This window comes from Pocillopora verrucosa, chromosome 9 (genome assembly GCF_036669915.1).
Source record: "Pocillopora verrucosa isolate sample1 chromosome 9, ASM3666991v2, whole genome shotgun sequence".
NCBI classification, from domain to species: Eukaryota; Metazoa; Cnidaria; class Anthozoa; order Scleractinia; family Pocilloporidae; genus Pocillopora; species Pocillopora verrucosa.
In genome coordinates this window covers 552,315-676,879 of record NC_089320.1, presented here as the reverse complement: position 1 = coordinate 676,879, position 124,565 = coordinate 552,315, and the positions used below count along the sequence as shown (strand labels likewise).

The 124,565-nt window shown below is 37.5% G+C and overlaps 8 protein-coding genes, 3 long non-coding RNA genes and 1 pseudogene across 21 annotated transcripts in view; 5 read left to right on the top strand and 7 right to left on the bottom strand.

Moving 5' to 3' along the window:
* Window positions 1–6,320: 6,320 nt before the first annotated feature.
* On the top strand, window positions 6,321–12,427 carry LOC136283558 (uncharacterized). Its single transcript, XR_010718840.1, has 3 exons — window positions 6,321–6,400; window positions 10,922–11,082; window positions 12,115–12,427. It is a non-coding gene; the product is annotated as an uncharacterized lncRNA (long non-coding RNA).
* A 2,397-nt stretch (window positions 12,428–14,824) lies between these two features.
* Window positions 14,825–19,929, top strand: LOC131788679 (hatching enzyme 1.2). Its single transcript, XM_059105770.2, has 6 exons — window positions 14,825–15,029; window positions 16,649–16,804; window positions 17,148–17,268; window positions 17,594–17,769; window positions 18,361–18,624; window positions 19,494–19,929. Exons 1-6 carry the CDS (start codon window positions 14,903–14,905, stop codon window positions 19,631–19,633), a joined length of 984 nt encoding a protein of 327 aa, XP_058961753.1. The 5' UTR covers window positions 14,825–14,902; the 3' UTR covers window positions 19,634–19,929.
* Window positions 19,930–20,493: 564 nt separating this feature from the next.
* On the top strand, window positions 20,494–27,649 carry LOC131788668 (tumor protein p63-regulated gene 1-like protein). 2 transcript variants are annotated; one of them, XM_059105758.2, is made up of 4 exons: window positions 20,494–20,797; window positions 21,938–22,026; window positions 23,711–23,887; window positions 26,736–27,649. In XM_059105758.2, exons 1-4 carry the CDS (start codon window positions 20,576–20,578, stop codon window positions 27,106–27,108), a joined length of 861 nt encoding a protein of 286 aa, XP_058961741.1. In that variant the 5' UTR covers window positions 20,494–20,575; the 3' UTR covers window positions 27,109–27,649. The 2 variants fall into 2 exon arrangements, with proteins under 2 accessions (XP_058961741.1, XP_058961742.1); XM_059105759.2 differs by lacking the exon at window positions 26,736–27,649 and adding an exon at window positions 25,140–26,706.
* Window positions 27,650–27,711: 62 nt separating this feature from the next.
* On the bottom strand, window positions 27,712–40,438 carry LOC131788666 (melanopsin-B-like). Of its 2 annotated transcripts, none has more exons than XM_059105756.2 (2): window positions 40,315–40,438; window positions 27,712–30,203 (listed from the first exon to the last, which is right to left on the bottom strand). In XM_059105756.2, exon 2 carries the CDS (start codon window positions 30,136–30,138, stop codon window positions 29,113–29,115), a length of 1,026 nt encoding a protein of 341 aa, XP_058961739.1. In that variant the 5' UTR covers window positions 30,139–30,203; window positions 40,315–40,438; the 3' UTR covers window positions 27,712–29,112. The 2 variants fall into 2 exon arrangements, with proteins under 2 accessions (XP_058961739.1, XP_058961740.1); XM_059105757.2 differs by lacking the exon at window positions 40,315–40,438 and adding an exon at window positions 31,990–32,019.
* A 2,320-nt stretch (window positions 40,439–42,758) lies between these two features.
* LOC131788649 (nucleoporin NUP188) lies at window positions 42,759–76,370 on the bottom strand. Of its 2 annotated transcripts, none has more exons than XM_059105725.2 (56): window positions 76,240–76,370; window positions 76,020–76,074; window positions 75,639–75,712; window positions 75,432–75,516; window positions 74,951–75,031; window positions 74,560–74,604; window positions 74,386–74,478; window positions 73,816–73,872; window positions 73,073–73,141; window positions 72,915–72,965; window positions 72,129–72,215; window positions 71,503–71,579; window positions 70,957–71,028; window positions 70,296–70,338; window positions 70,102–70,209; window positions 69,817–69,909; window positions 69,150–69,239; window positions 68,635–68,700; window positions 68,386–68,432; window positions 67,741–67,813; window positions 67,246–67,375; window positions 66,481–66,552; window positions 66,225–66,320; window positions 65,963–66,083; window positions 65,287–65,374; window positions 64,609–64,691; window positions 63,417–63,673; window positions 62,987–63,095; window positions 62,437–62,559; window positions 61,577–61,667; window positions 60,985–61,072; window positions 59,543–59,643; window positions 58,311–58,400; window positions 57,891–57,995; window positions 56,971–57,036; window positions 56,490–56,593; window positions 55,700–55,763; window positions 55,241–55,314; window positions 54,739–54,814; window positions 51,275–51,391; window positions 50,619–50,696; window positions 50,151–50,236; window positions 49,657–49,811; window positions 49,076–49,179; window positions 48,774–48,908; window positions 48,589–48,657; window positions 48,330–48,416; window positions 47,672–47,863; window positions 46,538–46,675; window positions 46,270–46,344; window positions 45,833–45,996; window positions 45,360–45,438; window positions 45,139–45,270; window positions 44,816–44,874; window positions 44,336–44,465; window positions 42,759–43,600 (listed from the first exon to the last, which is right to left on the bottom strand). In XM_059105725.2, the coding sequence occupies exons 1-56, from the start codon at window positions 76,254–76,256 to the stop codon at window positions 43,412–43,414; spliced, it is 5,310 nt and encodes a 1,769-aa protein (XP_058961708.2). In that variant the 5' UTR covers window positions 76,257–76,370; the 3' UTR covers window positions 42,759–43,411. The 2 variants fall into 2 exon arrangements, with proteins under 2 accessions (XP_058961708.2, XP_066027957.1); XM_066171860.1 differs by having other exon boundaries at window positions 61,577–61,664.
* Window positions 52,524–54,304, top strand: LOC131788648 (BTB/POZ domain-containing protein 6-B-like). The gene has a single exon (XM_059105724.2). It carries the CDS (start codon window positions 52,600–52,602, stop codon window positions 53,929–53,931), a length of 1,332 nt encoding a protein of 443 aa, XP_058961707.2. The 5' UTR covers window positions 52,524–52,599; the 3' UTR covers window positions 53,932–54,304.
* A 2,108-nt stretch (window positions 76,371–78,478) lies between the features above and the next one.
* Window positions 78,479–81,069, bottom strand: LOC131788683 (rhamnosyl O-methyltransferase-like). The gene is made up of 4 exons (XM_059105773.2): window positions 80,695–81,069; window positions 79,904–80,205; window positions 79,413–79,678; window positions 78,479–78,922 (listed from the first exon to the last, which is right to left on the bottom strand). The coding sequence occupies exons 1-4, from the start codon at window positions 80,828–80,830 to the stop codon at window positions 78,877–78,879; spliced, it is 750 nt and encodes a 249-aa protein (XP_058961756.1). The 5' UTR covers window positions 80,831–81,069; the 3' UTR covers window positions 78,479–78,876.
* Window positions 81,070–83,204: 2,135 nt separating this feature from the next.
* LOC131788669 (rhamnosyl O-methyltransferase) lies at window positions 83,205–86,953 on the bottom strand. The gene is made up of 5 exons (XM_059105760.2): window positions 86,815–86,953; window positions 85,990–86,148; window positions 84,975–85,276; window positions 84,229–84,494; window positions 83,205–83,550 (listed from the first exon to the last, which is right to left on the bottom strand). Exons 2-5 carry the CDS (start codon window positions 86,021–86,023, stop codon window positions 83,505–83,507), a joined length of 648 nt encoding a protein of 215 aa, XP_058961743.1. The 5' UTR covers window positions 86,024–86,148; window positions 86,815–86,953; the 3' UTR covers window positions 83,205–83,504.
* Window positions 86,946–99,845, bottom strand: LOC136283241 (uncharacterized). Its single transcript, XR_010718666.1, has 3 exons — window positions 99,641–99,845; window positions 96,233–96,343; window positions 86,946–87,068 (listed from the first exon to the last, which is right to left on the bottom strand). It is a non-coding gene; the product is annotated as an uncharacterized lncRNA (long non-coding RNA).
* Window positions 99,065–110,822, top strand: LOC131788671 (uncharacterized). Its single transcript, XR_009340536.2, has 3 exons — window positions 99,065–99,606; window positions 100,787–101,064; window positions 110,170–110,822. It is a non-coding gene; the product is annotated as an uncharacterized lncRNA (long non-coding RNA).
* Window positions 104,302–106,399, bottom strand: LOC131788670 (uncharacterized; annotated as a pseudogene).
* A 5,123-nt stretch (window positions 110,823–115,945) lies between the features above and the next one.
* Window positions 115,946–124,565, bottom strand: part of LOC131788665 (rhamnosyl O-methyltransferase-like) — a 16,432-nt gene continuing 7,812 nt past the window's right edge. For 3 of the 8 annotated variants that reach the window (XM_059105753.2, XM_059105750.2, XM_059105751.2), the window contains exons 2-6: window positions 119,293–119,395; window positions 118,227–118,385; window positions 117,197–117,498; window positions 116,408–116,673; window positions 115,946–116,093 (exon numbers count right to left, since the gene is read on the bottom strand). In XM_059105753.2, the coding sequence (XP_058961736.1) occupies window positions 116,048–116,093; window positions 116,408–116,673; window positions 117,197–117,498; window positions 118,227–118,362 (750 nt within the window). In that variant the 5' untranslated portion in view covers window positions 118,363–118,385; window positions 119,293–119,395 and the 3' untranslated portion in view covers window positions 115,946–116,047. Of the gene's footprint in view, window positions 116,094–116,407; window positions 116,674–117,196; window positions 117,499–118,226; window positions 118,386–119,292; window positions 119,400–120,990; window positions 121,052–124,565 lie in introns of those variants that run through there. The other 5 variants (XM_059105749.2, XM_059105748.2, XM_059105746.2 and 2 more) reach the window with 3 other exon arrangements.

The following is a 124,565-nucleotide window of genomic DNA, read 5'->3' as shown; positions in this document are numbered from 1 at the left end:
TGACAGGATTGCGGTTACAATTGATGGCGTTGTCTACATTTTTATCTGAACATATAGCATATTTTCAGAGAAACGAAAAAATTGCAAGTTTATTCTTAAAATTCCTTCCCACCTTTTATGTGATGAGCCTTGGTTGACGTGTTGTTTGTCATCGGCAATAAGTTCCTGCTCATTTTTTTGAAAACAACTGGAATATAGTTTTCATCAAAACCTAAAAGTTTACCCTTGGTTTATGACATTTATGCAATCAGGAGAGATGTTTCTAAATTGTTTGTTTTCAAAACTTATGCTGTTAGATTTAAGGACAATTTAGTATCCTGGAGCTTGCCTTTAGACTAAACTGAGCAATTTTCTCTGTCATCTAACCTCTTGCTTTTAGTTCGTTTGTTTCGTGCAAACATGGGCAGTGTTGTGGATCGGTATTTGAAAAAGGTGAGTTGATGAAATCCAAGGAACGATTGGCGTTCTTTCCAATATTTTTTTTATGTTATCGAACTCTTATCAAGATTTCACGGAGCAATCCTGCATTTTATTATTTTGATTGAAATCTCAAGCTTATTGATAGCACTCCAACTTTGGTGGAGCTAGATTTGGAAAACATTCACTGTTTATCGCTCTCTGAGTTTATCGTAATTTTTATACTTAGAATTAGCTGACAACTAGTCTTGTGAGAAACACAACGTTTCAGAAATTTCCGCACAAAACTTTTTTTTTTTGAAAAGGCGTGTTAGGCACAGTTTAGTCAGCGCTGTCTTTTTGAAAAAGGGTTGGTCAACCGAAATTGTACAAGCAATGAGATATCCGGTTGGACAACGCATAGTCTTGATAAACGGTTCCTTACACATGTGGGATTAAATCAAGGAACTACTCGTGGTCATTTTTCAATTGACCTATACTGCACTGTTGTTGTTTATTTTTGGAGCAAAAAGGGAGGAAATGTTTTGAAAACTATCCATGCAACCTGTCCATTGTGTTGCCATTTTCCACGATGTTTTCTTTTCTCAGTAAGAATAACTGAGCAGTGAAGGCATGCAACTTTTATAGGAAACGTGCTTTTGATTGATAAGAAAGGCACTTATTACTTCTCAAGGCATTACCTCGCCACTCTCCAAAGTTTTTTTCCAACTGATTCACAAATTTCCATCTTCGTTATTGATTGCTTTACTGCAAATAAGCATTTGGAACTTGTTTCAATTTGTGTTTTGTAAATTTCTACTTCTTAAGACAAAACATTTTCAGAATTTTCTAAAACGAGAAGTTCGAGTAATTTCATGTTTTCCTCATGTTCTTTAGTTTCCATGCACGCCTAAATCTACTTAAGATTGCAAATGACGTAAAATTTTTTTTTCGCGAAATGGTCGCTATTATGGTCCAGTTATTATTTGAAGGTAACTTCCAATGAATAAATTTTTGTTTTTCTGCCTTCGGTGCGCATCAACTGAAGCTGGTTTGGTTGTTTAAGACTATCAAAGACATATTAAGACGTTAAATTATGTTATCAGAACTAAAGAATTTTGCCTTCAGAATTCAGCCGTTGAAACTGCAGCGGTTGTTTGCTGGTTGTTTGATCATGAGAGCGACATGTTTTTGTGGCAATTGTGGCTAGAATGTTCTCAGGAAAAGGTGAATGCTTAAAGGAACGAGGGCCAATATTCTTTTGTCTCCCGACTAAAGCCTCATACTGTCAGGTATTGTTTCTATTGGTAGTTAATATTTTTTCCTGTTCTCTTCTCAGGAACGAAAGACTTATTTCCGATGCAATATGGATCGCTCTGAAATAAAATGAACAGCCTTTCCAAAGATGACCTAGCGAAGAAATTCAAGAGAGTTTATCTGTTTCAGTCAGGGATTTTGAAGATTTGCTCTGCCATGTGAGGTGTTTTGATTTGCATTGTTTACCTAAACGCTCGCTAAATTGAATTAGATTCCAAAATGCACGAAGAAGTACCTTAAACTACTTTTCGCTTTTATTCTTAAGGTGAATCATTCCGACTTACTCTCAAAAGCTTGTATTCCTACCTTTAAATAATAAACTTTTCATTGTAGAAAAATAACGAACGTGTTTATCATTTATTTTTTGTTTTTATGTAAGTTTAGTTTTTGTTCTTTGTCGTGGTTTGGGCAGAGTTTCCACAATGTCTTTGCTGTCCACATTAGCTCGTCATTTTGTGGTTCATGTTTTTGTTCTCGATTTGAAATTCACTGTTTTGAAACGTTCCTTTCTTTCGACGCTGGTCTCCTTCACAATAAATAAATTGTGAATAGAAGAGTTATTTATCATTTAGATTCTTAAGACTTCTTTGGAGCCAGTCGTTTCAAAATTGTCACAATATGAAATAGCAGTTTCCAAAACAAACAATTTTGAGTCGGGCTGGTTCTAGCCAAAGTGTGGTACATGAAGAATTGGAACACTAGTGTTGTCAGTGAAGCGTTTTCGAAGGGCCATATTTCATGCTCTTCAGTAACCCCTCCCTTTTCTTACCTTGAACTGTTCACCACTTTTCTTTCCTCAGCCGTCAATGACGGTAATCAAGGTTGTTTCAGATATAATGTTACAGCAAGCGAGGAAGAAGTAGGTCGTTATAGGGTCTTATAGCCATTTTAAGGGCAATTTTGGTTAAATTTCGAAGGCTATTTGCACTTTGGGCGACAAACAGGTGAGAATGTATTGTTACACCACTGACACAAAGTCTTGCCATGGAAGACGGAGTAGAAATACCTACTAACTTAAGAATTCTAACCTAACATGATAGACTTATTAATCAAGCTCTTAGTTTCTTTTCGCCGTTTCCCACCTGCGATTAAAGATTCCTTGATATCTTTCTCAATAACCCACAAACGGCAAAGCATCGATTTGGTATTTTTTGGTTTATTTTTACTGAAAATAGGACAGATTTTCTAATTTAACACAAGTGGAGACCAAGTTAAGACTAGCTTAGGTCTTGTGCATCTCTACATCTTAGGTTGTTTTCAAAATTTTGAAAACAAAACAGCAACGATTTTGTGTTCCAAATGGCTACGAAGCCAAAAGCTGATACTAAAAAAGAGTAAAATAGTTTTTTATTTACAATTTTTTTCGACGAAAAACAATGCTAGCTAAACTTAAAAACTGCCTGTTTTGCGTTACTGTGGTGCAACTATTCACTATTAGAGTACAACGAAAAAACCGAACGTTTCTAACTTAAAGAGGCTCTAGGCGAGTCTCCACGAAAATGAATAAGGTTCTTAAGGCCACATTAATTTGCTCGAATTTCTTGACTTTACTCGCGCTCGTTCGTTTTCTTTTTCCTGTGAGGTGTTTACGTTAAAGTAAGTTTGGGTCAAAAGAAAATTTGTCTAAACTAATAATAATTTAAAAATAAACAAAGATTAAGAGCATATTGTGGTGATAGTTGGACGTTACAAACGCTCTTCAGTTTTAATTTTTCAGTTTCAACTGGCGCAAACTAAGAGCGAGGAGCTATATCGCTTTTTACGTGAGTAGCTAAAGGGTATGAACGTCTACAGAGATATGAATGTTCTGGTCAAAGCTCTTTTCCGGCAGTATTATATGGGTCTGCTCCTATAGGTAACGCCCTCTATAACTTTATTTTTAAAGCTAGTTGGACGGAAGGCGATTGCACTCCAATGTTGAATTTGTCGGCTCATTTTTGTCGCTTCCTGTGTGTTAGAAAATAATCCCCTAGAATGGACCTGCTGTAGAGAAGTGCAATCAACACCTGCGAGCTTTAGATTCTCAAAAGTAATTAATTAAGTCCATTGTTTGGCTTGTCTAGTTACTTGAGAGGTACTTTATGTAATAATCTTTTCGTCTAGCTATACAGCCTGTCTCTGTCTGTCTTTTGTAGTGCAGTTTTCTCACAGAGATTGGCCAGGCTTTGGTCATGAAACTTCAGAGCTCACAAAATATAATGATGGCACTTTGCACAGTACTCCCAACTAGTGTTAATACTAGCATTAATTAAGGTGGATTTTTGTAACCTGTTGATTTTTCTCAACACTCGAATTAAAATGCGTTCTACGACAAAAAAGCACTCAGGATGCATTTTTAAATAAGTGCTAAATTATTTCTTGTTTTTCTTATCCAAACTTAACGAATGTTGCATTGGAAAATAGCATATTTGACAGTGGTGTCCCTTTCTTTAAATGCTGCCTTCAGCTAAGAAGCACCGAAAAGTTGGCTAATCTTCTTGACTTGGGTGAGTGCTCCTCATTACCCTATCATTTAATTTTCTTTCACTTTAGTTTATATTCTTATTTATTTTTCAATATTTTTCCTTTGTAAACTTACCCACCCGAGGCCACACGGTACGTATGGAAAACATTTATTCTTCAATGTATCTCAGTAATGATCATGTTTTCTCAATTTTCTTCAGCGTAATTAGATTCTGACCTTAGAGAATCTGCTAACTATTCATTGATACGAATAAGGAAAAATTTGTTTTATTCTGAGGAACAGTAAACGGGAGTCTTAAAAAACCACAAAGAAAAAACTGCTCCCAAGAGTAGTTGCCGATATTTTACCTGGAGTATAGCGTAACTTGATTTATACTTAATCTGTAGAGTTGGGGCCGGGCTGCTGCCTGAGTGACCTTTGGTTCTTTACATGCTGTGATTATTTCTAATTGGAAATATGCTTACCCAGGCAAGTCACATTATTTTTTACATTTCTTTTTAACAGGTCAATCTTTGATAATTTTCCCCCTGTGCCTTTACCCAAAGCCAACGCCAAAATATCAAATGCGTTATATACTGATTTATTTTTTATTTTCAACGTGCGATTCCGTTAATTTTTACCTGATTCTCAAGCCAAACTTTTAAAAATCATGTCTGTTACGTCTCGTGTCATTTTCTAACAAGTAAGATAACATGGAACGATAAAAAAATATCTGTCGAAAAACAGCACTCCATCAGTATGAATATTTTTATGTCCAATTCTGATCACGTTGCCTCAGGCACTTATTAAGACGATTATGTGATCTTCAATTTCTTTTGAAAACTTATGCATAAGTTTCTATTTAAATATGAATCGTAATTTTTCCAAGCATTCAAAACCTTTCTCGTTTTTTTTGTGACCATGCTTAACCTCGTTTCAGGAAGAGTTCGGTTTGATGTTCATTGATATAATCTTGCGAGTTAAAAAAATTTCAAAATGGTAGGGTGATGTTAGGTTGAAAGGCGAAGTTGAAGCCGTGATATGATGCTATGAATTTTTCATTTAAATTTCTCTTTGTTTCTTTTGCACGTTTTGGATTAGTAATTCTTTAAGTAGTTTTCTTATCAATTAATTCTATTAATTTCCTGAGGTTATAGACTGCAGACGAAATGTGTTTTGCTTTCATAATGGTAAACAGATGCGAATATGAAATCATATGGATTGAGCTTAAATTAAGAGGTTTTTTTAATGAATATTGCTCGAAGGTTGTGCGACCTAAAAAGGAATAAAAGCCAGTCGTTAATGCCTTTATAAATTTCAAATATAGCTTATAGTCGCACAATTCAAATTACGTTTTGTGTAATTGTAAAAGCTAACTGATGAAACATTGAAAGCTGCTTTATTGCATCATTCTTTCTTTACCATGCTGTCATCTTTTCCGCCCTTTCAGAGTGAAAATTAAGGTGGAAGGCTGTAACTTCCCAGGACTTCTTTTGTAAACGCATTTAAAAGCTAGAACAAAAGCAAGTTACAAGAAAGAATGAAAGCGCAGTGTTACTAAATGTATCTCTCCAGGTTGTCGTTTTACTTCGATAATCGCCGGGCTGAGACTAGATTTCCTTTGTTTCAAACATTTTCTTTCTTTTTCTCGCATCTTCTTACGACTTAGGAACAAAGAAGAATAAAATATTAAACCACAATAAGAAATGAAGCCCAAGGATTTTTGCGGAACTTAGACTCATACAAACTCTTCTAACAACATAATATCACAGAAAGTGCATGTTACATTTGCAAACAGGCGATGAATGTTATATGGTTTTTTCATAACAACTAAACTTTGAAAGCGAATCTTTGCATAAGTTATTAATAATCATCCATTTTACAGATATGTGTACCTGTTTTCGATAAAATGATCTCTTTTAGACATTTACCACAGTTGTAAATCTGAGCGAATTATTACAGTTTTTGGTATATCTTGTCAATTGTTAGACATAACCATAAACATTTAGAATTTGCACACTTGGTTTTTTACAAGAGTATCTTTTGCAAGACAAAACATGAAGATTCAGAGATGTTGTTGGATAAAATTGGTTACGTGTCGTGTTATGCATTTAGTAAGACTAGTAAATATTAAATATTTTCATCTAATTTCCATAAGGGCGGTCGTCACCTCGGCAATTCAATCGGCTTTTGTTTTGATTGTCAACGTATCATGAGGCATTAATTTTGTTTGCTACGAAACCGGTGAGTTTAAGACTTGATGAGGTTTTTAATCGAAGCCAACACTCCCTTTCTTGTATCAGAGTACAATAGAAGAACGTGCTATGCGTTCATCGCAAAAGGGCGGTTAGTATTCTAGCAAACAGTAAGATGGTTTTTGATGACTTTTCTCATTCTTTTCACCCCGACTGTATTCCAAACATGTTTTCATGAGTTTTTTCCTCCTGGCATTAAAATGAAAATTGAAAGCCTTCTTACGGCCCAATATATTTTCCCAATTTAATCTTCATAGAAAAAATGTTCAATATCTTTTCTATTTTCAGTTTTGTTCGATATTCAGTAATTTCCTCTCACACCGCCCTTCATTTTTCAAGGTTGTTTTGTCATTGTAGCAACACACGTCGTAATTAAATGACTGGAGAAAAACCTCGCAAGGAGCAACACGTTCCTTCAGTGCGCCTAGAAAACCTCTTCAATATAAATTTTTTTGGAATTTTCAATATCAAGTACATAATAAGGTTTCTCTCCGGATTATTTCAAAACAGTTTTAACAATTTGGTCAACAAATGTATCGTGCCGCATCCCACAAAACCTCAAGTTTATACATTTAATTTCCTTGATGATACTTCTATCAAGTTCCTTGTTTTCAGACCTCCAGCAGGGTGCTATTGTTCATTGGTGTTTTCGTTCTTTAAGTCTTGTGAATATTGTTGGAAATACAACCTCTTACTGATGTAAGAACGATACACCGCGCGTATACACAGCGGTTTTCTCTGCAAAAAGTTTAAAACTAACGCTATGTATGTCCAAGGAAAATTATGCACGTATACAAAGAAAAATCAAATATTTATGGATTGAAGAAAATAGATCTCAGTTGGAAAAGCAACCGGAACTTAGAATTGACCCAGTTTTACAATAAATTTGGATTTGCGGTTAGAGTTTAGGAAAACTTCAGCAACTTTACAAAGGAAATTGCTCCTAAGTTAAAAAAATTGTTTCACGTTTGAGTTAGATATTAATATCGGTGGTGTTGGGTGAGAGAAATAAACATTGAAGCGAAATCTCCGCAGCTGATTTTCTCTTTCAGGGGAAGAGCAATGCAGTAATTTCTAGTGACATTATTTTAAAATTTTTCATTTTTTGTGAGTAAGTGAGCTGGGCAGCCATGAAGAAACCCTAAGTTGTAAAAGTTGTAAATCGTGGTGCACAACAATTGACTACTATTCAGTAAATAACTATTCAACTGCTACAACGTAGTCCTATTGATTTTTCTAACTCCCATAACAAGTTACGCACTGTGGAACCTGTTTACAGCTGATATTCTATTGAACTTAACGATCTGATTGCGTGTGGTAAATTCGCTCGTAGACATGCGCTCTAGCTGAAGAGAATTATTCTATTTTTCCGTGTCATGGCACTTAACGATTGTGACATACAACTATAACATGTTTATTAGCTGCAAACAGAGAGAGCAGAGTAAAGATAATTCTGCAGCCCAAACTACCGCTGATCCAGGCAAATATTGAGCACACCGTCTGACCAATAAATCTGTTTTCAGAATGCTCCTTGCTGGAGAAGCGCGGTTTTCTGAGCAAGATTTGCACTTAAACCTGTATGAGGATTAGTTTTCTTTGACAAACGAGGTACCTGCTCCGAGATAAGAAGACGGTGCTTTTATATTTGGTAAATACTAACTATAATTTATTTGAACAAGAAATCACACTACCATCCGCTCTATAATAGATATTACAACAACGTTTATAGTAAAATAAATAAATATTGACCTAGTACGGGTGGAGTAAATTTAAAGAAATATTTGACTTAGAGATAGTTGTATGCACCCTATTAAGATTAATAAGGATTAAGTTCATTCTTTTTTTAAATTTGCTATTCAGCGACCACCTCACCTGTTAGGAAAAATGTTAAGCTCTGTGAGAAGCGAACACCTGAGGTACTTTAAACTGTAAGACTGTACAACTTCACGCCATTTTCACATGAAAATAGCTACATCACTTTTTACTATTATTATTGAGTGGAAATTGGCATTACTATGCCCCTTTTAATTTTTTCCTGAGATCGGGCATCAACTCAAAATGTCCTTTGTTAATTGAAATTTATTCCCTGCGGCTTGAGAATATATTTTTCGTGTTTCAATCAATACAGATCAAAAACTTCTCATTTATGTTGTGCCTTTGCTTGGTAATTCCGACCTATTTCCCTATTTTTCTTTATCAGAAATTTTTTTATAGTTAGTTTTCATTCCATTGAAATAAGTAGCGTTTTGACTTTTGTATTTTTCGTGAGCACGCCTCTTATGCATATACCACAATTAACGCCTGAAGTGCAATTACCTTTAAAATCAATTGGCGAAACATGTTTCCCTTAAGCTTTTTTGGCTGAATCTTCTAATTGATTTGATTTCATTTGTAAAGTGAAATTAAGATTTCCGATTAAAAAAACGGAACCGCGGCCATTTCCTTTGTGTGGATGGATCCTGACAAATGATAAATCTCGCCGACTAAAAGCACTTCTGAGAATAGCTATGCTTAAGTGGATAAAGTGCTAAAGTTAGGCAATTTCTTGAGCTCTTAATGCAAGTGTAAATTATATACGTAGACACCTTTACATTTCTCTGGCCTTAGGGACAAAGCATATCCACAAATGTAGGAATCTGAATAAATATAACATGTCATGAAATAACAGTGCTTTCCTAGCGGCTACACATTCCGTCGATCAAATAAAACTTGCACTAAAAATTGTTTCATTGGCTGGCTATCCAATTCAAGTCTTATCCACTTTATTAATTTTTTCTTTTTTATGGAGAGTGAATTTGAATGTTTTAGTAACCTTTTCTTTGATTGGAGTAGAGGCACTAACTTTTTCTTGGGTGTTTATCAACATTGTTACAGTTCCCTGCCCTTCTGTTCGGACTGTGTTTATATTTTCTCATAGAGATACTTGTTTGCTTAGTTATTTAGACTGATAGCGGCAATTTGTCGTAAATTTTCAAAAATATACAACGCACTCAAACACTAGCTATCGACACGATAGAGATATCGTCGTAAAACAAGACCTCGATCAATACACTAGTTCCAAGATGGCAAACGGCCGTAATGACACTATACGCAAATCTCGGCGAAAGGCGAGAAATATTAGCATACATTAATTGCGTTCCGAGCTGGGTTAAGCTATCTTTCGATCTATGCAATGATGGAGTAGCCTTAGCGGTCCCACTTAATTCCTTTGGTTAGCTCCTCTTATTTATGGAGTCCTAACAGATATCACTGAGGTTTTTCCATGTCTCCTGGACTTATTTATTTTCTGAAATTATAGTACTTTCTCCATTCGATTTGCTTCTTCACTACTCTGATTTATTCTGCATTCTCCACCAAGAGTTCGATCCCTTTTTTTTGGTGCAATCTTTTATCAGGGATTTTTTTCTGTTTTTCGTAAATCTTAGCGTTACATCTTCCTTGCGTTGTTTTCATCCTCTTCTTGGTCAGAAAAGATGGAAGAGAAAAAAAGATCTGACTAAAAGAAACAGTTCATAATGTCTTTTTCCTTTATCTCAAACTCACGCCAAATGTTCACTCGAAGGTACTTTTTAAAATCTTTGCACGTGCAGCTACAGATTACAATTCATTGGTGGCCATAGGTACTTTTAATGAAATCGTTTAATTCAGAATCAAATACTAAAAAAGACGAACTGAGAGAGTCTGTAAACATTACTATAGCGACAATTTTCATTCAAAATAGATTCCTCTCTGCTTAAAATGTTACAGTCCGATTTCTGTTAGTATAAGTGTTATTTTTTTTAAGTCATCAGCTGCGTACACTCAGTAACTGCCGGAGGATATGTGATTTTTAGAATGGAAATTGCAGTAATGATGTAAGTGATAACTGATGGATTGATTCACGTCAACGGACGCGGAAGCTAATAGTATTAAAAGCTCTGTATTTGTTCAATTTGATCGAAACCTTAAGTGGTTTTAACTCCTTCATAAATGTTATTAGGATATGCATGTGCTAAGAAATAAAGGCATCTAAAAAAAAAACCAAATTTTCCTAATGGTTCTTCGCATTTGCTAATCATAAAAATTGAGGCTTGACGCAAGTGTCAACTTGGATTAACTCTTAAAACGGCAGTGATTCATGATGTACTTTTCTCCCATTTCCATAGCCTAAGTCAAAACATGTAATTCGTGAATATAAGCAACTGGTTGTCTAGGATAAAACTAAGTGTTCAAAATAAAGTTTCATCTATATTCCCGACGAAGTAAAAAAAGTTGTCCCTGTCTTTTGTGGGTCTGGCTGGTTTTCAAGCATTGATGAAACAGGTCATTCTCCCGGTTTTTCCTTGCTATAAAGCGCAGCAGAACGCACGTAGTCGCGGTAAAAGCAAGAGATTTAATTTAAGGGAAATTTGGGCTTACTGTTTCTGTTAATTTCTTGTAAATAAATGCAGCCTATGACTGATGTACTTTAAATTATGGGGTGAACTTGTTAAGAAGAAATAAATATGTACTTCTTTCTTTATTTTGTTAGAACGATGTTACGCCGGAGTAATCGAATTACGTAGGAAACCAGTTATAACCAGGTGCAGGACGGCAGCTTGAGTGTGAATATTGATCAAGGGTAGGGCACGTGCACCCTGGCTCACTTAGACCTTGTCGCTGATGCAGTTTGAACAATAAAAGATGAGCACGGTAATGGATGTTATTATTCACGAGTTGTATTCACCACCTGTGGATGATCTTTGGTGTAACATGAATTCAGTAGAAAGCAATTTACCAGCTACTGACTTCCACTCGAATTATAAAGGTAGTAAATAGATTTTGTTCCATGGCACGTATCAAAACTTACGCGTTTGGTACACAAATTTACATAGAATATTCTTTCACAAACGATCGATGAAATGAAAAATTTGCGCTAGAAAAAAGACATTGAGAAAAAGGAAAATAATTGAGCTTGGGTGATGGTTTTAAAATGGCCTAATTCTGGAAAAATTGGGCTCCAAACTAGACTAAAAAGGTCGAAGTTCGATACAGAATAGCAAAAGGGTCGCCGAGAAATCTTATGGTCCAGATTAGTTCTCTCGTTTTCTAACATTCAGTGTTTTTGATGTTGACGGCAACATCTGTGAAAAGAATGGTCCGAAGAGTAACCTGTTGTAAACAACAGGCGTCTTCATTCATAGACGGTTGGGTGCCAAGGTCATGCCTTAACAACCTGTGGGAGAAATCTGACTTTGTTAAGTCCAGTGTTTCATTCCCTGGTTTGAAAATAATCAATTTCAATTGAAAAAGAAGTCGTATAATTCTTTCATTGAAGCTCCTCTTCGAACTTATTCCCTGAACTCCTGGTAGCTAACTAAATAAAATTTGGTGACTATTCCAAAAGCTGGAACTTCACAAACTGCTCTGCATGTAACTATAGAATTATTTGGTAGTCCGTGAAGAAGTAATTTAAGCGAAACTTTTTGCTCCACGTCTAGAATCGTTTTCAGTGTGTCACTAAAAGGCTCTCTGATCTTTTGGACATAGAAAGATTCCTAATAATTTCCTCAAAATTAGGAAATTTGTGTTTCAAATATGCGTGATTTCCTGAAATTCAAGTTTCGTTAATCCTTTAAGTTTTCAAATCTGCGAGATCTGCGAGTCGCTAAAATTACAAGCAAAGAAGTAACTTTTTCTCTTAAAGACGAGTTATTTACCTTTTTTCCGCAATTGTGTTGCCAGGAGCAGAGACCAATGGTTAAGAAAGGAGTATCCCAGAAGGTTTCGGTGCATTCAGTTTAAAAGTGACTCCGTAGTCCACAATCCATCAGTCCATAACTGGAGCTTTTCTGGCGGAAAGTTGAAGGGGGTCCGTGGACAGAACGTGTCCTGGGAACTTCTCCAAACTAAGAACTCTCCATGAGCTTACGGTGTCCGGTAGACAATTAGTGAACGTTTAAGTCTGTTGTTGTGAATTCCACAGACATTTGGCGATAGTTAAAGATCAAAACTTTAAACCACACTTGGTTTTAAATTATCATGATTAGGCGGCTTTGCGAAGATAGTATGCTGGTTTTAAATCCCAGATTCCAGCATAAGTGACCATAGCACAGTACAAAGTAATAAAATTATCAAAAATCAGAGTCAATCGACAAATGTTTTCTTCCTAACATCAGAAATTTCCTACGTTAAAACACAACAGACTCACCCAGACATACCATAGTTTCTGTTGGGCTGCATAGGTAAAATCAATAACATAAACCTTCATTAAATTACAAGCATCCGCGGTTCGGCCCCAGTACTCTCCCATCCTGCTCCATATCAAGAGGGGCTGATCCAGAGCTTCAGAAGAAAGATTCGAAAATTTTGCCTCCAACTTTAAAACCACTAAAGACCTCTTTCATAAATGCTGGGCATAGTTACTTTTCTTTTATATTTATGTACATAAACCTATCTGACCTCGACAACATGTTTAATCGAATTTGGTCGAAATTTCAGTCAGATCTTTATTTGCACGAACATAAAAGAGTAACAATCATGCCTGCCATTCTGAAGGAGATCTGTGGGGCGCGGAAGGGAGTGGTCAACGAAGGGACAAAAACTTTACGTGAACACCTTCCTATCAATTTGGTTCCTAATAACAGATCACGTTTGAGAATTTTTACTTTGAAAATTTTATTAATGTACATCTTATGCAATAATCACCTCTTCTCTCGACCAGTATTGGTAGTCAGTCAATCCAAACCAACGCAGTTCATTTTACTGATCTGTTCTCTTGGTCAAAATTACCTCATTACGAGCCCGTGCGGAATTTTACAACGTCCGAAGCTCTTTCAGAATACACCTTATTAACCTCAGGCCTGTAGTGATCTTGCGGTCGGCAACTTACTTCTCAGTCTTTTAGCCAAGGTACCTGGAAGGCAGAAATTTGAACTCTACTCGTGAAAAAAAGATCCCTGCGTTTTCCCTTGTTTATATGAGAAGGCATTGTCAATCAGCAGCCAAAACCTATCGAACTGACTCAAAAGCACTCACTTGGACAGACAGACAGGCCTAATAGCAATAATAAGAGGAATGTCACCTTCCCCTTCCCCGTCCCCTCACTCCGCCATCCAGGAGTCTTGGGAGACAACATTGAAGATGAAGAATAGGAAGAAATTCAACGTATTTATAAGTTCCCGTATTTTGCGGCTATTCATCCTGTCACCATAAAACCTCTTAAAGAGCGTTTTGAATGTGTGTGATTTCCACAGAAACGATCGCTTGTTTTCGGATCGTTTTGGCGTAGACAATGTACAAGCGGACAAAGATTCGTGAGCTTCCAAACGAGTACTTAAAGCGTGGGCGCCCTTGTAGTGAAAGTGGGCCATTGTCAGTGCTCGCAAGAGTTTGAAAGGCATCAACATGTGGTCAAGTTTAACGCTTACGAAATCGCCGGATAACTCATAGGGTAAAGGAATACGTTGCAGCACCGCAAATGTTTTTGTTTTTTAATTGCTATGCTTCAATCCATCGTCTTTGTAAATGACAGCGCGGCTTTGTTCAAAATAACTATTTAAAACCCTTTGAATTGTTTTGACTGCGAACGCAAACGTATTTCCGGCCGTTGTTTATTGCCGTAGTGGGAACTGACCACTGACGCAGCAAAGATTTGATACTCATGTTCTTTGATTACCCTTTTTACTGAGTTTCTAGCGCCAAGAGTGAAGAATTGTAAGGTGTCTGCCGTTGTTTTAATTGATCCAAAGGAAAGATTATACTGTCTTATTAAGTTTAATCAGAAAAGATAAAAAGCCTCACTGCGTTAATATTGATAATTGTTACAGGGAGATAACATGCGAAAGGTCAGATTTCCTGACTGATTACTGCATTTTCGTTTAAAAAGTTCCATTTTGGCTGTCAAGGTAAGCAGCCGGCAATTGATTAGATTTTCATGTCTGTCCTTTGCCAACATAAGATCTCACTGTGTTGGGACGTTCTTTTGAAAGCGACATTCACATCCCGTGGTTTCTTTTTAGCAACGCAATTTTATGGCTGATTTACCTTGAACAAATAGGGAATAAATGCATGATATTTTTCTGCTTCTGTTTGGTCACGTTTCTTGACACAATTGATAACTGACGCGTGAATGCAGACCACACAGATATTAGAAGACATCTATTAAATTGATGCTTTGGTTATTAATACACTTGTCACCTCGTTACTTTAGTTTTGTTTTTCAAAACAGTTGAAAGTGATGAAATGAATTAGAGCATATCATGCGATGCTTTCCATGGAACCAATTTCAAACTTTCCACCTTTGTTCCAGTTCATTCCCATCTGAAGACTCTACAGAAGCCAGCCCTTGACGCGTTGTTTGGGGCGGTTGTGTGACGTCATGTCCACCCTGCTCTCTTGACCTTTATCCATTGTTGATAAAAGTTTCATGTTACCACGGAACGCTATGCGGAGAACGTGGTCAAATGCTAACCACAGCGAGGACAACTGGGACACAAAAACAAACTTACATTCTCGATCATTCGATCAATAGATGGACTTTGTTATTAAGATGAAATTACTTTACGTTCTCATTGGACTTTCTATTACAAATTACACTTTGGGAAGGAGTACGCTGAAACACCTACATCAAAACCGCCAGCGAGAAGTTCAGCATAAAGGTGGGCTTATTTTGAATAAAACACGGAGGGCACATTAAACAACAAACATATGACAGACACACCGCTGAGATGGAGTTTTCATATTTAGCAACAAAATAGCTATAGTTAGTTGTACGGGTGTCTCACAATTTTTTTATTTTGGAAGTGCTGTAAAATTTGTAAGCGTAAACTAATTAAAACTAACATTTGTTAAAATTTCATTATGTTTAAGCATGCTATCAATTATGTAAACACATATTTGACCGCAGATTATTCAACAAAATTATACAGTGTCTATTATGAGTTATAGTGTTTTTATTGAGTTTATTCAGGAGAACAGCAAGTACATCTGTGATTTTGACCAACTAAAGATCAAATCACAAAAGTTATCGATTTCACACCTATGATGCCCAGTTTATTATCATCATTTGTTTCTTAGTAAAGCGCACCTTCATAAATAATTTTGGCTTTTGGTTGTATTTATCAATGACATAAACTGACGTCAATGTTGTGACGCTTTTGTTATCACAAACTTTCTTTGTTATCTGTTGTGATGATTACAGCTTTTTCATACTTTTTTGGGCTTGAATCGTCTGTTCCATTTTGATCTCTACAAATACTCGTGCTAGAAAGGGTAACCCTAACTCTTGGTATTGGTACAACCTTTCCTTTTCTTCCTCAGTCAAGGCCACGATTCCATCCTTCACTTTTTTCCTTTCCTTCCTCCCTCCCTCTCTCTTATCCTTCCCGCCGCCCACCCGTTTTATTCCATCTGGTTAAACGGCCGGGCTTAACTGACTCGCTCCAACCATACTAATCCTCCTAAAGAGCTTTTGCTTGAGAGGCCTTAGTCAAAACTATAGCTTTTGCAATCACGTGTTTCCAGATTAATCACATTAGAGCTGCCCATGTGAGCAAGCCGGCCATTTCTTTACCTCATCGAATATTCAAACTTGCGCCAATATTAGGATACTTCCAGCTCTCTCTGAAAATTATTGGAAAGCCTTCAATTGAAACAGTTGTTATGTAGAATGTTACTTTACAGCAGTTTCATCAGCACGTTGCTTTTGAAATTTGTAATTAATCCAATTGGCGACCGTCATCACTGTGCATGATAATAACGAGACGAAAACGCAATTTAAAATGCTAAAATTAGCGTTTAATTGCAACGTGGCTGCTCTTTGGGAGACTGCGCTATGTCACCGATCTTCTGTGTATTTGAGAAAACATAATGTTACTTTTTTAAAAAAAGATACGTAGCAATGTATGCAGAAATGTAAAGTGGTTCTCTGTCCAAGGCAGCCGTCACAAGGAGAAGAGAATATTAGAGTCACTCTTGGGAAAAACCCAAACAGCAGAGCCTGTAAAGTACAAGAAGACCGCAAACATTGTCAGATGTAATCGATATTCACCTGTTTAATGTTGATAAAAATAGTGTTTGATCACCCTCAGGCCACCAAAACATTGCCCTTCATTCAATCATCTGGCATGGATTTTTCCAAAACCTGACACTGAATACCAAAAATTCTCTACTTAGCAAGAAGCAAAGCTATGCAATACCCAAAGCTAATGTGGAATAAGGGAAAGTTGTTCTTTTAAAGAGACGATCGCACTCATCTGAGTTTTTTTCTACTTTTTAGTAAAAGACGAAAGGATCTACGAGGGCGACATATTTTTGGATCGAAGCACTCAGTCCTTACTTCAGAGTCTGCGAAGGCGGCCAGTCCGGAGTGCCATTTCATCACCAAACAAAAAGTGGTCATCAAATGTTATACCTTACACCTTTGGGGGCGTTAGTGAGTAGTAATTAAAACAGTACAGCAAAAACGAGTGAAGCTCTTTAGTTCCGTAGATTTAAGGCTCTGTTGTGGTTATTCATACGGGCATGAATACAAAAAATGAGCTCTTGGGACAAGCAGTTTGTGGAAAGCTCAACACACACTAGAGCACCACAGACGTGATTGAAGCATCTCCATCTAAAAAATTTAGACCGATGTTTTCGCTTTTGTGAAAGCTATCCTCGTCACGCATTGCACTCGACATCAGAAATGACATCAGAAAACACTGCCCCATACGTAACCTAGGCAGTGATATAGATTAGCTTATATTTATTTCACTTGTTATTTCCTTTCGTTAAAGGCTCGCGAGTGAGGGAAGCTGTGGAACTTGCAATCAGAGACATTGAAGAGCACACGTGTATCAGATTTGTTACAAGGAAAAACGAAGAAGATTACATATATATTGTGTCACGTGGAAAATAGTAAGTTCCGATAAAGGGTAAAGATAGGAAAGGAGGAGAAAAATGTTGGTCCACAGGCGTCTCTGAGACCCTCTGTTCCAAGGCAAACAACCAGTCGAGCCTTCAAATGCCTGTCATACAACGAAGCACATTCCAGTTATGTTATGCCTGCAGACGTGGCACCCTAAGAGTTCCTATAAAAACCAAAAACTTCTTTCGATTCTTAAAACAAATTTGCTGTTGTTGGGTAGTACGATATAGGAACAAGTAACCCTCAGGATATAGACCCCTCAGCTCAAAGTTTTCTCCAGTCGCTGTTTGACATTATCTGTTTATTGACTCATAGTTGCTGGTCTTCGATCGGACGCAGCGGCGGCAAACAGCGATTATCTTTAGGAAAAGGTTGTGAGCGAAAGGGAACCGCTATACACGAGTTTATGCACGCACTGGGTTTCTTTCATGAACAGTCCCGCCTGGACAGAGATAAATATGTCACAATATACTGGAACAATATTGAGAAAGGTATGCTATTCAAATTATAACGAGACAAAATCGTTGAATAAAAGAGGAAAAAGATAAAAAACAGAGAGATAATATCAACTTTGATTGATAATCCGGTAGAATAGTTGGATAGTTTCTCTCAAAAATTTTGTTTGGTCATCTGCTAATAAATTCCTCACCTGAATGTGCCAAAATAATACAGACAAATGCACTTTCTCAGTGTTTGAAATGTCGAAATGAAAAACATTGAACATCATCTATCAGAGCCCAGGAGCATAACAAAGATAGCTTTCCCATGTATAACTTTAGCTGTAGATAACTTCAATGCAAAACGTGCCAATTTCGCAACTGATATAATCTGAAGGAAAAACCATACTTGACCAATTTTTCGCTTTTCAGGCCGACTACAAATTGCACCGCTGATATGTCTCTCCTGCCACAGTTGCAAATTAAACTATTCTCGAAAATTTTGGGTAATACAATGATATCAATATCTTTATTTCTGTGGCGCTCATTCACAAGAGCTCATAGCTAAGCCCATCCCCTATCTATGTATGAATTAAATCAGTGAGTTTCACTATTTGACCTCGATTTTTCTTCAAACACTGTCAGATCAGCAATTTAACTTTCAAAAATACAGTCATGGAGACGCAGATCCCTTGGACCTTCCTTACGATTATGGATCCGTAATGCACTATCGAAAATATGCCTTCACTGGGAATGGATTTCCGACGGTCGTTCCAAAGGACAAGTGGGCTACCATTGGTCAAAGGAAGGGCCTTAGTGAAATAGACATCAAGAAGATCAATAAATTTTATAACTGCTCCGCGTACACCACAGCAAGTCCAACACCAAAAGCCACAGCCAAACCAACAGGTTAGAAATAGCGGGGTTTTATGCTTTTCTCTGTGCTAAGAGCATGATGTATAACAATACGAGGAGTAAGTGAAACGGGGAAAAACTGCGAGCAATAAGTGCCAACACACCTGAGAAATTCCTGCATCCCTATTCATTCCTTATAGATAATTACTCTTATTTTCAAATTCTGCCATTTGGTTAATTCCTTATAAATCACTATTTTCCGCAGTCGTCCGATTTTGTAAAACACTAGTATGATTACAAACCGAATTGGACTACATTCAGTCCTATTACCATAATTTATTAACTCGTAAAGTAATTATTTAGGTCTATATAAGTATAGGTATCAAATACCAAAACAAAATTCACCAAAGTGATTAGTTTACATCTGCCAAATTTGAGCACTTAATACCAAAAAGCCTGATTTGAGCACTAAAAGGACAGTGTACATCATGCTTGTAATGGGGCCAGTGTAATTGCACAATATGCATTCGTGTGGCATGTCATATGCGCGCGCTGTTGTCGCATTTTTCGCCGAGTTAATTGTAGTGTTCTATTTTTTTTTTCTGTAAAAAAGGATGATTAGATCTTTTTTCTTCCTCTCAAATTTTTTCATAGTTTTGATTGATTGGTGACCGGACGTCGTGTCGTCCAATTCTGGCTGTAATCATAGTCGTGATTAACAAAGCGGACTCCCCCTTTTGCGGTCGTATGATTTTGTTTCTCACTCGAATTATTAAAGAACGAATTGGACTCCACTCAGTCCTACTTTTATTACGGACCAAATATTTGAGAGTGCGCACCCCGGGGCGTGCGCGGTTTTTTTTTTTTTTTTTTTTAACTCCAACAAGGTGAATTAATTTATAATTTGTGTGCTTTGTCATCAGACCCTCCTATCCGGCGCCATTGCAGGAACAGGAACATGTACTGCCAAAGATGGGCGTCAGTGGGTTACTGTTTTCACCGGAACATAAGATACAGGAAATACATGCAAATCAGCTGCAGAAAAAGCTGTAACTTGTGCTAAGGTTGTGTGATTCTGGCAGCTTTCAATAAGATTTATCCAGTTGTCATCCTTTTTGCAACTGTTCTGCAAAAAGGTGATCCAACATATGTTACCTGAAAGCTGCTAACCACAAATTCATGGCACAAATCGAGCACAGGATTATATATTATAAAAACGGGAAATTTGTTCAATATTTATTAAATATAGTATTCAGTTTACGAGTCACTTAAGTTTGAAATCAGCCTACCTGATTCATTTCTTTAGGAGGACCAGGTAGAGACGTTGATGGGGAACCATTTATTTGTAATGGGCTTAATCTAAAAAAGAAATTAAAAAAAAGATTTATCTTGTCTGTTTGTGTTATCCCTAAGTTTAAGTATTACAGTACCACCCTCGTGTATTGCAGCATTAAACGCTCTTAACGCGCGTTAATTTGTCGCGCTCTACATGCGCGAAACACGCACACTGCGCGTCAGTACACGCACCTGCGTGTAATAAGAAAATGCAACCAAGTGACTGTAAAATGCGAGTGAACTACACAAAATCAATTATTGTAGGTCGGTATTATTGGGTAGGTGAAAATTGCGAAAGATATCTAACCAGTCTTAAGGGCAAAAGGAACTGTCACGTTATGTCAGGCACGTATTTTTTTAAAAGTATTTGAAAGTTTTCAGTGTATGAATTTTAGTTCACAAAGGGTATCTCATCCCCATTAGCCTAAGTTGATTCTGTGTGAATTCACTAACAATTTAATTGACCAATTCATACTAAGTTATCTCCTTATCCTTCTCGGTTTATTTTTTGCTGTAACGTACATGACGTATTGTACCCAGAATACATCACCTCCCAAGATAGAGGGAGCCTGGAACTCAACTAAAGATCACTGTCGCTGATCGTTCATTTTTCCTGTGCGAAACAGTGTGCAGATAGAAACCCTCAAATAATTCCAATTTTGCGACAGATATGGCTGCTCAAGCATCAGAAGTCGATAAAAGAAGCAGTTCTGCATCCGATATGTCAAATGTACAAATTGACGAAGAAGTGAGTGTACCAGATGTCGAAGTGAAGCATTCTCCATTTCAGTCGCAACCCAACCTTCGAACCGGCGTGCTAACCAGTGAAGAAGTGAAAGAACTCGGTGATAAAATGAGGAAAGAACAGGCCAAGAAGTATTTTTCACTCAGGGTATGTACATATTATGTGTGAAAAATTCTTTACACAAGTATCGTTTTCGAAGATTTTGAGAGAAGTTTGCACGTAGGCAAATTAAAGGTGTGTTTCAAGTCCGTGCGCGAAACAGCTTTCTGCAGCTTTTGGTTGCACGACTTATATCCAGGCTTTTGTTGCACCAAAATTCCCATAAAAGCACTTTGTGGAGTTCATCTTACGCTCATTTGATTGAGAGATGTTTGCAGATTATCCATTGCTTTTCTAGTTGGCAGATTTGTCGCTAAAGTAGCAAGTTCTCGGCGTAGTTATGTGCATGTTTGGAAGACACATAATCGTGAATCGGTCTGCGTATTTTTTGAAATGATCACATGACTGATCTGACTTCTTACATTTTGTACCTTGCCCACTTTGAAAAGCATCTTAGTATGTTTAAATGTTTAGATCCTGACTCTTTTTTGAACTTGGATAATTTCTCAGCAATTGAATTGTTGCTTGTTTTGCTTGTTTTGCTCGCAGTTATGTCATTATTTATTTATAACAATGATAAATGATGTTACCGTCCATTTATGAAAGATCAGGTATAAAAATAATTTTATCGGAGGCAAATTATGGTGGTTGATGGATGTTTTTATTTACTTTTTAAATTGCCATGATTTTACATGTACAGCCCTTAATAATAAATTTTTGAAGCACCATGATGAGGATTGGTGTCATCTTGTAGCAAACCTCTGGTATTTTTTACAGTAAAACAATTTTTATTTCTGGTCCAAGTGAAGTTTTGTCACAGTGAAATGCCTGTTATCTCATGATTTTTAACAAAACATAGAAAAATGACTTGAATTATGAAAGGTGTTTTTACATTTAGCTGGGGACAGAAAATAAGTTGTGAGTCCCTACGGAGAAGTGAAGGTTAGATGGTCAGATTTTGGGCTTTGATGCTCTGCCACTGAGCTTCAGAGATTGTGCAGTGAGCTGGGTCATAAAGTTCACATGTAATAGGCATCCTGCATACAGCTTGGATCAAGCATTCTTTGATTAAGTTCCTTTCTCTGCACTGATTTACAACTGTAGTTCCCTTGGTGGGCATTTAGTCTCCTTACATCAGCATGAAATTTTATTTACTAAACTAACTGTTACCTATTTGTGGAATTCTAGGAAGGGGCATTTGCTAATGCTGTGGAGGAGTGCAAGGCCTCTTTGGATGCAAATGATGGAGAACTCCTCAGTTCATGGCTATTGAGCGAGTAAGTCATTGTAATTTAACCCTTTACTCCCCAACATTAGTATCTATGTTCTCCCTGTTCTTCTTATTAAACTTTTTATGGTGTTATACCAAGGTAGATTTGTGTGATAAACAATTCCTCTTAAGTCTGCAGTCCATCTGATAATACACTCTTGTAATTACATCAGACAATGCAATTCTTTTTATATACCCCCTTGTAGAACAAATACAATATGTATCAGTCAGTTTGCATTGTTTCCAAGGATCTAAATTTTTCAATTTTCTCAAATCCAAAATGTTGGCACACCCTGTTTAAGTCTAAATTGCAAACATTACTCCTAAGTTGACACCCTTCTTATTCTTCTTTATTTATTTGTTTATTTATTTATTGATTTTTTTATTATTTTTTCTTACTTTTCTCATGCTGCTTAAGTATATGTTTGTTTGAGTGCCTGCTATTGTTGTTGTTGTTTTATGTATGTTTTGTGAGCTTGGATGTTGCATATCATCCATCCTAGTGTCCGCTTTGTATCACATTAAAGATTTTTTCCCTAACTTAGAACGACGACAGCGTAAAAAAAGGTTTTGTTTGTCTTTGAAAATGGCGACCAACTTTTTCTGAATTGGCTACCACTTTGAAGAATTTAGGAGCCAAGTGACTATCCGAAAAAAAAATTTATTTCATGCCCTGATAAGCCTCTTGGTTTCCCCTGGGGTTTCCTCACCACGTGCTAAATCTTCAGCCATATCATATTGATGTATATGTAATTCCTTTTTTATTTCTACTGATGTTTCTTAATTACAAAATGGCAAAATAAAAAAATAAACAAACAAAAAAAAAAAACGAATGCTCTTCTTTAGATGTAGTTTATTACATGTAGCAGTAAATTTGTATCTACAATAGGAGTAATTGAAATGATTTGTTGTATACATGTATTTGGAGTCAACACATTATTGCATATGAAAAAAAAGTTATGAATTATATTAAGTACAACTGTGTATTACTAGTTGTTTTTGGTTCTATATAACTAAGCAGTGTGTTTCCACTTTCCCTTTTTTTTTTTAATTTCTAACATAACAGTTCTCAGTAAACTAAAAACCAATTGATTTCTATGATCTATTGCAATAATTAATAATTATTGCCCAGAAATGTAGGAATTCCATTCAGAGGTCACATTTTAATTTTCTTGGGAGAGCACACCCCTCTAGACCCCTTCCATGTCGCATTTACTTGGCATCCTCCGCACTATTTACTTACTTTCCACATACCCCTGAAATTTTCCTTCTTTCTCTGATCCATATTAAAAAACCTGAGAAATTTTCTTCCAGTCTTATTTTAATGAAAAACTTGGGTTATTGACTGTTGAATTCTTTAACTGAGGGAAAAAAAGCAGGCTTTCCAATCCAAATGTCAACCTTGATCCTGAAGATGTCATTTTTTATTTAGTGCCACTCACAAGACAGAGAATTCCTTATTATTACACTGTTTGTAACAAAGTTCAGTTTGGTTGAGTGCCATCTTAAAAAAAATCTCAGTTATCATTAGGTGAAATGCCAGAGAGAGAGACTTTTTAAATGAAAACAAAATGTAAAAAATAGTAAAGGGAAGGATAACCAAAACAAAGAAAAACCAATATAGATTAAATCAGGGTAACAGAATTGAGTTGTTTTGTTTGGTGTAATAACATTGGTGATTTTGTTTATAGAATTGACCATTGGGATCTTGAGAAAGAAAGAATTGTCTTAATCACAAAGAAGAGCCTTTGTCTTGTCAAGTACAATTTTATTGGACTGAAAGTTAATGAGATGAGGAAGATTCCACTGATAAGATGTGATAAGATTCAGATCGGCAGATTTGTGTATCCAAAGACCACAATGATGATGTGAGTACATATCATTTGTTTACATGTTAAGATCGTGTAGAGTTGGTAACTGTATGAAATGCAAATTTATTTATCAATGTGTTTGAATCTCTGTTTTACGGATATTCTTTAACTCTCTTGCTCACAACTTTTAAATCTGCATTCTCTGCACTGTCTTCCATACACAAGTACATGGCTTATAGTTTATCACAAGAATTTGGTTTTCAATTTAAAAATATTCTATAGTTGATATTTTTCTTTGCATCACCCTCTTGAAAAGGTGCTAATGAAAACATGTAAAGAAGAACTTTGGGTCTCCTGGGAGTGTAGGGGCTAATGAAAGAAAATTCGAGAAACATCCGCATGAATTGGAATCGTTCAGAGGGGGTGGGAGTGAAAAAATTCCACTACAGTGAAAGGTGCTAAAGAATGGACAGGTCTGCATTTTATTCTGACTGGAATAGCTCCCAGGCATATCCTGGTTTCTGTAGTATGATGTTGGTATTCGTGTATACTCCTAGGGGGAGAGGGATGCTGAATAACTATTGGGTCACTGCTGGGGTAGAGCTTCTCTTAATGCAGGTGCCTTCCAATAACTGAAACCTTTCTAAAAAAACTGTAAAAGGCTCGAGGTAGTTGAGGTCAGAACCATTGAAAGTTGAGAACGAATTACATGCAATAATTGGGAAAAGTGCAATATTAAATTCTATTCTCACATTGTACATTTTGATAAACTGAGTTTCATTTTACATTAAGAACTTGAGGAGTAAAGCTAAAAAGACACAAGCCAATTTAGTCAAGGTTATCCTTGTCCAGCAGAACCTGATGGGGACTGTTCGTTGCCTTTTGTAATGCAAAAACAAATACGAAGTAGACAAATAATACTCCGCATGTTCAACTTACATTCAACATTTTGTACCGTAGTACTGTCGTTGTGACTTGTCACATATACAGTAGTAATATTGACTGGAAGGGAAACGAGAATTGCCTTGGGCTAGTAAAAAAGTTCACTTAGAATCACTAAGAAAGTAATTCGTCATAATAAATGTTTCAAAGAATTCTAAGGAGGAGGGGGGGGGGGTACTCTTTGATTCAAATTAGCCCAAGGCATGATTTACAACCGGTAGCAAAGGTACGAGTGATCGGGAGATGAGGTACACTGCATTATGACCTGTTGACGCTTCCCGTGTCATTCGCTTCCACGAAAAGTTGACGATCAAAATGACAATGTTACGCTTAAGCTTAGTGTCAGTTTCCCCCCGTATATTTTCAGTCCACGTCACTTCCAAACTGGTTTACGCGTCTACTTTGGCAAAAACACAATACCCAGCTTTCTCCAGAACTGGAATCCATGGTCACACGAGGTGCCCTTTGTCACTTTCTGCTGGCACAAAGGGAATGATGTCGTAAGTGATCTGCCCCCGCATATGCAGCTTGATCCATTTCAGGAGTCTCTAATCCAGGCCATTACCGATTCCCACAATACCCTTCAGGAGGGTGTGGCACAAGACTCTCTCGAGATTGAGCATAACGAGCCTATCATGATTGAAGTGTATTGTGGGATTTCATCCATATTTCACAACTACGGCATCCTTGGTTTCAATCGTGATCGCGGAAAGTTTGGATTTTAGGACACTTTGACTCTAATAGCTGTGAATAGTATTGGTTCTTAATAGTAGATCATTTGTTTGAACCGTGGAATTTCCCTCTCATGCTGCAAATATGTTATAGCAAACCAGTTAAAACCTGGTTTTGTCAGGAAGTCCTATTTATTTTCTCTAAATTTTAACAAATCGTGATAATGTTGAGGTGAAGTACATAGGGCAGGAACTTGACTTAGGCTTCTTGGTAAGAATCAGGTCAACAGGGCGGGTTCGCTATCTTAGTTGTTCCGGTAGGTTCGTGTGGGTAGACGGGCTGTCCGGCTGATCGAAATCTTGGAAATAGGCCAGAAATTTCCAACAGGTATACTCCAGTAAGGTTACTGAGCCATTTGTCCCTCACGGCCACCTAGCTGTACCTTCCCATTTGAACAGGTGACAAAATTTATTCCGTTTGTCTGGCCAGCCCGGTTTTCTAGGCTCACCTGAAGAGGCCTTGAGAAGGACATCACAAACTTCTTTACAGACTGGTAGCATAGGCTATGTCTTACTGCATGAAGAGCCAACAGACCACTGCTTTTGCTGCATGAGCGCGAAGGACTTCGATAGTTCTCTTGATGATGATGATAATAGTAATAATAATAATAATAATAATAATAATAATGCAATAAGCAAAGCGAAGATTGGAACTGTTATATTCTTGAGAAATATCTGCGTATACTAAATATTAATTAATTAACGATTCAAGATGTTTGATGATTGTATAATTTTAAACTCGTGTGAGTAGTAGATTTTCGCGAGTTGTAAATATGGTTTTATTTACCCCTGTTGAGGTAAATATTCTTGCAGAAGTAATATTTCGAGATGTTTTAACTGAAATAGTTTAATAAACCACAATAACATCGAGAACGTCTTATCTTAACTGGCCGGCTTAATTCTTCTCCTTTACACGTGACATGGGTTCCACTCTGGAAGTTGTCAGCAGTCCATCGTTCCTCGCAATGCGCTCGTGTTTTAGGTTTTGTTTTTGGAATGCATTGCACCCCTTAGGCCACAAGTCACTACCGCTTTTCTTATCTGTCAGGGATTGTTGAATGCACACATGAACCGAGAAATACTGGAACTTTGCACAAGGAATCGAAAGTTCGGGAAAATGCGAGAACTAATATTTTTAACCGGTAGTTCTTAAGTGGTGAGATAGAGTACAACTTTGTGAGGCAGTCAAAGCATTGCTAGATATTCACGCGCATATATTTTTCCCTTCATAGGGTCACTGGTTATGCGGAAAACAGCCCACGTAGCAAACAGTCGGGCATGCGAATTTTCTTTTCCCGTGTGGAACCCGGCTTCTTTCAGCTGTGGAACCCATGGTCTGACATGCCCTACTTCACTTTGACGAGTCACGTTCAAAGCATGCTCCAGGACTCCCCCCCAGATCGTTCGCAGCACGAACTGTTCTTCAAAGCTCTCGAGAAGGCCATTACTGAGGCTAGAGAAGCCGATCCCCACCAAGAAAGACTCAACAATTTTGAAGTTGTTGATGAAGACCTACAGATTAACGTTTATTTGGGCCTCGGTGCTATGATTTATAATCAGAGCGGTCTGGGATTTTGCAAAGACCGTGGCAATGTGTTCTTCTGATCGTTATACTACTTGATTAAGAAACAATTTCTCCTTCCTTGTGTCTTTCACTGATAATTATTCTTTTTGGGAACACTTCCAGTTTGCCACAAACTATTTTAAATGACTTTTTTCGAAAACCATAAAGAAGATTTTATGCAGCATTTCAAACGATTAATAATTCGTTGATGATCTGGCCTGGTAGTGTGGTGAGGACAAGGCGTTAAGGTTCGAACAGGTTTTCAATAATGGTGATGTCGGAGAGAGTGAATTAGTTGATTGGCGTAGTGCAAAATAGTTGCATAAATAAATAAATTTATAAAAGTATCAGTAGGTGCCTCAGGGAGGTACAAATTTGAGAAAACTAGATATCCTAAAGATCACCAAGGACGTAATAACAAGCTAAGAAAGTGCCTGGTTTCTGCTGAACGAACCGATGAGATCATGAGACGGTAGACTTTTCACGTCTGTGTGAGGATTTTGTATAACTCTACATCAGAGGAATCTTTCTAAGGGATATGTTGTTAAATCTATAATAAAGGTGTTAAGTTGTATACGATAATGTAAATGGCAAGGATTTAGAGAGAAATAGATACAAGATAATGTAATCGGATGTTTCTCTTTTGTATAATTTTTTTTTGTTGTCCTCGTCGTCTTTGTTGTTGTTGTCCTTTGAGAAAAAAAATACGAGATAGTTGTCTCAGTCAGGTAATTTGTACCTTTAACATGTGCAAATGAAACAAGCAGAAAGGGCATCGATTTTCTTCCAAAGTTAAATCACGCAATATCTTGAAGTTGAACAAAAATTGCTAGATTTTTCACTTATTTAACGGTTAGTGCTGACAGCAGAGATTTCATTATAGCGATATGGTTAATTTAACAACTTAGAATAACAAAGGTGTATCAATTCCCCTAGATGAAAGCAGCACTGAACTTTTTCAATTATTAACGATTTTGTTTGCTGGTTCAATGCATTTTCGTCTTTTAAGACGGAGGGGGCTGCACGGGATATTGGATCACCCTTTTCGCAGCCCTCTTCTTCTCGAGAGCTTTCCACGTAAACCCTGTTGCAAAGCAATTAGTTCGCGAATCGTTGTGTACTGATCATGTTAATTCACGAGATGCGACTTCAACAAGTCTCGAGCAGTATTCCATTGAAATATTTGAGATTGATGGTTATGGATATGTTTTCAACAGTTAATCAAACAAAGTCACACATGACGCGTGCAAATGAGGACACCGCATGTAATCCGCAGTCTAATCGAGTTGCTGCTGATGGTCAGTGCTGCTGTATCGGCTGAGGCGAAATATTATTCAAACAGCACTGTCGTCGTGTCTACTCGCCAAGAGCGACCACGAGCTTTTTCAACAGAGGCAAAGTAGTTGTGGTCGAACAGTTCCTGAGACAACGTTCTCCACCATGCAAGAAGAATTACTCTTTTTCGTATAGTTTCCAGGATGATTACTACTCTTTTTTTCATTTCTTGATAATACTTCTTATTCAAGAACATCAAGAAATCGCTTGGTGGCCGTTTTTTTATTTGATTGCTCTCTTTTTTTTCAAAGGAAGGGCTTCAGTATTACAATCACTTCCCAGTGAGTACTTAAAGAAGGATATAGTACAATAATTGACCAATCGGAACGCTTTAATCTCTACAATCAACTGGGTAGTTAACAATATGCATCCACAAAGTCTCATTCCACGTTTGGAGGCTTTACTTGAGAGGAACTCCATTCCAATTTACAGTGTGGGTTGCACTGATAAATAGAAACAGGTAATTTGTGCTTACAGAATCATACAAGAGACAGTCATATACTCTTCAACAATACTTTTCCGTTGTTGTTGACATGTAGTTGTATGTTACTGCATGCCAGTGCTGAATGTCTTGTCTGGTGCGCTGCCAAAATTCTTGATGGCTTACGAAGGGAGAAGTCTTCCACCCATTGAAATGTTTAATCATGACACTGCATTTACATGGAGAGCGTCGTAAGACTACAACGTAATGTTGTATTCTTTTCAGGTTTTTATAGAGAGAATTCCTCAACCGAGGTGGAATTATGGCGTTGTCTTGACCTTGTGGCGGAGCTTATGACAAAGGCTGCATTACTAGACTGACCGAGGGGCATCACGGTATTTCTGTTCCTGTATCGACGCCATAGTTTCAACAGGCTTTCGCGAAAGTTTTTGTATGCGAAAAAATAAATGACTGGGTTATAGATGTTGGATGTCTTGGCGAACATCGCTGGGAAAGCAGCAGTAATAAGCGAAAAGTCGGTCGAAAGGAAGGCTGCGTAGAAGGAAACGACTGCGTACGGAGTCCATGCAGCGAAGAATCCAATGAACATAAGCAAGCCAATCTTGGCCATTTTCCACGCTGCTTTGATGGTTTCCAAGGTAGCAGCTGCGTTAACTCCCCAGATTTTTTGAGCGTTTTTTGTCATGTATCGAACGTTTACGAACATGAGTGTGTAAGAGACTAGGATGACGCCGAGTGGAATGATGTAGAAAAACGCAAAAAGGCAGATGACGAAGAAGGTGTCGCCTTGTTTGGCCGATTGCCATCGTAAGGAGCAAGCAATTCTCCCGGCCTCAGGGACGTACGCAGACCAGCCAAACAAAGGGAAAAGACTCCACATAAGGGAAAAACCCCATAGTATCAGAACCACTGTTACCATGCGACCCATGCTGTGTTGCGATTCCATTGGCCGAGAGAGTACGAAATATCGATCCAATGCATATGCTGCGTGATGCAACATGGTTCCAAGGCCTAAGAAAGTTGACACGAAAGCATAAAATGTGCAGGTAGTGTCAGTGAACCATGCAGACTCCGACGCATTTGCGGCTGCTCCCAGGGGATTTATCATAACTCCCATCAGCCAATCAGAAGTAGCTATGCTTATGATGAGAACGTTGGCTGGCAAAACAAGGGAACGGTCCATAATAAACGTCAAAAGGACTATGGAATTGAAGAAGATTGCAGCGATGGCCAACACGATGTAAACAAAGGCTAAGACGTGGTAAGTGCTCGGACTGAGAAGTTCTTCAGCCATCTTTGAATCCTCAACTGTCGCGTTATGTAACGTTTTTACCACCTTAATGTCTCTGGCCTTCAATTCTAAAATAAAAAAAATTGTTTGCCTATGTCTCTATTTAAAGTGTTGAATGGAAGAGTTAAAGAGCACAACTAAGTGGCTGTCTCAAGTACGACTATTATTTCTGTTTACTAAGCCAGTCTATCAAGTACATACCAAACCCCCTAGAGCGGTAACTTAAATAACACGTACGCTAAAATTCTGAAAAATAGTAGTATTGTTCTCCCTATGGGATTTCTGAAAGATATTCTTATTAATTCTATGAAATTACCAAAGTTGACGAAAAAACAGTGTTTTATCAACCAGAGCAGTGGGAATAACAAAAACATGACTAATTAAAGCAAGCCCGCCCTTTAGTTCTCAGTTGTGGCATTAGATTGAGATTCTTCTTCACTGGGTTTATATTATAAAATGGTTTACTACCTGAGAACAAATATATCGTCGCTTTTGACCATTAGATTGTAAACTATTTAACCTGCGTTTTATACATTAGCATACAAACTCAAATTATTTTGAACGAAGTCACGATTAAGTGCCTGACTTCAAAGTGAACGTGTGTGATCGATTTAATCCGTCAGTCTTTAGATTTCCATCTTCATGGGTTCTCGTAAGAAACTGGGCAACTCAACCTTTGGATGGAAACTTTGTAAGTCACAATTACATCATATTTCTGATTAACATCAAAGGCAAAACTCCTATCATTTAAAGTAAGTCGAATCAGAACAAAGGTATAGATCCGTAGATGTTGTTCCTATTTTGCAAATGCCGCAAAAGTGATATTCCGCGTAAGAAAAACACATGTTGCATTAACAGACAAAACTCTTTTCAGTCGATGAGCTGAGTAAAATAAATTATTTGAAGAGATCTCTCAAGGTGACGTTTTTCAGAGGTTAAACGACAGGGGACTAATTTTCCTCCACGTGAAAACAGAAAAGCTAAAGTGTTAAACAAAAAGCCTCCGGCTTTGATGGGCAAATCGAAGCTCGTTGTGAATATTCTGCTGCCTCATCATTTGGCTATCCTCAAATTATTCCCTTATGTCTCTCTCGTCTTTCAGGTTTTTTTCGGTTTCTGTTATTGTTGTTGTTTTTTTCTTTCCACCTTTTTTGCCAAAATTTAATTATCAAGTTTTAAGTGCACAGAAAAAAACAAATTATGCTAAAAGTGGCGATGAGGCCCACAGGAAACAACAGGGCTTTTACACTATTGGCACCCTCCAACAAATATTATACTCGTAGTCTTGAGGTAGAATAGTGACGAATAAACAGCAAAGCAGACTTTGAAAATGCTATTTTAAAACTGAATAGTATAATATAAAGCATAATAAGTCTCAAAAGAGGTAAACATCGAAGAGAAAAGGAGATATATATATATATATAATCATACTGATATACAATTATGCAAGTTATGCTAGGTTTACAATGGTTGATGTCGGACAAAAGTGGAACAACTGCCTGCTATTCCTTCTCCCTTTTAACTTATATGTATTTTCAATATTGTAATTAGACATTGTAAGCGAAAAGCCCGAGTTGGGAGTTACAATAAACGTATGTATGTATGTAATGCAGGCTTATTTCTTCTCCTGAGAAACAAACATATCAAATTTTAAACGATGAAAACGAGTGAACATTGTGATGTAAAGAAAATTAATAAGCAAATTGGTTTTAATCGTGCAAGACTTAAAGTCAAAGAGAAGCTTCTATTTCTTTATGTTAACTTAAAGTTATACGTAAATAACTTTCTTGTCTTCGGAAAGTGAACTACAAACAAAAAGAAAACTGACGCTGAATCTGCAGGAAATTGACTCACCAGTTGGACTTCAGACCATCACGTCCTAAATTGGTTGGCAACTTTTTTCGACATTAAAAGGATATGAAGTTATTTATGTTTAACATTCAATTTAAACAAAGTTTTAAAATGCTTTTTAAAAATCACTACTTGTAAAAATAGACGCACTTCTGCGTTTTTTTTCAAGCGTTTGAAAGGCATCAAGGCACACTCATCATTCGCTTATAACACTCATCTCACTTGAAATTTCATATGCACGTGAAATTTTGTCATACTGCGTGGGGCTTGTGAAATATGTCATCCCAAAACAAAAGTATTTCCACTTCCTTTTCTACTTATTCTTGAAGTCTACATGAAAAAAAACTTGGACTCATTCGTGCGATTAGTTCCTGAAAACGAAGGAACTCAAATTTAATACCTACGTCTTCTACGGAACGACAGAGTGATAATTAATAATTATTCACCGAAGTGGAGGCGAACATTAGTTTGTAAGCATTCCCGAACTAGCCAATCAGCGCGCTCGGAAAACACTTTTTACCTGTGTGGTACATACTAATGGAATATAATAGAACTTTCAGCAAGCAATACTTCTGTTCTGGATAAGCAATTATAGCCCATTTGCTATTTGAAACCTCATCAAAGTAATTCCTTACGAGGGGGATGAGAAAAATGTCTCTCAAAAGCTGGATCATCAAACCATTTTCGGCAAAAACCACGAAATGATGGAACGGAAGTATTCATTGTCATCCTTCGGACATAATAATACGGTGTGCCAATCTGGATGATCTTATAAGAGTTCTAAATAACATTTGGCAACTAAACAGCTAATAACGAGTGTTCACTTCTTTTAAGAATATGACATAAAATAAGGTAGAAAATCTATATATTTATATGAAAATATTGGAAATTTAATTCCTGATACCTGATTCTGATGGTGCTCGTTTCTTAGGGAGCTTAAGCAAAGTAAAACTACGAAAGAAACGAAACTTAAGTAAAACAAGGGATATCAATAGCAGAATAACAGCCCTTAAAGTGTGTTTTCAAATCTTGCTTCCGAACAGACTTCGTAAAACAACGACCTGAAATCACCCAAATTTGCATGGTTCGAAAACAGGAACCACGAAGGCAAATCATTTACTTGTCCACTCTGAAATCGAAGACACTTAAAACGTCACAGTTAAGAAAAGGTCTGGCGCCATTAAAAAAAAAAGAGCGAGCTACTGAACATATTTTTTAAAAACATTGTAGAAATTCCTCTTCCGATCAAAAGGCTAAAGTGCAAAGTCCATCGATGAGATATGAAACATGCAACAGATAAAATACGTTTGGCTGTGAAAATAAAAGCTTCCAAGAGTTCATAAACTCCAAACCAACCAAGTAACAAGTTTGCAAAAAGCTCTAAACGCAAAACTAAACTCCGGAAGTGTCCACGTCAACCTCAGTGTCAAGTTCAAGGTTTCTACACACGATTGGTTACTTGACCAGATAACGTGCGTCGCGCGTGCATAAAAAGAGAAATAAAGACGCGGGGGAAGTATAGCAAACAATTGAAATTGGAAAAACGATACCTTCACGAAAACTGAAGAATGTTTCCAATCAAGTGTAAGTTTATATTGTGATCAATGTTTTCCTCGGCTTCGGCGTCTGATTGCTTAAGGGGATTATAGATGTTATTTTCTATTTCGAATGCAAAACAACTGTGGACCATAGTGTGAAACTGAATCATCCATACAGCCTAAAATTGACCAATCAGATCGTCTGTCATACAGCGTAAGATTGACTAATCAGACTGCACATGAAATCTCAGTAATTTTAAGTGTAATCTTATTTCAAATAGTACCTGCAGCCGAAAAGGAGTCACATCTCTCTCCTCAAAATGATCTACATAAATAACAAGAAACTTCATTTCTGCTAATGTTCATCAAGAACAGAGCTCCTATTCTTAAAAACCAACATTAAGAGAGATTAGTTTTTAGCCACGCGTTGAAACTACGTCAAGATGACCTGACGCTTCCTTAAAGAAAAGAAAAAGAAAATTCACGAAAATGGAAACGTGAGAAAAATTGGAAGCGTCTGTCAATACTGACAAATAACTTGAAATTGAGACTTTTAAAGGTTCGTATAATTTCATTTAACGTTCAAATTATAGTGGCTTGCCAGCTTAAGCCTACGCAGAGGTTCATCCAGCTTAAAATCAGCCAAACGAACTAAAAGATACAGAAAAGAAAAGTCGTGCACAACTGCCTTAAAAGATGTAGATTAATTGGTGCCGATGTGATGACTTTTCATGATAAATTTTACATCAATATCTGCGATTTTTTGCGATGGTAAAAATAAAAACTTTCATAGTCGAGCTACATATATATTACAAATATTGCTACCCGATCAAGAAAAAAATCGAAATTGTAACCTTTCCTTGATTTTTTTGCGACAATGAAGTCAAACATATCTTTTTTTTAATCCTGTCGTGCGGAGATTTAGAAGAAGATTAACATCACTGCTTTTCTTGCGCAGAATTTGAAAAGCGCTCTCCTAGAAGAGATTTAAATATTCTCTTAAAACACATTTGAAATCATAATGATTTAAAAGCATGAGTAGAAGAGAATATCCTACCAAGAAAATCGTGTCAAAATTCACAAGCTGAGTTGAGAACCACCAGTGCTTTTTACTCCGGCTGAGAACGATTGCGACACAATTTAAGACCGACGCACTCAAAAATAAAATTACAGTGGAATTGCATCTTGCAGAAAATACCATAATATACTGTTTTCTTTCAATGAAAGATTTATCTGTCTGATTCAGATAATAACAGCAATTGTGTTCTAGATGGAAACATTACAGTGATTTGCTATGTTGGTACGTAGATGAAAATATTCGGTCATTGTTTATTTTGGCCTATTTGGAAAACCTTATTGAACGCGGCTTTCTGTGTAGAATTTTGAATATATTTCTATGGAAAATTGCATTATCAAAAGCAGTTTACTGGAGTGTAATGGAATTGAAATTTAATCATGACAAAGGGAGATTTACTACCCATTTTTCATGAAAATAATATTTTCGTTTGAAAATGCTAGAATTTTCACGAGTGCTTAGAAGATATTCCCAGAAAATGTTGGTCAATTGGTTGTAGTATTTAAAAGCAGTAAAAAAAAACGTGTATATAACTTTCCGCTAAGCCTCCAAGAGGACTGGGCACGAAATAAAAATTCAGCTTTTTAAACTTCCATTAAAGCTCCTTAAAGTAGCAATTTAGAGGCTTGAATACTTTTCTCAGTACGATGCAATTTGAATGTTCCTTACATGCTAATGCTGCGATCGAGAGGCTGCGATGAAAACGCAAACATACACATGAATAATTCCCAGTTCTTGAGGCTGCATTCGATCAAATAGGGAAATTTCAAATGGAAAAATTCAGAGAAAAAGAGTTTTTGTTTCCTTTAATCACGGAATTATGATCAACAAGTTCTGTCATACAAGGACTTTGGTAGCAATTTCATTTCAACGTTTCTCAAATCATGAGCCAAAGTGTCCCAGGTTTGTACCTGATAATGTTTCTTTTTGAACAATTAAGAGCTAGGGCCATTACCAGTTTTTCTACGTGCTTTCCTTTGGTGAAGACAAAGTGCGATGGGTAGTTATTTATTTATCAAGACATCTCTTAACGACCATGTCGTCTTAATAATCTATTAAGTTGTCCCCAAGAACTAATCAATGTTCTTGGTGGATTCGGAATATAGTATGGGAAGCGTTTTGTGACATATACAAATGAGTGAATTACTGTTTCTACCAGACTGAATGTCGAATTACATGCCATGAAATTATATTAGTGAACGAGGCCATAAGAAAGCAAAAAAAATCAATAACAACAACAATAACAAATAGTATTGTAGGCAGAGTTGCGTGCTGTTGAAAAGTATGCTCGATGATATGCCTTAAGCGTATTTGATGTTCAACTAAACCCGATATCTAGACTTGGCTAGAGCTATTCCTGAAGAACTGCAACATAGAGATAAAGATGTAAATAAAGCTATAACTAGATTTTCTTCCATCCTTTAACTCTTGACACTAATTCTTAACTAAAAAATCTATATAATTGGCATGGATGTAAAAAGCACCAAGGCGAAGACAATTGATGAAAACCTTAACTTGGCAGCTACTATTTCGGACCTAAGAGGAATAAATTTTGTCAGTTGTTGAAAGTTAAAAAAAAGATAAAACCCTTTGACGACTTGACGGATCTTTCTTACCTAAAGAGCATGTGAGGTTCGTTTAAGCAGTGATCACACAGCCTTAAGTCGAATACAAACTACGGTTGTCGGAAAACTTCTACGGAAAATTGCGCAACCGTCACTAGTTATACAGATCCCTATATGTCTTGAAGGCGTCGGCAAAGTAAATACACAACCTTTAATCTTTGTTATCTTCCTGTTCATTGCAGTAATAATTAGAGTTTTTTTGTTCGAGTAATGGAATATACCTTTAAAAACAAATACAGCTGCTGGTATCGCAAAAGCGAAAGAAACTCGAGAAGCATTCCCTCGGCATATCCGGGAAAGAAAAATAAATTAAATAATCTCGCTTTTCCACTTCGCTAATTGGACCTGCAGTACAAAATTCCTCCGACGTAGGAAAAAGAATTTTTACAGCTAAAAGCTAATGGAGAGAACATAATGTTCAGACATGGACACTGCATTCAGTGGACTTTTTCTAACGTTCCTCGACGTTCCTTTCCAGTTATTTGTTTAAATAAGGTTTATCTCTCCACTCGGGTAAGCTCAGGGCTCGAGTAGGAATACATCTATTTCGAAATTTCAATCACTAACTTGAATAAACATGGCAAAATCGAACCCTTATGGGCCAAAATTGTTACCATGTTTTTCAATTTTGCCTTTTATCTGACGACATCCACTAATTTATATATTTTATTTCGTTTCATATACTTTATCTGGGAATTTTCGGTAATTTTTCGTAATTCTGTAAAGTTATGATACGGTTTTTGGAATGAGTGCTCTGTTCAGTTCTTTTCAAGTTTTCTAACGAATAAATTATTTCTATATTGTAATTTTAAACTTTGTACTCGTAAAATACCGCAGAAAGTGGTGTACAGAAATATACAAAGGGCATTTAAAAATTAAAAAAAAGTTTAAAATTACTAAAACCTGAAATATTTGTTGAAAAGTTCATTGTTGAACAATAACTTTTGCAGCACAAGTCAGAAACTGACTTAAAATTGCAGGGAAGAAAAGGTGACATGAAAGGGAGATGACACATTTTAAATATATATTCGCCGTTGAATGTAATTTTATGCCAAAAAATACTTCAGTTTAAAGTAAATTTGAAAAGCTTACGTCGCTTTTGAAATAGGTGGAAGAACAGATTCAATATTTGATATCTGTCGAAGAGGTCTGCCAAGAACCGTCGAATCTCAAATATTTCCCAGTAAGCCTTGTATACCATGGTTCTTAAAACTGTCAATTTCTGGCATAAACCCTGGTTATCCCTTTCTTAACAAGAAATTTATTTTGCGTCAGAATATCTATTATGCAATCATTAAATCGCCTTGTAGCATGATTATTTTGCGGTAGTTTTGGCTCCATCGAGTGTCTTTGCGAGAGCAATTTTCTTACAGTACTAAAATTCTCCAGTGAAGTAATTTTTGAGATTTTTCTGCTCAAGCAGCGAAACATTAACCAGGAATTAAACGACGAGTGACAAAAGGGGGTATGTTTCTAAAGAAACTGCGGTGCTGCGTCGACGGGGGGGTATAACAAGATAATTTTTTTTATCAACTGAGTGGATGTGAATTGCCACCGTAAAGAATTTCAATGCTTAGGTTTCGGGCGTTTGACGTTTCGTTTCGCTCTGACGAATGGTTAACGCTCGAAACTTCAGCTTTGAAACTCTTCACGGTGGCCAATTTACAATATTAATTTAGTTGATAAAACCAAATTATGTTGGAATTAAACGAACAGTTTTCATATTTTTATTACTTGAGTTAAGACAACCTCTAATAATGGGTTGAAATTTTTAAAGTTTTAAAACTTTGAAAGATAATACTTACACCTTTTATTGTGTTTTTGATTCAGCGTTGAATCAAAAACATAATAAACAGAAAGCTTACCCATACCCTCCCTCACTCCGCTGGGATTTTCAACGAAAGTGAGCAGTAAAATTCTGCGGCGTCGACTTTAGTGAATTTTTATCTTTTTGAAAGATAAAAAATCAGCAAAATCTGCAGCAAAATAGAACTTGCAAAGTTTTCATGTTACATGATCTGCACTCTGTTCAGGTGAATTAATTTCACTACACGACTGAAATTCAGTTTCACATTTGAATCTAGATTGATTAGCTTCCCTAGTTTTGAAATTGATCGCTTCAATATGCCGGAACCCATTATCAGAGTACGAAGGTTAAAGTTGAAGATTAATTTTCATGCGTCAGCAACTTGTTTAAAAGACCTTCCAAGAGGTCATCTTTAGAGACTTCAACCGACCAATAATAAGGTATAAAGGGGGTAAGTTTGCGTCGATGGGAGAGAATAATGAAGTAATTTCGAATCATCAACTGAGTCATTCGCTCTGACGAAGGGCAAACGCTCGAAACGTCAGCTTTAAAACTCTTCACGGTGGCCAATTTACGTTATCAACTCAGTTGATAATGCTTAATTACCCAACAATAAGGTAGTTACTACCTTTCATCCAAGCTAGAGAAACACTTTTTGCGCAGATAAATTGCTTAGTTTAAGAAGAGTAAATTGAAACTACGAACAGAATTACAAAATATCTTGCTGTGCGGCAAGAAAAATATACCGAGAGAACCAAATCAAATCTATTTTTCCTTCTCTCTCTCTCTCTTCTTTTCTAAAGTTGCACGAACGCAAACCTCTTCATATACCCACGTGGAGTCTGAAAAATGACGATATGTTAGACTTGCACTGAAAATTCGCTAAAGTAATAAAAAATATTTCCTGAAAATGAACGAGATACAAGGGAAGTACTACGCTATAACAAGTGGTTCTGAGAGAAGTTACATGAAATTTTTGATGCCATTTCCGCAATTCCGAATGGAAATAAAATAAAAAGAATAGCGTTTGCAGTTTTCGTTAATAAAGAAAATTTACTTAAATTTCCAAAATACCTTAAGCAGCATATGGAAAAAATGCTCTGACTTAGAAAAAGCCAGCATAACCCATAACAATTGTCAAATATGCAGTTGAATCATGTTTCGTTGTCTTCATATTTGACGTCTTATCCTCAAATTGAATTTCTTTTGTTAAGCAGGGCTCTTTGAGAACTGGAGAAGGCATTTAATTATTGCTTAACGTTTTGCTATTGATGTAGATGTTTGGTACCAACGTGGTCAAAGAGTAAAGAGTGATAGCAATATGTAGCCTACCTAAGGATATCATTGAATAGTTTATGGAACCATTAAATGAGGAAAAACGAGAACGTAAATGAATGAATTAATAAAATTCTCAGGTGAAATTTTAAATTTTTCTAAAAATAGAAAATAAAGGGGTTTTTCTCTTTCAACTGATTATGATTAAGAATAGTGAAGATCCACTACTGAGTGCATTATCAAGAACTTGCTTCAAAGTTGTGAAGCGACCGTTATATTGAAGTGTAAATACTTTTTCGGCTATTATCCTATCTGAGGTAAAATTAAAAAATGAGTGAATAAATTACTGTTGTAGGAAATCTCTTTACTGTCGGTTCGATGGTCAGTTTAAATCTCTTACATCGTAAAAACGTCCGATGAAGAAAAACCCGTCTTCTGTTGCGTTTCTTTTCTTTCGTTTTCACGGCTTATTGCATGTTTTGACAATCTATCAATGTCTTAAATCATAAGAACAAATAACTGTAATTAAAAATTCCTAACCTGATCAGGAAATTTCACCTGACAATGTTACCTTTGGCTGAATTTTCACATAATTTGCGCTCAGATTGATAAAAAAAGATCCAGTCATTTCGAATCGACTGAACGACGGGACAACAAATTGAGAACATTAAATCCAAGAAATAATTTCCATTTTGGGTTATTGCAGCGCCATTAAACAAATTTTCCCTTTTAAACGTTAAGGAAACGAAGCTGAGGTTTAAATACAGATATATAAACGTAGATAATGAGCGATAACAAAGATTTGAGGTATAACAGTATTCTACAACCAAGATTCAAATAATACTGAAATTCGACGAGCACATCGCGCTAACACTCAACACGGCTACAGCTCTTGTGAATTAATCAGGTAAAGTAAGCGGGTTTTGACGGTTGAATCCTATTAGACACCCGACATATAAAGAGTGTACTTATATTTATATATGTACTTCTGTTCCTTGTATTACTTACCTCTTGGCAAACTGCTCTCAGTTTCTTTGCAGATGATATCAACTGTGCTGCTTTGTTATTTCCCCACAAATAATTACTTTTGTAGACGGCGATAGGTTATGCTTTTTTAACTCTGTGAAATTTCATTTAATATACGTTAGCCTTGATAAGTAGTCGAACTATTAAGCTAGCGAAAGGCGCAGTATCAATCTTTAATACGCTTTCTATCCGTTTACGATCTCATATTTCATTTAATGGCGAGTGCTTCTTTTCCACCAATCAGCTCAACTGTAGTTATGTTAATTCCAAGCGTTTTTTTCAGAAAAAGACAAAAGAGAGCAAATACTTAAATGATCCTGGCGTCTTAGTGCGTTCACAACCTGCCACATCTTTAAGTATCTCCCAAGAGCTAAACAGAAGTGAGGGAAAGAATAACAAATATTTCATGTGATCCATTTTTAATGTTATTCTATCTTACTTGATCATTTTCAACGTTTCGATAAAAGCAATTGAATTTGTTTTTTGTTACTCTATAAATGTTAAAAAATATCAAGAGATTTGTTTTCTTACCAGAATAAAATATCCCATTTCCGAAAAAAAAGTCGTTTCAATATATCACAGGATTATCTCGCGCAATTCAGTGGCATCTTAACCTGTCTCAGAAAGCACTTAGCATGGGCACTTTTATGAACATTAACGAGGAAATTTTCCACGCCTTTTTTTTATTCGCTGCAAATGTTAATGGACAAGAGAAGACACTATTGCCTTTGAATATAAACATTGAAAAAAAATGAAGACAGCGTTGCATTAGAATTTTCTAGAAATGTTTTAATCCATGGAAAAGGAGACTCATTTCATAATTGTCACGAACAGAAAATTTTTCCTTGCAGTTGTTTTCAAGCGTTACTTGAAAAAAGCATCAAAAAAGCTGTTATTTCACATGGCAAATGTTTGTGAACCCGTTGCGTTATGCACACCTCAGTTTGTAGTGAACAAAAAGTACTTTCAGTACAAATGTAACAAGAGAGATGACCTTACACTGCGTCAGTAAACATGTATTTTTGTTCTCACACCTTGTACCGTTCCTCACAGAGGTTTTCATTCGCCTCGCTTCAGCAATCAAGAATCACTCCCAGCAGCACTTACTCAAACTCCCTGAAGCTGCTATAAAAGCATCTTTAATTTCGCAATTAGATGAAGAGTTAGAAGCTCCAGGAGAGCTCCATTCATAAACCTTTGTTCACTTAAACAAAGCTGAATTTGAATCAAATGATGCGCTGATGTCTTTACACTGACGGTAAAGGAAAACAGTTTACGAGTGTGACGTTCAGATATACTCATGCTTGGTTCATTGTGCGTCATAACATCTCGCTTGCGAGTCGCACTTCATCCATTCATAAACCATTCCTTTTACGACCCAACTTAGCTTTAGTAAAGTTAAAAGTAGGAAGTAAAGACTACTAAATGCTCCCTTTTTTCAGCCAAGGTCATATTACACCTACTTGAAAGGGTGGTAATTGCAAGCTTCAATCACTTCAAAGCCGCTCTATTTATGCAGATACTCGCTTGCTGGATTCATATTTTTGCTATATTTAGTGTTCTTTTGATTCATTTTTATTTACGTAGTCCTTTTCTTTCGGTTATTTATTTGAAGCCGAAGTTTCTGGCAATCAAAAGGCGTGATTTCTTTCGAAAAGTGACAAGCGTCTAACGTTTGCACAAAAATAACCTGCCCACGGTTGGACACTTCAACCGAGGGCAGGGTAAAGTGTGTTTATCCTGCGGCGCTTGTAAGCGTAGGTTCAAAACTTAGAATAATTGCAGGTTAACGCACTCAGCGAGTGAATTATCGGGATTTACCTGCACGAGTTCACGAACAATAAATGAGGCTTTACTGAATGCGGTATTGAAAATTTCGAGTTCATTATTTGTGAATGAGTACAGGTAAATCCCAATAACTCACGAGCAATGAGTGCGTAAACATTTTTATTATCCAAATTCAATACCCTGCACAAACAAACACTGTACTGAAACCTGTTGACAACGCGCAAATACACCTCAACTAGCTTGAATGAAAAATTTAAAATTAAAATAACCTTACCTTTCAAAACAGATATTTCCCAAGCAGTTGCCCTCTTGGCGTTTTTAGGAATTGCATCATCAATAAGGGAATCAATGTCTGCATCTGACAAATCGTCAAACTTTGAGTCAGCCGAAGCCATGATGTAATGACAGTGGTGTGATGAATTTACACCACGGCTATTACACCACGAGAATGACGTCAAGGACGTTGTTTCGTCACAACCCAGTATAACATAGTACAAATCAGGCGATCAAAAATCGGAAATCGTACTTAGAAGTGAATGAAAGGACAGATTGGTATGAGAAGACCCCATTGCCAAGAAAGTAGGAAGCCAAAAGGAATAACTAAGTGAAAATGAAGACGACAAAGAGTTATGAAAACTGAAGACGCAATTTTAATCAGTATTAGGAAGGAAAGAAAACATTTATTTACAAATGAATACAGTTTTACGTAGACAATCTTACTTATGTACTTAAGTTAACAAATAGCGGAATTAGAGCTACACAACCCACGATTGGCGCACCCATTTTTAACCACAAAATTGATGCTCTTGAAGCAGAAAGAAGAAATAAAAAAAATTAAATTTGGTTTACGCATTACTAAAATTCTTCAGGCTGCACTTGACGTTACTCAATACCCATTCAAAGTTGGATCTGAATAACTTATTGCCCTACTTCACGGTGAGCAATAGGCTGGTGCTTTAGAAAACCTCTTCCTTGACAGCTCACACAAAACCTCATCAGATCTGAAGAGTGTCGTACACCTATTTCACGGAGACCTTTGTTCCCGACTGGTTGCCTCGCTTGAGATTGTGGTTGTGTATTCTTAAAGCAACCATATCACCGAAAATGTAAACTATTCTGGTAACTTGTCTGAATCAATCCCACCTTGGTAAAAAGTTAGCTTCATAGGGGTGGCTTCTATTGTAAATTGCTCTCATTCGGATACCAAATAGGGAACAACTCGTGAAAACTCACACCTTGAGATTCACTAAAGGTTAAGATCCGATCTTTTCACAGTGCGTGCATGTAATGTTTATCTTAAAACTTGCTTCACAAAGGTATCAGCCAGTTTAAAGAACTTCTGTTCAGGTGCTTCGGTGAAAGCCAGAGCCTTAGTCGGTGTCCTCCTTGCTGCGCTGCTGGGACTGGTCTGAGTGCCCGCTGGTGATGGTGGAAGACCACGTCTGGCAAAGTGGCGGAAGAGACCTCCAAGAAAATTACCCTACAAACAACAATCAATGTAAAAAGGTCAGACGGTTAAAACTGTTTATTGACCCTCTGAGACGACTGGCCAGGAAACTGTTTAGTGTAGGGGCTGTCGGGAAATTTCTCCCCTGGCACTCTTCACGCGACAAGGTCAGAAAATTAAAACCTTTTTCTGAACCTGTGAGAAGAATGGACTGGAACCTGTTTAGTGTAAGGGCTGTCGAGCTTTTTTTCCCTGGAATGATATGAGGATGTAGAGGTGAGGGATGAAAATAGTACTAGATTTAGTGTTGAATCGAAAAAATGGTAAACAGAAAAGCGGAAACGCAAAGCACAATATTGTCAAGGGCTCTGCTCAAAGTAGAAACCAACACTCTAAGTTCAAATCACTCTGCCCCAGATCTTTCAAAAGGGGTGAACCAGTATCGCCTCACAAACCATTTTTTAACGGCGCTAGAAACAACGACGAACCAAATTTATTCATTTTATTTATTTGCAATATTTCGATAGGGTAACTCAGTTCAGCTTTAAAGCTTGAATTGGGGCCTGGATAAACGGTAACAAGGCCAGACCACAACACCGTGAGCAACGCTCCCTACTCTGCAAGAAATGAGCGGGTTTTTTAACGTTCCCCAACCAACCAACCCAGATATAAGGCAGGAGACAGCGGCCTACAGTATCTCGTCCTAATCCTAAATTATTGGAACGTCTGATCATTTGCAGATGTCATAGTAAAGGCAGCACAACTTACCAGTTCACTACCAAGCTCTCTCTTTAGAAATTGCTTGACCCGCAGGTCCAGTCCGGGATCCCGCAAGTATCGACAAGCCTGAGATAGAGCGATGATCAACGCATTCTCCATAGTGAACATCAGAAGAGATCTACAAACAAAGATAGTTCCAGAAGATTCGAGTTGGAAGCAACGAAGAATTTTACTTTCTTAAATACAATTGCAGGTAAAATAGATACACAAACTTCGATATTGTACCTTGCCACACTGTGCAAGTAGCATGTTTCGTAAAAACCAATCAAAACGCGTGTAAAATTCAGCTTATCATATAAACTCCCATAAACAATAGATATTGACCAATTAGCGCGCAAGAACATGACAACATGAAAGGAAATAACAGATGGAGAGCCACTCGTAACTTCCTGAAATAAAAGGCAAGTCTCCTCAGACAAAGAGCTACTGCAAGCAACCATAAATTATTCAGCAAACTGTACGTCTCACCTCGGTAATGACTCCGACAGAGTTCGGACTGGTGATTTCACAGGTGACTTCAGGTCAGCCTTCCAAGGCAAAAAAAAGTTCAAAAGTCAGAGTGATAGAGGTATATCTGAGAAGTGTACGACATATAACTGTGAAAAATTACAACAGCGAAAAAGGTTATGCGTCGCACCAGAGATAAATAACTACACAACTGATGTAAATGAGTATAAAATTTATATTTGCATTCATTGCACGGTAAGTAAACATACATTTCACGACAGAAAAAAAATGTACCTAAACAATGCCAGAAACGTATGGTTTTGCAAAAAACATAGAAAACTCACTGGGCCAAGATTGGAGAGGGCCATATTGAGGCAGGCCAAGAGAGTACCAAACGACAACGGCTCTTCAGTGTCCACAGTCGGGGAACTGAACCCGAGAGAAAGCAGCGGGGGGAATTCCTCAAGATCCATACCCTAAAAAATAGCACAAATATAAGTGGTTAAATACTTTGTCGAACTTTCAAGCTTATGAACAATTTGAACAACCCACATCGCTTTCCTACCTGATCTATGAGAATACCACAAATGTCCGGAGTAAATTGCCGCAGCATCGCCAGTGAGTTGCAGAGAATCTTCAACAACCTGATGATTATGAAAAAAACAACTATTCAGTAATCAAATTTTTAGTCGACATTTAATGTCCAAATGGGGTAATGCAGCCATGGTAGGTTATTTACTTCATACAGTATCATATAATCATAGTGCTAAATTCTGCATGCAACATTGAGGGAATAAGAATGCAGTTTCTTTTTTTCGCGATGCAAATAACAACAACGAAAAAAATTTCATAAATAAGCTTAAGATTTAAGACATATTTCCAAAACCTTCAACCACCTTAAAAGTGTTGTCACAAAAGAATAAGTCGTCTCAGTACAAAGCATGCATTGATCAGACCCTTTCTTCGTGCATTATCCGCAATCTTCAGCCCTAACTTTTGTTAAAGCATCTACATTATCTAAACTCAAAGCATGCTTACTGTGACTGAGTTTGAGAGACAAGAGGGCTGTTTCTAAAAGAGTCATCATCTGCGTATGAGTATGTTCTGAGCATTTCTCTGGAGAAGGTTTGGCTCAGCGAGAGCTGCACATCTGGTGTCGAGGCTTTCCCGTGTGCACTTGAGCTTGCACGCCCTTTGGACACCTAATGTAAGCAAACGTCGACAATTTTCAAATTCCATATATGATACGTTTAAAATATATTGCAGCACATTGTGCTAAGTTCGTCGCCCTTTAGTTGCCAGTGTCAGGAGGAGATTCCACTACAGAAAGTCTATCGTTACTCAAAGCCATGTAAAATTGACCACCTTTCGTTTAAATTCACCAAATTAGCATTCGCGTGCAGCAGAGGGAATAATATATTAATTATGATAAACCGGCTTAAGATTTTAAGCAAAGGAAGACATTTTTCGTTTACCTCAAGTAAATGAGCAAGCAATCTTGGGTGAGTCAGCAGAGCTATGCAACTTTGGCAAAGAACACCAATACGGCTCTGAAAGGAAAATTATCATTTCGCTAAAACAGAAGTTGATGGTAACAAACCTCTCTCTTACGGACTTCAAGACTATCAGATATCAATTCAAACGGTCAGGACCCACACTCCTAGTTACAGACTTCAATTTAGTGATTCTACTGATTCCGTCGCTTCAAGCCCTGCATAAAACCATTAATGTATTGATAGTTACCTGAAGTAGTATTAACACATCTGGCAGAGTGAATCTCCATTCGTGAAAAAAATGAGCAAGTTCCAGTAAGAAAGCAGTCACTTCCTCTGCTTCCGCCAAAACGTCTGAAGACTGAGACCGGCTCACAGAGTTCAGGGCCTGAGAGATACGAGTCAGTGAATAGAAATGACATCAGTTGAGAACTCTCTAGATTTTCCAGGACCCGCGCGAACCCTGGAAATACTTGTGGAAAAAAGATAATTAGTTGGAAAAAAGTTTACGAAGGGATTACGTCAAGGAAAAGGGCAAACATAGCCATAGTTGATCCAAAATAAGTTTGCTGATGGCCGTCTCCCAGGTGTCTTTGATGACCATGTCAAGGAATGCAAATCATTTTGAATAAATTTGTATTAGGCCACGGTTAATGAGGCCAGTTGCCATCTTATACCCGACGAATTAATAAAGCGACAAGATCAGTTACCAGTTTCTTTCGAGCATTTCATTAGGATAACTCCGTTTCAAATACGCTCTTTGTAATATGTGTTGAATATAAATAAAACAATAATTGAAAAAGTGCGTGAATAGGAATAGAAGGCCAGTTGAAAGCCATTCCGAATAAAGTCTATGAGAATGTGACATTTAATGGCAAGAAAATGAGTAGCGACGCAATTCTTCCTCATGGTCTAAATAGCTCCTATGTCTACCGAGCAAATGTAAGTGAAACGTGAGATATTCCCTGGTATATTACTGGCACACATTGGATAACTTGTACACATTGTAATAATTTAGTGCAGATTGTCCTGGCTCTCTATCCTTTCCACCCCCAGTACTTATCATCTACCTTGTCTAAGTTCACCTCAGTCAGTTGCTGTCCTTCAACTTACAGAAAACACTGTGCTTCATAATGAAAGGACACAAGTTTTGTAACCCTTGTTCGACAATGGAGAGCTTCTTCAGTTAGAGATCATTTCCTTTATTCTCATAACCTTCATATGTGATTCAAAGGTGATATTGTACAGAGAAATTAGAGGCTAGTCACTTAGGGGTCAAAGGATGAAATCTCTACAGTTATATCAAATCAGCTTTCTTGAAACAAAAACCAGACATAGCCCAACTAACAACATGTACATAAAATCGAAATACGTTTTTGTTGACCTCTGCGAGTCTTTCTCTGTGTACTCCTGCAAAGTCTAGAGCATCTTTGAGAAAACCATGTCTGAGTGTGCGCAGCATGGACGCCATCACAGCGAGGGAAAGCTGCCACACTTTATCCCAGCTTCGTTGGCTACTTTTGTCCGAGTTGTGAGAGGATATCTGAGACTGGGGACCAGATTTGGGCCGAGAAGCCTGCGAGAGAGAAAGTAACGATGAAGTGAGGTCTTCAAGTGCGTCGTGGTAATATAAGAACGCCGATTTCAAATTCTAGTATACACAAAGTAAAGCCGGGAATATGTGAACAAATGTCTAAGAGTGAGGTTTTGGATGGGAACGCGAACGGATTTTCAATTTCATGTTAGATATACCACGCAATTCAAATGGCACTGAAAAACAAACAAACAATAGGAGCAGGGTTTGAAAGACTGTTTCAAGTGTAAACCCGTTGTTCGATTGAAATGAAAATTATGTCCAGTCTTGAATCCGTCACAGGTAGACGATGACTACCAGTCACAAGGGACTATAATTATAACCTTCCCTTTCTCTGTCAGTCTACTTGATATTCGTGGCTAACATGGATATATAGAAGAAGAGTCACGTCTGTGTAATACGCGTTCAAAGAGAGGAGTAAAAAGAGCTGGAAGGAAGAAATAATTACCTGTGGTGTGCCTTCAGAGTAAGTCAGCGATGCCAATCCTAGGCAAAGTGGTTGGGATATACTGTTCATGGCCAGGGCCTCAGCACTCTGAAAAATTAGCAAGAAGTAAGAACGAAAGGTTATAATGGCTCACACTACGAGAGATCGGGCAATTTCACAATTGCGTTTACAAATCAAGAATTTGAAACAACATACAAAACATGTGATCAAAAAATGCAGTGACGCAAATGTGTTGAGATAACACAGACACATTTCATACCATTGGTATTCTTGACAGCGACAGGAACAAGTGAAGAATGGCTTCGGTGAATTCCACTTTCTCGTGCGTCTGAACAAGAAAAAATATTAGCCGTAATGTTGATGTGATTAAATTAAGTTCATCGTGAACACTGTAAACATATCATGCAAAAGTTATGCTGATTGGTTTCAAAGGTTTCACAATACCTTAATACACACATCCAGGGCCTGAACAAGAGACGCAAACAGCGCATGCTCTCTCAACACAGGAAGCCACTGACCAGGGTTGGCGAGCAGTATGTTCAGAATTTCATCGATGATGAACACAGACAGTTCAAGAACCTACAATACATAACGCGAAAAATGCTATATATTACTCAAACAGAATAAAATAAAATTGAAGTTTTACTTTTTCAAACGGATGACTTTGGTAAGCAGTTTGAGAGGACTTATCAAAAGAGTGGAAACATACGTCCAGGCATGCCAAAAAGTTTAATATGTCAGCATACCCTGTCTTGTTGCTTCTGTTCGCTCGAGAATCTTCCTCTTAAGTATTCCAGTGGTTCACAAGCCAGCGGTAAAAGAACCAACGCATGACTGCTCAGTAACGTGTCTAAATACAACAGGCAAATTAATACGGTCATTTGAACTGAGTAACCATGGCCTCTACTGTGCCCAATTGTGGTACATGGGTAATGCAGCTGTAAGCCGACACATGACCTTAAAATTTACAACGAATGGAAAATTGTGAGCAAGCACTAACAACAGTTACACATCAATACGAGCCAATCGTTACGGTGAAAGTTTTTAACTAATTAGAAAGCAGTAGACTGCAAAAATTAAAGAAAATGAGCTCCTCAAGGTTACGAGAGCCCACACTAAGGTGATTACCAATAGTCTTTTCTCGGAAGGTCTCTACTCAGGAGAGAAAAGAATACAGCTTCTCAGGAAAAGAAGCCTTCCCAATATCCAAACAGTAAAAAAAAAAAAAATGCTTAAACTTTACAGCGTCCGCGAGACACGATTGCTCATGCGATTCACAGGGCACAAGGGACAAAAGAGGGGGGGGGGGGGGGGGAGAAACACTCACCGGATAAGTTTTCAGTCCTGGCGTACTGAAGCAGAACTGAGAAGGACGAGAACATGGCCACACGGATATGGACAAATAACTGTGTGTCATTCTTGTGCGCAGTGTCAATGACATCCACCAAGCACTGGAACACTGGATTGGGATCCCGAAGACAGCTGTGAGACAAAGTATTTCAGAAATTGACAGACGACTCTACTTACACAGATGTTTCAAATTTTCATCACATTAATCCTTCCAAGGAGAAACTTGCATGCTCACAAGTTAAAATGCAACCAATGACGTTATTATGAATTCTCTCAGAGGAGAGGGAGGACCAAATCCCAAGTGGACAATAAGACAGAAGCAACAGTTTTTGGTTCAAGTTCCCTCTAGAACTCTGTTCAAGCTCTAAAAACCGAAACAACAGGATTGCTTGTAGGCGAAAAGGTAAGGCTTATGTGAAAAAAGCCCTTACAACATTCCATAGCATAAACAAATCTATAAGAAAGGATTACCTCTTCCACCTCTTGAGCAGCATCAGATAAAGACTACTCAGTTCAACAGACGCATTTATACTCTCTACGGCTACAACTCTGGAAACCTGCAAGAAAGAGAGTCGAATGTTAGTATGCAGCGTAGATACTCAAAGGAAAACCACGATTCGAGTGGGATTTAACACACAGCAACCTCTAACCAGCTCGTAAACCACATGACTATACATATTGTGCCGAGGAAACGCGTAATTTTGACTCGTTACTAAATGAGCCGTTCCCCTTTCCACGTTAGCTATTTCTAGAATGCAAACTTTTCTAGCCCTTGCATCTAAGATTTTAAATATTTGGAGACAGGTAACAGTGTTTCTAGATTTGCTGTTTAACAGGCCAAAACATCTCACAATACCACCCACAGCAATGCATTGTCGAGATATATTTGCATTTGAACTCTGCCAACTGATAGCGATATGGTACTTTTAGACACAAAACCTGGGACTTGAGCGCCTGAAGAGTATCCTCCAAGATTAATCTTCTTCGACGAGTATCGTTTAGACCAAATATCTCATTCTGAAAAGGCATATGACAAAGTTAACAAAACAAAATGTGATACATGTGTTCCGATTCCAGAAGAGAAAAATACTTCAGCCAGTTTTCAGCCAATTTTTTTTGAAATTATCTATTTCAAATAAGTGAGCACCTTTATACCGTTATGAGAAAATAAGTCACTGAAAGCAGTTCTGGCGATAACAAAGCCACAAGCACGTCCTCAAACAAACCAAAGAAATCCAGGATACGTTTTGTGAATTAATGTAGCAGTTCTTTGGTATAATTTTTTTGTCACTCTATAAATCTTACATAAGCCAATCTTTCTCGGTCAAGATAGTTGGATCTTGTTTCTACTATGTTTAACCAACAACTATCAGGGAGTCGAGGGCCATAAAACCCCAATATCCAACCTTCTTGACCTCACGCTTAGTCGGTGGCGTAAATGTCTAATGAACCCTCACTCAGGTCAACTTAGAACAAACAAGATTCCGCCCTAACAACAAATTGTAAGCCTTATGAACAGAGACACCTGTTTATTAGCTCAGGCAGCCATAACAAAAATTTATAAGGTAGAATTAACTCAAGAACGTTTCTAGTACCTGAAAAGAAGAACAAACAACTAAATATGTTCTCCAGGCTTTGAGCAGTTTGAGTTTTTCTTCCTCAAACTGTTTTTCTTGATCATCGTCCATAGATTGATCCAAAGACTTGAGGAACTGCAACAGAAAATTCAAGTATGACACCATGATTAGTTCGTAGACTCAAAAGCTGGTGTAGAATTATGCACTGTCGACTTGGAGAAATTCAAGATGATATTTTGGAATATTCTGCCGAGAGTTTCCTCTTTACTATAATTTTCTTCTAATCATAAATTCTTGAATTCCCCGACCTTACGCTTTTCTTGCATACAATTGTTTGCTTAAAACCAAAAATGGCCTCCGAAGGTTAAAAAAGACCACCCGGCAATTGCTAGCAATTACCATGCTGAAGTTATCACTCCTTTTTCGTTCGAGTAATTCTATCATTAGTAAAGACATGTAATAATCTTCTAATCAACAGACTTTTAGAAACGGATTTTACCATAAAAAGTTAACGTTAAAAAGCAACGACCTTTCGACCGCTCTACGATTATTGTCAACTTGAAGGATAAAATTTCTTTATCATGCGCTTATATAATTAATTGTAAAAATGCTAGTGAGATACTGACTTAAACTCTAAAATATTTTCATAGAAACAAACGAATGTTTCTTCCAAGATTTTGAAGAAATGTCAGAGTAAACTGGACTGTTTGATCTTTTAAATGCTTTTTATTCGAGAACTTGAACCAAAAACAGAGTGATTCGATCCGTGTTAAAGTATTTACCTATCCATTCACTTTTAATTTTGTTTCTTTCGCCTCAGCGTTTCTTTTATTATTCTTGCGCAATTTTTTCGTATTGTTTCTATGAAAATATTTTAGAATTTTAGTCAGTATTTCATTAGCATTTTTACAATTGATTATATAAGCGCATGACAAAAAAATTTTATCCTTCAACTTGAAAATGACCGTTGAGCGGTCGAAACGTCGTTGCTTTTTAACGTTAATTTTCATGATAGTCATCGTCCCAATTTATTGCGAACAATAAATCTACAACTGTTGTTTTACGAAAAGATCTCCTTACACTTAATAATGTATCAATCAAGTTGACTTGAATTGTTAGGAAACATAATTAATTCTGGATTCGTCTCGATTTGATTACTTCCGCTACCTCATCACCCCAGGCTACAATCGGTCACGCAAACTAAGTGCATGGCAACTGAGCTCCATACCGCTGATCAGAGTGACACGCAAATTTCTCATAATCTTAAGTAGCGACACGCAGTTTCTATTTTATTTTAGCGTTTTGCTTGACTGTTTCGATTTGTACTACCAAGATCAGAAGTCATGTTCACCGTCGAGAAAAACTGGCAAACAACAAGACCAACCATCAAAGAAAGAACAACGTTCATGCTCAACAATGAACTCTTCAGTGATGTCAAGTTCGTTGTTCGCAAGATGCATGGCGAAAGTGAAAGTCTACAACTGATTCCAGCTCATAAGTTTGTGCTCTCGATTGGCAGCCCTGTCTTTGAAGCCATGTTTTATGGTGAGCTGGCCGAGACTGAAGACTCAATTGAAATGCCTGACGCCGATTACGAGAGTCTGATGGAGTTTTTTCGTTTCATGTACAGCGATGAAGTGAATTTCAGCGGAAGTAATGTTATGGGAGTGTTGTATTTGGCGAAGAAATACATAATCCCATCACTCGTTGATAAATGCTCGGAGTATTTGCTAGATAACTTGGAGCCATCGAATGTTTTCAGCATCCTGCCATCTGCTCAGAAATACGAAGAGAAAAACCTAGTGGATCGATGCTGGAAAGTGATTGATAAACAGACAGAGCTAGCCGTGAAATCTGATGGATTTGGTGAAATCGAGAGGTCACTACTTGAAACAGTTGTCAAAAGAGACACGCTGACAATTGAAGAGATTGAGTTGTTTAAAGCTGTTGACCTGTGGGCTACAAAGGAATGTGAACGACAACGTTTAACCGCTGATGGCTCAGTGAAAAGAAGGATGCTTGGAGAGGAGATAGTCAAAGCCATACGCTTCCCAACGATGAAACTGGAAGATTTTTCCACTGTTGTATTGGATTCTGACCTTCTAGAAAAAGCGGAGATCAAAAATATCATCAAACGCCTAAGTTCAGTTTCGACGTCTTCAACTATTTTTCCTGACACAAAACGATATGGCACCAAGATATCGAGTGTTTTCGAAAAATGTTGCCGGCTGGGTTTAATTTCTTGGTTTTTTCAGCCTTATGGTGATGGTCGTAAGGACTGTATCGATTTCTCGGTCGATAAAGACATAGCTCTACACGGATTGTGCTTCTTTGGTCGGAATGGGCAATCTCATTCGGTAACTTTGAAGCTAGTAGACACAAACACCAAAAAAGCGTTAAAATCTTTGACTGGAACATTTTCCTCAGTGAAGTTAGATTGCGAAGAATACAGCTATGACGGTTTTGAGGTGCCTCTTGAAGCAATTTTGTTGAAAAAATACACAAGATACGGTATAAGGGCTTTCATAACAGGTCCTAGTTCGCCGATTGGGATGAACTTTATCAACCCCGTTCAATGTTCGGGAGTAACATTTACATTTTTTAAAAGTGAGGAACCAGGATCTAGAACAGACGTTAGAAATGGGCAATTTCCGATACTGCTGTTTTCTCTTTAGAGCATCGCGTAACTTTGCCGACTACTAACAGCGCAAGCTACTGAACTGATAATGCTTCAGTAAGCACATACATTAGGGAGAAGTAATTTGCTATAAAATCGTTCCAACTGAAAAACAGCTTTTGGCGCAATGTTGGCTGGCAACTTTCAGGTCTACGGTTAACTAAGCTATAATGGCCGATTCCTATGTTATTCCTGTGTCCTCTGAAAAAAAGTGCTTGTGGAACATAGATTTAGCACTCTAATTGCGTTGCATTCTTTAAATTTATCGATTCAGCATTTAAAGGTCTGCTACACTGTTTTAAGTGAAACAGTAGGTCTTGAAATTGAGACTTAAATATGTCTTTCTGCAAAATAAACTGATCTCCCGGTTTCGTCTGTCACAGTTGTTACTGCTCTAATTTCCAATTTCAATTTTACATCAACATGCGAGCAACCGAATGGATGTTCCAGATTGACTGAAAATCCATGTGATCGTTGTACGCATTTGATGACAATCTGTCCGCCATTATGATTGGGATGCCCTTCGTTTTAAACTACTCCTTCATCGAGTCCCATGCTTTTGTGTGACTCCGTCGTAGCGCACGCTTTTCCCACTTAGTTAAAAGCAAATGGAAAGACTATTATGCAGACTATCAAGTGCCCTACCGTTTTTCAGTCTCGTCAGGTGGAAAAGCACGAATGTCAGACCACAGAACAGCTGCTAAGTAGACTAGTCGTGTATAACGTGTATGGTGAATTTAACGGAAACGCGGTAAATTGGGACTTATCCGCTCCCTTAAAAGGTGTAAATCAGAGTAATTCTCACCTGACCCCAGTACTGATATCTGTTCTCCGAACAGAAAGCTTTCATGGATGTCTTCAGACTGTCGTCAATTTGACCTCTAACAAAGTGATAGTTACAAGGCTGTTAGTCATTATTGAAGCCCTCTACAATAGATTATTTATAGCCTAGAACGCTAGGAAAAAGGGGAAAAAAGCCAGAAAAGAAGTAAAAGCTATTCGAATATCAAAATATAACTCAAAAGCTCCTGATCAGCGGTCCTTAGTCAAGATAACACTTAATATCTAACAAGTTCATCCTTGAATATGACCAAATGTAATGATAACATTGGGCGAACGTTACATGACACACGGTCTATAAGCTCCTTGACACATGACTTTAACCTACGATGATGTTTAGTTTTTGAAGGAGGGAGCTGGAAATTTACAGGGAAGTTTAATATTTTACGAGGCCAATAAAACCCGCAAACAATGTATTGCGAATAATGGATGAAGACTACACTCACAGTATACACATACAAAATTACCTTGAGACATAGTAAGCTTCTAATGCAATTATCTGCATGGCATAACAACTTATTTCCATGTGATATCTGTAATCCTTTTCAATACAAACAACAAAATGAACGAAAGAAAAAACAAGCTGGATGGTTGAACAATACTTAAGCAAGGAAAATAAATTAAACACAAAATCAATTGAAAATTTATATTTTATTTCAACCATGATTTTTTTTCTTATCTTTTTGGAAGAAAATAAGAGAAAATGCAATTGTTTTTGTAGCCTTTTTTTTCTATATCCTTTAACTACAATAATTATCTGCAAAGGTAAAAAATACCATTTATTTTGTAAGATACTGTACACGTAAGAAATATATTCCCAAATATAAGAAAAACAATTCTTTGTTTTCCACAACAGCACTGATTAATAAGTCTGTTGCCTAAAATATATTTTTGTCAAACAGCTTTTGCCTACAGTCAGTATTTACCTCGTCTTCATGTGATTCTATTCCTGTTATTAATGGCCGAGTTAACTTCTCCCAAAACTTTGGACTGTTAGAGAGGCAAAGAAGTCTACATTAGGTACAAAAGTATTTGTGTTTATGCGAAGAAAACAATGCATTTCATATCAGCTGATAACAGCCAACATCTCAGAAGAACAAATCAACTTTTCTCCACCGTCTTACTGTATTGCTAATGCACTGGATCAGATTGGTCATGGGCAAGAAAATTACCAATCACAATTCCTCTCTCTATCCCTTGAGTTTTTCAGTTTATTCACGAGGGGGATCCAGTTATTTTTGACAGTAGGGTTTGAAATTTATTCTCGACCAACTCACGCCCTCTCCCTCTCCTTTCCGCCTTTCCCTTCCCCTCTCCCTCATCCCTCTCCCTCCCCCTCCTCGGTTTCTTTCCATCCTCTTTCCTATTCCCCTCTCCCTTCCCCTTCTTCTCTCCCTCTCCTCTCCTCTCCCTCCCCCTTTCCCTTTCCCTTCCCGTCCCCTCCACTCACGGTAACACAGAAAAGCTAGTGGAATAGTAATACGCAATCCTATCGATGCAAGAATGTCGGTGTCAGACAAATAGTGAAAAATCCCACGAATCGGATGAGTAGGGTGTGGGGATCCCAAGACACCCCCTCTGGACCCCCCTCCCCCCTTCCCCCCATGCTATAAACACCAGAGTGACCTCGTATGGTTATGGATCATTAGGCTCGTGAGTGAACAAATCTCCGAGATATCAACTACATCACAGTTATTGAAGGTGTCCATAAATTACCTCATTCTTACTGCCATAAGAGCAGCATCCCTTCTATCATGCCACAGAGAGTGAAGTAAAAAGAATGTTGCAGAAACTAGCTCAGCAGGAATGTAGTGACCTGCCTATAAACGGACGGAAAATTGTTTCTGGATGAGAAGTACATTTGCCTCAAACAAACAAAGTAAAACTGAAAGTTGTCGTCACGATAACAAAGTAGAAGCCCGACTTTAGTAAACAGAATTAAAAAAAATAAGTCAGGCAAGGACTTTTGATAGTCGTCGTGTATACGAATTTTATTCTCCATCGTTGGTAAACTTTGCTCACTGGTGAGAGAAATTGTCAACCTGAAGAAATATATTAGCACTGGGTCGTTAGTAGGCATTTAATGGTCTATATATTACAAAAACATTCATGAGATACTCATATCAGAAAAGATTTTAAAAAACATAACTGCTCCTGATCATTTAAGAGACAACACTATTCGTAATGACACTTTTACCTGTTTCTCAGGGTCTATAATATCTAAAACTGCATGAAGACAGCTATTCTGTCCAATGACAAATTCCTGAAAAGAAAATTATCGTTTCATCAACATCAAATTGTTGATAATTCATCACTTGACTGATTGAAACGCATCATGACTGCAATCCCTCTGGGGACCTGATAGGAGGTAAGTCATTTACCCACCAGGGATGTCACGGAAATATTCTTTGAGGCCGAGAGCCATAACCACTGTATAATAAGCTGTAAAACAACCACGATCAGTGGTTTTGATAAAACTCAGCCATCTACATGAAGATTAACTTGCAACGGTGAGTAACGGTACACGATTAATAATATGACAAGCATTTGTCCTAAAACATATTCAGCCGTCAGAGACACGAATTCACTTTAGTAGAGCACATGAAGAAGTGTACGCCTCTGGTTTTATGTTTTTTTTGTTTGTTTGTTTGTTTGCGATACATGGACAGACCGGTCCAGTTCAGCTTTAAAGCTGGTTTAAATGGGAACCTGTATAAACAATAACAAGGCTAGACCACAACACCGGGGTTACGCTCCCTTCTTTTTGCGAGAGGTGCACGGGTTCTTTAAGGTCCCCTGCTAAGCAGTGCAAAGTCTAATCATTACAGTACAAAGTCTAATCATTTGTGGATGTCAAAGCAAAGGCACCACATTTTCCTCAGTTATTTTATGACCCAGATTGTTTTTCTGATCTAGGAGTTCAGCCCTCGACCTCCTGCAAGGCAATAATGAACTACCAGTCACAAATTGGGATTTTATAAAGAAAAACGACTCTTTCAATGGTTCCCTGAGCAACGGTAAGAAATAAGCCCTGTATTGCATGGTAGGTTAGGACGACAACTTAATTCCTTGTAATGGTCACGGAATATTTTGTTGAAAATGAAATTATCATTGTACCTTGTCATCTTTATTCGTCAAATCAAGAAAGAGCTCAATCAGTCCAGGTTGTGTTTCAACAGCTGTTGCTATAAACTCCAGTATAACTGCTTTGAGTTTGATATCCTGCAAATAAATCATTTAAAGCAAATTAGATAATAATAATTATTATTCTCACTTTGAAGGGAAAAAGAAGACTCCCATAGCTTACAGCTTAAGTGAACTAGATCAGTACCTGAAACTCCCCTAACACACATTTTAACAAATAGCCCCACGCGCCAACTTGTTCTTTGTGAAACTGTCGATAGACCATTGACGTCGAAATCGCCTTTTGCTAGTCGTTACAAGAGGAGAAATATCTTGTTTTCCATGCACTTAAGCGTGGATGGTACCTGTTAGCTAACAAGAGAGTGTTAAGAGTCATAACGTGTTGTTCAGTACCTCAGTAAGAGTCCTTAATCTTGACACAAAAGCGTCTCTCAGAGAAACAGCCTCAGCACCAAAACTTGCATGCATTGACATAGGAGCCACCTTAAAAAGGAAAAATAAAATAAAATGAAAAGCCCAGAAGTCACCTTGAGCCTTCAATGAAAGACTGAGTAACTAAATGTTAGCTACATTTAAGTGAACAATAGTACACCTTACAAAAAAGTAACCTGTGCTTAAGGATATCATGCTGGATAAATGTTCAGCAGACAATCAGAACTATAAAGCAGAGACTTAATTCCCAGTTCAGTTGAAAAATGTTTCAGTGATCCTTAAAGTTGGCAATGCAAAAGAAAAATGTGTCCCCTCTGGGGACCTGAAGGGAGCAAGAAATCCACCCTCCAGGGATATAACAGGGAGTTTTTTATTTAGGCTGAGAGCCATGACCACTCTACAATAAGCTATAGGTGGCTTTGGTAAAATCCAGCCACTCATTAAGTGACTTTCAAATGTAAGTTACAAAAAAAAGAAATTGTACGTCAATTAAAGATATCCTCTTACATGTACACTATACCTAACGCTGAGATACATGTACACCTTAGATTAAGCTGAATGAGCGATGCGAACCCAAAGACCTTCATAGTACTCTGCCAGTAAAAGGTTCCATTTTTTGTGGTACCCTTCACACCCAACATGGGCATACCGTAATTTCCGTTCATTTACCCGCGCGGCAGATTACCCGCATCGGTCAATTTTTGCAATAACGACAAAAAAAATTTCAACAGATTACCCGCACTGGCAGATAACCCGCACCCAAAAACAAAAGAAACTCATCGACTCGCACAAAGTTCCTTCATTGTTTTTGTTGACATGATATTCTTTAGCGTGCAATTAATAAATTTTCACACTTTTTGTCTTCGCTGTTTCATTGAGAATGATACTACTTGTAAAAATCCGTTCTAAAAAAAAGAAGGGACAAGAGAAACTTGATGACATGAGAAGCTGCACCAGGACCATGGTTCACCCTTTTTAAACCCACTATCATGAACCCCAAAGATCACAATTCTGATCTTTTTCTCACAAGAAATAGTGGGAAAAGGAAGAGAGATTGGAGAAGGAGAAAGAGCAGAAGAGACTTAATGACAGCCAAAAAAATGGGAGGTCACACCTTAAAAAAAATTCCATAAGGAGACACACCTAGAGAATTATTTGTTAATCACTAACAACCCAACAAAAGGGAGACATACCAAGCATATTCTCTTCAGCAAGAGTGTTGCCAGGGTTGGTAGCTGACAGTCCAGTCTGTGATGTATATATGACGCTATGACAGTCACGAGTTGGTTATTACCTGAATGGAATAAAAACAGTTGATTATCCTAACCACAGCTCGAGTAGTACCGGTATGTTTTCTTTTCTTTTAATAAGAAAAGTGTTGGATAGTAATACTCAAACCCACAGTGGCCAAACTTTGCACGTGATTATCTTGGCCAGACTGAGGGAGAGAGATTTCACCTCCCAAAGCTCACGTACTTTAATAGTATGTCTTCTTTTCTCTCAACAATAGTTTTCCAATGAAGGGGAAATTTACCTATCAGATATCATTACCCAGCCTTTGTAAAGAAGAGGTTGTTTTGTTAGTTTTTTTTCTTTTATTTAAGGGGGGGGTGTGGTTTGCTTGTTTTCCAAATGAAGCTACAAGAAGCATACTTCACTTCCTCAGTGGAATGCTATCTGCATTTCAAACCTCCCCCCCAACCATTTGATAATTTCCACTACAAAACAAGTCCCAGGTATCAAATCATACTTCATAACGCAATACAGTGCACCCAGCAATGGTTCTGATCCTGCCTAACACATAAAGTACTGCTTACTAAAAAATCACCCTCTGCATTTTCCACTGGGAAGACAAATCTACCAATTTTTGTTAAATAATACCAAGCTAAACATGCATGTAAACTATCATCAGTGTCCAAACAGAAGGTAATCATAATTGTGATAAAAGAAGACAACCAAAATCCTTGATTCCCCAAACATCTGATGTATCCCCTCTGGGGACCTGATAGGAGGTATATTGTCTACCCACCAGGGATATAACAGGGAGTTTCCTTTAGGCTGAGAGCCATAACCACTCTACAATGAGCTGCAGGCAGTTTTGGTAAAATTCAGCCATATCCAATGACATGTTATCACACATACATAAAATAATAATAAGAAGAAAATGTAAAATAATAGAGAAACAAAAGGAAGTACAACATGTAAAATCTAATATATAGATTTAGCCAAGCCTAAAAGCTGAGCTCGCATTTTTTTTGCTGCACATCTTAAGGGCACAACGCCTTGTGCAGGCCAGGACTAGAACCTGAGTCGTCCAACTCGGAGCTCAGTGCACTGACCACTAGACTACTGGACAAAGCCGTGGCATTGGTGTGCCTGTGGTACAGTTGACATCTTGTACGGTTGGTCGTACGGTAGTAAGTCCAAATTTTTTTCGGTTTGATGGGTTACTACTATTTTGTATAATTATGGGGCTATGCTTTGCGAGCTCTGCTATGACTAATAACAACTGTATTAATCAATCACAGTTTATCATATCATGCCCTTTGGCCTCTTTTGCAGACAGCAATTGAAACTTGGCAAGGCAATTCACCAGCCCAACTCAGATCACTGTACTGTTTATATCAACACTTGCCCCAACTTGTGGAAGAGCTTCCTTTATCCCTCAGTTGATGAATCACTTGTGTTGTCAGTGCTTCTTCCAGAGGAGAGATGTTATCATCCTTATAAAAAATCAGAGACATGCATAATTATTGAGCTAACAAAATTTGTATGTTGATGCTCTTAAAATTTCTGCAATGCATCAGTCAATTCATCAGTATATTCTTAAGTATTCCACAGTCCAAAATGGAAATATTGACAAAAATTCCATGTCTCCCCTCTGGGGACCTGATAGGAGGCAAGTTAACTACCCATCAGGGATATAACAGGGAGTTTTCTTTCAGGTGAAAGCTATGACCACACTACAATAAGCTGTAGGTGGCTTTGGTAAATTCAGCCATATAGAGGTCACCAACCACACTTGTTCCAAATAATTACATCAAACCATAATGACATGATGTATTGACAATGTCAACTCTCAGCCAATTCCTGCCCAAATACATGTAATCCTGTGATAACAGCTATCAAAATCATATCTCCTTGGCCTACAGCCTCTTGAACTGCTGTAAGAAAGTAATCAGCAAAATTGGTGGACATTTTAGTAGCATAATTCTAAATAACCAAACCTTTTCTTTTCTAGCCAAGAGTCTGTTCAGCACAGAAAATGCCAGCTTGATAAGTTCAACAAGGGCTATGGCATATCCACCTGTAGAACTACTGACAAAATAAACACAATCCAGATTACAGTCAAACATGTGCAGCCAGTGGATCAGAAGGCTTCCTACATGTATGCTTGAGTATGCTAAAAATGTCTTACAGGAGTTGCTTAAAAACATTTTCATCTGCTTTTATAATATGAAAAACTACAATAACAATAAGATATTAGTTGGAAAAAGAGGCAATAACAAAGAAATTGATGGATAATATTAAAAACTATAAAGTGCACAGGCAATGAGAGAGTTCTTTTAATAATTGTATTAATTTTCATTAGTCTTAATATTCAACACCCTGTACAGCATGTGTAGATTAACCATCTAAACCCAAAGAGTTACCAGCTTCTAATTTTTCCTAACAATAACACTGATGAGTCATTCAATGGGATCATGATAATATAAAGAAAATGATCACCAACTAACACTCTAAGAAGCTTTCATTCTTCAACTAATTCTCCAAAGGAAATGTAAAGGGAAGGTAACATGGAATATGGATATTGATGTTGGATTGTATGGGATTATACTTTGTTAACTTTGTAACCCTTGTCTAACAATTTATTTTAGTATTCAGGCTTCATGCACAAAACAATCTTATTTCGCTCATTCAAGAGTTTCAACATGTGACCCATATGTACAGGTGTACCATACACAAGGTTTTTTTGATACCCTAATTCTTGAAAACATTTCACAAATTTTCGAAACAGATCCTCATTTTATGAATATCAAAAGATTATTTTTAACAAAGACCATACAATAATTAGTACAAAATGTACCTTCCCACAGACACAAGTTTATCAACAGTATCCACCCCTGTGCCAAGAATGTTGAGTAGTGACTGTCCAGCTTCTGAGTATAACAAACCAAGAACTAAGGTGTCCTGTAAAACTGATGGAGTCCTTCAAGAGAGAATATAACATCCATTAATTGGTACTTTACCAGAAAACTTCAGTTGAAATGAAATAGAATAATCTTACTCTGCTGTTGGAATGAATCCAGATCTCAAGTAAGTGGGGTCTTATTAACTTTAAACAGTTATGACTGCTTTGTTACAAACTATATGTGCTGTGCTCTCCTTTGTGGTACCTCCCACAGTGTAGAAAGCCTGATTGATGTTGTAGAGGAATCACAGCCAGATGCATCACTGGTCATCCAAATTCTACATGTATATGTACCTTAAGAGGAAGCATGCATATGGAAAATTGCTAGAGCATAAGGCTCCAAATTATATTATCTGATAACAGTCCAAAGAATGGTCCTCATTGCTCATAACATGTACAGTTATAGCGACAAAGCTAAAGGGTAGAAATAAAGTTGCACACTGACCATGGCAAATCTGTGACTTCAGCTTCCATTGCATCACTGGCTTGATCAGCCATTTTTTTTGTGAAGTGAAGGCCAAGAACAACATTGAACAACTGAAGACATCTCTTCCCTTTGTACAAACCAAAACAAAATTCATTCATATTTTATTTGGCTCTGATGTGTGGAATTTATTACACCCATTCCCTCAAAAGATTGCTTTAAAACTTAAGAGCATTGATTCATGTAAATTTAAAATCAGCTACATAGCAGAGAAAGCCAAAGAAAACTTTTGAACACTAGATAACATGTACAAGTCTATAGCTTTATAGAATTATTTCATGGTTCTTCAACCCTGGAAAAAGAGCCATTACATATTTATACAAGTCTCTCTGAATTGGCTATAAAGTAAATGTTTTCTATAGAAGGACACCAATCCTTTGTGCAAACTTACCAATTTCTTCTCTGTCCCTCAGGCTACCAAATCTCCATTTGTAAAATCCTGTGAACACCTCTCTCATTATGAAAACTAGACAGGCAGCAAGCTCGATAATACTAATTGCCCGATTTCCAGATTCCTCAGCATTACTCATTCCATGAATCAGCTTCAAAAGAAAATCCAAGGTTGCCATGGTGACAGGGTAATAACCAATTGGCCTCTCTTTAGTGCTTAAAATTGCACCGAAGTTTCCTGGTGCTGTGCCAAGGAACCTGAACAAGATACAAAGGTGCTTTCATTCAAAGAGTTGAACATTGAAGGATAACAAACTATTATCATTTTTGTGAAAGATGATGTATTTAGTCAATGACACAGGCATACTCAAAGAAAAAGAACTTCAATTCCTCCCAATGGGGTTGAACCTACAACTTTCCACTTAGAACTTGGGATGCTCTACCACAGTGTTATAGGAGATTTGTGGCAGGCTGTGCTGTTAAACCCTGTAAGTCCTGTGAATGACCAAGACAAAATTTCTCCTTACTATATCTATACAATATCATGAAGGCAAGTGATGAGAATTAAGAAGAATACTACTTGATCTGATACCATATTCTCCAAACTCACATACTGAGAATTGTTTGGCAGACCAGTAAGAAGAATTACTAAATTAAATTAGATCTTGGGAGTTAACCCTTTGACTCCCAGATCAAATTTGTCATTCTTCTTACTCTCGACCAAATCATAATGATTCTTGTAATGTTAGTTTAGAGAATTTAGTATTGGAACAACTAATTATCTCCAAATTGATATGTTTCTTTATTCTCATCCCTCATCTGGTTGATACTGAATTGATATTGTAAGGAGAAATTCTGTTTTGATCACTCATGAGAGTTAAAGGGTTAATCAAATACACATGTATCACTCATAAGCAGAGAAATTAGAAATATATCAAGAAACCACGCGATTTCTATTTCTGCCACCAAAATAGTATTCATCAAAGTTTGCAGCTTACAATAGTTTGAAATTCTAAAGAAAAGGAAAGCAGTAAGTTTTAATTAAATATGCTTAAAATATGCTAAACTTAGACAACAACATTTAGAATATAGATAACCTGACAACACATGCAAAACTGTAACACACAGGTTGAAAGACTTAAAGCTACAGATCTCTTTTTTTTTTCTTTTTTTTTTTATCTCAGACTACTCACTCCACTTTGGTTTTGTCTGACTTCGACATTTTGACTGAAGTGTAGTGAGGAAGGAACCCTGTCTGTTGAAGATGATGCCACACCTATGTACACAGCAGAAATGAAGAACACAATTTTAATAAAAGTTTTATGTATGTGACAAAGATCATGTTGTATGTTATTGTATGTTAACTTTATGCAGGGTTGTTACCAAATGCCGACTGCTGACTCTTGAAAAAGCAGCGATCACTCAGTAAAGCAAACTACCACCTATCAGGTTAGGCATTAACAGCTGTTTGCCATCTGTGAGCTATCACACCAGAAATTTCAACAAGCAGCCTAATTCTTTAGCTAGAACCCTGTTAATGGTTAGTGTGTTAGACTCAAGATAGAGCTGTCCCTGTTTAAACCCTGGTGGAATCACTGTCCTTAGTGGCCTGATAAGACATGCTACATAAAAAGGTTCTTCTCTCTACCAGACTGCTGGGAAACCAAATAAAAACTTGGGCAGTTTGTCATATCGGGCTCAAAAGTGTCAAGTGCCCATCAAAGAGGGTGTACAGCATGAGTGCCAAAAAAACATTGATGAGAAAAGTGAACATACTCTCAATTTAATGGGTAACCATGATAACAACAAAATACCATGTCAAAAGCACCTTTAAAGGCAGCTTTTTGTAAAAGGAAAAAATTGTCTGTTACCTGTTCTGGATCTCTCAAAGCAACAGTAGCTAAGCATGTCAAACATGTGGCAATCAAATCTTGGGGAGGGTTTGGTGATGGTGTACACCTAAAATGAGATTGAACATGGTCAAGGTGATGGCAAAAATCATCACAATGTGTTTGGGTTGCCATTCTGTGGGTAAAGTCCTCCAATTCTTTATCAATTGATGGCCACTTCAGCCAAAAAATCATGTACTTCATCACTTAAGTCTTTTGTTTTTCTGACAACCTTACAGAGCATTGCACACTGCAGCCTCTTGAAAAAGTTATGGAGAAAGACAAAATTTATTGGGAAAATGAAATGGAAACACATATCACAGTAAGGGGTAACCCACAGTCAAAACAGAAAATTTCAAGCCAAAGGGCGATAACTTTTGGTCTGGATACAAAAAGTCTATACTGGAGCCAAGTGACCCATTAAACCAGAGTTTATTCCAGTTTCAATGGAATGAAGTGACTAAGAGTATCACTACTCCTCCCTGGATGGGATGGCAGTCCATCACAAGGTTACTCCCAGTACTTCATAAGGCTTCCCTCACAACTATTCACCAGAAAGTATTTACACTCTTAGTTGGAGAAAGGCACCTCTACAGTAGATATGTTACTAACTATAAAACAAAATGGCCAGATTTATATCATAGTTAGGTTGTGTTACCTCTGAATAATCAGATACAGACGGGAAGAGAGAGGCTGGAGATGAACAGCCTTGCCCCAGTCATTGAGTAGGACCTCGTTGACTAACTCCACAATACAAATGACATTTTGACAATCCACAGCTAAATTCAAAACAATGAAAAAAACAAACTTATTTACCATAACCAGTCATTTCACATGACACATACAAAAAATATTGCTATACGAAATTCAGACTAAAGGTCAGAGTAGAACACATGATTGCAATGCATAGAAGTGCTCACCTGCTCCAGATCCCACAGATTCAAGGTATGAATCAATTTCCAATGCAAAAAGTTTCCAGCAGGAATAGTGATAACTCCATTGTATTATAGCAGGTCCTGGACAGCAAGCAGTAGCATCGTGAATATGCAGATTTAAGGAGACCAACACTTACATGTATATGCTCCAGATACCATTTTCATCTTTGATTGTGCCTCTGGTACTGATGTGTATAATTTCAAATTAAACATCAACGTATGTTTCCCAAAAACTATTTACCTTCAGGTACGGGAGCAACTTTTCCGCATGTGCCAGCAGGCATAATGAGTTCTTTTGAATCTGGACTAAACACTGATAAATGAAACAAAAAATAAGACGCGTTTTTTTGCTTCTCATTGAGGAGCAAAAAGATTCAAACCTTTTACAATGCATTGTTTTTATATTTCTGTCCATGTTTAAAATTTCCAAAAGATGCCTTAATATATAGATATACATATATAAATGAATGTGGGGGTAGAGTCTACCTTGGCATAAAGATACACCTTAACTGGAAATAAATATAACACATGTGCTAGAAATAGCCTACACAACCCCCTGCTAGAAAAAATACAACACATATGCTAGAGATACCCACCCCTAGAAAAAAAAAAGATTGACACTGAAAGTAATTATTGTAATAACAATGCCAAAAAATTATCATCTTTTTCTTTTTAATTCAAACTTCTGCCAACACAATGTAGCTTTTTCTTCATTGTTATTCTCTGTTGGACATGAACAATTTGGCACATGGAAGCCCAATATGGCCAATTTTTTTCTCTAAAATGATGTCCAGTTTTTTCTCTAAAATGGTGCCCAAAAATGACAAAATATTTGTTCTTCTTTTTCCTTCTGTCTTTAGTTCATCAAATTTAAAGCCATGATGCAAAACTGTTCAAGGCTAATTTCAGATACCCTGTATTTGTTAAATTTTAGAAAAAATTCCACCATTTTCACATCATTATTATCCTGATTCACCTCATCAACAATCATCTAAACAGTTCTTACAATTCTGATAGAGGAGTCTTGGATTAACAATCCTCCAGATCTTATTAACACCAGAACAGTCTATGTCACTCAGCTGGTTTTCTCTCAGCAACTCAGTGTATGATGTCACTCTGTCCAAATAGTCATAAACCTTTGAATACAAACAGATTAGAACAAGTGAACATCGATCCAAGTTTACATTTGTGTCTTTTCACTCAAATCAAATTTACAATAAGTTAGCAAAGTTGCTGAAAATGTCACACTTAAGTTAAAAGCCACAAAACTCAACATTTCCAGAGCTTGACCTGCCTTAGCTCTGACAAGCACATCTAGTGAGTACATTTTTCTTAGGAGTTAGGCGTTGTCTCACTTATTTTCTCAACAGTTAGCAAACAGCCCTTCCCTTTCCAAGAGAGGGGGGAGAGGGTTAGTAATCATTTATCACCCACTATCTAAATATGACCTAATGCATATCTTACAGTATTTGTTACAATGCTTTCACAAAAAGTAACAGACCTTAGCTGCAGAATCCTTGTCACCAGCTAGGGATTTCAGAAGTTGCACAAATGGACAAAACTGGAGTGGAAACCTGAAATAAAGAGATCAACATGATCTAAATATGAATAATTTCAATCACCAGAAATAATGATTTTGTATATGACAGAGATTTTCTCTGCTAAGACAGGATGCATTTCCCTTTAAACCAAGATGTCATGTTGAGGAAACCATCATTATAGTTTTGTTAAAATAAAATTCATCACTTTTGAGGGAAGTTGCAGTCACCTATAAATCAACATTTCTGCAATAAAAATCTAGTGAGATTATATTTCCAATCACCACACACACTTAAAATGTTTTATTCATTAAGCTAAATAAGTTTTGCTAGTACATCTATAAAATTAATAATAATAGCAACACCTCTCTACCTTTACTGAGAGCACTTTTGGAAAGAAAAGTTAAGTTTCTTATGGTTCTCTACCCAAAACCTTCAGATCAACATCAGTACCTGAGCAACTGAACCCCTACCCCTCTCCTATCCCAACAACAGTCAAATGACAACAAGTCAAGGTTAATGCTAGGTTAGGGGAGGGGTAGGTACGTAGTTGCTCAGGTAGTGATATTGATCCAATCCATTAACTGGAAACTTTGAAAGAACCTTACCAACTTCTGGCTGAATTCAAAAGGAGACCAGCACCTGTATTCAAGTCCTGAAAATATTATAGCATAAAAATTACCAACAAAGAATCAGCTTTATGTACATGTTCTGTACAATCTTTGTGCATCAGATGCTTGAATGTAGGCAAACAGTGACTACAGTCAATGTTGTCAATTAGGTATCAATTGCTAATGTCATTAGAGGCAGGCAAAGACAAATTGAGAAGGTGACACTTTCAAAATACAAATACATACCGAATCCCAGAAATCCACACAAAGACCTTTCTCAGTAAGAGTTTGTGACAAAACAGAGACCAACAGCTAAAAAAGAATTACATGGTGATTCAATGTGAGTTAATCTAACAATATGAAAACTATACACAAAAGATGAATTAACCTTTAACCTCCCAAGATCTCACTAGTAATTCTCCTTACTGTCTGCCATACAGTTCTTGTAATGTTAGTTCGGAGAACTTGGGATTGGATCAACTTACAATCCCCTAATTGATATTTTTCTTTATTCTCATCACTAGTCTGCTTGATATTGTATTTATATTTTAAATTCTGTCTTGGTCACTCATGGGAGTTAAAGGGTTAACAGAAAAGTGTCAAATTCTTGTAACTAATTTATATAGAAATGTGTAACAGCTAAAAGGGAGAAATAAAAATTAGATCTTGGGAGTTAAAGGGTTAAACCAATGTGTTTGACAAAATCATATGAAGAATATACACAGAATTGAACTCAGGGTTGTGTACATTGCTGTACTTACTGGTAGTTCTCCCAGTGTATCCTCATCAAACAGTGCCAGCACTATCACCATCAGTCCATATATAAGGCTCTTGCAAGTGTTAGACACAACCTACAAATTAAAGTAGTTTCCCTTGAAAAAATATTTCACCTTCATTTTCAAAGAAACAATAAAAACATGAAGACCTCACCACAAAGAATTGACTATAATTAAAATTTCTTAAGTATCAATATCCAATAATGATATCATGATATAATGATATAAATTTAGGAAAAAAATGTCAACAATAACATTATTAAGAAATTTAATTGCCATGAGCCTAACAGGTTCGCAGACTCAACAATGTAAATTAGTCACAGTTTGCATCTTTCAGTTTTCTTGCAGTTTGGCAACAGTTATTCCTTGTCAGTCCTGAGTCCTTCTGTGACAGTTTTTCTCAAACATTCTCCCCCCTCACCTCCCTCATTTCATCTTCCACTGATCTAATCTGTGTTGATGGGTGCCTAGAATAGGGGTTAGAGATAGGGTTACAAGTATGTGTCAAACATGGAGATGTTACTCTTTCTGGGAGTTAGTTGGGCACAGATGATAAACATGTATTCCAGGCACCTTCCTCTTTGATTAGGTGAGGCAGCAATTGATATCAAGAATTTTTGTCAAGTTCAAACCTCTTACAAATGATACTTACATCATTTGTAGAGAATTCCTCACTTCTTAACATTCCAAGTAAATATTTGAACACAGAACATTGCAATGCTTTACCACCAATTCTTCTAACAAACTGGAGAAAATAGAAAAGTATATCATAGTACTATTACAATGACCAGATAAAGGTAAGAGAAATGTTTTTCAAAAAATTCGTTTTCCCCCCTCGCAAGGAACCGCTGTGGCTTTGAGGAACAAATGGCAACTTATGCCTACAGCCAATTTTTTTTCTTAATCATATCATTCAATGAAAGTCTTTTCAAGATACCTGTTCTTGACTGGCATCTATAGTAACATATCTGAATGCTGCCCAGGCCAACATGACAGGTCCATGGTGAGGCTGATCTCCGCAGCTAAGAAAAAACTTATCTAGAGCCTGAAAGATGAAAAGTGGTATCCATAGTAATTCTATTATTGTGTTGTCTTTTAAAGGATCAAACAGATTATTGAACAGAAACATACCTCAAGTGAGGCTTTCTCCTGGAGTAAATGATGCCGTGAACAGCTGTCAATAACAGAGTGAAACAGAAATCGAAATAATTAGTAAACCCAAGTTCAGTGTTTTAAACAGACTGGCCTGTCCACTATCACCCACTCTACATAGCCTACAGGTTGCAAGGTTAACCATTTGACCCCTGAGAGCGACTAGCATCTAATTTCTCCTTACAGTATCATCCCTGAATCAAACATTAAGGTCATGAGAGTAAAGGAAATGATCATAAATTATGGAAGTTCTTGATTGTTAAAGAAATTTTCCTTGTCAGCACCTTAGGAAATGTATACAGAACAGTATGGAGAATATGCATACCAATGTTAGGTTGTAAAGGGTTAACCAACATCTCAAACTTGGAAAATCTACAGCCAGTTGTTCAAAGTGCCCTTCCCCGAACCTTAATTAAATATTAAGCTTGCTTTAATTTTTTAATGATAGTGAATCAGTGCAAACAGATTTTATCTGAGGGCCAATGCAAAATTAAACTATTATTAATAGTAAGTTTGCCTGAAAGTTGTATATGCAAAACTTGATAGATCTAAAGTTTATTGGATTAGCTTGCTGAGCACAATGGAGACAGTGTACATGTATGTCTTTACTAACTCAGTCAAAATTATTTGTATTACACACCTGTCCTCTTCTATTAATTTCCTTAAACTCTCTAAGTCAAGTGAAACTATGAGAACCAACACCTGCAGGTAACTGGAAACAAATTATGTACATTACAATAGAATTGGAGGTTATCAGATATTCAGAAAAGCATTTGAATTTGAATTTTTATTTGGTGGACCCAGTGCCACAGAAATGCTATAATCTGATAGTCAAGATACTATCTTCTTTTCTTCTCTAGTTGGTTTGTTGGCTTGGTTGGTAGAGCACTCCATTAGTATTGCAGAGGTCTGGGTTCAAATCCTGTACAGGCCTGATTTTTTTTCAGGCCCCATTTTCAATACTGTCATGTTCATCACTGCAAAGATCATCTTCATATTATTTTCTTAATCCACAGTTCACATATATATTCAGTCACTGACACTTTTCTTCTTACGAATGAAAATGAAAATATAAACAAGCCCTTTCTTTACACTTAGTAGAAGTGTAAAATTTATTAATATTGTAAGAAGTTTGTGACCAAAAGTTATCAAGTAAAAATCTGGGAGACCTTACAAATTTACTCACCTGATATGAGGAAGTAAGACCTCAGCCTGTCCTTCAAAAAGCTGTCTATTGACTTGCTTCAATCCAAAACTCTGGCTCTGTCATGTACAAATCATGAACACAAAAAAAATGGATTCAAAGATTTCAGTTCTCACTTTCTATATACATCTCAGCTAAAACACTTTGTGCAATAAAAGTTTTAAAACTCTGACTCTATCAGGTACAAATCATGAACACAAAAAAAAAAAAAAAAAGATTCAAAATATTCCAATTCTAACTTTCCAAATATATGTTAGCTACAACACCTAGATCTTCGTGTTTTGTTTCAAAACTCTGGCTCTGTCAGGTACAAGTCACACAAACAAAAGAATACTTAAAGAAAGTTATTTAACAGGGTGTAACAGGTCACTTTTCATATACTTTCTGCTATTACCACTGACAAGACAACACTTTTCTGTATTAAAATTAAAAACCTTCATAACAAAATCAGTGGACAGAAAATGGAGTAAATCATATTATCTCATAAGATTAAGCTCTTTTATCAAACTATCCTCTGTGGAAAGAGCTTTGAGACCAACAAGAATTCTCCCTGGTATGTTATAAGCAAAATAAGTACCTGTTGAATGATACATTTATATCAATTTCACCTGAAATAGTTTTGCTAAGTCTAGCAGGGACTTGGCTGGAACAACAAATTCCTTATAATAGAGGAACATGATTTCCAGAAGCAGTATCTGAAGGTATAAAAAATTCAATCTTTAAACCACTGAAGTGTGTATACAAATTAGAGGCAAATTAGCCAATGGAAGTAGGGAGAAAGCTCTGAAAAAAAAGTTGTCAAATGAAAGAATGGTCAAAATTTCAATAAAATTGACAAGAAAAAACCGAAGTCAACTATTATGCATAGTTGATAAATAAATGTAAATTGGCCACCATAGAAAGTTGACATTTCAGGTGTTAAACCTTCATCATTCGGTCTGATAAAGAGCTAACACTCAAAATGTTAGCTTGAAACCCTTTACGGTGGCCAATTTACATTTTCAAGTTAGTTGATAATACTAAATTACCCTGTTATACTCTCCCACTGACACAGCATCATGGTCTCTTTAAAGAAACTTACCCCCTTTATTTTTATCATGCATAAGGGTGTAAAACTTTACATATGGATAGTCAGCTTAGAGAAGGAGTAAATACTTGAAACCAAGGACCAAACTTGTTCAAAAACATTATCTTCCTTTTTTAAATTTGACTGCCATTTTTCACTCTAGTAAATGGGTAAGGTACTATGTAGGGCTTGCGCTTAAGATCTAGATCATACATCTAACTCAGCTACAAAATGACAATGCCTAAAAAAGATGAACACCATTGATTTTAGTTTACATCAAAGACAATTCGTTTAAAACCATGTGGATAATTGAGGCCTAGATTTTTACCTGTTCTCTTAAAAACTGTAAGGCCCATCGCTGACATTTTGTCTTCAGATGCTATGAACAGATATAAAAAAAGAATTCTCTTCATTAATCTTTAAATTAATTTATCTTAACAGTATGTCAATGAAATACAGCTGAACCTAGAAAATAAAAAAACTTACAAGTGATGATCCTGCAGTAGCATGAAGAGGAACTGTGGTAGAACAACAAGTCTTGTACTGTTCCAAAATCTACAACGAACACAAAAAATACTGCGCACTTGTATACAGACAAATTTGATGCTGGTATACTCCCTTTTCCAAGACAGAATGTATTATTCCACCTTCTGGTAATGTATCCATAGCTTCGTACAGAAGCAGTTCCACATAACAAGTGAAACACTGTATGTCAACAAATAATATGAAACAATAATTATGTCAACAAATAATGTTGACATATTATTTCAAGATTCCCTCAAAAGTACAGTTATAAACAATGTAAAACAAGTCCATGTACATGTGACTCCCAACAACCCTCACTAGCTGGACATTGCACTATCCTGAACCACAATTAATTTACTTTGAATTTGCTTATACATGTTTTGTAAATTTTAATCACAGGTTACACTAAGTTGGGTTCTTTCTATAACTACATGGCACTGCATATGGTGGATTCTGTTTCTAAAGAACTTTTTTTCTTAAGCCTGTTTTTCCAAACCCATCTCTCCCACTCAACTTTGCTTTAGTACTGAATAATCATACTGGATATAAAAAAATTTCAGTATCTGGCACTTTTCCCAATTAGCAACTCCCAATGAATACCATCTTTTTTCAGTTTATCTTTATTAGAGTGACAGTAAAGTGCATTTGAGATCAACTTAAATCAAATTCTCATACATGCGCATTGTACATTGCATATACTGTACCTTCATAATCAAAACATCATTTTCCTGCATAGCTTCAATGCACTCTGCAAATTCTTCCTGGTTACGTGAAAAAAAAAATGCAAATCATCAAACTGACATGTTTATTTACAAGTCTAAGCGTTAAATGTAGAAAAACATATTCATGTGATAAGCTTATTTATGCAGGGATAGGCTAAATGTACTTAATAACACTTTAAATCCTGAAAGTGACCAAGACATAATTACTCCTTATTTTATCAATAGAGTAATCACACAGATAAGTGATGAGAATAAAGAAAAACATCAATTAATCCTTTAACTCCCAAGATCTCATTAGTAATTCTCCTTACTGTCTGCCATACAGTTCTTATGATGTTAGTTTTGAGAATTTGGTATTGGATCAACTAACAATCCTCTAACTGATATTTTTCTTTATTCTCATCGCTTGTTTGCTTGATATTGTATGGATATCGTAAGGATAAATTTTGTCTTGGTAATTATCTTAACAAACATCACAAGAATTGTACGGCAAACAGTATTAAGAATCACTATAGATCTGAAATGGTAAAAATTAATTGAAATTCAACTTACTCGCCATCGATGTCTAGGGTCTTGCCAGTAGCTCAACAAAAACTTAGTGCACTGTAAGATGTGTAAACGTTCTTCAAAGTAGTACTCCATGATCTGAAAAGGTAAGAAAAATGGAAGAAAAAAAGCTGGTGACTTACAGTAAACCTCTGCACCGGGAAATAACAAATTACTAACCTTCAGCAAAAGTGCCTCTGTTTGAGCTTCATTTTTCAACATTTCCTTTTCATTTGAAAGAAAGAAAGTATCGTATGAAAAATTATACATGATAACATTTCTACATATTTGTGGTTCATAAACAAAAACTGAAGACAAAAATCAAGCCTCAGTCTTTGGGTTCCAAAGAGCGCAGTTTTTTCCCTTAGTTTAAGCATGACAGATAAAAAAAATCTCAAGTAATTCTTAGTGGTAATAGGAGGTACTAGAAGCAGTATATTTTACTGGTGACTTCTGAGTCACCAGTAAATCTAGGTTTATATATGCCTAGAGCTAGGATCAGCAATTTTGAAAGCTGTGAGTGAGTAAAAACAGTATAAATAAGATGGTAAATTTTAATAATTCTACAAACCAGGAGCTGTTGTTTAGAGCCTCTAAAGTCATTCTCCAAGTAGCTGCCAAACAACTGTAAACTCTTCCATTCATCAAGATTCTGAGAAAAATCCATCACAATATCTGATTAAAATTAATACTCATAAATGTTCATGGGGCACTTGTTAACATTTTAATACCTTGAAGGGACAACCATCTAATTTCTCCCAACAGTATTGCTACTAAATCAAATACTACAGTCATGAGAATAAAGAAAATGACCCCCAACTAAAGAAGCTCTTGATTGTTCAACAAATTCTCCTCATTATTACCATAGGAATCTACAGAAAACGGTGTAGAGAATATTCATATTGATGTTGGAATGTTAAGGGTTAACCCCAGCCCAGCAAGATCAACAAAAGCAATTATGTCAACAACAACAACAACAAAAGATATGGCGATAGTAATGATAATGAGAATAATAACAACAACAACAACAGCAACAACAATAACAAACTTACCAAAAATTTACTAAGTTTCAAAACAAATTCCTTTCGTTTTGGTTTAATATTTGGTGACTTTCGAAGAGCTTCAGCAGACTGAGGACTGAGAAATAATGATATTCAATGTAATGCACCAACGCAAAAAATTCGTAAGATTAAAAAACCATCACCTGTCACATACTAGCTGAAGAATGAAACAGGAATAAAACCACAAATTAAGGGTACCTTGGTTCTTTATAGTCAGTGGTTCCTAGCAGTAAACGATCCTTCTTCCGTTTAAGTTCTTCTCCTATCTGATCCTAAATTTAAAAAAATTTAGTTTTTTCCAATAATTCAACACTCAACTGCGCATTATTAAATTAAATTACGCTTGCGCAAAACATACTTAATAGCGAATTAAATTATACTACTGCAGCAACCTCATCAATCTGGATGCAAACACTTCGTATGAAGAGCCGAACAAATTGATCATGCTATGAAAGAAAGAAGGAGAGAGAGAAAAGAAGAAAGAAAGAGCGTAATAAGTGCGAGACGGAACCAGCATCGCAGCAAAGCAAATCGAGATGATTTTGCAATTGTAAAACCTCGTCTTCGTACTGAACTTACCGGCTCTTGCAAGGAAGATCGTCCGGTTATAATGTGCCATAGCCCACGATTAGATCTGCCAGATAAAAACGAAACTATCCATTACTCTACTATACTATAAACGAAAGATCAGCCATCATTAGCAACAAGTTTATTTTAAAGCTTGTGATCGTTAAAGCTTCCTGTTCGTGTTCCGTTGAAAAAAATCTTGCCAACTTATCCGAAATCAAGCGATACTTACATTTCAATGGATGTCATTTCAATGGATTACGACCGAAAATTATGAGCTAAGAAAGAATTCTTCGTTGGAATCTAGCATTATTTCTGTCTCTTTTTAAGCCTCGTGTGCAACCGCAATTACCGCCATTTTGGATTAAGGACTTGGCAGCCTCGCGATATGAACTTTACATGTAGTGTAACCTGACACGGAGCGTCCTCCCTCAATCTTAACTTAGCAAGTAAACTTTCAATCTGGTTATAGTTTCATACAAATGTGTTTGTTGGTGTAAGAGAGTCCACGTTCATGTTACGATGTCTCTTTCTACTTAATTCTCATAAAACTAGAGATCGCTTAGCAACAGTGCAATCGATGCTTGCACCGCTAGTGATGTCACAATGACCTTCGAGGTCAGAGCGCGCGACCGTTGAAAAAAAAAATAGCATAGTTGAAAAACGTTTCATTTTTTCCTGCAATGAGTTCATGGCTTCAACACAAGGAGTTTTCGGACAAGTTATCCACTTTGTCTATACCTGGCTTCCGAAGACAACTGGGAGTTATAAAAGAAAGAGAAAAGATTTCCGCCAGAGTAAAAAGCCTGAAAATATTTCTCAAAAAACCAGTTCTCCAATGCTAGCCTTTATGAGAAGTTCGCAAGGCCTTCCAAGCACACCGAATGCCTCAAAAGTTTTGATTTTACGAGCTTTGCCGAACACATGCAAGGGACAGGAGGAGCTCCCGGAAGATTTGTCTTCTTGCAATCTTCAGGTTGTTGGATACAAGTTTTTATCAAACGAAAAGAAAATGAGTAAACGATCAGCTCTAAAAAAATGGCTGCGACGAAAGGCCAATGATGTTTTCCCGAGAAACATATATTGTGATGGACAGTTTGGTAACAGTAGACACATTCTCTGTTCAAGAGAGCTCTTTGAATGTTCACTGAAGCTAGATGGTAAGCCATTAGTCAATTTTTTTGAACCGCAAACCAATCCTGCATGTAGAGAAATTTTAAGATTGAGTGTCAAAAATAATCCGAGACTGCATTGGTTTTGCCTTACTTTGCTCTGTGATTGGTCCTGAAAACTCGCGCCACTCTATCACTCAATCAGATGCGAAACTGAAACCCCTCGCCACTTGATCGCCCGCGTTTTCCCGCGCTTTGGGTAGTTTGGTTACTTTGAAATCACATTGGCTCTAAACTATATTTTCCTTTTTTCCTTTCTTTTGATAGGCCGTGTGGATTAGTTCCGTTTTGGTTTTACCACAATCAATCAATCAATCGATCAGATATGTTCTAGGGAAGGATGCGGTTGGGTTATTAGGTTATAAAGCAAATTAAAACCTCAAATTTTGTTGGTAAACATGCGAGTGTCAAGAACTGATGATAACCGAGGGGTGGGACAAGGATTGAACAGACCATCTTCCTTATCAATGGAAGATACAGAGGGTGGCTCCGCTGGGGTTTGGAACCCACCCTGACTCATCGATACATGACGTGTTTTCAAAATGGCGGCTTCCTAGGAGAAATTTCTTAGAAACTTTTGAAAATGTCAAGATACTCTTTGGAATCTCAAACCGCGCGAGCTGTCATTATTTGACATGTGCTTTTTGATGGCGTAGATTAGAAACAATTTGGCTTCTGGTGCTTAGTTCTCCTTTAAATCATTTTCTCACTTAACTCCCCTCCAGATTCCAAACTCCAGGACATCCATCCCGGTCTCAGAGGGACGAGGAAGCTACCTTCACGGAGGTCATGGTCGCGAGAAACAAGGAACCAAACGATTAACGAAGAACTTGCCGACGGAATGAGATCAAGTGTTCTCGGCCTTAGCGAGTCAATCTCTGTTATACAAGTTAAGCCTTCTAGTGTGAAATAAACGTAGAGGTATTTTATTTCCTGGTGTGTTACAGTTATCTGACTAAAGTGAGGTCTGTTTCAAACTATGGCTCAGGCCTTTTCAATTCAACAAATTGAAAATTCAAATGACCAAGTGGACAGATGCGGTTGCACTACATGTATTGAGGTTAGTGGCATAAATTCCGGATCATCGAGCCTCGTTCTCAAGTTCCTTTCTATTCCTCCCTCAAAGGGAGGCAGAGAGGATCTTAGGAACGAGGCTACAGGTCGATCCGGTTGGAGGTCTAGCCAGGTTCATTGTGTTGTTTTTCTGAGGAAAAAATCCTTACAGGGGCCCTCCCAGCGGGGCCCTTTATGTATATTATCTAACAGACATCTAACAGGGCTCAAGATGACTGAAGGGCTCAAGATGACTGAAATCTAGTACTTAATCATGCAAACTTTACCTTCAAGGCGAACGAGAACGTAATAGTACAGTAGAGTTAACGGGCTTATAATTAAAGATGACACGGTCTGATTACACCTTTTATTTTACTCAACACTAAACTGTAAGACTACAATTGGTTGATTTAACAGAATTGGCAAATGTGCTACTGCTAGCTTGACATGTAAAGAAACAGAATGGCTCACTGAGCGTGGTGAAGATATTATGTATTCGAAACAAGAAAAATTATGTAAATAATACAAACCCTAACCCCTTGAATACGACCCCTTGTTTGTGTCCTTCGTGCAGAACCCTGTCAATAAGTTTTTTTTTTTAAGAATCCAGGATTGTTCACCTGGGGTTGAGATGTTTCTGACATCTACACTCGTTTCAAATAACTGTTCATGTTCCAAGTAACGTTGTATCTGCAAAACAAAAAAAGGGATTTGAAAATTTTGATACTACAAGATAATAATTCGCTGATTTTCGTGTAAATTCCATTTTACCACTTTTAAAGTTTCACCCCGATGTTGACCCAAAGATTAAGGTACAAAATCAAATTTCGAAATGGAACAAACTTTTGTAACTCATTTTCAAAAGATCAATGATAACAACATTATACCCTTTTATTGTGCATGCGGATTTGGGAAACCGATTGTAAATCCTCAAAATTAAATCCGTGTGCATAATAGGGGCTTAGTTATTCGGCTAAAATCTACAAGTTGCGCTTTCGAATTGTAAATGTATGAATCTTCTTTTATTCTAGCGGATGGAGCTGAACAAGTGAGAAACCCATATGTATGCGTTTAATTTGCGTTCAGGCATGAGACTCTGACAATCGCAAAATTAAAACTCCATCGTTAGCTGGACGAACAACAAAGCGCTTCCAAAGTCCAGCGTTTAAACATCACCCACCCGAAAAAATCTGCGTATCGCTGATCCACGAGGTATCTTTCACCTTTGTCTTTCATGAAGAGCTTAACCGCGTCAAGCTTCACACTACCCAGTGGAGTGTACCCAAGCTCCTTGGCGAGCCCCTGACCAGGTGAGTTTGGAACTATGGGATTGGTGTCTTCAACACAGATGTAGTCATCAGGCTCCGTGAACTTATCAAAGTACTCAAGCACACCGGTGACGTTGACATGAGCATCTTCAGTTATAAACCATGGGTGAGGAAGTTCCTGTGGAGGGAAGTAATCCATCATTGATTAAATAAACATCGGAATGACTCAGTCGTAGTAATTCTCAGTGTTAGACGACCTTTGGAATCGTTTTTGTTCTGGAAAAAGGCCAACGCTTTAGAATTTCTCTGCGGTGGCCAACTCACATCTCTTGAAATACTCCTCCCTCCTCTTTGACCAATCAAAAATGGACATTTTGGCATAAATAGCGATGGACTTTCTAACCTGGAGTAATTCTGGAGGAAAACATTTGTCAATCTCAAGTGAATCCCCTTGAATGAAGGTAACATCCGGGTATGCTTTAGCGACTGGATCCAGTAAAGAAAGATCAATATCCACTGACAGAACGCGTGATGTGACACCTATCATTTTCAGCATGTCCGCTGCCCACAAAGCTGAGCCGCCTTTATAAGCTCCAAGCTCAATAACGGTTCTAGGCTTTAACTCCCAAAACAACTCCTGGACTGCTATAAGGTCGAGGCAGTCCTTCAGAACGGGAATTCCTCGCCATGAGGTCCAATATTTCCCTTAATAAGTAAAAATGTTTTCCTAGTCTTTACTTCATGCATTACTTATGCTTCAGCTACCAAATAAATGAAGATAACATTATTTCTTTACATATCTCTGACACATTTCTCAGTTAAGCTTTCAGGGGTCTAACTTGGAATAACGGCATGGGCCAAGAGAGTCTAAATTTCTTTTTGATAAATTCTTACCGATATGGGATAAAATCGACAGTATGTGATGTCTCTCACCAGCACATGTTCAAAAGCCTCCATTGCACTTGCTTGTATCAACACTGGAAATATACATTGTCAGAATATTCCACTCTTGGAGCTCTTTTCCAAAGTCTCCAGTATATTGCCTTCTTTTAAGGGCGTTTATGTATGATGACGAAAAAGGAATTAAAGTGTCCTTATTTCTTCAGTGAGAGCCATTTGTGTGGACGTCGTCTTATAATTATCAGTATTAATGAAGGAGACATAAGCCGAAGGGCAAATTGACGTGAATCTTACCATGAGCTATTTTTAACATCATGTTAGTAGGCATATCACTCTTGTCCTGTCTGTCTTGAAAACGAGCATATCGCTGTTTTTGCGAAACTTCCTTATCGATGGCACTTTGGATTGGGTGATACTCTGCAGCTTCCATTTTCTCAACTGCTCTATGGTCCGCTAATCGATCTAAAGCTTTGGTAAATGTGTGGATGGCTCTAAACAAACATAGAACATGGCAAGAAATGGCTTAACAAGGAAGCATTCGGGTAAATGCGGATCGGGCCTTCTACAAGGTCATTTATATGTATTAAAGGGACAAAACGAAGATCTAGATGCTTTAAAATGCTATAATTCCATGACTCGCTCATGACTTTTCTTTAGTAAAATGTCTTAGGGCCATCATGGAGAATGCGGTAATTTATTTTAACAATTCACCGTAGTTGAATGAATTGCTATTGTTGTCTTTTGAATTCCACTTCCAATTTGATGTTAAAATAACGTGTTGATAAGGAACTCATAGGTAAGTAGCCCACGCAGTGCTAAATCCGACTTAATTTTAATCCTATTTACTCGTTCTTGCTTATTTATACATTACTTTGCTTAGTTACCCATACATTTATATACTTACCTGATTTTATATACCAACTATAAGCTTCATTAAGGGTTTTGTTCGCAATAGAGACAACATCGCGGGTCAAATTTATTTTCATGAACCGTAAAGCTACCAAAATTCTGCTCTTAGCTAACTTCTCTCTACACGATACTTGTCACCGGACGGAAATCTTCAAACGTCCTGTCTTCCTGCCTTTTGGCAGAACTTTCTTCGAACAACGAAACACGAATAAGAATATCACATTTCTGACTGAACCTTTAAAAAGCCTGCAGGTCTTTCCTCAGGGCAGGTCTTTCCTCAAGAAACAAAAATTTCATGTTATGCTTTCCTTTTGACAAAATAACATGGCACGTCCTTCATTCTACGATCTTTGAAGAACTACATCGCCACACTTTTCAAAAAGTGTTATTTCTCTTACGGCCGCTTCTACTTGTGAATCGAATCGAGGTACAATGTCTATTTTATTTACCAACAATAAGCATAACGTAAGGTTTTGTTCGCAATAAAAACAACATTGGGGGTCAAATTTATTTTCATGAAAGAGGAAGCTTCCAAAATTATGTTAATAGCTAACTTCTCTCTACGTTATACTTGTCACCGGACGAAAATCTTCAAATATCCTGTCTTCCTGCTTTTTGGCAGAAATTTCTTCGAGCAACGAAACGCGAATGAGAATATCATATCACATTTCTGACTGAACCTTAAAAAAGCTTCCTTCAGGCCAGGTATTTCTTCAAGAAACAAAAATTTCATGTAATGTTTTTCTTTTGACAAAGTAACATGGCACGTCACCTCACGTTCTTTGAAGAACTCATCGCCACTGACCTTATGCTACCACGAAAACGCTGTGTGTACGCGTGAAATTTGTAGGCAGGAACAGTTTTATGGCGCGACTTGGATCAACGGCAATCCTTACTATCATACCAAACTTCTAAGCACCTCTAACCTGAAGCTTTACCCAAAAGTTATAGTTACCTCGGTTAGAATGGTCGAAAGCATATCGTTTCGATCGAATTTTTTTAAGTGCCTATTATAGACAGGTTTTTGGGGGTGAAGTCATACACACGGAAGACGAGGAGCACGGATTGACATAATGTAAGGATATTTAAATAATGGTCCAACATGTGAAAACTGACAAAATAAGGATGCGCGCTAATTGACCAAAATGTGCAACTGAAGATGAAAATGAAGCATACTCAATTCGAGATACAGTGCTGCGTCAAATAATCTCGGGAAATTTCTTTACGAGAAATCGTTAATTCGTTTCAAATCATCGAATCATAGCAATCATAACTTCTTGAGAAATTAAATAATTAAAAATTAAAAAAAAGGAAACATTAAAAGGCACACATACCCCTAGCCTGACCTTCAGGCGATGTACACAAAGAAGCTCCGAAAGGTGTCCTAGATTTAAAGGGTACCTTGACAATCGGCTATTGTAGTTAGGTTCTTAGAGACTGTCAACGTTTTGCTTACCCCGACAGGAAGCTGAAAAATTCTTGAACGGCGTGCAATCACGTAAAACCGGATTTGGCCACGTCAGCCACACCGAAAGGTAAAAAAATTATAAGCAAAATTTTACAATTTGATCTGATTAAACCGAAAACAGTAAAATTCAGAGAAAAGGAACTCCTAATAGGAATTTTCAATAGATGGGATAACGTCACAATCATTTTATACAGAAAGGAAGAGGTCATAGGTTCAGATCACGGCCTCACTTTCACTACTGCTTAAGTAGTGACCATCACAACGAAGATCACTTTCATATTCATTTCTTAAAAACCGCAGTTTACAGATATGATTTTCATGTATTCACAGTCGTTAAAAGGATAGAATTGGTTCACGTGGGTAAAAGGAATTTTCAAAGGTTGTCCCGTCCTCCTCCCACAAGACTTTCAACGAGTTTCACTCTAGATAATTTTAATACTTCTGTTTATTGATCTGTTCAGCCACGAAATCAGGCAAGGAGCAATTTTCTCGAGCTAAAAAGTCACAAACCACTTAATCTGAAGGTGCCCATAAATTTATCTTTCCACGACCAAAATACTTAGAAGCAGAAGCTGCCAATACAATAGCAGGCGACTGTTGCTGCGAAGTGAATCATTAACTACTAATTTGTTTCAAAATAGTTTTTATTCCATGAATTGACCAAGCTTATTTTGAATGATTTCTATCATTCTTTCTTGAAACCCAGGAGAGACACGATGAATGACCTCTAAACGCGTTTGAGGAAACCGTTTGAGTTCCACGTAACATTATACCTGCCATACAAAAGCAAAAAAATCCACTTTCATAATCAAATATGAATCTTTGTTAGTCTGTTCACAGCCAATAAAAATTTCTTTTAAATGTTATCCCAAAGCGAAAGAAACCCCGGGGGGTGGGGGATTTAACGAGTGCTCCCGATGGGGGTGGGTGGTCGGAGACAAAGGAAATAAGCGACCTGTGGAATAATTGTTGTCACAGAATTCATCGTTTCTCAAATAGCGAAAAATTATCGGGGACTAAAATGTCATTGATATGAGATCGATCCAAAATATGAATGAGATGGGGAAATACTCTTCGCAATTCTTAGTAAAGGTTGTTCCACCCGGTTTTCCAGATCCTGCATGCTCGTCTTTCAGACCAAACATCATTTTTCATACCCGTCTTCATCCCTAATAGCGTTTGAAATTTATTTCCGTTTCCGAACCTGGATTACGAAGGCAACAGTTTGAGGATTTGGTCCAAAAATCTATCACGTGTTTTACAGCTTAGTTAAGCTTTGCACCATGTGAAATGTAGGATGTAGAAAACACGTTAAGACCAAAATCCTCCGACCCTCCCCCTCCCCCTCACCTCAGGTGAAAAATAATAATCGATCCCTTATCGCCAGGTTTTTCTTGTAGCTATTGCCTTTAATTTGAAGCTGATTTTTAATATGTGAACTCGTTACTCACCCAAAGAGGTCTGTATATAGTTGGTCAACAAGGTATCTCTCTGAATGAGTTTTCATAAATTCCTTTAACTTATCAAGTTTCGAATGTCCAAACGGAGTATACCCAAGCTCTTTGATTAGTCCCTGGCCAGGCCGGTTTGGTGCTGATGGATTAGTATCTTCTATACAGATGTAGTCACCAGGCTCCGTAAATTTGTCAAAGTATTTCAGTACTCCAACTATATTAATATGCACGTCTTCGGTAATGAACCAAGGATGTGGGAGAGTCTGTGGGTGAAAGTTACCTAGGCTCAACTGCGGTTTCTCTTACAGTTAAGCTTTATTAGAGATAGATGATCAAATTCAGTAAAATATCAACAACAGTCTCCGTTTGGCCAGAAAGTATGCTCGGATATCGTCTGTTCTCAGACGCGAGCAGTATTGCGAGAGCGAAGCTCGAGGAGACCTTTGAGCTACGAGGAACAGATAATGTCCAAGGACAAATCTACGAGTATATTTTCGCACCAAATGAAGGTTCCTTTGTTTGGCATCTGTCAAATCTTTTTTGGTACGACTTCAAAAACAAACAAATATGTCCCTTCTTCTGTAACAACAGAAAAACCCTCTCTAATCGTGAATTGAATTCATAACGAAGACTTGATCGTATTGGAGATAAGAAATATATCTAAATATTAGCGAATCTCATCTGAGAAATATCACCGGATATTCCCAAGTTGATGGATGATAATTGGCAATATGTTTTCTTACCTGAAGCAATTCTGGAGGGAAGTATTTTTCGATTTCATTCGAATTTCCTTCAATGAAAGTTACATCTGGGCATTCCTTGGCGACTGGATCCAGAAGAGAAAGATCAATGTCCATAGAAAAGACATGTGACTTCACACATAAAATTTTCAGCATATATGCTGACCACAAGGCTGATCCACCCTTCCATGCGCCAAGCTCGATGACTGTCTGAGGCTTCTCTTCCCAAAATAACTTCTGCACTGTTGCGAGACTAAGACAATCCTTCAAGAATGGCACTCCTTTCCAGGCATTCAAATACTTTCCTTCAAAGAACAACGCTCATTAACTACTCTAACCTGTTGGCAAGCCCTTATGTTAAGCGCTGCAGGACCAGAATTTCTTTGCCCGCGGGAAGAGGTTTACCGGGGGTCTGGCACTATCAGTGCCAAGGTCTTTTGCCTGCTTGCGTTGCACGAGGCCTTACACTTTCTCGCGGGCGCAGAAATGCTCGTCCCGAAGCGTTAATAACGAGGGTCTCACGGGCTAGAATTACTCTTTCTCTAGTCTCCTTCACAGTCGTTCTAAGGAGTGTCACGCAATGCTTCACGATGTTAGCCCCCCCCCCCCCCTCCCGCCCTGTTCTCTTGGGGGACGTGTTGCGTGAAAACCTAACGAACGACTGCAAACGAGACATCTCTTACTTTATCAATTTTAAAAGAAACAACTTGAACATATACACTTCTGTGCGTCCTAGATGGTCACGCCTTCTCAGTCCTTTGCAGCCATGAATAATTGTTCCGTTCTAGTACTAGTTTACAGAACTACGACCAGCTCTTCTGCTCAACACGGTCAAAATAAAATTGTCTTTGACTGTCATTAATTACGCGCGTTCTATGGTCATGAGCATGTGCGTAAGTCCTTTGCAACCTGGTTTTGCGGGAAGTATTGTGCTTCAATCAGATTTTTTCTTCTGGGCCTGTATAGGTCTCTTAGCTTTGATTTTCTCTTGGGGTGGGGGTATGAACATCAATCTTACCATGTGCTACTTTCAACATCATGTCAGATGACATGTCACTCGTGTCTAGTCTTTCCTAAAATCGGACACATCGTTGTCTGCTGGAAATCTCCTTCATGATGACTGGTCAGATGGCACGGTAATCGAGGTTATCCATTTTCTCTATTTCAAGGGCTGCACCTGTCGAAAAACGGATAACTGTTTCTCTGCGATGTTTCAATGAGTGAAAGAATCCCTTCATTATCTTGTCACAAAATACTCTTAAAATATCACCAGGCATTATCTAAGCGACGAAAATACGCACGGGCTCATGAACTAATCAAAAGCACCTGTGGAAAAACGGATAACTGCGTCTCTGTAATAGTCCATTTTAAAGTTGCACGCTTGCTTGCCAAGCCTTTTAACAGGATTGAGGCTAAGGGCGACTTGTTGTGCAACAAACCTTGCTGCTTCTCAAATGTAAATTGCCTTGTTATTATGAACTTGTACAAAACCGAATAATTGCTCTTCTGCAATTTATGAATGAGTGAAAAACTTGATTCTTCATCATTATTGTGCGACGAAATATTGTTGGAACGTTGCAGGTATAAATTACCGGCTTATATTTAAGCGTCGAACATATACAGGTGCACATGAAATGACCACAATGAGCGTGCTACTAATGATCTAATAATAATACGGGCCTTGTCTTCTCATTGCCTGTTTGCTGGATAGTGTATTGATATTGTGGGGAGAAGCTACGTACATGTTAATTATTTCCTGGAGCTGGAAGGTTAAGCATTGAAATGTGTTCCACGGAAAGTGAGACACTTCATAGTCGTTCTCTCAAAGTAACTTTTACAATACCTCGGTTACCAGGTAGATATATCCCAGCCGTTCTTGTAGATCACTAGGATGTTGCTTATGGTCTGAATCGCTCAGCTCACACAAGGATCTTCCTCCACTCTGGTCACCATGGTTGTAAGACAAACAGCGGTTGTCAAGGTAACATTCGATTTCACAGACGTCTGGGCTTCCGACTGAAATGTTCTTGATCACTTGATTTACGAGAGCTTTCCCTTCCCTGAGTGAGACGAACTGGAGCACCCTGCAACCTTGAACTGAAAGATAAGGCAAAGTTATCTATGATGTAGATAGAAAAATAAAAGAATTACTTGATCGGTCATCTCTTAATTGTGAAACGAAAAGGTTGACATTTCGTAATAACATTCATAAATAATCATACGAATTTGTCAGCATCATCTTTACTCGTTGAATAAACGTCTGCTATCAAATAAAAGGCTCTGACAGCCAACTCATTCATATTATTTGAGGGATGAGAATGAGTTTTTGTGTGTAATTGCACTTCATGGTTTGTTTCAGTTTTGCCTAATTTTATTGAAATACATGAACGTGTGCTGTGTGATACATTGCTATGAGCTTCATATAAGTATGCCGTGTGCATGGATCTTCATAATTGTGGGCTGAAAATGGGTAGGGGTGGTTAATTGCCGGGTTAGGTGGAAGGATACGGTAATGCCCACAGGGAACTAACTCTTTGGGGCTTTGGAGTGATGCATTTCACTGAAAGTGAGCAGAAGTGAAACATACCACCATTTGTTTGCTTTCCTTGCAGTTTCACAAATTCTTGGAACCTCTGGTTAGTTTCTTAACAACAGAGGACTGGGTAGTAGAACAAAGCAAGTGGGCCAGTGATGCATAAAAGGATTGCGCTATAAATTGGCGCTTGCAACAGTGCCCACTATTAAAATCCTTCAGTTTACGTCGAGCCCCTCCCATAACTTTTCTCATGGTTGAACAACAACGACAAAAACAACTTGCGATGAACAACAATAACATTCTGAGGAATGGAGGAGTGTTGTGAGGATCAGAAACCCCACATACCTTCTTTGCCTTAAGTGGCATTATTGACAGAGTATATTTACTTCTTTACCTTCATTTACAAAATGCTTTTGTCCTCTTTGATCGCAAGAACAACTTGTGGTGGGGTGTGCCACCCGCTTATTCAAACGCTTACCCATTTTAGACCAAAATATGCGATTTTCCTTACCCAATTTCAAACCAGACTCTTAAAAATGGCAAAGATCTATACCCTATTTCAAACAAGCAGGCAAAAAATATCCAATTTCAGACCAAAATGTCCAAAATCCACACCCGTTTTCAGACCAAAACGGCTAAAAAACCATAATGTTGGGGGCAGCACATCTATATAGCTTATAATAAGGGAGTACCCCCGGGAAGTGGCGTATTTAAATCATAGCAACAGCAACCGTGAGGATGACAAAGTATATTTAGTTTTTTATCGTTATTACTCGGGCTTTCCAAAGGAAACGCCCGAGGTATAAATTCGGCTTCGTTTTCATTGTTTTTTGTTTTGTTTTGTTTTGTTTTTTTTGCGTTCAGTCACGAAACGCATGCGTGAAAAGTAAGCGTATGCGTAGAATGAACCCTAGAGCGCATTTTTTAAAGCAATGGCTGCCTTCGTAGACAATTCCTTGCTTGATGTACACAAAAGGAATTCGATGGCTATTACGCTCAATATACATACAAAGTCACACACCGTTCGCGGTAGACCCACACTAAGACTTGTGGAGCGTTTTGGGAACGGGTCGGTCCGCGAACTTTACGAGAGATCAATTTGTGAGCGATCCTTTGCGAGTGGACCTTTTATCGAGAAATATCAAGCGAAACCTATATCAAACGAGCTATCTCATATTATGTTTACATGTAAAACACAACCGTGTATTTAGAAGTGATCGAGAACCCAGTAGAATACCAGAAGCTACTCTGAAACGTCTCAAAAGAAAGGGCAGAAAACTGAAGGAATTTGTTTATGAGCGTATTCGTCCAAGCATACCGAAGTCCTCGTGGCTACGTTGTTATGTGAATGTTAGAAGAGTTACAAAGAATGTTTGTAAGCTTAATGCGAAGAGGGTAAGATTAAATGAAGTTACACAACACGAGAAGTATTTGTTGAATTGTTCTGTGAGGGTACATCAAAGGATAATTAAATTGAAGTATAGAGCAAGTCGGTATTTATCAATGTTTTCTTGTAATAGACCCACGTGTCTTTATAAAAGTCAGACACACGTCTCAAACTATTGTAAATTTCAACTGAGTTCAGATATAGAGAAAAACCCTGATCCAACTCCAATGTACATTGACCCTAGCAAAACAATAACGGCACCACATAGCCAAGCTAATGAGTTGGTATTTGGACAAAATTCAGGACAACACTGTGTTGCAGTGAGTTTATGCTCTTTGATTTTCAATAACAAACAAAGAATCAGTTCTGCTAATGATCTCGTGTCAACAATGAATATTGGAAATCAGTTGTATTCAAGTTTGTCTCAGCTAACCAGAAAATAATTTTTAAAGTAGACAGAATTACCCGCACTTTTAAATGTGTTCAAGACTGACTATGAACTTCAATACAGTGAGAGCAACACTGGTACTATTCATCAAGACGCTACAATAGAAGAATATCAGTACTGTACCTCCTTGGATAGAGCCTTTCAATCACTTATATCTGAAATTTTCAACAATTTTGTCTTGACAATAGGATGTACTGCAGTTTCTATCTATTGTAAAGGTAATGTGGGCTTGAAAATATTCAATGCTCATGCAAGGGATATTTATGGTAGAAGCCATCCTCAAGGTACATGTGCACTGCTTGAAGTATCATCACTGAATAGCTTAGTGCATTATTTTCAAAGTATACATAACAATGATATATTTGAGTTGAAAGGGGTTAACATTAATAAAATTCAAAATAGTACCCTTTTTCAGAGTCATGCCTGTGAAACCAGAAAGTTCAATGTGAGTTGTGCTGTGGCCGTCTATTCACTCCGCTACTCCGTAATAAAATCATGTAGTTATTGGAATTCAAACACCCTATCTAATGTTATTCAGTATGGCAAAAGATTATATGAAAATTCATCTTTAAACAAGTATTTACCATCAGACGATTTGCCAAAAACTGTTGATGTTTGTGGAACTGAAGTAAGTTTAGATCTTAAAAGTGATTACAGTGAAGGAATACTGTCTGATTCAGTTCTGATTCTTAAAAATCTTGTAAGAAATAATAGTGAATGCACGGGGTAACAACATGGAAGTCCAAAATGAAGAAGAAGAGGAAGACCCTTTAAATGAGCATTGGTCACCTGCCAATGAGACATGTCTACAGTCAGTCATTCCAGATTACCCTATAGTTACTGAGGAACATAACTCCAATAACTCTACAGGTAGAGAAATTTACAATATAGCCACCGGAGAAAACACATCCACTGTCTTTCATGACTGATAAACAATGTGAAGAAATTGCATTTCCAGTACAATTTTCTTAAGGTAAATTTGGTTACACTGCTGAAAGAGATGCTAAATTATCACCAGTAAAATACTTTAATGCCAAACTGTTGCACTATAGTGGGCGGTTTGCTACAAATCCAGAGTACTTTTTCTTTGCACACTTTATTATTGAGTAGAAAAAAGTATCTGACAGCATTTCATTTCTAATGGCAAAAACATGAGATCTTTAAACACTCAGCAATGCCAGGCATACAACATAGTACTATCGTGATGTAGAAACAAGGTTAAAAACATGAACAGCTTAAAACCAGTGCATGTACAGCTAATCCATTTGTTTATAACAAGAGGTGCAGGTGCAAGCAAATCCCACCTTATTAAAGCAATATATCATACTGCTGCAAAGACCTTTAGGCTTGGATTTACAAATCCTAAAAACCGATTGTGCTATTAATGGCTCCAACAGGAGTAGCTGCCATCAATATCAATGGTACCACGATACATACTGCTTTAGCAATTCCTAAAGAAGCAGGTGATAATCTTCCACCAATATCGGACCAAAAGAGAACATAAATAAGAATGGCTCTATCAAATTTAAAACTAATAATCATTGATGAAATCTCTATGGTATCAAACACCACTTTGCTGCATATCCACCAACGACTGAAAGAAATATTTGTCACACCAAACAACCAACTGTTTGCAAGCCTAAGTATTATCGATGTAGGTGATTTATATCAACTTCCACTGATCTGTAAGAGGCCTATAATTGATGAATTCAAAAATCATGTTCACAACTTAAGCCATCCTTGGTCAGTTTTTCAAATGATGGGTTAACAGAAATTATGAGACAAAAAATGACCAACCATTTACAGAGTTACTAAATAAATTCAGAACTGCAACACACACTAAAGGTGATATTAAATGCATTCAGTCAAGATTTGTCAACCCAACAAATACCGTTACCCAACACATGCATTGCATATCTTTGCTGAAAATGCACCTGTTGACATGCATAATAATGAGCACCCTGACCATTTAACAACATATCTCTATACTTTTAAGGCTACAGACCAATATCCACCAAATTTTCCTAAGCAAGATGATATTCTGCTTGCAATTGACAGAAACGAAGCCATTGTACTACTTATGTTAGATTTATCTGCTGCATTTGACACTGTGTCTCATGAAATACTACTAGATAGGCTGTCTCAATGTTATGGTATAACAGGGTCAGTACTGAAATGGTTTGCATCCTACCTATCATCTCGTACACAATTTGTTCAAATTGAATGCTCAAGATCTTCGTTATGTGAACTTAATTGTGGTGTACCACAGGGGTCTGTCCTTGGGCCTCTGTTATATGTTCTGTACACTTCACCAGTGGCTGATATCATAAAGAGACACAATCTTATGTACCATCTCTATGCTGATGACACTCAGCTTTATGTGTCATTTAAATTAGGTAGTGATGACCTTCTCTCCTCAGTAAAATCTAGAATTGAAATATGTGTACAGGAAATCAACAATTGGATGATTGTTAATGGTCTGAAGCTTAATGAGGAAAAAACCGAGCTGCTTCTACTAAGTTCACGTTATTAACCCAGTCCCTCATTGGAATTTGTTCGTGTTGGGGGTGAAACTATTCAACCATCCTCTTCTGTTCGCAATCTTGGAGTGATACTCAATCCCAGTACTGATATGGAAGACCACATTAAAAAGATAATCATATGCAAAACATGTCATTTCCATCGAACTAATATTATTAAGATTAGAACACATTTGGATCGTGAATCTGCTGAAGCAATTATTCATGCTTTTGTGACCACTAACTTGGACTATTGTAAGGCAATTCTACATGGATTACCTAAAGCTCTCTTAAACCGCCTACAGCTAGTTCAGAATAGGGCAGCGCGCATTGTAACGTTCACAAAGAAGTATGAACATATAACTCCCATTTTAATAGATTTACATTGGTTGCCTGTTGAATACTGCATTACTTATAAAATCTTATTGTTAGTATATAAGGCTATCAATGGACTTTCACCAAGTTATATATCCAATTTGCTCAGCTTTTGTACCAGCTCCTGCTCTTTGCGTTCTTGTTCGAATAAGTTACTTCAAGTCCCAAGAACTAAGCTTAAGTCTAATGGTGATCAAAGATTTTCTATTGCAGGACCTAAATTATGGAACAGCATACCCGCATCTTTAAGAAATGCTGATTCCTTGAATTCTTTCAAAAAACACTAAAAGACATATTTAATTCGCCAAGCCTATTTTGATTTGTAAATATATTTCTATTTAGTTTCCATGCTTATATATGTAGTTGTTAGATTTTTTAGTGTTTTTTAATACATTTTGTGATATTGTTAAGCACCTAGAGCAATTAGTGATATAGACGCGATATAAATAAAGTTGTTATTATTATTATTATTATTATTATGAAGCAAGACCTTGACAGAGTATTAGCTGGGGGAAGATCAGAAACAGGAGGTCTTGACTCTGTAATCTTGGCAAAAGAAAATGCTCGAGTGATGCTTACTACAAACATAGATGTAAATGATAGACTTATTGATGAACAAATGGGTGCTACAGGGTTTGAGCTAGTATTTGATCACTGGGGGACAATTTGTCCCCTTAGCAAAAATTTTGGAGGACATTTTCATTTTTAGGGGGACAGACAAATTAATTTTTATTCGACATTTTCTTTTTTTACATTCATACAGGCAAGCCGACAAACACATTTTTTTACCTGATCCTTGTAAGACTTGTAACACAAGAAAAGTGATACAAAAAAGAAAAGTTATGTTATTGATGTCAAATTTCTTTTTCTCGTCATATTTAAACAGAGGATCAATGACTATGCTTTAGACCTCAAAACATTACACAGCAGAATCTCGTCCCGGCATCGCCTTGTAAACTTCAATTCCTTTCTTAATCACTGGTAAACGTAAATGTACTAATTCTTCAGTTGGTTCTAGCCCAATCATCAAGGGCTGTAGAAAAGAGTTGCTGCAGAGTTGAGGTTCTAAAATTTGTACACCCTTCTGCCATTGCAAAGGGGTTTGTCTTCTTAGATTTCCGACAAAAATAGCAGAACATCGCCTCTTTTTCATAGCGCAACCATGTGTGATCTCGCAACCAAGTTTTCAGGAAAGTTCGTGATTTTTTTCGGTTTCCTTCGATCCTCATTCGTTTCTTCCTGATTAATACACTGTTCTTCTTCTGTATCATTTTTCTCTGATTCACTCTGGCTTCGATTCCGAGCGAAAAAGCTTTCTAATGTTCGAACACGTTTTGATGTGACATGTTACTGCGCTTTTCACAAACATGCGAATTTTGAAGTTCAAAAGCCAACTGACGATTAGGTTTTGTCGCAAAATTTTACTTTCACAGGTTCAAAAGGTCATGGTTTGTGATTCGTCATTGGTGGATTTCAATCCGTTTTGTGTGTTTCTGTGTTTCAAGGTTCGTTGCTTGTGATCGTAATTATGATTGAGGGCAGCGAAAAACGTAATTGTGAAGGCGGCTTTTGAACTTTTGAGTTTGCATGTTTGTGAAAAGCGTAGTAAAGATTGCCACGTGCGTTCACCATGCTTGGTTGAGCATGAGACATACGTGTTCAGTAAAGTGTGACTGAAACGTGACTTTAGAATGAACTTTAAACGTGCAAGAAAATATACTTTCCACATTCTGTTTTAGCTTGCAATTTCTGTACCGAGATAAAACTCTTCGTGTGTGTTTCCTTTCGAGTTTTTTCCCTAAATTTTGAAGGGGACAAATTGTCCCTTTGACTGTATTTTTAAGGGACAATTTCAATTACAGTGCGGGATTGGCACAATGGCGCGGCCTGGCTCAAACCCTGGTGCTATTAAAAAAATAGGCATAAATCACACCACACAAAAACCAGTTGTTATTTACATCAACTTTGAGGACTCTCAAGCTGGAATAAAAGCTACAGAAAAGTGTAAAGATAAATATGCCAGAGAAAATGGAGTTGTGCCAATTCAACCTAAACTTGCTAGAATAAAGGTTAGACCAGGAAAACCATCTTCACCAGAGATACAAAGACTACAATTCCCTATCACACTAGCATGGGCATGCACTGTACACAAAGTTCAGGGATTGACATTAAATGAGATTGTAGCTAGCTTTGACCTCAATAGGCAAAATCATCTCAACTATAAGCAGATTTATGTAGCCTTAAGCCAAGCAACTTCTTTACAAGGATTGCATGTGATTGAACAAATAGAAAACAAACACATACAAGCAAATCTGAGAGTAGAAGCAGAATACCACAGAATGAGACAGCAAGAAAATGCTTACTCCAATTTACGTTCTTCCACATCAGATGCACATCTTCAAAACCCTAAAGTATACCTCTTAAATGCACTGTCCCTAACAAAACATAGTATTGACATCAAGCATGATGCATCTCTCACAAAATGTGATATTTTAGCACTAACAGAAACTCAGCTTTTACTCCACCACTCTGATGATACTATCAAACAAACTTTGCATCCTTATGAACTGCATAGACAAGAACACCCTTCTGATAAATTTTCCAGTTTAGCTATTTTTACTTAAGACAATATCAATATACTGTAAACCCACTATGTTTCAGTTATCAATGGTTTAATGTTTAATGTATTTGACTCCAACACTAACAGAACGATAAGATTCCTTTTAGCATATAGAAAAAACAATGCAAACATTACCCAATATGTTGACAACCTCAACAATATTCTTCAAAGAAATACCATTGATATCATATTAGGAGACTTCAACATCAACAACTTTAATCAAGTACCTATTTCACCACTCAAAATTCTTATTCAAAATATTAACAAGAACAGATCATCCAAGAAACTGAAGAAAGAACATTGAACCTCATGTTATAGCTTATGAATAACTCCGCAGTTAGACTTATTTGACATTGTTTACGATCAATACAAAGGAAAAGAACCCTGCATTTATACAAAATACTGAAACATCTCCATTGTTTTGTTACAGTTTTTTTATACGTAATTCCTAAAATTGATGCTCTACCAAGAGCACTCACTCTAGCTATATAAAATTGCAGTGGTTTCAGAGATTTTTTTATTAAAAACAATATGAACTATCGCACAGTAATATTGCTTCAATCTACCGACTTCTGACAACTCCCCTTGGGTGAAAATTTGGCAACAAACTACAACTCGGTACCAATAATAGATAAAAAATTCCCTTCTCCTTGCAGTTAAAGGCAAATACATTACCTAATCAGGGTTTGTAAAGCCTTGAAAGTCCTTGAAGATGCTTGAATTTAAAAATAAAAAAGGGGGCCTTGAAAGTACTTGAATTTGAGGACTAGGGCTTTTGCAATGCTTTTTCTTTGGAAATTTTCAAGTTAAAAATTACAGTGCTGAATTAACATTGAAGATGATAAATTGTAAATTTAGTTCTCTACCTTCAATGTCTTTGTGCTCTTTCAACGCAAGAATAACTTGTGACCAACAACAACAACAATTACTTGCTATCAACAACAATATTTTCAGGAATAGAGAAGTGTTGTGAGGATCAGAAAACCCACATACTTCTTTGCCTTAAATGGCATTATTAAATTATAGCAAAAGCAACAGTGAGGATGACAAATTATGTTTAGTTCTTTACTGTCATTGTCCTAATTCCTTTGTCCTCTTTGATCGCAAGAAGAACTTGCGATTAACAGCAACAACAATAATTTTCTATCAACAACAATAACTTTCCGAGGAATAGAAAAGTCTTGTAAGGATCAGAAAAGCCGCAAACTTCTTTGCCTAAATGGCATTATTAAATGTTAGCAACAGCGACAGTTAGGATGACAAAGTATTGTTTATCTTCATTAAGTTAATTTTTTGTTCTCCATGAAAATCTCAAATGAGATTTGTTTTACTAAGAGAAGAGTTTGGACTATTAATTTCCTGGACATATTAGTTACCTGCACTATTTGCTCATTCGTCTGGTCATTATAATTATCAGTATCTTCAGAGTTTGTCATCAAGTCCTCCGCTTGTGTCTCGTGTTGAGATTCATTGGACTTCGCATGTCCCTGAGATTGACAAATGAACGAGCGAAGCTTACCAGCAATGAAGTACAAACTGGACTTAATGAACTTCGTAACGTTGTTTATAAATGAAATAATGTGACTGATACCCATTTATGAAGGAGGTTTTATTTCGTATTTTGATGCGGTATTATTTCCCAGTTTGATAGCGGTTTGTACAGCGAATTGCGGTGATTTCGCCAACGAGTGATTTCGCCAACGTCACGTTCGCCAACGTCCTTGTTTGCTTCGCCAACGCGATGAGTCGCTTGGCCAACGTCCCACTGGTCACTTCGCCAACGCCAAATATCTAATAATAACTTAGTAATAGCTTAGTAAAAAGTATGCTTACTGATACTTCGGATGTAATGCTGATACTTCGGTCAGAACAATTTTAAGTTAATGCTAGTTTCGCTTGGCTGACTTCCAAACAATTTGCATATTTTTGACAGATCCAGAAAAAGCCGGCTTGTGAGCACTAACATCGCAGTAATTTAAAACTGTTGAATAACAAACTCCGATGGCTTCCAAATGTGTTCCAAAATTGTATAACTCAAAATTTTACTTGAAAAATGCGTAACGATGTGAATTAACGAGTTAACATTTTTCAGAAACAATCAGAGTTTGTTTTCCAGCCTTCAAAACGAGTCAGAAATAAAATATAACAAGTATAATATCAACAACAATTTAATTACAATTCATACTTTTATAAATATTTACAAGTGCAAAATATTTTAGTGGAAAACCTATTTACAAAACCCTCTGATTCACAAAATATTTTCAATGCAAAACTTATTTACTAAAACCTTCTGATTCAAAAAAATGTTTTAGTCAAAACCTATTTACAAAACCTTCTGATTCACAAAATATTTTCAATGCAAAACTTATTTACAAAACCTTCTGATTCAAAAAAATGTTTTAGTCAAAACCTATTACAAAACCCTCTGATTCACAAAATATTTTCAATGCAAAACTTATTTACTAAAACCTTCTGATTCAAAAAAATGCTTTAGTCAAAACCTATTTACAAAACCTTCTGATTCTCAGCTTACTTCACGCTAGTTCAGTTCGTTCATGATCAGTTAGAGCGCGCTGGTCCATTCAAACGCGAGCACGTCCTGAGTAGTTGAGCAGCGGTTTTCTCGTTGTTCTCATACTTCTCCCAACTTGCGAATAGTTTTGCCTGAATGTTTCTTGTTGTACGTCGTTGAATTCGTTTCAGTTTGTTGTCAGAGACCAGCCTAAATGTAATAGCTGTGAGTTTGCCTCCCGATCAAGTAACTCTATTAACTCTAGCGTGAAAGCAGTAGGATAGGGATCGGGAAACTCAGAAAGCACTCTGGGAATTAATCTGCCATTGTTTACTTACAAGATAAAAAAGTAAGATTTGTGAAGTTCGTTGAAGTATGAAGTCTAAATAAATGCCTTTTTAAAGCTTGTTTGCTGGATTTTTCGTAAACTTCCCTGATTAATTTTTCGTTTCAGCTTACTAGTCTATACTATTTCAAAGCAATGTCAAGACGAAGACGGAGAACCACGAGTAGGTCCTTTCAACAATCGTAAACAAAGTGTTTGAGCAATCAGGTACACGAGGTGTAACAATCAATAGCCGCATATCAGAAGTCTTCAGAAAGAAAGTATTCTGCCTTCAGAAAGCTGTCAAGAAAGCTAATAATTGTGGCTGAAGGCAATTAAACGGGCCCTCGGTATCGATTTAATATCATATCGATCTCAGTATCATACAGTTTTGTATCTTTCTTCCGTGGATTCGCCTTTCTAACGAAGGTGTATGTTGAGAATTCATTGCAAAATCGCTTTGTTTTTTTAATTTCCCTCCTTGACCTGTCCGCCATTTTGAAAATTCGTAACGGAGAGCATGCGCATTACGTGGGGTAAGTGGTTGCGTACACCTGGAACCGAGAAAAACAAATGTTCGTCGCACTGGGGAAAGAGTTTGATATTTAAAAACCCGCGACCCGCATTTTAGATGATAATGGATTTTAAGTAAGTTCATTTTAAGTAAGTTCACTGTCAGATGATAGAAGAAACTAAATAACATTGGTCACGGTTCAGTTTTGGTCAGAGTAATGAGTTTTTTTTTACTTTTAGGAGATGTCTTCTGTTAGGTGTAAGATAAGCAACAACAGTTGTATAAAAGAGAAATTAGATCCTCCATCAACTTATAATCCTGGCCCAGGTCTCTACTTTTTAGAGTATCAGAGTATATATAAGTAAATATAACTTACCAGTGTTACACATTCGATGGTTCCAGCGAAAACATCCATCGCACTGAACCGCTTGCTGCCGAGGCCGTACCAGTTCGTGACAAACAATACAGTTTAAAATCTGCGCAGTAGCCATCCTGATATTAATAGTATTCCGAGATAAAGGTTTCCGAGAATGAGTCGTAGAGTGTCGTAATCGTATGATTGAAATGAACATTCTTCGCATGCCAGTGTGTTTTATACACTTCGAAGGATCGAAATATCATACCAGTTAGTTTCAAGCAATTGGATTGGTTTATTTAGAACAATAGGGTAAAATTAACAAGTTTTAACGCAATGAGTTTACGCGTCTATTCATATGGTAATATACAAGCGTGAGTTCCTTGTAATACTTATATACTCTTGATCGAAGTTATAATATGCGCTGGAGTTAGAATTAGTAGTAGTAGTAGTCTACAATGTATTTATATAAATCTCTGTTCTAGATGTCTCAAAGGTAATTATATAAATCTCTGTTATCGACAAATAAACATTATAGAAGAACTTAAGGAAAAGGTTGCACACACGCGACTTTATTGCTCTAAGTTAAATTCAGCAACGTACAGCGCCGGTGACGCGTGGCGTGCCGTGCATTTATGTGGGCCCACTGTGTTTTAAGTTGCGCGTACAAGAGAAGGAAACTAAGTCCGAACAAAATAACGGAAGGAAACTAAGTTCGAACGGGGAAATCAAGTCAGCTTAGTCAAGTAAATAACACACAGAAGCAAGAAGAAGTAATGGTAAATTTTTATTTAGAGTAAACTAATACATTGGCGAAGTGACCAGTAGGACGTTGGCCAAGCGACTCATCGCGTTGGCCAAGCGACCAAAGACGTTGGCGAACGTGACGTTGGCGAAATCACTCGTTGGCGAAATCACCAGATACCTGTACAGCAATTGAACGCAGCAACCGTCAAGTCTGATCGAATTGGGAGCTCTATAAAGGTTTTGGTGTGAGTGTAGGCCGCTTTGATTGATTTGTGCGCTATATGCTTCAGAACTCAGGTATTTAAAGCACAATAAAGTAATTGTTACTCACCCAAAAGGACGGCAAAACAGCTAGTAGTAGAACTCCTGGAAAAATGGCAGCCATGAGAGAACGTGGATCCAGCATGCATTGCGAGCCAGACTGAATTTTATTGCCGCCTACGCCAATTTAATTTCAATTTCATTTCCGTCTACGCAATTAAATCTCCACGCAATTAATTTGCCACATTCACTACGCTGCGCGCATATAAATGAGTTAAAAACTTTTCAAATTCAGTCGCAAATACAACCTTGATCATGTGATTCATGAGAGCTTTTTCATCAATGAGTGCTCTGCAATGATCTTAAAGATAAGGAAATATTTCAGTTTAAGACAAAGTCAGTGATACGTGCTCAAAATAACAATAAAATTTTCGGGATAGCTTTCGGGAATACTGTTCCAAATTTTAGCCCCAACGATAGAAAAAGAGTTTTTATGATGATTAAGCCTAGAATAGTTAATATGGTAGAAGAAGATGCTGATCGGGTATTATACTGGTGTATGTCTTGTGTAGAAATAAAAAGATTGCAGATATTTTTAGGTGCAGAGTTAGTGGTTATATCAAGTATTAAGATTATTGAAAAATTAATTGTACGTTTTATAGCCCTGTAATTATTGTGTTTAAGCTGGTAGTACATTTTCCCTCCCAAAGAGGTAATCAAGCTTTTGTCTCGAAATATTTCTTGGTCATTTTAGCCTTGCTCCGTAGTCACAAATTCCAGGTGACAAGTAATTCGCGTGATCATTGCGGGAGACGAGTCTTTCCGCACAAGCGCGAGCTCGCCGAGCTGAAAGAAAAAAGGAAGAAAATGGACTGAAAAGCGATGGCCATATGATAAAATACTTGTTGACTGAGTTAGGTCGGGAACTCGCTGCGTTTGTCCTGTACGTTATTATCTCAAGCCAAATAGTTTCCCGTGTGGCCCTCCCACCATGACAACCTGCAACCCACTGCATAGATCATAGATATCTGTCACAAAATAAATATGCCAGATATTTAAATACACGTCATCTTCGGGTCTTGCATCTCATTACTTTTATAGTATAATTTCATCTGATCAGTTTGGATCTGCAACAGAAATTCCTTCTTTTATATCAACAAAGAGTTACTCATAAGAGCTAGACTGGTAAGTTTTCATATCTTGTTCCCATTTATAGTATTTACGGAGCATGCGTCTGTAAAACACAAAGTTCAAGTGATGAAGTGTTTATGAACGCGTTATGCAGATATCCATCTTGTCTAAGTGGGCTCGAAGCAGACTGTTTGCAAACTTCACATACAAAGATACGGGAGAAAAGTTATCGTATTTGCTAATATGCCACTTCGGTTCATCGATTGTGACAGGAGCCTATCATCATTTCATCTGATCAGTTTGGATCGCCGACGGAATTTCCTTTTTTAGATCAACAAAGAGCTACTCATAGGAGCTAGACTGGTAAGTTTTCATATCTTGTTCCCATTTATAATATTTATGGAGCTAGTGTCTGTAAAACACAAGATCCAAGAGAGGAAGTGTTATTGTACGTGTTATGCAGATATCAATCTTGTCTAATTAGGAATTTGAATGTGAAAGTGAAAAGCGTTCTTCGACAGCCATTATGCCTTGGAGATCTTTTCGGTTTCGAGACTCCAAGAGACTAAGGAATAAAATATTAATCAATTAAGGATAAGAGGAAGTGGTTGAGCGGTGAGTACACAACGGTTTGTCCTTTCAAGTACAGACACGAGTGTCGTTGTAATGCAACTGACCTGTAAGATCCGTTTGAAAATCATTGCAACATTGTCTCTCTTTGAATTAACGTCATGTTTGAGAAACGAGAGTCAAGGAAACTCTGCGATTGCCACATTATAAAAACAAGTTTGTACGAACGCAGCACTGACGCATGAAAACTTGACGGCGGAAAAACCTACACGGTAATTTTCTTTAAATCTGTTTACGATTTAGAAAAGTAACTCAATACATCAAGTTAGACGACAAAATTTACATATGGTGAATTATCGCTTCATTGCTTGTCTAAAATTCTGAAGGATCCTTGCTTAGACAGTCGCAAAGTTTACAATAACATGTATAGCAATTATGGAATTTTTTGCCAGTGGGACAAATGTGATTTCGCACAGACACGGACTAAAAGGGTCGTCTAATCGTTGCGCCAGCGACGGTCTATGGAACAAGGAGCCATAACAACGCGCAATGGACGGACCTCTATTACCTGAATACCACAAAGTGGGATTCTTTTTATTAAAGGCATGATCAACTGAGCAACGCCGCCACACCGAACTAAAAATGTTCCTTCTTTAAACACATAAGTGCAGATTTTCTGAAGTAAGGAAAATTTGGTGAAAAACACAATCTGAAAGAAGGTTCTTTGCCACTTCAGTATATGTATAGGTAATCACATGATTTCGAGTGCAATTTGGAATAAATAAGCACGAGTAAATTTTTTTAAAGACTAAAAAAATTGCACGAGCCCGTAGGGCGAGTGCAATTTGTGGTCTTGTGAAAAAATTAACAAGTGCTTGTTTATTCCAAATTGCACGAGAAAAATCATGTGATTACGTGTTAATAAAATACATAAAAATACGAGATGGCTTATCATAATTAAATATAAGCAAAGTGCGCGCATCAAGTGCAAAATATAATTTATTCAAACCGTGCGTTCGGTCAAAACAACCGCGTAGGATCAAAACAATAATAGGCAATGATATCTTCACATCTTTAAGGTGCAAGAAAGTTCAAAGTCCGACTAAACAGTTCAAGGAATTGTTCAGTCTGTGTCCGAAGCACTTTCGATGAAATGGAATCGTCGTTTCCGAGGTTTAACTATGACTGTTTTTAATTTCGGCGTTGGATCGCTCGAGCAAAGCGTTAAGCTGGGTCGGATCGTAATTTTCGATTTCCTTGGCGAAAGAAAACCTACTTAAAACGCCGGCCATTGTTTCGCTCCCAATTTTTCAAATTTTGTTGCGCCGTCCAAGGCTCGCATTTGATTGGCTATCTATGAGTTTCTTTGATTATTGACCAATCAGAATGTCTGATTTGTTACTTTCTTTGCACTGAATTAACCCTCTTCTGCACTGAACTAACTCTCTTCTGCACTGAATTACCTGAAAACTGCATTTATCTTAACCAATCAGAACTGAGTAATTTTTCCATGTATATTATTAGCTGGGTAACATGCACTATACATTATATATTCTTGACCAGGTCACTTAACAATATTGAAGAAAAAACGTTTTAATAGCCATAAACAACCGCTTCACAGTTGAATTGATTCCGACAATTTTTACAACACAGAAAGGAATTATTTTTCGAGAAATATACAGGGATAGAGAAACACATGTACATATATATATATATATATATATTCTTGACCAGGTCACTTAACAATATTGAAGAAAAAAAGTTTTAATAGCCATAAACAACCGCTTCACAGTTGAATTGATTCCGACAATTTTTACAACACAGAAAGGAATTATTTTTCGAGAAATATACAGGGATAGAGAAACACATGTACATATATATATATATATATATGTATAAAACATCTTACATATTATCGTGTCAGTAGAAGATCTTCGGAAATTTCCATGCACATTTCTGGGTCAATTATAACTGAACATCTTTTATTTTGCCATATTAAGAGAAGATCTACGGAAATTTCGATACACATGTCTGGATCGATTATTACGAAACATCTTGCATTTTTCCACGTTACTGGAAGATCTATGGAAATTACTATGCACGTGTCTAGATCAACTGTAACTGAACATCTCTTATCTTGCCATGTCAATAGCAGTTCTGTGGAAATTTCCATGCACATGTATGGATCAATTGTAACTAAACATCTTTTATTTTGCCGTGTTAATAGAAGATCTATGGAAATTTCCATACACATGTCTGGATCGACTGTAACTGGACATCTTACATTTTTCCATGTTACCGAAAGATCTATAGAAATTTCCATGCACACGCGTGGATCAAATGGTAACTAAACATCTTTCATTTTGCCATGCATGTTAATAGAAGGTACATGGAAATTTCCATACACATGTCTGGATCAATTATAACTAAATATCTTCCATTTTGCCATGTTAATGGAAGATCTATGGAAATTTCCATAAACATGCGTAGAGCGATTGCAACTGAACATCTCACATTTCTCCATGTTACTGGAAAATCTATGGAACATTTTATGCACACGCCTGGATCAATTATAACTGAAAATCTTACATTTTGCCATTTTAATAGAAAATCGATGGAAATTCTCAAACACGTGCCTGGATCAATTATAACTAAACATGTTACATTTTACATCTCGCATTTTCCCACATTACTGGAAGATCTATGGAAATTTCTATGCACACGTGTGGATCAACTGTCACTGAAAATCTCACATTTTGCCCATGTCAATAGAAGATCTTTGGAAATTTCCGTGTACATATCTAGATCAATTATAACTGAAGATCTTCCATTTTGCCACGTTAATGGAAGATCTATGGAAATTTCCATAAACATGTGTAGAGCGGTTGCACCTGAACATCTCACATTTTTCCATTTTACTGGAAAATCTATGGAACATTTTATGCACACGCCTGGATCAATTATAACTGAACATCTTACATTTTGCCATTTTAATAGAAAATCTATGGAAATTTCCAAACACGTGCCTGGATCAATTATAACTGAACATCTTTCATTTTGACATGTCAATAGAAGATCTATGGAAATTTCCTTACACTTGTCTGGATTAATTTGTACTGAATATCTCATATTTTTCCATGTTACTGGAAGATCTATGGAAATTTCTATGCACATGTCTGGATCAATTATTACTGAACGTCTTACATTTTATCATGTTAATGGAGGATCTACGGAAATTTCCATGCACATGTCTGGATAATTATAACTGGACATCTTTCATTTTGCCATGTTAATAGAAGATCTATAGAAATTCTTATTAACATATCTGGTGAGATTGCAACTGAACATCTTACATTTCTCCATCTTACTGGAAGATCTATGGAAATATCTATGCACACGCCTAGATCAATTATGACTGATGAAAATTTCCATACACATGCCTGGATCAATTATAACTGAACATCTTTCATTTTGCCATGTTCATAGAAGATCTATGGAAATTTCCAGACACATGTCTGGATTGATTGTAACTGAACATCTCACATTTTTCCATGTTACTGGAAGATCTATGGAATTTCTATGCACATGGCTAGATCAAAGATAACTGAACAACTTCTATTTTGCCATTTTAATAGAAAGTCTATGGAAATTTCCATAGACATGTCTGGATCAAACATGACCAAGCAAATTCTAACATTATTAAACATGTTCATTACTCGAATGTTGGTATCTACAGAAATGTTCAGTCTTTTATGTCTGACCAAAATAATTGAATACCAGTACGTAACACTTTATCAACTCAGTAATTATAGGCATGTCCAAAAATTGCCATCTCACACATGTTGGTACTAAAATGACCTTAAATATCTTACAGTTTACCACAGTACTGTGTCATCAAGAAATAAGCAGACCTATAGATTGAAGTTTTAATGGAAAGTCTATATCTACATATAAGCATGAACATGCATTTTACCTTTTTTTAACTCTTTGTACCTCCTTCTTAAGTATTGTGCAGACTCCTTTCTAAGTCTATCGTTCTCATCTAACTCAATATCAAAATAAATCACAATTTCTTTAGGAATTTGGGTGGAAGTCCATCCAGGCCATGATACCCACTTTCCTTTGTAGCTACCCTTAAGCCACTGCACAGTGAAGAAGGAGTTAGTGATCTCTCTTACTTTGGCCAGATGGGGAGGTTTGTAGTTGCTGTCAAGATTAACCACAACAATGCTACCTGGTAGAATTCCTTCAAAGTTATCCACCTGAGTAACTTCAGCAGTCGGCCTTCTATAGGCTCCATTATACACCTGCATGTAAACAAATTGTAAAGTCAATTTATCAGCATGACTATTCAGTTCAAAAGATAATAATGTTTAAGTTTTTGGATAGGCAAGTGTGTGTTTAGTCACATCAAGAAAATTCAGCTGTGGCTGACACGACTGATTAAAACAAATGATGGAAAGGTTTGGTGGGCATATGTACTTCAAGGAAAATAACCAAGTTTACATAAGCAGGAGGCTTGAATTGAGCATACATTGTGTATCTTTTGAGCATAAATCACCTCTCGCACAGGAGTAACTTGAGTTCTGACCATATCGTCCACATCCTCAGGGACCCCTTCAGGTTTTACCCCAGGAAACCCAGACCATTTCTATCAACCTTTGATTGTTTTAGCCTTTCTTTTTCCTCGTTGGTAATGATATCTTTCAATGGCCGAGAGATTGCCCTTTCTGGTGGATGCCATCTAATATTTTCAGGGTCAAGTAGTAATGCCCAGTCTTCTTTATGTTGTTCCAGAAACAATCTTGATCTGTAATACTTTACAATGTCTGTTCTGAGCCTTTGAAGATCAAGCTTCTCTGTATCTGGAACAACATAATAATCTGGGGGGGGGGCATTTACATTAATTTTCGCATCTTCCTAACATAAATAATGAGATTAGCAGGCTTAAAAAACTGTAGCACAAAAACTCCTTCTAGAAATTTTGAATTTAAAGGACATGAATCAGACAATACTGAATGACATGACTACAGACCATAGATAAGCTGCATTAACTTACAATAATTAAGCAGCAACAATGTTTGTGACTTTTCTACATGCCATTATTTTTAATTATTAGTGTGCCTTGTATGATGTCAGTAACAAAATGTAAAATCATTGCACAAAAACTGAACAAGACAGGTATTTATGAAAAGAGTGTACTTAATTGAAAGTATTGCTAGGATTTTTTTGTTTTTACTCATTCTTCATTGAACAGCAGATTCCACTTACTTTCAAATGACTAAAGGGGTAAGTTTCTAAAGAAACTGTGGTGCTGCGTCGGTGGGAGAGTATAGCAGGTAATTTAGTGTTAACAACTGGGTTGCAAACGTAAATTAGCCACCGTAAAGGGTAAAAAAGCTAACCTTTACGGTGGCTAATTTACGTTTTCAACCCAGTTGTTAACACTAAATTACCTGCTCCACTTACTTTCACTATGGTTAACCACTGCTCTGGATCGGGGCTAACAGGTTTCCAGTTTTCCTGTTTATCACTTCCCCAGTTCTTGTATTGCATGACAACTTTTCCAGATGGAGCTTTTGTAAATTAAAAAGCATGTGGGTTTGAAATGTTGTGAAGTGTGGTTGAAAAGGATGACATCCACTCCTTTACAGCAAACACATGCTCAACCTCCACAGCCTTTGGAGATGGGGTGTAACATCTCTCAAAGGATGTCATAAGCTCTACAAAGTAAGGAGACAAAAAAACTAGATAATGGATCGGTCCATTTGGTCAGGAGAGGATACACATTGATCAATTGAAGAGTTAAAAAATAACTGTATGATCATATTAATTGTGCACATCAATCATGTGTGCTATAGGTGGCCTCGGTCGACATATCGGCCGATACATCGGCCGATATATCGGTCGACTATCGACCGACTATATTTCTTTGCTCATGCATGATCAGGGCAATCCCTGAAGGTTGAAGCAGTGTTTTCCTTCATAAAAACCCATTCCTGATTTTGAAAGGGCATCGAAAGCTTTCAAGAATGAAAGATCGAGCCATAATCTTTTATGGGAAGCACTGGATAAGTAATGGTAATTGTTTTCCCTCAAGGAAGACATGGATAACATATTCTGAAAAAATTTTGAGTTGAACTCCGCTCTTAAATCTGGCGATCGGTGATAGCGCGGTGGATCCGAATGAATCAAGAAGATTGCTTCCTCTTGCATTGATTCATTTAAAAATCCCTGATGTAAGGGACTTCTACAAGTGAACTTTGATGCCGTTGAAATAAGCTTCTGAGTTTTCATCAAGACTAAAGGATATTTCGACATTTCAATAAATGTGCTTTCAGAACAGCAAGAAGGTGAAAAATGTGAACGGTGAAACTACAATTTACTTTGAGTTTTCTGGATTTTATAAAAGTTTTTAACAGAAGTTAGCTTGACTGAGGTAAATGTGTTTTCAAGACCTGATTTACTTTCTTAGTTTTGTTTGACTGAAGATTTAAGGCTGACTGAAAGTAGTGTCTGAATTTCAGACGTAATTCTACACTTTTTTTTTTTCTCAGAGGGCGCGGTAACGAATCTTGCAGTCTGATTGGTTTTTAGCGCGGTATGTATTTTCCTATCTCTGCCCACGGGCACGGTAACAATTCCGTGAGTCACCGAGTACATCCTTAGCTTCGTTGCCATTCATCATAAATAAATTTTGTTTTTCAGCTGGGCACACTTCCAAGCAAAGTCACGACTTTGAGCAAATCAAGTCCATTTTGATAACTTATTAATGACCTCTTTTCTCACTCTCAGATCGGTTTGGAGATAGAAGATATGTCATTAAATGGGTTGACACGCGGCCTAAAACCAGTTATCAATCAACTTTATTCCTTTACAAAAAGTAACTTAAGCTTCCAGGTGACAAGTGATTCGCGTGATCATTCCGGGAGATGAGTTTGCCACACACGCCCGAGCACGCCGACCATGACGCGATGCACTCGCGTGCAAACTGACGATAAAGGGAACCGTCCACAGACCGTCACCGCCAAAAATACAGGCATAATAAATGGTTTGTAATAAACAGTAATGGTTCAATGGTTCTTTCGGAGAACCATTTATCTTATCTCAAGAGATTTATTTGAAATACAAATGGACAAGTCGCCTTTGATGAAATGAAATATTCAAACAAAAGATGGTTTATACAATCCGGAAACTGTGTAGCCACCCTTGTTGAACTGATTCAATAAAAACACGATTGGCCAAGTGTTAACTGAAATGGTTCAGTGTCGAAACGACAAACGGTTCAGCTAATTGTACTTTAGTTCGGTGACTTGACACAAACGGTTCAGAGTAGTGTGAAATGGCTTAAGTTATCGGCAAATTGTTAATTGTAAGCCGCAACGGTATAGTATCGCATCAATCTACTCACCGTAGAGTGAAATGGTTTAGTGTGACCCCAAATGGTTTAGCGTGACGACTAATGGTTTAGCGTGACGACAAACGGTTTAGCGTGATGACAAATGGTTTAACGTGACGACAAATGGTTTAGCGTGACCCCAAATGCTTTAGCCTGACGACAAATGGTTTAGTAAAAAACCGAAATGGTTTAGTATTACAACAGCTGGTTTACGCTGTAACCGCAAAAAACACATAAGTGAAATGGACAAGTAAAGCTTGAAATGAAACAGTCTATGTGGGGTCTTACGTCACAACCTCCAACTCGAATTTGGCGCGAAATTCGTCAGAACGATCGCGTTAACGAGATATTCGCCCCATCTCCACTCGACGTTCAACAAAGGAAGAAATTATTTCTGTAGTCTCGTCTACTAGACTCAGCGCAACTTATTCCGGTAATAATCATTTTGTTATGTTTGCCCATTTTCGCTTGTTAGCGAATAAATTTATACCATCATCATCTTGCCGCAATATTAGTAAGTAAATGATATTTGGGATGAAACCGTTTTCATCGAGCTGGTGAACGTTCAGTAGCTTAACAATCAATTACTGAAAATGAAAATAAGCTTAAACTTATATTTCACATAATTTCAGTATATGATTGATTAGTATAATGGCTGTCACGCGATTTTTCGCTCCTGCTTTACTAGTAACTTTGGGTGTACTATTGATAACCATATGGTTAGATTTTAACGAAGAGAAGCCACTAAGGCCCCTTGGTTCAGTCGCTCGCTTCAACGACAATCCAGGGAGAAACAAAGACTATATAACAAGGCAAAGAAAACAGGATCTGTACATCACTGGAACAAGTTTTTTGTCGTCAGGAAACGCATGCACAAAAATCTAAAGTCTGCAAGGGAGAAGTATATCAGCGGCCACCTTTGTGAGGCAATCAAAGACAACCCAAAACGATTTTGGTCCTGCACAGAACGGCTTGAACAAAAAAATACAGGGATAGCAGACTTTGAAGTCGACGACAAAGTTATATGTGATGGTGGTCTTAAATCAGAAATTTTAAATAGCCAATTTTCAAGTGTGTTTACTAAGGAGGACCTTGAAAACATTCCAGAAATGGGCTCTGATTCTACACCTGGCTTGGGTCCTTTAATTATCTTAGAACAAGGAGTCTTAAAACAGCTGTCTTCATTAAACCCTAATAAGGCCTATGGCCCAAATTCCACCCGGTTTCTCAAAACTTATGCCGCAGACATTGCTCCAATACTAACCGACATCTTTCAAGACTCTATAGAGAGTGGTAGTGTTCCCCACAGGTGGAAGGAGGCCGGTGACTTCTGGCGTACCCTAGGGTACATTCCTCGGCCCATTGCTCTTTTCATTATATTTAAACGACTTACCAGACAACGTGCAATCATCAGTTAGGCTCTTTGCAGACGATGCTTTACTTTATGGCATTGTCGCTAGCGATGCGGACTGTGACCTTCTCTAATCTTACCTACGCAGGCTGGAATCCTGGCAGCATCATTGACAAATGGCGTTTAATCCTTTCAAATGCAAAATTTCTACCATCTCAGATAAGGACAATCCACCCCAGAGAAAATACGTCATCTGTGGTGTAGAGTTGGTAGCTTCCCATACCTAGGGGTTACCATCAGTAACAAGCTCAAGTGGTGAGCCCATGTTTCCATGACAGCAACTAAAGCAAACACATCGCCGGGTACAATACAACGCAACCTTTGAAATTGTCCAAAGAATGTAAAGGAAATTGCATATCCATCCCTGGTGCGACCGAAGCTGGAATAAACAAGTGTGACTTGGGACCTGTTTTCGACGTTTTTAAAGAAAGACATCAGTGCTCTGGAAAGCGTTCGACGTAAAGCAGCTCAGTTCTGCCCACAGAATTGTAATAGACATGCGAGTGTTACGGACATGATCAAAGACTTAGGGTGGGCCACGCTGGAAACGAGAAGGCAGTCACTTATGTACAAACTAACTCATGGTCTTATTGATATAGATGGCTGAGAATATTTAATTCAACACTTTGAGAGCCGCACGAGGGGAAGCCATCAATTTAAATTTCGCGTGCCGTATGCAAATAAACACGTTTTTAAATTCTCGTTTTTTCCAAAAACTATAGTGGACTGGAACTGCCTCCCTGAGGCCATTGTTTCATCAACCTCTTTAGAAACTTTTAAATATAGGTTATCAGCTTTTCTTAGATAATAATTGTATATAGTTTATATAGTTTTCTTTATTTAACTTTTATATCATTATCTTATATGGTGATATATCTGTATTTTATAATGGTAATTAAATTGAGTGGAGTGCAACTTGGGCTGAAATCATACGCGTGATTGCAAAATCGAACGAGCGTGCAGCGCGAGTTCGATTTGAAATCACAAGTATCATTTCAGACCAAAATTGCACGACACGAGGTTCAGTTACCACTTTACTACATCCATTTTGAAATCGCCCAAATACAGGACTTGGTCAGTTCAAATATTTTATTGATGTAGTACTGAGCAGGTCAGAAATTTAATTCATCCTTTTTTGGGGGGCAAAAAATAAGAGTTTTGGAAACAGAAGTTGCAAAATTTGCCACATGATACTCTTTTGTCTTTCATTTTCCTGCAATTTGATTGGTTGTTTTTAGTGTAGCCTCCTAATTGGCTGGGAAAAAGACAATTTAGAGCAAAAAATGGTGCGATTCGTGAATAAATAGCACCAATTAGAGCCAATCAGATTACAGGGACCACCAGTGATTTCAAAATGGGTATAATAAATTCATTTACTAATTTTATTTATTTATTTGTTTTATTTTTACGGTTGGTGTGATATCTTAACGATTTTACCGACCCAATACATGTCAATGTAAAAAAATGTAAATAATATATTTTCCTATTGTTCCAAACCATACATTTTTATAACCTCCAATTTTTATAGTTTTTTAAAACTAAGTTAAGCCTAACTATTAGAAATTTTATCTTGAGGTCTTAAATTCCTAATAAGTTCGACATAACCGTGTTGGGAATTCAAATTGCTATTAGCCAGTTTCAAATTGTTCTTTTGTTCTTTTCAGTTTCTTACTGTGAAAACTGCTGTACTTTAAATGGAGAATTTTTACTATGGTTACGCCTAACCATGGTAAGAATTCTCTATTTTACTACCTCAAGATGAAATAAGAATCTGAAACAAAAGGAAATGACAAAAATACTGATAAAATGCATCATTTTACGCGACAGCACATTTACAGTCTAGACAGTCAGAACTATTGTTAGGAAACGTGGTAAAGTGATTCATTGTTTTAAGACGACGAAACTACAACTAGAGGGCGCCTAAAAACTGTAAAAACTATATAGTTAAAAACTAAATAGCTATAAATAGTTTATGGTGAAAACTGCTGTACTTTAAATGGAGAATTCTTCCCATGGTTACGCGTGGCCATGGTAAGAATTCTCCATTTTACTACCTAAAGATAAATTAAGAATCTGAAACAAAAGGAATGGCAAAAATACTGATAAAATGCATCATCATAAAGCGATTCATTGTTTAAGACGACAAAACTACAACCAAAGGGCGCCTAAAAACTATAAAAACTATAGGGTTGTGACGTAAGACCCCACATAGACTGTTCCATTTCGAGCTTGACTTGTCCATTTCACTTTTGTGTTTTTGGCGGTTACGGCGTAAACCAACTGCTGTAACACTAAACCATTTTGGTTTGTACTAAACCTTTTAAACGGCTAAGAATATATGAAAGTCATAGGTCACTAAACCTTTTGTGGTCACGCTAAACCATTTGTGGTCACGCTAAACCATTTCTCTCTACGGTTAGTAGATTGATGCGATACTATACCATTGCGGCTTACGATTAACCATTTGCCGATAACTTAAGCTATTTCACACTACTCTGAACCGTTTGTGTCAAGTCACTGAATTAAAGTACATTTAGCTGAACCGTTTGTCATTTCGATACTGAACCATTTCAATCAACACTTGGCCAATCGTGTTTTTATTGAATCAGTTCAACAGTTTCTGAATTGTATAAACCATTTTTTGTTTGAATGTTTCATTTCATCAAAGGCGACTTGTTCATCTCCAAAAGACAATTAGACCATTTCTGTTTATTACAAACCATTTATTATGCCTGTATTTTTGGCGGTGACGGCTGCCCATAAAACCGCCTTTCCATTTTGTTCCCTCAGCAAACCGCCGAGGGAACAACTTGGAGTCCTGAGGCGGATTCAGGATTGATTCGGGTGGTTCGGCCGAACCCCCTACAATGAAATAAAAAAAACATTCCAACACGTGCGGTTTCTGACGAGTTTGATGGACATAGTATATGTCTAAAATAGCTCAAAACCGAGATTGTTTTCAATGGCAATTAACAAACCACAATCATCGACTCAATAAACCTGGATATCACCTCTCCGAGGATCTAGATTTCAAAATGTTCCAGTGGAAGCATGCCCTCGACCCCCTTGGATAGTCTCCCTTCAGCAGACGTTTACCCGAACCCCCGTTCAGTACATCCTGGAACCGCCCCAGGAGTCAGACCTCTCGGAAAACCAGAACCCAGTGGAACAATGGGGATCGAAATCCGCTAGTCGTATTACACTATCGGAAAATGCAAATTACCAAGACCTAAACCTCGCATTATTGAATGCCGTAGCTTCAAACATTTCAAAGAAGAGGATTTTATTGCTGCTTTACAAAACGTTCCTTGGTATACCGTTCAGTACATCCTGGAACCGCCCCAGGAGTCAGACCTCTCGGAAAACCAGAACCCAGTGGAACAATGGGGATCGAAATCCGCTAGTCGTATTACACTACCGGAAAATGCAAATTACCAAGACCTAAACCTCGCATTATTGAATGCCGTAGCTTCAAACATTTCAAAGAAGAGGATTTTATTGCTGCTTTACAAAACGTTCCTTGGTATACCGCCTATCTCTATGAAGACTCCGATGATATCTGGGAACACTGGTCGAAACTTTATAACGATGTACTCGAGTTGCATGCCCCTTTGAAGAAGAAACAAATAAGATGGATAACTCCTGAAATAACGCGTGAAATGTCTCCACGGAATCGCCTTCTTAAACAGTACAAGAAAAACCCAAAGTCACACTCCTGACAGTCTTATCGTAAACAACGGAACAAAGTGACATCCCTTAACCGAAAGGGAATGAAAGCGTTTTGCCAAACGGCCTCTACAAGCATTAAGAATCCTGGTGAATTTTGGAGACAGATGAAACCTTTACTGCCCAACTGTAAATCAACTACTTCTATCCACTTTATACTTGCCACCGGACGTAAATCCTCTTCCTGCCTTTTGGCAGAACTTTCTTCGAACAACGAAACACGAATGAGAGTATCAAATCACATTTCTGACTGTATCTTAGAAAGGCCTGCTACAGGGCAGGTCTTTCTTCAAGAAACAAAAATTTAATGTTATGCTTTTCTTCTGACAAAATAACATGGCACGTCACTTCATTCCACGATCTTTGAAGAACTCCTCACTACACTTTTCAAAAAGTGTTTTTCTCTCACGACCAGTTCTACTTGTGAATCGAATCGAGGTACAATGTCTATTTTCTATACCAACTATAACCTTAACTTAGGGTTTTGTTCGCAATAGAGACAACATCGCGGGTCAAATATAATTTATTTTCATGAGAGAGAAAGCTGCCAAAATTGTGTTAATAGCTAACTTCTCGATACGTTATACTTGTCACCGGACGTAAATCTTCAAAGATCTTGTCCTCCTGCCTTTTGGCAGAACTTTCTTCGAGCAACGAAACACGAATGAGAATATTAAAAAACATTTCTGACTAAACCTTAACAAAGCTTCCTTCAGGCCAGGTCTTTCTTCAAGAAACATGTAATGCTTTTCTTTCGACAAAGTAACTTAGCACGATCATTTGCAGTCACTGCACGATCTTTGAAGAACTCATCGCCACTGACCTGATGCTACCAAGAAAACGCTATGTGTACGCTTTTCGCAGAAGAAAACTTCCCACAAATTTGTAGACAGGAACACTTTTTCGGCACGACTTGGATCAACTGCAATCCTCACTATCACACCAAACTTCTCAGCACTTCTAACTTGAAGCTTTACCCAAAAGTCACATGTACTTCGGTTAGAATAGTCAAATACATGTAGTTTCGATCGAATTTTTAAGTGCGTACTATAGACAGGTTTTTGGGGGTGAAGCCATACATACAGAAGACGAGGAGCACGGATTGACATAATGTAAGAAGATTTTAAATAATGGTCCAACGTGTGAAAACAGACAAAATAAGGATGCGCACTAATTCACCAAAATGTGCAACTGGAGATGAAAATGAAGCATACTCAATTCGAGATACAATGTTGCGTCAAATAATCTCGGGAAATTTCTTTACGAGAAATCGTCAATTCGTTTCAAATCATCGAATCATAGCAATCATAACTTCTTGAGAAAATAAATAATTAAAAAAAGGAAACATTAAAAGGCACACATACCCCTATCCTGACCTTCAGGCGATGAACACAAAGAAGCTCCGAAAGGTGTCCTAGATTTAAAGGGCACCTTAACAATCGGCTATTGTAGTTAGGTTCTCAGAGACTGACAACGTTTTGCTTACCCCGACAGGAAGCTGAAAAATTCTTGAACGGCGTGCAATCACGTAAAACCGGATTTGGCCACGTCAGCCGCACCGAAAGGTTAAAAAATTATAAGCAAAATTTTACAATTTGATCTGATTAAACTGAAAACAGTAAAATATAAGAAAAAATATTTAGAGAAAGGAACTCCTGATAGGAATTTTCAAAAGAGGGGATAACGTGACAATCATTTTATACAGAAAGGAAGAGGTTATAGGTTCAGATCACGGCCTCACTTTCACTACTGCTTAAGTAGTGACCATCACAACGAAGATCACTTTCATATTCATTTCTTAAAAACCGCAGTTTACAGATATGATTTTTCATGTATTCACAGTCGTTAATAGGATAGAATTGGTTCACGTGGGTAAAAGGAATTTTCAAAGGTTGTCCCGTCCTCCTCCCACAAGACTTTCAACGAGTTTCACTCTAGATAATTTTAATACTTCTGTGTATAGATCTGTTCAGCCACGAAATCAGGCAAGGTGCAATTTTCTCGAACTAAAAAGTCACAAACCACTTAATCTGAAGGTGCCCATAAGTTTACCTTTCCAAGACCAAAATACTTGGAAGCAGAAGCTGCCAATACAATAGCAGGCGACTGTTGCTGCGAAGTGAATCATTAACTACTAATTTGTTTCAAAATAGTTTTTTATTCCATGAATTGACCAAGCTTATTTTGAATGATTTCTATCATTCTTTCTTGAAACCCAGGAGAGACACGATGAATGACCTCTAAACGCGTTTGAGGAAACCGTTTGAGTTCCATGTAACATTATACCTGCCATACAAAAGCAAAAAAATCCACCGTCATAATCAAATATGAATCTTTGTTAGTCTGTTCACAGCCAATAAAATTTCTTTTAAATGTCATCCCAAAGCGAAAGAAACCTGGGGGGGGGGGGGATTTAACGAGTGCTCCCGATGGGGGTGGGTGGTCGGAGACAAAGGAAATAGGCGGCCTTTGGAATAATTGTTGTCACTGAATTTATCGTTTCTCAAATAACGAAAAATTCTCAGGGACTAAGCTATTGCCTATTGTAGCTATTGCCTTTAATTTGAAGCTGATTTTTAATATGTGAACTCGTTACTCACCCAAAGAGGTCTGTATATAGTTGGTCAACAAGGTATCTCTCTGAATGAGTTTTCATAAATTCCTTTAACTTATCAAGTTTCGAATGTCCAAACGGAGTATACCCAAGCTCTTTGATGAGTCCCTGGCCAGGCTGGTTTGGTGCTAATGGATTAGTATCTTCTACACAGATGTAGTCACCAGGCTCCGTAAATTTGTCAAAGTATTTCAGTACTTCAACTATATTAATATGCACGTCTTCAGTAATGAACCAAGGATGTGGGAGAGTCTGTGGGTGAAAGTTACTTAGGCTCAACTTCGGTTTCTCTTACATTTAAGCTTTGTTAGAGATAGATCATCAAATTCAGTAAAATATAAACAACAGCCTCCGTCCGGCCAGAAAGTATGCTAGGAAATCATCTGTTCTCAGAGGCGAGCAGTATTCCGAGAACGAAACTCGAGGAGAACTGTGAGCAACGAGGAACAGATAATGTCCAAGGACAAATCTATGAGTATATTTTCGCACCAAATGAAGGTCCCTTTGCTTAGCATCTGTCAAATCTTTTTTGGTACGACTTCATTAACAGACACATATGTCCCTTCTTCTGTAACAACAAAAAAACCCTCTCATCGTGAATTGAATCATAACGAAGAAAAGAAACATATCTAGAAATTAGCGAATCTCATTTGGGAAATATCACCGGATATCCCCAAGTTATGGCTGCGACATATAAGATCACGTGACACGACTAGAATAATCGCGCGCAAGAAAAAACATTTGATGGATGATAATTGGCAATATGTTTTCATACCTGAAGCAATTCTGGAGGGAAGCATTTTTCGATTTCATTCGAATTTCCTTCAATGAAAGTTACATCAGGGCATTCCTTGGCGACTGGATCCAGAAGAGAAAGATCGATGTCCATAGAAAAGACATGTGACTTCACACCTAAAATTTTCAGCATATCTGCTGACCACAAGGCTGATCCACCCTTCCATGCGCCAAGCTCGATGACTGTCTGAGGCTTCTCTTCCCAAAATAACTTCTGCACTATTGCGAGACTAAGACAATCCTTCAAGAATGGCACTCCTTTCCAGGCATTCAAATATTTTCCTTCAAAGAAAAACGCTCATTAACTACTCCAATCCGTTAGCAGGCCCTCATGATAAGCACTGCAGGACCAGAACTTCTCCGCCCGCGGGAAGATTTGAGACGAGTTGGGGAGAGGTTTGCCGGGGTCTGGCACTATCAGTGCCAAGGCCTCTCGCCCGCTTGCGGTGCACGAGGCCTCATACGTTCTCGCGGGCGCAGAAATAATCGTCCCGAAGCGTTAATAACGAGAGCCTCACAGGCTAAAATTACTCTTTCTCTAGTCTCCTTCACAGTCGTGCTAAGAAATGTCACGCAATGCTTCATGATGTCACCCCCCCCCCCCCCCCCTTATTCTCTTGGGGGAAGTGTCGCGTGAAAACAAACGAACGACTGCAAACGAGACAACTCTTACCTTATCAATTTTAAAAGAGACAAATTAAAAATATGCACTTCTGTGCGTCCTGGATGGTCACGCCTTCTCAGTCCGTTGCAGCCATGAATAATTGTTCCGTTCTAGCACTAGTTTACAGAACTACGACCAGCTCTTCTGCTCAACGTGACCAAAATAAAATTGTCTTTGACTGACATTAATTACGCGCGTTCTATAATCATGAGCATGTGTGTAAGTCCTAATGCAACCAGGTTTTGCGGGAGGTGTTGTGCTTCAATCAGATTTTTTTCTTCTGGGCCTGTATAGGTCTCTTAGCTTTGATTTTCTCTTAGAGTGGGGGTGTGAACATCAATCTTACCATGTGCTATTTTTAACATCATGTCAGATGACATGTCACTCGTGTCTAGTCTTTCCTCAAATCGAACAAATCGTTGTCTGCTGGACATCTCCTTCATGATGACTGGTGAGATAGCACGATAATCGAGGTCATCCATTTTCTCTATTTCAAGGGCTGTACCTGTTGAAAAACAGATAACTGTTTCTCTGCGTTGTTTCAATGATTAAAAGGATCAATTCCTCATCATTATTTTGTGACAAAATACTGTTAAAATATCACCGGGTATTATTGAAGCGACGAACATACGCACTTGCAACTGTGGAAATACGGATAACTGCGTCTCTGTAATGGTCCATTTTAAAGTTGCACGCTTTATTGCCAAGCTTTTAACAGGAGTGAGTCTAAGGGTGACCTTGTTATGATGCAAACCCTGCTGCTTTTCAAATGTTAATTGCCTTGTTATTATGCACAGGTACGAAAACGGATAATTGCTTCTCTGCAATTTATGAATGGGTAAAAAATTTAATTCTTCATCATTATTGTGTGACGAAATATTGTTGGAACTTTGCAGGTATAAATTACCGGCCCATATTTAAGCGTCGAACATACGCAGCCGTACATGAAATGATCTCAAAATAATACGGGCCTTCGCGGTTTTCAATGGGCAGCTGCTCGCTGTATGTTGGATATTTCATAGAGTAAAATATCATTGCAACAAAGCATCAAGAAAGATGCATTCAGGCCAGCCGAATTCTAGCAATAGATGTAGAATTATGTCTTTTAAGTTTTACTGTGAAAGCACTCCAGCTGCTGTAACGCTGTATAGCGCGTAACACATTAAGTGATCTCCCTTTAAGCGATAACCAAGTGAATTTCGTGACGCAAAAATATAAAATAATAGCCTCGATATCGCGCGAAAATATGCACGGATATTTGTCCGCGGACGTTAACTGTTTCGAAATAAGAATTGTGAGCTTCGAGGAACAGATGTCCAAGGAGCATGGTTTTTTGCTAAATAGAGGCTATTGTGTTTATTATCCTTCAAAGATATTGCAACGCGCGTGAAAAAAGTTCAAGACCAGCTTACCGTCTGCTTCGTGGTATGTGTTCTGTTGAGGGTTCTCTGGTACGACTTTAAGAACAAAAAATTATTTCCCTTCTTCTGTAACAACTATAAAACGCTGTCCTTTCTGTCTGACGAGAAAAAAAGAATAAATTAGACATGGTTTGATGCTGGTTTAAAGGATTCAATCAATTTAATCGAGAAGTTAAAATTCATAGACTCCATCAATCATTGGACCAATGAGTCTGAATTGTAACTTCTCTGTTACAGTTATTAAATCTTTAAACCAGAGTAGCCTTAAACTATGTTTGATCGTCCACCTGGTTGCCTTGTAAACTTTAATATATCTTAAGAATAAATTAGTTGAATGAAAAGCGCCCTTTGATGCCGTAGGAGCAAACCGCCGAGCAAAGTTTACTCAGGAAACCGCCTTTCCATTTTGTTCCCTCGGCAAACCGCTGATGGAACAACTTGGAGTCAGACCTCTTGGAAAACCAGAACCCACTGGAACGTAATAGATCGCCGTGCTACAAAAGGTAACGCGTGAGCAGTCGACCTCATCGCCTCATGAGGACGAGCAGTAAGCAGTCGAAACTTCGCGTTCGACACTTCAAATGACAGAGACAAAGTTATTATTACTCAACACCACGATGAACAACAATCTCTTTTACGATACTAACATTTAATTTATGGAACTTCTCAAGAAAAGTTATTAGTAAAATTTCCACACAGCCCCATACTATTGTAAAACAAATCTGTTTTATCAATGGCAATGTATTGTTTAAGTTATTGTTTTCTTTATCCAAGAACTAAATGCATAATGGAGCTGTGTGGAAATTTTACTCCTTAAATTTGCATAAACGTATCTGTCTGTCAGATAAGCGAAATTAGTCTTGGATCCAGCAGAATTATAGTTCATCGGACCGAAGACTTATATGAAATAATGCCTCGAAGTTAATTCGGGTTATTGTCATGGATCCCAGTTCCATAGACCGCCTCCAGCGCAACGATTAGATGACCCTTTTAGTTCTTGTCTGAGCGAAATAAAATTTATCCCACCGGCAAAAATTCCATAATTGCTATACAGGTAATTCGAAAGGATTACAAACTTTGCGACTGTCTAAGCAAGGATCCTTCAGAATTTTAGACCAGCACTGCATGAGGCGATAATTCACCATACGTAAAAATTTGTCGTGATGCATTGAATTGCTTTTCTAAATCGTGAACAGATTTAAAGAAAATTGCCGTGTAGGTTTTTCCGTCGTCAAATTTCATGCGTTAATTCTGCATTCTTACATACTTTTTTTACAATATGGCGATTGCAGAGTTTCCTTTACTCTCCATCCTCAAACATGACGTCAATTCAAAGAGAGACGAGGCTACAATAATTTTCAAACGAGTCTTAAAGTTCAGTTGCATAACAACGACACTCGTGTCTGTACTTGGAAAGGTCGTACCGTTGTGAATTCACAACCCAGCTACTTCCTCTTATCCTCAATTGATTAACATCTGATTCCTTAGTCTCTTAGAATCTCAAATCGAAAAGATCTCCAAGGCATAATGGCTGTCGAAGAACGCTTTTCACTTTCCCTTTCGAATTCTTACTTCGACAAGATTGATATTTGCATAACGTGTACAATAACCCATCATCGCTCGAACCTGGTATTTTACAGACGCATGTTCCATAAATACTGTAAAGGGGAATAAGATATGAAAATTTACCAGTCTAGCTCTTGTGAGTACCTCTTTGTTGATCTAAAATAGGAATTTCTGTTGCAGTCCGACCTGATCAGATGAAATTATACCTAAATAATTCAAAAGGCTAGGCATAATGAAATGCAAGACTTAAAGATGACGTGCGTCTATGTTTATCACCCACCTTCAGAGGCAGAAAAACATCGTTTTTTCTTTCATTTGACTAACCTGAGTTCAAACATTTTACCTAACATCTCCAAGCGAAAAAATATTTTTAAATCTCCAAAAGCACTCGAGTTATTTAGAAAAATGTAATTTGAAATAAAAGCCAATTGTTCAGGAAGGTGTCATCACCTCGTACTTGGACGAATCCACTGAGGGCTCGTTTTTTAAAGTGATTTGCATATTTTGTTTACATCGCACTCTTGAGAAAATTCACACGTGAAAGCTCTTTGCTTGTGGCAAAATCTTTGCTCGTGGAAAAATAAAAAGCAGGAGAAAGTCCTTAGTAAAAATAGGAAAAAAAATTCAAGCCATAAGAACAAAGAAAGAGAACCACTCTGTCAAGAAAAGAAAAAGATCTTTGGTGAAAGCAACTGGTACTGGCGGAGCTTCACGCTGGCGTGCGGATTTCGTACACAGAGGTCGCAAAAATTTGTCATGTATAAAGTTAAAAACGAGGTTTCCTTTTATTTATCTTTTATTTATGTAAGTACCAGCCTTGATACAAAAACATTAGCAATCGCTTCGAATCGTAATTCTGAAAGCTGTCTGTCGAATCGTTGTCTTATGTCGGGGACTGGGGTACACATTATTATGTAATCGTTGGCTAAATTAACCGGAAAGTACACACCCAATTAGTTGTCAATTTGAAGCAATGTGATTTAAGTTAGCCTCTGACCGTGCGAAGACCTTGTGAAACCTGTGAATGTTCATTAAAGTTACAAAATCGATTCTGTGACCTTCTTGGATACTGATTCCAGCGGCCGGAGAATTCCAGGAAACCTGGCGACCACGGTGGGAGGATCGTGGGTATACATTAAAACGTCCTCAAATTACCTTGTGCTTTCGATGAAATCTGAACAAATAACGAAGCCTACACCATAAACGCCTAAACCTTGAAAACATATAAAACGCCGAATCTGCTCTCAAAACGAAGCTTCAACAACTTGATAGGGCTGAAGATAATACAACCGATGCCCTTTATGGTGGTAAACGATCTGCAAGAGCGAGACATATGACAAGTCTAAAGGAATTAATGACTGAAACTGACAATGCGCGAAGAATCTTTGAAGCAATGAAGATAGAAGCGAAGGTTAGCGATGAAGAAGTTGGTGAGTGGAATGATACGATTGATGTAAAAATAGAAGAAGCGACTAGTGGTATTGAAAATCTCGAAGAATGGTTGGCACAAAGAGAAATGGAAGCAGAAACCCGAGAGCGAGAAGATTGTTGGACCAATATTCTTAACAATTGACAAGACGAATGTGCCACCTGTGACCAAGTTTACGAATCTAAGAGAACTACTTGACGTCAGAGTGAGGAGAACAGTCCAAACTTTACCGCATTCAGCTGAAGGATACAACAGAGCCGTAGCGATCGTTACAGACCGATTTGGGAAGCAGAGCAGTTGACGGAAACCCGAAACAACTTCCAAATGGAACATAGTTTGAAGCTACACTGGTTTGCAGATTTAATGAATGTAACCGAAGAAGTTACAATTCATAGACCCAACGTTTCGACACTCCTGTCTAGTGCCTTCATCAGGGGTGATCTAAACGCTGCAACAAGAGGTCCTTTTATATGATCACTAATTAGCGGCCTTTTTTCTGACGAGGTGTAAATAGGCGTCAGGAAGCAGACCGCCATCGTCACGATTTAAAGGAGCGTGGGCGGAGTTAATGTGCCAAGCCTCCAAACAAAGGCGCTGGTGGTAACGCCGATTAGTAGTGATAATTTTAGAATTATCCCACCCAATTGTATGGTTGGTTAGGCAAGTATGCTCCGATAAGGCTGAATTTTCCTTTTTGCAAAGAAAAACCGCTTTTTGGTGCTCTTTTAACCGTGTACCAAACTGGCGTTTGGTCTGTCCGATGTATTCGTTATCACAGTCATTGCAAGGAATAGAATAAATGGCGTCGGTTCGTTGTTCTTTCGTGACAGGATCCTTAGGTTTGGCGAAAATATGCCCCAAAGTCTGAAAAGGTTTTTGAGCAACTTTAACGTTGTGGCTATTCAAAATTCTCTTGATGGGTTCAGTAACACCCTGTATGTAAGGAATAACAGCAAAACCAGTCGCTGGTTCCCTTTCATCAAGAGCGTTACTATTTGTAACTGGTTTTTGGCAGTTACGGAGAAAAGTTTTTGTATAGCCATTTGCCTTTAGGACATTGGAAACATATTTCCTCTCCTCAGCCTTCGAATCGAGTGATGATGGTAGACAATCAGCCCTCCTAAGTAAAGTTTTGGCTACAAACTATGAACTTTAATATATTTTATTTCCAAATGGAAGATTCTCACCTATTCCGGAAACGAGACCGCGTGTTCCAAGCTCCACAAAAGAAGCTACGAAAGTGCGTTTATTGCCAAGAAGAGGATCACAAATCGTCAGAATATAGAAAAATTGCCTTACCGTCAGAACGAAAAGAATTTCTGGTCACGAAGAAGCTCTCTTTCAATTGCGCTAGCCCGCATAAATCATCGGAATGCAAGAGTACCGCAACATGTCAACACTGGTAAGCCATGCGGTGTGCGCACTCGGATTGCGTTGTCATTTGCATTCTGTCGCGGTCGTGTGAACATCTTTGGTAGTAGCAAGATTTCGTGAATAAACGTGGAATGTAAAGGAAATTCACTGTCTGTTGCCGTTCCTTCGAAAGTTAAAAAGTGTTTGCGGACCTGTGCGACTCCTGTTATTCCTCCATGACAAATCCGTTGTTAGAAGGCAATTGAAGAGATTTAGAAAGAATCGTAACTGCAGCCTTGCCCGAGAATATATTCATTTGGCAGCAGTTACACTCACAGCCGATGGCTGTGCGAATAATATCAAATTCGCGAGTTATTTAACGGGGAATCGTCTCTTGACACGCAAACGCATTTCAAAGAGGTAGCGACCTTTTAATACACGAACTATTTTCCATGTCATATACTTAAAGGCGTGAATACGGGTTCGCGAAAGGAGAAGCCTTACGCCTCCTGACACCCAATTCGTCTCGCTCAACGTTAATTAAAAAACGTGCATAGTTTCTAATATGCTTAAAGAATAGAGAATACTTAGAATAAGGTTTTGACATATTGTATTTTCTGCGGGAGAGACTGATACTTGAAAACAAAAACAAAGGAAATAACGCGCACACATGAAAATATTACCATTTATAACACAATCTCATTCGGCTTTGCCAAACCTCAAGAACATAAAGATGGGGAAAAGGCACCTTAAAACTAACCCTTAATATCACATCACAAACGAAAGTCATTAAAGGATATCCCAATAACAGCTTAACTTTCAGGTTAGAAGATTTAAAGCGCAAGCGGATGACAGGAGTCGCTCAAGCTTTCAACAACTTTTAACGATCGACTGCCTTTTGCTTTCCGGCTTACCC

Bases quoted from the DNA above. Each gene is read 5' to 3' on its own strand.
- LOC131788679 (XM_059105770.2), top strand. From the start codon at position 14,903: ATGGACTTTGTTATTAAGATGAAATTACTTTACGTTCTCATTGGACTT. The intron at 15,030-16,648 runs GTGGGCTTATTT...TCTACTTTTTAG, and splicing joins GCGAGAAGTTCAGCATAAAG to TAAAAGACGAAAGGATCTAC. The intron at 17,269-17,593 runs GTAAGTTCCGAT...ATTGACTCATAG, and splicing joins ATTGTGTCACGTGGAAAATA to TTGCTGGTCTTCGATCGGAC.
- LOC131788668 (XM_059105758.2), top strand. From the start codon at position 20,576: ATGGCTGCTCAAGCATCAGAAGTCGATAAAAGAAGCAGTTCTGCATCC. The intron at 20,798-21,937 runs GTATGTACATAT...GTGGAATTCTAG, and splicing joins AGAAGTATTTTTCACTCAGG to GAAGGGGCATTTGCTAATGC. The intron at 23,888-26,735 runs GTGAGTACATAT...TTCCCTTCATAG, and splicing joins CCAAAGACCACAATGATGAT to GGTCACTGGTTATGCGGAAA.
- LOC131788666 (XM_059105756.2), bottom strand. From the start codon at position 30,138: ATGGCTGAAGAACTTCTCAGTCCGAGCACTTACCACGTCTTAGCCTTT.
- LOC131788648 (XM_059105724.2), top strand. From the start codon at position 52,600: ATGTTCACCGTCGAGAAAAACTGGCAAACAACAAGACCAACCATCAAA.
- LOC131788649 (XM_059105725.2), bottom strand. The intron at 73,142-73,815 runs GTACAGTATATG...TGTTCGTTGTAG, and splicing joins ATGATGTTTTGATTATGAAG to ATTTTGGAACAGTACAAGAC. The intron at 63,674-64,608 runs GTGAGTAGTCTG...TATCTTGTTCAG, and splicing joins TCAGACAAAACCAAAGTGGA to GTTCCTTGGCACAGCACCAG.
- LOC131788683 (XM_059105773.2), bottom strand. From the start codon at position 80,830: ATGGAAGCTGCAGAGTATCACCCAATCCAAAGTGCCATCGATAAGGAA. The intron at 80,206-80,694 runs GTAAGATTCACG...TTACTTATTAAG, and splicing joins GATGTTAAAAATAGCTCATG to GGAAATATTGGACCTCATGG. The intron at 78,923-79,412 runs GTGGGTGATGTT...TTTGTTTTGCAG, and splicing joins CGATACGCAGATTTTTTCGG to ATACAACGTTACTTGGAACA.
- LOC131788669 (XM_059105760.2), bottom strand. From the start codon at position 86,023: ATGTCATCTGACATGATGTTGAAAGTAGCACATG. The intron at 84,495-84,974 runs GTAAGAAAACAT...TTTCACCCACAG, and splicing joins TCCCTCCAGAATTGCTTCAG to ACTCTCCCACATCCTTGGTT. The intron at 83,551-84,228 runs GTGAGTAACGAG...TTTGTATGGCAG, and splicing joins CTATATACAGACCTCTTTGG to GTATAATGTTACGTGGAACT.